Source organism: Pleurodeles waltl, chromosome 5, assembly GCF_031143425.1.
Source record: "Pleurodeles waltl isolate 20211129_DDA chromosome 5, aPleWal1.hap1.20221129, whole genome shotgun sequence".
Taxonomy (NCBI): Eukaryota; Metazoa; Chordata; class Amphibia; order Caudata; family Salamandridae; genus Pleurodeles; species Pleurodeles waltl.
Window position 1 is genome coordinate 585,101,473 of NC_090444.1, and position 144,179 is coordinate 585,245,651.

Genomic DNA, 144,179 nt, shown 5'->3' on the forward strand with positions numbered 1-144,179 from the left:
TGTTCAAACCCATAGTCCCTTCCACCAATTCTTGTGCTTCCATGTTCAACCTGACTCTATTCAGATAGTCTTCTCCCCTCCCACTGGCTGAGCTTTGTGTGGAATTCAGACTGTTGAACCACTGTGTCAGCTGTTGCGCATTCAACCCCATCAGTGTAGCATTTACATCGACTGCCATTGATGGTTGCGGCAACTTTTCAGTGTTCGATGTTAGCGGTATCATCAGTGGGGGACTAGACCTCACCACTGTCGACTGAGCACATATGGGACTAAACTCCATCAAGGACCCAGATCCAGTTGGCAGAGCCGCTATTGGAGTTGTCTCTGGAGTGTTTTCTATGCGCCTCCTCTCCGTCCCACTCTGCACCATTGATCCTTGACCGCTCACACCTAAGTTAGGCTGGGTGTACAAAGGTACCGGTGGACCTACAGTAATGGGTAGAGTTATCGCATCTGGGTTCTGTCCATTCCCCATGTTCTGAGGCATGTTCATTCCCACACTATGGGTCATCATTGCCGGCATGCCCATCTGACTCCCCGTCATCTGAGCATGTGCGGTTCCCCCCTGCATCTGCTTCTGAGGCATCAAAAACTGGGTTGACTCCACTTGTGCCAATGTTGGGTTACGACCATTCAGTACTCCCATTACAGTTGGATCTAGAATCATTCCCGTACTGTTGTCACTGCTGTAGGACCTTGGGACCTGCGGCTGATAATTTTCTGCTGGTTTCAATATAGGCACATCTGGATATATTCTCCTAACCTGCGGTATTTGCGGGGTAAACAGTAAACTCGGGTCCTTAGATCCCGATGGCATTTCTGAATTCGGAGTTTCATTATTCTGTACCGGTGCCGGAGGGGCAGAACTGGTACTTGGACCTTGTCCACTCGATGCATAGGGTGGTGGACGGTCGTTCAGCAATTGGATGATGAACTCCTCATCCTCTGACTCTTCTTCTCTATCTTTGGAACACCTCCTGTTTGTCTTACAGGTAGCTTTCTTGCCTGTCTCCTCTTCTTCCTTAGCAATTGCGGGGAACAATTTTATCCCCTGCAATACATCTGACCTCCACACCTTCTGTGCATTATCCCACCTAGCGTCCGCTAGTGTCTTTTCTACCTTTCTCATCCTGGTCTCGAACTTCTTTTGCTGTTGCTGTCTAGCCATTAGTTCCCAAATTGCTAGAGCCTCAAACTGTGCTGGCCTTGGAGGTACCTTCATGTCGTACATCGCGAATCTCAAATTCTCTAGGATCCTTATATTGAATGTCCCATGGATCGGGAACGCTACGCTCCCATGTTTCTCTGTCAGCTTGTGCCATTGCTTTAGCCAAAGGCACGGAGCTACCCCTTTTTCCTCCATTACAATGTAAGCTGGTGTACCTTCGGGTGGCGTCTCCTCTCCTACTCTCGCTTTAATGTAAGACTCTCCCTTCATCGCACTCTTTAACGCTTTAAAAAATTTCATTTTCTCGTCTTTTATTTCACAAAATTTGTAATCAATAGGTGACTTTAATTCCCGGAATACTTTTCGCTTGCCTTTCCCCTTCCAATCGAGCCCCACGGACTGCGTCCAATCCGTGCGCGACCCTTCTCTGCAACCAACCTATCCCAGCGCGGCTCCTAGTGACGTCACACTCACACACACTGCGGCTGACAAAGCCTCGCGGCTTGTCCTCCTTCACTCAGTTCCTCTCGTAACAACTTCTAGCATATATCGCGAGCAACCCAAAAATATAAAACAGATCTGTCGGTTTACTACAGGAGGGGTAACACAATCGCTTTAGGACCTTAGGGATTTTTCACTAGCCTCGGCAGTTATTCCATCTTTCTCGGTCCCCACTTTCGCAAGCAAATCTGACCCGCAGACTCTGCTCTCAACTTGTCAATGATCTATTCTAGTGCACTTAGAATTTGTCAAAGCCCGAAGTCGAAGTTTCTTTCACTCCCTTAACACACGTACCGACTCGTTGACCACGCCCGATCAACCTACTAAACCGACCAGACCACAACATAAAACAAGTGTCTCATACACTTTTCAACATACTCCGGAGTCTCTTGACCTCGCAGGGCCCGTCTCAACAACAACAACCACGTGGACCTTTTTCTGCACAAAGCGCCACATACACGTGAAGTTCGACGACTTCCCTACTCTCACACTCGGAGTCGCACCTCCGCTATTTTCTATGAAGTTCGACGACTTCCCTACTCCTACACTCGGAGTCGCACCTCCGCTATTCTCTAAAATCCTCGCAACCTTTTCACACAATCTGCGGCAATAAGCTGTGCAAGCGCAAAATCCTAACTTCACTCATACCGTCACTAGTACCACCAACGCTGATTCTACACCTCCATTCTTTCCATTCGCAAGCTCCGAGATCCCGGGAAAGTCGCGAGGGACTTAGCCCATCATCATTCTCTCAATCTGTTTTACCCAAGAAAAATCTAATTTAACTTCTCGAGTGGGATCTCAAAAGTCGTAACCGCTAATTCAACACCATGTATGTCTCGAGCGGGGTCCCAAAAGTCGAAACCGTCCTCTGCTACCATCTACTGATAAAGCGTTCCGTACCTAATAATTTACATGTATCTGGACGCTCTTAGGTCGATGAATCTTTTGACCAAGTGGGGCACTCTTCACCCGAGAGTAATCAATCAAATCAACAATCAATAATCAATAACGAACATAAGCAATACCCTGATCAACATAACACTTAACAATCAATCCAGAAAACATTTCGGCGAAACCATGACCTTTCGGTCATGAATAACCACACCAGTTTATTCAAAGTTCATGCATTTATTTCCCTATATTAACAAAGCTAGCACAATATAAATGTGTCTCAACACCAAGTGATATATGTAAATGAACATTAATAGCTGTCCATAACGGCGAAACAGATGCAATCTATGCAGCATTTGAATAATAATGCCTTCGATAATAGCAACACAAACCACTAAAACTATAATCTGTAATGAGCTAATTGCATACATTTAGTCAGCATAACAAGGTCTCAAATTGCATCGTGCATCAAATGAATCCTCATCTAACCTCAAATTAGCATCAGCATGTGGGTCTTCATGCAAAAACAATTTAGCAACATTAATTTAGAAAACTCCTAACTAGGGCTCTTATCAAAATCATCAGCAGTTGGTTACCTAAAAAGAAGACACAATGCAATTGTACAATTTCCTTTCATATTTACCAAATTCAATCAGCATTCAAGGAAGTCTTCGTCTCACAGGTACCGGATTCAATCAGCATGGGACGGGGCAAAGGGGGCAGGGTGGACGGGGAATTGCCTCACGGCGGCAAGATAAAAATACTACTTCATGCAAAGGGCAAATCAAAGTTAAAGTCTCTAGGGCGAGAATTACTTAAAAGTCTCTAGAAGACGGCAAAATGACGAAGTCAGCAAGATGGGCCATAATGGCCAATGTCCTGCAAAATGGCGGGTATAGGGGAGTAATGGCAATGATGTCCGGGTAATGGCTGTAATAGCAAAAATGGCTATAAAAAAATGGCTGCTTTCTCCTTGTGCACCTGGTTTAAATAGACAACAGTTCAAATCCAGTAGGGTCTTCCATTGGAGGGTTCATAGGTTGGCTTCAAATTGTACAATCAAAAACAACAGTTCTCAAGCTTTTACCTAAGCATACATTATCCTTGGAGTCGGGAACGTAAGTTGCAACATATTTTACCAATTAACTCACTTTCAGAGCTTCCATTGTCCGCACCTGCAGATTGACCTTGGAGCAAAGAAGAAGATGCCAGGCTGGCACGAAACCTTAAGATAAGCATGTGAACCGATCTCACTGGAAAAGTACAGCTTCAAGCAAGAATACACGTTTATTAGCACATTGGAAAAATACGAGCATCTAAATCGTGAGACAAGGCAACTAGGCCAAAGCCTCCACTAAAGTTATGCTAAGCTAAGACATTTCAAACAAGCAAATCATAGCACACGTTTACGATTATGTCGGATTAGTGCAATTCTAATACATCACGTTATATAAAGCACGCTTATAAATGTTGGCAAACTACTCTGAGGGCACATTTTGTCCCCGTACAATCTTTATTAGTTCGGTTAAAGTCACACTTGATTATTGCGGCACTACGTTTATGCACTAATAAATGTAAAACCTTCATTTCTGCGTCATCAGTTCCATGTATGTTTGTTGAAATCGTGTTCTGCAAAAACAGGTCTTGCTCCAAATCCTATGCCAGTTGAGGTGGATGCTAAAAATGAATATGAGGAACATAGGATGCATAAAACAGTTGTAATACCTATTCTGTTGAAAGGGGGTTGATTCAGCTTTTGATCTGAATGCCCCGTATTTATTACATGAATTTTGTGTGAGACATCCTGTCAAAACATTAGATCAGCTTTCAAGACGGTGGCCCTTGAGGAGGGGGGTAGTGTCAGGAAGCATGTCAGAAGTCGTGACTTACTGCTTTTAGTCTGGTGGGTGTGGGAGTGCAATAACCCAACTGTGCTCATTCCCCCTCCATTTCAGAAAAGGAAATATTGGCGTTCACTGTCAGTGCTACTGATTATACGCCTTCATATATGTAGAGAACACAATAAAAAATGAAATTTTCCAACAATCATTAGACTCTTCCATTGTTTGAAGATGACACCATCTTGGGTCACCAGTAAAACATTTCTACAGGTTTCACAGTGTCTTTATTAGGCAATTGTGCTAGAGTGTTGCTCCAGTGCGGACATTGCTGCTTGGATTCCAGGTCTTTTTGTGAATGGAACAGTTGCTTCCTTGAGAGTTTGTTGAAGAACATTTTTACGATTACAGGGAAGAATTGTGAAAATCAAGTTGACCGGAGAAACAAACTTTTAACTATTTTGAACATTTGGGTTTAAACATTGTTAAATTACAATTTTGTCTACTAATGGTATGAATATGTAATTATTGCATAATGTACAGAAGTTCTTAGAAAATCATATATATGTTTCTGACAATATTTACCATAGAATATTAATTCTTGTTCATTTCTGGTCTAGGCGTGCAAGAGTCAAGTGGAAACTAAACTTCTCTTCATTATAGGGTGATCACCTTGTGAGCACTGCGTCTGCACTATATTCACACATTTCACACGAGATTGTATATATATGAATATAATACATGTATTACGGAAATTCGCACTTTGTACAGTACCGTGTTTTCTATACTAAGGTTTTGAGGTAATGTTTCCACACAATCAAGTTGGATGGAAATTATGTTAAACTAAGATAGAGCCCTATAACTCATGGATGAAGTCTCCTTCCCTTTGAATGTGTTCCCGTGACATCTTGTTTTGGTTTTGGTTTAGCAAAACATAGAAAAGTACTTGACATTACTTTTTCTACAATTACTTTGGTCTTCAGTATAATTTTAGTATCAGTATTGACCTATATGCCTTTTTTGTTTGTATTGAAACATAGAAATAATTTTCCTGATTTTGTCTTACTATGATTCAGATTTTAGATTTAATTGTTGGGCTACTTAATCACTCTGCCACACTCCCTCTGAATAATAGATCTATTTGGAGGGTTTTGCTTTTCCCTGAAAGATAAAAGGTGGGCCAAAATCTACAGAAGGTAGTTAGTTGCCTCTTGAACATGCCTGGGCATTTTGTCCCCACAGTGGACAAAGAGAAAGCAGATATAATTCTGACATAGGTCATTTGAGAAATTCTCTTTGGAGTCTTGGAGGCAAGGAACCATTTCTGGCTGGGAGGAGATAGGCTGAAAGGAAAACGTTGAATTAACCTAGGTGTACTTGTAGTTTTGTAAATATCTTGAATGCTAAGCATAGTTCTTGGCCAGCCATTGGGATGCTCACAGGATATGCCATTCAAAGATATAAGGGTGATGTGGGACCCCTGTATTAGGTATGGACTTTTACATTCTTGAACTCTCCACTTCCAGTTGACCTATATATGAAATTAGGCTATTACTGGCAGAGGATGTGAGTTCTTCAGAATAAATAAGTCTGCATTTGTCTTTTTATTATGAACGAAACATCCCACTGTAGCACCTGACTCTGTCAAGTTAGCTAAGCACAGCTGCCCAAGTCTTACTCAGGGGAGGTGTTGTGAGCTAATTAACCAAACTCAGTGGTATGCAGCAACAACACTCAATACATTTTCCAGTCAATGCTGTTTCTTTTGAAATGGACAGTGCATTTATCATAAACACACACTATTAAATACTATGCGTTAAATTACCAATAGATACATTCAAGTGGATGGGAATACCTTTGGTGATACCCTGGTGACACATTACATCCGCTGTGGGTCCTAAACGCTATAACCACAATACATCCTACCTATTCTAGATGCAGTATCACAATATAACTACGTGAGATCAATAAGGCAGGCCAACTGACTTTGTCAATGTGTCACCACTTCAGTAAAAAATGACATGTTATATTTCATCACTGCAGCATCATTTGAAGGAATGTGGACAGACCCACAAACAATACACTATGCCCTCCTCAGTGAATTCAAGGGGGTTCATACCAAAATTCAATATCATTCATTATAATGTCTAACATTGTATTGTTAGCCAACGACACTGTAAATATGAACTGAATAGAATAACATGTGGCCCTGGGTTTCTCTTTTACTTTCATTACACTGTACCTACAGTTTGGAAACAAGCAATAGGCATCTCCATTTTCAGGCCCACAGTGCAAAAGCATAGACTCCCAGAGAGCTTTAGAGTGAAGCAAGACCTCTTCTTTTGCAATACCTATCACCCCCTGGATACTTAAGGATGGCTCGCGGAAACATCTTTGGGTGGGCTGCTGTATCTTCTGCAGCCCTCAAACAGGCAGTCAAATCATTGTTCGTGGTGTCCCCTGCCCAACGTAGGGCACCACAAAGAGGACCAATGAGCAAATGTTAGCACTTTGCAAGGGCTTGTGTGGTACTCTGAAGACCCAGGACATGAATACCATGTGAGTGGCCAAGCTACAGCCTCTGAGGTGTTCTCCATTGTGAGTGAACTACCTTGCGTCACATTTATCAATTGTTTAGTGGTGCCCCATTCGCAATGAGGGCACCCACAGTCTCATGTTCCAATGACAGCTCGCAGATGACCTCCAAGGACACTTTGACCCTAGCTGGCTGTACATGCATGTGCCACACTACCTGTGTGCCAAGTGGGAGCAGACATCTATTGTCTTCTGCTGTCTTCTGTCTATGGTTGTGTGAACAGTCTTCTCCTGGCTCTTGGCCACAGGTGAAAGCAGCACAGTTTCTCCTGGCGGTAGGGAAGAGGAAGGCAGAGACAGGTGACAGGCAACATGTTACTTCGCAGTCGGGCCCTGGGACATTAATGTGCTCAGTGGAGGGCGCCTCATGCATGTTTTCTTCCCTGTTATAAGATAAGTCCTGTTGGGGCTACCCCCTGGAGCTTGGCCCTCCCTTGGTTATTTTCAGAAAAGACATTGATTCTCTATGCTCTTTGTTCTCTGCCTAGTCCCACCAAGGCAGCAGGCTGTATCTCAGTCCCTGTAGGATGATTTTTAAAATTGTGGGCTTATTTTGCTCCTGGTGGCTGGCCCTAACAAACTTTTCTTCAGGACTCCTGGCCTCTAAAACTGTGATTTTCATGGGGAGCTTTATTTTAAGTGTTAATTGCCCCAGCTAGAACTTATCTCTGTATGTGCTGGAGGCTCACCCCTCTTTAAAGGGCATCTGCCACAGACAGCAAGCAGTACAACAACTGTGCTGTACTCCCCACTCCATGGCTTGGTGGTTATCTTGCTGGGCACCTGTATGTCAGAAGGGGAGACAAGGGCCAGTCTACAAAAGCCCCAGGGAATACACCCCAGCTGGTCATTTCCTCCAATTGTCCCTCAGGAGGCATAAGGATGCAGTGCCTCTAGCCCCGGAGAGGCCCTTCCTAGTTCTGGGGGACCAGCTAGAGTATTTCAGTCCATCCTTGCAGTGGCATTAGGTGGCTTTTCTTTTCAGCAGGCCATTCTTACATTGTTGCTGGTCCCAAGTCTAGTATCTTCTCATCGGTCTCTCCCTTGTGCAGGGTTTGTAAGCAGGGGTGGAATGTTTTAGAAGCCAGGCAGCCCTGGCCAATCATAGGGTGCTACATCATAACTCAACCCTTTCGCAAAACATTCAGGGACATTCCAACATGGCGATTTCAAGTTGTCAGTGGAAAGTCCTTTCCTGAGAGCCTCTGCTGTACCAGTAGTTGACACTGCTGACTTATGCCTTTGCACTAAAATCTCAGAAGTGAGCCCCTACAGTAGTGGTTCCAGAGCTCCCCACCTATTTTGTTTCTGTCAGCCTGGACTGTCCCAGTACAGGTACAGTGTGCCAAACTAATTGACAGATGTAGATTTCCTCCCCACCTCTTCCGTTTCCATTAACTAGGTCAGTAAATCTTATTGGCTGCAGTGTGTGGGGAAGCCTTCACTACTTCTGCTGGAGAGCAGGGTAATTAACTTGGCCCAGTCTGGTGGGGTTGGCGGGGGGTCAAGGCCTGCCATCTGATTATGAACTGAGCCAGTAAAGTATGAAAATACATAAAGTGTCCTAATGAGTGTAGATATGATGTAAGGGGCTTTGTATTTACACTCAGGGTGCATGTTTAGCCCTAAATTGATACCTCACTGAACCCTGCAGCCCTAAGTAGAGCAACATTATAAGGGCTACATCCAATCAGTACCACTCCTTGAAGGGTCTATTCTTCAACAGGTTACCTATCAATCAATTAATCAATCAGTGAATCAGAATTTGTATGGCGCAACACTGTTGCCCCTATGGGTATCTGCATGCTGAGGGTGCCGTGTCTCAGTCAAAAATCCAGGTCTTGAGCTTCTTTCTGAAGTCTTTCAGAGAGGTTGCTGATTGGAGGTGGAGAAACAGATCATTCCAGAACTTGGCAGCGATGTAGGAGAAGGAGTGGCTCCTGCAGCAGATGCGAGGCCTGAGTGGTGTGTGTGTGATGGTGAATGAGGAGGTGCAAAGGTGTCTTGCCGGCTGATTCGATGGTTGATTTAGGAAGGTCCTTGGTTGCATACAGCTTTGCAGGTGAGTGTGAGGATTTTGATCTGGCATCTCTTCTTGATGGGGAGCCAGTGGAGGTTTTGAGGTGGTGGGTGATGAGGGTCCACTAGGGGAGGTCTAGAATGAGTCTGGTTGCGAGGCAGCTGGTTACAAGGGCCTGCATGATGGTCTTTCTGGAGTTGATTGGATCCATCTGAATATCCTGTAGAGCATATGATGGGTGTGGAAGCAGGAGGAGGCTACTGCATTTACTTGTCATTTCATGGTTAGCTGCTCTTGAGGATGCCCAGGTTACGTGCATGGTCTGTTGGTGTGGCTGTAGATCTAAATTCTTCTGGCCACCAGCATTGGCCCCATATGGAAGTGTGCTTCCCAGTTCAGTACCTCTGTTTTGTCATAGTTGAGTTTGAGGCAATTGTCTTTCATCCATTTGGCTACGCTGGTCATGATGCTGCAGAAGTTGAGTTTGGTGTTGAAGGGGTCCGGAGAGTGAGAGGATTAGCTGAGTGTTGTTGGTGCAGGAGATTATGTTTAGTCTGTAGGATCTAATAATGTCTGCAAGGGAGGTAATTTAGACGTTGAACGGGGTGTGGCTGAGGGATGATCCTTGGGGTACACTTCATATGATGTCCTTGGGCACGGATGTGAAGGTAGCCAGCTATATGCTCTGTGTTTACCCTGTAAGAAATTAAGCAGTCCACATGAGAACGTTTTCTTGAATACCGGTGTGGTAAAGTCTGTCAATGAGGGTGTGGTGGGAGACAGTGTTGAATGAGGCAGAGAGGTCGAGGAGGATCAAGGTCACAGTATATCTGTGGTTGAGGAGATTTTGAATGTTTTCTGTGGCAGTGATCAGTGTGGTTTCAGTGCTGTGGTTTGTACAGAATCCTGATTGTGAGATGTAGCAAAGGTGGTTATATTCAAGGTGTTCGGTGAACTGCTGGTTGATGGCCTTCTCAAGAACTTTGGCTGGGTTAGGGAGGAGGGAGATGGGTCAGTAGTTTTTGAGATCGTTGGGGTAGGTGGAAGGTTTCTATGAAAGGGGTCTGACCTCGGTGTATGTTTCCATCTATCTAGGAAGGTTTCTGTAGAGATGGAGGTGTTGAATATACTGGTGAATTCCATGCTGATTGGGTTAGTTCTGAGTTCAAAGAGATGTGGGGGGCAGGAGTCGATGGGTGCACTGGAGTGGATGGAAGACATGATGGTTGCGGTGACATGAGCGGTGAGAGGAGACCAGGTGATGATTGTATGGCTGGTGTTTGGTGGTTGGTTGAGGTTGTTGAAGCTGAGAGTAACATGTTGAGGGTTGAAGTTGTTATATATGATGGCGATCTTGCTGTGGAAGTAGTCCAAGAGGGTGTTGCAGAGTTCTTTGAGGGGTGGTCGAGTTCTCAGTGGCAGTTGGGTTGGAGAATTCCTTGACTATTTTGAAGAGCTCTTTTGGTTGATTGGCTGCGGTATTGATGTGAGCAGTGATGGCTGCTCTCTTGGCTCCCTGGATGCATAGGTGGTAGTTGTTAAGGACTGCTGTGTGAGTTGTTCTGTTGGAGTGGATCCTAGTGATTTGCCACCTCTTCTCTAGTTGGTAGCAGTTGTGCTTGATGGTTCTGAGCTCTAAGGTGTCCCAGCTGGTGTGTTTTTAGATTTTGATTATTTCAACAGGGCGACTGTTAGAAATTGGGTTTTTGGTTGGCAGTCAGGTTGCCCTCTGTCCAAGCAAGAACCCTCACTCTAGTCAGGGTAAGTCACACACAATCCAAAATCAGCCTGTGCTCACCGTCCGGTAGCTTGGCACGAGCAGTCAGGCTTAACTTAGAAGGCAATGTGTAAAGCATTTGTGCAATAAATCATACAACACCATAGCATAACACCACAAAAATACACCACACAGTGTTTAGAAAAATATATAATATTTATCTGGGTATCTTCAGGTCAAAACGATCAAAGTTGCAATATGAATTTGTAAAGATATCACTGAAAAGTGATATAAAGTGTCTTAAGTCTTTAGCAAGTAAACAGAGTCTCTTTCAAACACAAAGTACCTGGTTTCTGGTGGAAAATCTCCTCAGAGGGCCACAAAGGAAGAGGTGCATGGAAAAAGGGTGTGTGCGTCGATTTCTCCCCAGCACACACGGACATGCGTCGTTATTTTCCACGCGGGGAAGTCGTGCGTTGTTTTCCGGCGCGCGGACAGTCTCTTTCTGTGGGTCGCGGGGTATACCAGATGTCCCGGGTCTGTGCGTGGATTTTCCTGCTTGTTTACCGGCTGCGCGTCGTTCTGCGGGGCTGCGCGTCGAAGTTTGGATCTCACGGCAGGCGTCGCGTCGATTTCTCCTGCGGAGTCGGGCGGCGTTGTCCTTGCGAGGCCACGCGTCAAAGTTTTGATCTCACGGCAGGCGTCGCGTCGATTTCTCCTGCGGAGTCGGGCAGCGTTGTCCTTGCGAGGCGTGCGTCAAAGTTTTGATCTCACGGCAGGCGTCGCGTCGATTTCTCCCGGGAAGTCGGGCGGCGTTGTCCTTGCGAGGCCGTGAGTCAAAGTTTTGATCTCACGGCAGGCGTCGCGTCGATTTCTCCCGGGAAGTCGGGCGGCGTTGTCCTTGCGAGGCAGTGCGTCAAAGTTTTGGTCGTCCCGAAGGCGTCGCGTTGATCAGCGTCGGTGTGCGGCGTTTTTCTTGCCGCGGAACAAGCTGTGCGTCGAAAAGTTTGGCGCACGGAACGTCCAAGAGGAAGAGTGAAGTCTTTTTGGTCCTGAGACTTCAGGGAACAGGAGGCAAGCTCTATCCAAGCCCTTGGAGAGCACTTTTACAGCCAGGCAAGAGTTCAGCAAGGCAGCAGGCCAACAGCAAGGCAGCAGTCCTTTGTAGAAAAGCAGACAGGTGAGTCCTTTGAGCAGCCAGGCAGTTCTTCTTGGCAGGATGTAGTTTCTGGTTCAGGTTTCTTCTCCAGCAAGTGTCTCATGAGGTAGGGCAGATGCCCTGTTTTATACTAAGTTGTGCCTTTGAAGTGGGGGTGACTTCAAAGAGTGTCTAAGAAATGCACCAAGCCCCCTTTCAGTTCAATCCTGTCTGCCAGAGTCCCAGTAGGGGATGTGGCAGTCCTTTGTGTGAGGGCAGGCCCTCCACCCTCCCAGCCCAGGAAGACCCATTCAAAATGCAGATGTATGCAAGTGAGGCTGAGTACCCTGTGTTTGGGGTGTGTCTGAGTGAATGCACAAGGAGCTGTCAACTAAACCTAGCCAGACGTGGATTGAAGGGCACAACAAGGTTTCAGTGCAAAGAAATGCTCACTTTCTAAAAGTGGCATTTCTAGAATAGTAATATTAAATCCGACTTCACCAGTCAGCAGGATTTTATATTACCATTCTGGCCATACTAAATATGACCTTCCTGCTCCTTTCAGATCAGCAGCTGCCACTTCAACAATGTATGAGAGCAGCCCCAATGTTAGCCTATGAAGGGAGCAGGCCTCACAGTAGTGTAAAAACGAATTTAGGAGTTTTACACTACTAGGACATATAACCACACAAGTACATGTCCTGCCTTTTACCCACACAGCACCCTGCTCTAGGGGTTACCTAGGGCACACATTAGGGGTGACTTATGTATAGAAAAAGGGGAGTTCTAGGCTTGGCAAGTACCTTTAAATGCCAAGTGGAAGTGGCAGTGAAACTGCATACACAGGCCTTGCAATGGCAGGCCTGAGACAAGGTTAAGGGGCTACTGAGGTGGGTGGCACAACCAGTGCTGCAGGCCCACTAGTAGCATTTAATCTACCTGCCCTAGGCACATGTAGTGCACTCTACCAGGGACTTACAAGTAAATTAAATAGTCAATCATGGATAAACCAATCACTAGTACAATTTACACAGAGAGCATATGCACTTTAGCACTGGTTAGCAGTGGTGAAGTGCCCAGAGGTCAAAAGCCAACAACAACAGGTCAGAAAAAATAGGAGGAAGGAGGCAAAAAGTTTGGGGATGTCCCTGTCAAAAAGCCAGGTCCAACATGACCCCCCACCAGCCTAAAGCCAGGGGAGAATAATCACTATCCTGATGTACTTCCCTGTTTGAGGCGACAGAACAAGGACCCAGGCCCACAACAGCAGGGGCATGCTCCAGTTCTTCGCCTTCCTGACTCCAATTGGATCCCTCTGTCCATACTCTCAGGGCCTACTAAGCCAACCCATGGGGAACCTTTCTCCTTACCTGCGGATCCCATCTGTGCAGCACCTAACCTTACTTTGCTCACAGTTGTATCCCAGGAGCAGGATAGTACCACCATGATCATCATCATCATCATTTAACTTTATTTCAGTGAGTAAAAACAAACCATTAAAGTACAGTACACAACAAAGAAAGAGAGGACTTCTAAAAGCACGGAGGTGATAAAAAAAATAAGGTAAAAGTACAATTAAAAGGAACAAGACAGGTTTTAAAAAACAAACAGGAAATAAACAGTCAAATAAACATCACTTAATATAATGGAAGGCAATACTCAAAAATGAAAATAATTCCCTAAATCAGCACTAGTAAAAAATATAATACACCAATATCTGAATACTGTGGAGCAATCACGCATCCAATTTGAAAAATATAAATAGATAAGTCTAAAAATGAGTTCCCCACTCTTGCTCCTTGAAGTTGCTGAACTCAGATATCATAATAATACAAGAATTTTCCCCTTTTTCCCCCCATTAAGAAAACTGTCTGGGTGGATTGTTTTCGCTTTAAAATTCTCACGGCATAAAATAAGGGAACAGTTCCATAGGTCTATAAATAATCCATAAGGACCCAAGCCAAAATCCATGCCCTGTATAAAAAGAAGCTACAATCATACATCCAAGTCAGATAAATATACATAAATAGTACTAAACAATAACTACACCATTTTATCCCTTAAACTTGCTAATCTCAACCTCCAGATAGACTCGAGAAAACTTGCCACTGGTAGAGCTATCTTGACGGACGGGTCGCTTTTTAAAATTCTCTCAGCATGGGGACAGGATCTAACTCCTAATTGTTTAAAAAGCGGGATGAGCCAAAGTGCTCTTTGTTTGTGATATGCTTGACAGTGGAAGAAAACGTGTGAAACAGTTTCTGCACTTTTACAACCCATCGGGCAACCTTTAGATCTATTAGTTGAACTGGACCATTTGTACGTAAGGCAGCACAGGGGGAGGGACCCAATCCTAAACCTGATAAAAAGGGCACGAGCAAATGGAGATAACTTTGCATCCAAAAAGGGCTCAAATTCGTAATGGCATTTAACAAGTAAAAAATTGTCGGACATGGACAATGGAATAGAACCAGCAAATTGTCCAACCTGAACATTATGCCAATAAGCATCCTTTAACAGCTGTGCAGCATTTTTAGGAATAGAAATAGGATCATGCCAATAGGAACCTAACCCCAGATGGGAAAAAAATTGTTCAACGAATACACACCATTTAGGTTTAATACTAAAATCACGGCCCACCACTTTTAGGAGGCCACACCGAAAAGGTGTTAGGGCATCAGTTGTCCACAGCCGAATCCAAAACAGCAGGGGCCTTAGGGCCGCAATCTGTGAGATTGAGAAAAGATTTAGGTCCAGGTGAATGGGCAAAGATGAGGTACTCGATGGAACCTTTAGCATCATTTTTAAAAACTGGTTTTCCGCGCTAGCCAGATTCGCCAGATTACAATGGCCCCAAAGTTCGGCTCCATGATCAACACAGTGGTGTTTCCCACTCTACCCCCGGGGTGTAACACTTGTCCCCTCCCCAGGGATAACTCTGTCCACCTGGACAGCAAGCCACAGTGATTACTGACAGCTGCCAGGGATGAGAGCCAGGCCCCAGGCCTCTCAAAGCTCTCCAACCACTGTGGCAGTGGAGAGTGGGGGGCGGTAGCCCAAGGTGCTGGGCACCCTTTAACCACTCTCCCTTCCACCAGGTCAGGGATGACAGCCTGAACCTGGTCCTCCCCTCTGGGGCTCTGTACCCTCCCTCCTGGAGCGGTACCCCCAGAGTCCAACATGGTCAGGGTGCTTACAGAAGTCGCCCTGTACCATTTCTCCACCAGTGCAGGGCTGTTAACCTGCAACTGGCCCTCCAACCTGGGGCCTGTACCTTCAGGTTGGACTAGGGCCCGGGGTGAGGCTTCCCTCCCCTGCCCTCCATTCTGGGGTCCAGCCCCCTCCAACTAGGAGTGGCCTCCTCAGAAGACAACATGGTAGGGGCACTGTTATCAGTAGCCCCTCCCTCCAGGTCTGGGGGGACACCCTGAACTTGGTCTTCCAGCCCAGGGTCTGTACCCTCAGACTGGATCACTGCCTGGCAAACCAGGACTTCCTGGGAGGCACACCTACCCCCCACCAGGTCAGAGTTTAACCTCTGCACCTGACCATTCAACTCAGAGTCACCACCCTGAAGTTGAACAATTGCCTGGCATGCCAGGACTTCCTGGAGGGCACACTGACCCTCCACCAGGTCAGAGTTTAACCTCTGAACTTGGCCATTCAACTAAGAGTCACCACCCTGAAGTTGAACAATTGCCTGGCACGCCAGGACTTCCTGGAGGGCACACTGACCCTCCACCAGGTCAGAGTTTAACCTCTGAACTGGGCCATTCAACTCAGAGTCACCACCCTGAAGTTGAACAATTGCCTGGCGCACCAGGACTTTCTGGGAGGCACACCTACCTCCCACCAGGTCAGAGTTTAACCTCTGAGCCTGGTTCCCCAACCCAGGGTCACCACCCTGAGGGTGGGCAGTTGCCTGGCACGCCAGGACTTTCTGGGGGGCACACCTACCCCCCACCAGGTCAGAGTTTACCCTCTGCACCTGGTCATCCAACCCAGAGTCAACACCCTGAGGTTGGACAATTGCCTGGCACAGCAGGACTTCTTGGGAGGCACACCTACCTCCCACCAGGTCATAGTTTAACCTCTGAAACTGGGTATCCAACCCAGGGTCACCACCCTGAGGTTGAACAATTGCCTGGCACGCCAGGACTTTCTGGGGGGTACACCTACCCCCCACCAGGTCAGAGTTTAACCTCTGAACCCGGTTATCCAACCCAGAGTCAGCACTCTGAGGTTGGATCACTGCCTGGTACACCAGGACTTTCTGGGGGGCACACCTACCCCCCAACAGGTCAGAGTTTATCCCCTGAACCTGGTTAGCCAACCCAGAGTCACCACCCTGAGGTTGATCCATTGCCTGGCAGGCCAGGACTTCCAGGGAGGCCCACCCACGTCCCACCAGGTCAGAGTTTAACCTCTGAGCCTGGTTCCCCAACCCAGAGTCACCACCCTGAGGTTGGACAATTGCCTGGCATGCCAGGACTTTCTGGGGGGCACACCTACCCCCCACCAGGTCAGAGTTTAACCTCTGAACCTGGTCATCCAACCCAGAGTCAACACCCTGAGGTTGGACAATTGCCTGGCACAGCAGGACTTCTTGGGTGGCACATCTACCTCCCACCAGGTCAGAGTTTAACCTCTGAACCTGGGTATCCAACCCAGAGTCACCACCCTGAGGTTGAATCTTTGCCTGGCATGCCAGGACTTCCTGGGGGGCACTCTCACCCCCCACAAGGGACACACCGTCCCCAAGGGCCACACAAGAGTCTGGTTGGCGCAGGTCTCCCGACCTCTGCCCATCCGGCAGAGTCTGGGTTTCCCCCAAACCAGAAACGGTTTCACCTGGGTCATTCCTGGGGGGCTCTGCTCTCAGAGCTGTCCCCTGACTCTCAAGGTCCTCCACTGGGGTCTGCAACCCCCTCTCAACCCTATGTCTGGACTTCTGCAGCCCCTCCCTAGGAGGGGTACTGCCAGACACCAGAACTGTTGGGATGCTGGCTACAGTCACCCCCCCCCCAAGTTCTTCTGACACTGCGGGGCTTCCCTCCTGGTGTTACCTCATGGAACCCTCTAGGACCTGGGACCTACCTGGGACACTACAATCCTTTCCCAGCACACTCGGTTGGGAACCACCTAGACCACTCCCTTCAGGAGCACCCCCAAATGCCTCTTCAGACTCTCTGGTACTCACCCAGAAGTCTGCCTCCATTGTAAGTTCCCTGGGGTCAGAGAACTCACACTCCACCTGGTGTTGGCGTAGCTCTGGAAAATAAGGACCAGACATGTGCTCTCCAGCAATTACATCACTCTGCCCTTCACATGTATTAACCACAGTACCCTTCACCCAACCACCCAGTAACTCAACCTTGGAAAAGCACTCTACTTCACCCTCCTGAGACTGGTGAGACAGTATCTGTCTGTCCCTGACACTCAACCCATACTCTTCTGGGATGTCTCTACACTCTATATCCAGGACGTCCACCAGGGGGGAACCCTTTTCTCTGTCACTCTCTGCTAGAGTCAGTAAAGTGTCCCTCCCCCCAGTAGGAATATGACTCCCTGTGCCAGTCCCCCAATCCTTCTCAGGGACCCTGTGCATAACGGAAACTACCTCATACCCTTAAACCGCCTGGGGTGTGTCAACTCCCTTCTTCAAGTTGGGCACCACATCTCTGGGCTTGTGCCCTCCTTCAGCAGTACTAGATGCAAGATTTTTGCTGCCACCATCTGAACTGGACTCAGCCCTTCCGGCCTCCAGTTTCAGCTCTTTACAGCTCAGCTCTTGAGCTGCAATCTTTTCTTCTTCCAGGGCTAAGAGTCTTTTTGCCTCAACCTCTGCAAGATACTCCTCTAATTGTTGCTCCTGTCGCCTTTGACCTCGGAGCCATTCATCTATTTCTGGGTCACTGTCCAAATCTGAGTAGTCTTCCTCCTCAGGTGCGTAGTCCTCCTCCTCATCTGAGGGGTACTTAGTCATTTGGTTTCTTGCTGCCTCTCTCTCTGCCCATCTTTCCTCCCCCCAGACTATGTAGTGATGGAGCATCTCTGCTTTAGTAGATCTCCTTGCTACAGGAAGGCCCCATTTTCTGCAAAGCTTCCGTAGGTCAGCCTTAGTGAGGTGGTCAGTACGAACAAAGAATGAGTAGGTACACAATCCCATTCTGATAAGATCTTATCAGCAAAAACCAAAATTCAAAGTCCAAAATATCAATAGTATATCCAGGAGGACATCAGAGAACCAACAGCCAAAAAAAAAGATGAAAAATCAAGTTGACCTTCAACTGTGGGTAGGTAGTGAAATACTTAGCTATTGTATGTCACTGCACAAACACAAGTCCTATCCTCACCGCTGATCACCAATGTTAGAAATGGGGTTTTTGGTTGGCAGTCAGGTTGCCCTCTGTCCAAGCAAGAACCCTCACTCTAGTCAGGGTAAGTCACACACAATCCAAAATCAGCCTGTGCTCACCCTCCAGTAGCTTGGCACGAGCAGTCAGGCTTAGCTTAGAAGGCAATGTGTAAAGCATTTGTGCAATAAATCATACAACACCATAGCATAACACCACAAAAATACACCATACAGTGTTTAGAAAAATATATAATATTTATCTGGGTATCTTCAGGTCAAAACGATCAAAGTTGCAACATGAATTTGTAAAGATATCACTGAAAAGTGATATAAAGGGCCTCATTACGACCCTGGCGGGCGGCGGAGGCCGCCCGCCAGGATGCCGCCCTCCATAATACCGCTCCGCGGTCAGAAGACCGCGGAGGGTATTATGAGTTTTTCCCTGGGCTGGCGGGCAGTCTCCAAAAGACCGCCCGCCAGCCCAGGGAAAAACTCCCTTCCCACGAGGATGCCGGCTCGTAATCGAGCCGGCGGAGTGGGAAGGTGCGACGGGTGCTACTGCACCCGTCGCGTATTTCACTGTCTGCTACGCAGACAGTGAAATACTAGCGGGGCCCTCTTACGGAGGCCCCTGCAGTGCCCATGCCATTGGCATGGGCACTGCAGGGGCCCCCAGGGGCCCCACGACAATCCTTACCGCCATCCTGTTCCTGGCGGGCGAGCCGCCAGGAACAGGATGGCGGTAAGGATTGTCAGAATCCCCTCGGCGGCGCAGCGAGCTGCGCAGCCTTGGAGGATTCTTAGGGGCAGTGGAAAACCGGCGGGAGACCGCCGGTTTTCCCTTTCTGACCGCGGCCAAAGCGCCGCGGTCAGAATGCCCAAGGGAGCACCGCCGGCCTGTCGGTGGTGCTCCCGCCCCGTTGGCCCTGGCGGTTCTCTACCGCCAGGGTCATAATGAGGCCCAAAGTGTCTTAAGTCTTTAGAAAGTAAACAGAGTCTCTTTCAAACACAAAGTACCTGGTTTCTGGTGGAAAATCTCCTCAGAGGGACACAAAGGAAGAGGTGCATGGAAAAAGGGTGTGTGCGTCGATTTCTCCCCAGCACACACAGACTTGCGTAGTTATTTTCCACGCGGGGAAGTCGTGCGTCGTTTTCCGGCGCGCGGACAGTCTCTTTCTGTGGGTCGCGGGGATTACCAGATGTCCCGGGTCTGTGCGTGGATTTTCCTGCTTGTTTTCCAGCTGCGCGTCGTTCTGCGGGGCTGCGCGTCGAAGTTTCGATCTCACGGCAGGCGTCGCGTCGATTTCTCCTGCGGAGTCGGGCGGCGTTGTCCTTGCGAGGCCGTGCGTCAAAGTTTTGATCTCACGGCAGGCGTCGCATCGATTTCTCCTGCGGAGTCGGGCAGCGTTGTCCTTGCAAGGCCGTGCGTCAAAGTTTTGATCTCACGGCAGGCGTTGCGTCGATTTCTCCTGGGAAGTCGGGCGGCGTTGTCCTTGCGAGGCTGTGCGTCAAAGTTTTGATCTCACGGCAGGCGTTGCGTCGATTTCTCCCGGGAAGTCGGGCGGCGTTGTCCTTGCGAGGCAGTGCGTCAAAGTTTCTGTCGTCCCGAAGGCGTCACGTTGATCAGCGCCGGTATGCGGCGTTTCTCTTGCCGCGGAACAAGCTGTGCGTCGAAAAGTTCTGCGCACGGAGCGTCCAAGAGGAAGAGTGAAGTCTTTTTGGTCCTGAGACTTCAGGGAACAGGAGGCAAGCTCTATCCAAGCCCTTGGAGAGCACTTTTACAGCCAGGCAAGTGTTCAGCAAGGCAGCAGGCCAACAGCAAGGCAGCAGTCCTTTGTAGAAAAGCAGAAAGGTGAGTCCTTTGAGCAGCCAGGCAGTTCTTCTTGGCAGGATGTAGTTTCTGGTTCAGGTTTCTTCTCCAGCAAGTGTCTCATGAGGAAGGGCAGAGGCCCTGTTTTATACTAAGTTGTGCCTTTGAAGTGGGGGTGACTTCAAAGAGTGTCTAAGAAATGCACCAAGCCCCCTTTCAGTTCAATCCTGTCTGCCAGAGTCCCAGTAGGGGGTGTGGCAGTCCTTTGTGTGAGGGCAGGCCCTCCACCCTCCCAGCCCAGGAAGACCCATTCAAAATGCAGATGTATGCAAGTGAGGCTGAGTACCCTGTGTTTGGGGTGTGTCTGAGTGAATGCACAAGGAGCTGTCAACTAAACCTAGCCAGACGTGGATTGAAGGGCACAACAAGGTTTCAGTGCAAAGAAATGCTCACTTTCTAAAAGTGGCATTTCTAGAATAGTAATATTAAATCCGACTTCACCAGTCAGCAGGATTTTATATTACCATTCTGGCCATACTAAATATGACCTTCCTGCTCCTTTCAGATCAGCAGCTGCCACTTCAACAATGTATGAGAGCAGCCCCAATGTTAGCCTATGAAGGGAGCAGGCCTCACAGTAGTGTAAAAACGAATTTAGGAGTTGTACACTACTAGGACATATAACCACACAAGTACATGTCTTGCCTTTTACCCACACAGCACCCTGCTCTAGGGGTTACCTAGGGCACACTTTAGGGGTGACTTATGTATAGAAAAAGGGGAGTTCTAGGCTTGGCAAGTACCTTTAAATGCCAAGTCGAAGTGGCAGTGAAACTGCACACACAGGCCTTGCAATGGCAGGCCTGAGACAAGGTTAAGGGGCTACTGAGGTGGGTGGCACAACCAGTGCTGCATGCCCACTAGTAGCATTTAATCTACCTGCCCTAGGCACATGTAGTGCACTCTACCAGGGACTTACAAGTAAATTAAATAGTCAATCATGGATAAACCAATCACTAGTACAATTTACACAGAGAGCATATGCACTTTAGCACTGGTTAGCAGTGGTAAAGTGCCCAGAGGTCAAAAGCCAACAACAACAGGTCAGAAAAAATAGGAGGAAGGAGGCAAAAAGTTTGGGGATGTCCCTGTCAAAAAGCCAGGTCCAACAGCGACTCTGTCACCGCAGTTGGTGAGCCATGCTACAAAGTTCTGGATGGCTTGGTTCAGGTCTGCTGAATCTTTGGGATGGGGGTACTGAGGGACTGTGTCCACTGAGCCACCGGTCACCTTGCCCCAGCAGCAGTGGGAAGAGCTGTGGTCTGCTGGGAGTGAGAGAGATGGTGAACTGGATGATGGCATGGTCGGTCCAGGTGAGATTAGTAACATGGGTGAATTTGACTCCATCACTGGAGGAGAAAATGGTGTGTATGTTCGGCCTTGTGTGTGGATTTGGTGACCAGTTGGGTGAGGCCGATTTTGTTCAGGTTCTGCAGGAGAGAGATGGTTTGTTGGGGTCATCAACGTACAAACTTAGATCGCTGAGTAGGACGTAGCATTGGGAGTCGATGCCTGGGGGGCGATGAGGTTGGAGATGGTGTTGCAGAAAGCAGGTCAGGGTACCAGTGAGTCTGTAAGTGGACGTGCCTCTAAAAGGTGGTCTTGGCATCAGTCTGCAGTTGGAAGTTGAGATGCTCCATGAGAGGCGTGGCATAGTATGGTTTTCTTGAAGATGATGGCAATGTCCCCACCTTGTTTGTTGGCGTTGTCTCATCTTGTAACAGTGAAGGGTGTCAGTGGCGATGTTGGGGTTTGAGGAGGTGTTGAGCCACGTTTCGGTAATGAAAGTGATTTCAGAGGAGATGGTGGTGATGGTGTCTTAGATGTCTGTGGTGTGTTTGTAGAGGCAACGGGCATTGAGCAGGATTTGTTGGAGCTTGTCCAGGATTGTGTGTCGTCTTGTGAGTTGACATGGTCGGGGATCCAGTGTGGGCTGGTGGTCCTATGGAGCAGGAGAAGCAGCAGTGACAGCAGGTTAAGTGTCCTTTGATTGATCACGCAGAGGATGCAGAGGATGTTGAAGTGGTGTCCAGGGCCAGGAGCTCCTTGGATGTTTAGCGGCCGATGGTGGGAGGACCAAGGGTCCTGGTGCTGGGTACAGTCTAGGTGTGGAAGGGCACAGACAGGCTTGCCTTTGGCACACCGGGGGACTGCCCACTGTCACACAGCAGCCTCCATAAGTAGTCCTTGGAGTGGGAAGGGCTGACAGGGAAGGGGGAGGGCGGGGAGCGGGAACAGTGGTGGAGCAGGAAAAAACAGCAGGAACGAGTGGAGTGAAAGCAGCAAAAGTATGGTCCCACAACAGAAAAGTTAATACTAACCAATGCTAACAATAACAGACAACAATAATAGATTGCCCAAAATAAGTGAAACAACACAATTTAGCAATACAAAGTTATAGTTAAAGAAGTTAAGGTTAAAGCTAAGTGGCTCAAAGGTCATACCCAGTGGACCTCGAAACAGTGGTTTTGAACTGGAGGCAGTCGAGACTAGAAACTCAGTCCCAGTCTTGTGGAGCTGGCAGGCAGTGGGGGAGCAACTAACACAACCAGGGCTTAAAGGCTAGTCACTTGAGGCATGCAGTGGCCTCCACATGTAGCCCTCGGAAGTGGGAGGGCACTGACAGTGAGGGTTAAGGGTGGGGTGCGGAAACAGTGGAGGAGCAGGAAAAATATGGAAGGGACGAGAGGAGTGAAAGCAGCAAAGCTACAGTCTCCGATAGCCCACAACAGAAGAGCTAATACTAACCACTACTAACAGTAACAGATAGCAATAACAGATTGCCCACAATAAGGTAAACAACACAATCTAGAAAGACAAAATTAAAGGTAAAGGAATTAAAGTAAAAAATAGGAGGTTCAATGGTAAAACCCAGCAGACCTCCAAGCAGCGGTCTTGAATTGGGAGCAGTCGGGACTAGAACCGCAGATATTGGGCTGCGCCAGATGGTAGTCTCACACATGCAGCCTGCCAGTGATTGTGCTCCTGTGTTCATGTGTAACCAGTCCAAAGCCCCTCAACCTAGCTGGGCATCAGCAGCCTAATCTTAGAAGGCAGACACTGACAATTAGCAGTCTTAGGCCCATGTGTATGGCATGCTTTTCATCACTCTTGCACCACGCAACATGGTGAAAGACCAACACAAGCCTTAAGTGAGATTTATGAAGCCACGCAAGGCCACCTTGCATGGCCTTGTGTGGCTTCATAAATCTTGAGTAATGAGACACAGTACAAATCACTGTGTTACATTGATCTGAGCCAGGGAGTTGTTTCCATTGGTGTTGGGTGTGTGTTACCACATAACATCCACGGATTTTGACGCATTCCCGGATTTACAAGTACAGGCTCTAGTGACTGCCCACCGTACATCAGCTACCTGTGATCACTTTGACAGCATTTTTTGACAGGCTTTTGGAGATTTACCTTTGGTTCTATTGCTATTTCCTATGAGGATACAACTTGAGGATCATTAAGATACCACATAACCAACCATGTTTTTACCACTACATTTGCTTTTAATGTCTTGGACGATTTTGCAGCATTACCACCTATACTGAGACCAATTGTTGAAACCATTAGCTTTGAAAAAGTCACAAGGGTGATGAAACACTTGTTGGCTGCCGATGTCACATATGTTTTGTGAAGAACGGATGGTTATGGAAGCCTAGAAATGAGCTGAAAAGTGAAGTGTTCTCTACAGACCCTTATTTTTGAGGACTTTACTTTAATTGTAGACTTCTCTTTGAGTGCTGCAGTATCTTTCATATAGTGAAGTTTTCATTATTTATTCCTTTTGGTAGTAGGATACAGTTTACCGAATATCACCACCCTAACATATTAATTGAGAATATTTCTTTACCCAAAATGACTTGGTTTATTTGGTGGTGTGATCGTTGATACCATTACTACATCTCTTTCAATGCTTGCGAATCCTGGAATGCACTAAAAAGATACACCTCCCCAGGAGAGGTGTAATGAAGAGAAATACCTTTATTGTTCCTTGTTATTTCCTCTTTCTATGTGTGCTGCCCTCTGCAGCACACATAGAAAGAGAAAAATACCTCTCAGGATGTTTTTGTGCAGGAAGGTGTCTCTTCCTAAACAAAAACAATCCTGCATGCAATTCAGGCACCTTGCAACATGGTGCAAGGGTGCCTGTGTTGGTGCTAGGCTGTCAAAAGGATGCCAGCACAGGGGAAGGGACAGGAATGCACAGTATTGGATAAATATGGCACATTCCTGCCCTTACCGTGTGATACAGGGCAGAGCAGCAAAGTCACTTATTGCCCTGCACCACAAAGCCCATAAATATAGGCCTTAGTCTATATGCCATGAATTTACCATGAGTGAGACTTAGGTAGTGAGACTCGCTCAGAGTGAAAGTCCAAACACTGGATAGTAAGCAGCAAAACATCAAGGGGCATTAAATGGGTAGTACCCATTTGCTACAACCAGGTTTACTATGGACTGCATATAGGATACAACTCTGCCTTGAGGGTTGACGAGAGCTGCTGCAGGAAGACTGTAGTCCAGAACACTGTCAGGAGCTGGGAAAGAAGGGAGGGCCCCAAAGTTCCTTACAGCCCATTACTGCTATGATGGCTCATCAGTGTCCATGGGCTGAGAAAAAGGTGAGGCTATGTATGTGTTTTGAATGGGCTACGCACCGGAGCGCTGGCAGCAAACTACATTTCCTAGCACATTTGCTCATTGGTCCTCTTTGTGGTGCCCATGATTTCTTACATTGTGTAGGGAACATGTGACTGTTATATCTAGGTATAACCTCCATCATAGCCATGACAGCTTTGCAAGGCAATCATAGGACAATATAGCTGGTAGATTCCTGTGCTAAAGACCAAGAATTACTTATGAGTTGGTTACACAGATGTACTTCTAAGGGATAGCCAGCTATTACAGTTAAGTGCAGTACTTTTATGGCAAGTTACCGAAGATTTTTCATACCTTTTAGTTATCCGCTGCATCCTGCAGACATCATTGACCAACAAAACTGATGAGTCAGAGTGGTGAAGTCAAATGTCTTTATTTGTTTTCTTATCCCATTTCCCTGTCCTTTTTTCTACAAAAGCCCATCATATCTGTGTGTTTGCAGTCATTTGTGGAGGTGGTGTGTGAGTACTCAGAGAATAACTCAACGGAAAGGGCCCAGGGGGCTTCACTCATGCAGCCTCTATGCAGCTAGTAGGGCATGCCAACCATTCCACGTCACAATAGGTAGAACCCTATAATGTTTCATGAAATTAGAAAAGATGTGTTTGACAACAGCTGTTGTCATGACTCTCTTGTTTTGTATTAATTTGGACTGACCTTATTCCCTTACCTATACATTTTCCTCCTCCTTAGTTCTCCACAGTCCCTTCTGTTAAAGTCTCCACATTGACTCTGACTGTACTATCCTCCAGCTCTGCTTTGGTTTGTGCCTAGCCATAAAGCCTTTTCTGCCATCCTATTTTGCACTTCAGCACCACTCACCATTTTCCAGAAGTGATAGAGTATGATCATCTTCGATTTTCAGGTGATGGTCCTGGTTTGCCTAGGGGCTTATTACAGTGAAACTGCTCTGCTTGTGGGATAAGCCATTACATCCTGTCTCACCGGTGTTTATGTACTTTGATTTTACATTTGTGTGCTACTTACTTTATTCTGTCTATTTGTATTCCTACATCTGAGCAAATGTATGATGATGTGATATCTGTATTCTGAGAGTCCAGTCCAGGTCTTCCACCTCTCAGTCTGCAGGGACACCATCTTTTCCCCTTAGATATGTGTTTCCTTCACTGTTCTGAGATTCGGTATAAGCTGTGGCTTAACTCATAAGGGTACCTGGTGCATTCACAATTAAGCATTGTTAGAAATGGGTTCTCTATTTGGCAGAGGTAATCACCTTTGTCCAATAGGGACCACAATCCTAGTCAGGGTGAGTCACACACAAACCAAATTATCCTGTGCCCACCCTCTGCTAGCTTGGCACTGAGCAGCCATGCTTAAATTAGAAGGCAATATGTAAAGTATTTGTGCAATAAATCATACAATAACACAGTGAAAACACCACAAAAATACATCACACAGGTTTAGAAAAATAGATAATATTTAGCTGAATAAAATAAGGTAAAAACAACAAACATCAAACAAAGTTAAAATATCACTTTTAAAAGTATTAAAAGAGTCTTAATCCTTGGAAATGAACAGTTGTCTCTTTGTTACACACAGTACCTGGTATGCATCAAAAGTATTGCGAACAGAGACTTCAGAGGAGGAGATGCATGGAAAAATGAGTGTTGAGTTGGATTTTCCGTCGCACACTGACGATGTGTCGTTTCTTTCCACACTGCAAGGGGTTTGCTACATTTTTTTGCACACAGTCTTGGTTCCTCACTGTGATGTGGGGATCTTTTGACGCCCATGGACAATCTGGAAAAAATCATTGATGTGCTGGAAGTAGACACGGACGCTGCGTTGATCCAGTAGGCAATGTGTTGAATTTTCCATCACAAGGCAGGCGCTGCTTAAAATTTCTGGTTGGGAAGTTGGGGCTGTGTTGTTCCGATTGGCTGTGCAGTGATTTCTCTGTCACAATGTAGGCTTTGCGTTGATTCCAGCAGGCGGTGCATCAATTTTCTACAGGAGGCAAGCTCAATCCAAGCCCTTGGAGAGCACTTTTGGGGAAGGCAGAGTCCTTCTCAGCACAGTCAGAAGCCAGCAGGGCAGGATGGCAACAGCAGGGTAGCAGTCCTTCTTAGCAAAGCAGTCCAGAAGAGTCCTTTAGGCTGCCAGGCAGTTCCTCTAGACAGGGTCCAGGGTGCAGGTGTAGGTCTAGAAGTATCTGAGTTGGTGGGGTCAGGGACCACGTTTATATACCCAAAAAATATTTTGAAGTGGGGGAGACTTCAAAGAGTGGTTTTGAAGTGCACAAGGTCCTCTTTCAGTGCCGTCCTGTCTGCCGGGAGTCCAGTAGGGGGTTTGGCAGTCCATTGTGTGAGGACAGGCCACTAGCCTTTGAAATGTGAGTGTCAGGCCCTCCACCCTTCCAGCCCAGGAAGACCCATTCAATATGCAGAAGAGTGCAGGTGTGACAGAGTGCCCTGTGTTTGTGGTTGTCTGGGTGAAATGCACAAGGGAGCTGTCAACCAGCCCAGATGTTGATTGGAGACAGGCTGTAAGGCACAGTTCTTTTAGTGCAGAGAAATTCTCACTTTCTAAAAGTGGCATTTCTAAAATAGTTATATAAATCCAACCTCACCAATAAGCAGTAGTTTCTATGACCATTCTGGCCATACTAAGTATGACCTGGTTACCCCTTTCAGATCAGAATCTACCACTCAAAAAGTATATGAGGGCAGTCCTAATGCTAGCCTATGAAAGGAGCATGCCTCACAGTAGTGGAAAACGAATTTAGTAGTTTTTCACTACCAGGACATATAAAACACCTGTAAATGTCCTGCCTTTTACCTACATAGCACCCTACCCTATGGGTTACCTAGGGCCTACCTTAGGGGTGACTTATATGTAGAAAAAAAGGGAAATTCAAGGCTTGGCAAGTACTTTGAAATGCCAAGTCGATGTGGCAGTGAAACTGCACACACAGGCCTTTCAATGGCAGGCCTGAGACATGGTTAGGGGCTGCTTATGTGGGTAGCACAATCAATCCTTCAAACCCACTAGTAGCTTTTAATTTACAGACCCTGGGCACATGTAGTGCACTTCACTAGGTACTTATAAGTAAATCAAATATGCCAGTTGGGGGTGAAACAATGTTACCATGTTTAAGGGAGAAAGCATATGCACTCTAGCACTGGGTAGCAGTGGTAAAGTGTGCAGTGTCCTAAAACCAGCAAAAACAGTGTCAGAAAAGTGGAGGGAGGCAGGCAAAAAGTTGAGGATGACCACGCTAAGGCTGTCAGGTCTAACACGTATTCAGTTATCCAACAGCCATGACACAGAGAGAGAGGGAAGAGTGCATCCCTCCCAGTGGAGTCAGAGGACAAAGTGTTTGCATCGTGACAGATTGCTTAGGCCAACCTGAGCACTAGATTCAGATGTAACTCTGTCTCCAATCTTAGAGGTTGTAAGTAAATTACAAAAAGAGGTCAATTTAGAGAGTCAGATTATAAGGCGTCTTCAGAATTAACCACAATAAACCAAAAGATAGCTAATATGTAAAAAGGTTAGAAAAGAAAGATGTCCACACTTAAAAGAATTGTCTATGCTGATCATAGGAACTTCCAGTTCCTGAAATCAACCAGAGCACTTACTCTCAAGCAACTAGTCTTTTCTTTCCACGATTTAGTGATAAACAATACTCCCATCTTGACACTCTGCAATGACAAGAGAAGATGGAAGGTGAAAATCAGTTGACAGACATCCTACTCATTTGGTCCTCAACAGGTTTGCATCATCATTCTTTACCTCTAATGGATTTGAAGTAATTTCTGAGAGATGTAGGTACAGAATGTCAATCTATAGACAAAGAAAATTGGTTAAAAGAGCAAGAAAACAGAGAAGGAACAGACTGAGTTTTCTATCAAGTAAAAGCTATATATTTAACTGTTGGTGTAGTTAAGATAACTGGCTATGAAGTAGCTTCATGATTTGAAAGCAGGTGGACATCCTGGAAATGCCACGACTTTGGCAACATTAAGAATCTATTTTAGGTTAACAAGTCTAATGTTAAGAATTCTTTACAAACTACAAACATGCTCAAACTCAACTCAAAATCAATTGATTTCACATTGATTTTAAATAGTAAACCAATGGGGTAGTTAAGGCCCTTATATTACTATCTCTCAGGAAATGCCCTCCATACTCTTTATCTCTACAATATTCTGTTTTATAAAATTTAGTTTTCTGAAATTCGCCTCATTTTTCAACTGTGCCCATGGGATCTTTGTGTATCACGTTTCTTTTCTATGGTATTTCCTTCACCTCAAACTTTAGGTTTTAATCACTTTAAACTAAGGTTTTAATTGGGGTTTTTGTGCTTTAGTTCTTGGGATAGCTCTCCCTATGGAGGCATAATCTTGAAAAATGAATTTCAGTAATGCTGCTTATTTTTACCACAATTGTTGCTTCACTTTTTATATTGTTACCCAGAATCATTTCAGCTATCGTATCAATGTTGTCTACCAATTTCATATTCAGGTCTTCTGGAGGAGATTCCCATTGCAAGGGAGATATTCATTTTCAAACATTTTATCTGCTGTGTTGAATGAGGATATGCTGTCTTCAATTTTCTTGGCAAACCAGACTCCAAATATTCAACTCTGTTCTGGGATGAACTGTGTAACGCCCTAGCCAACTTTTAGTTTGTTGGAGCATTATTTACCATAGCACAGATTTGCCTCCAAGGTTAAGTCAGACATCAGTGGCAAAGCTCAAGGATTTGGTATTCTCCATAATGGTCAGTTTTCAATGTAGAGGTTAACAGGAGTCCAGCCACCCATGTACAGCATGGGTGGACTTCTTTGCTGAGATGAATGGGAATTAAGTTTTAGTTGGGTTGAGCTTAGAAGGTGATTTGACATCCACTGTGAATCCTCACGAAGGTGTTGCAGAATAGGAAATTTCATTCGAGAAGGAGATATTTAGAAAGATCTGGTGGTCATCTGCACATAGATGGCAAAGAATCCCAAAGTTACTGAGAATCTATACAAGTGTTCCTAGGTAAAGTTTGAAGAGTGATAGGGTTGAGACCTGAGTAACCACTTGTTCTAGGCTGGGCGTTTGTGGGCTTACTGTAAAGGCTGCTTGCTAAAACTGGGATGTCTAAAGTCCCAGTCTTGGTTTCACTGTCAGAGGCACAGCATAACATAGCATGCCAGACATGGCCATGCAATGCCATGCCTAACCAACTGCCCCTTCCCCACACTTGCTGCATCATGCATTTTCAAGACATAATCAATCAGAGGCCTGACTTTGTCCTTTTCTATCACTTCAAAATTCAACATGCTTCCTTCTGACTGCAGCTAATAAGGGCTCTTTCACCTGCACAAAATTTTATCCTGCATTAAATCAACACCATTTAACCTATTTTATTATCTGCATGGCACCTTAAGTTTTAGTTGGGTTGAGCTTAGAAGGTGATTTGACATCCACTGTGAATCCTCACGAAGGTGTTGCAGAATAGGAAATTTCATTCGAGAATGAGACATTTAGAAAGATCTGGTGGTCATCTGCACATAGATGGCAAAGAATCCCAAAGTTACTGAGAATCTATACAAGTGTTCCTAGGTAAAGTTTCAAGAGTGATAGGGTTGAGACCTGAGTGACCACTTGTTCTAGGCTGACTTTGATGAATAAAGCTCAATTTTTAACTACTTGTTAATAGTTCGACAAGTAGGAGGTGAACCAATCTAGGATTACCACCCCAACACCCATCTATTCTTTCAGAATGTTAATTAGAGTTCTAGGAGCACAACTAGGCAAGAGTTGACAGAGTTAATAATGCTGGGTGAGTCAACAGCAATTTGCAGAAGGACAGTCTTTGTGTTTTAGCCCTGTCTGAATCCTGATTGGAAATTATACAGGTCCTTGTTTTCCTGGATTGTGAGAGAAGATTGAGCAACTACACAACTTACTATCAGCTTTCCTATGACGGGAAGCAGCTTGCTCGCATATGTTGAAACTGAAGGGTGTAGAGGTGTACAGATTGTAGGAAGTACAACCAAGCCTATTACTATGATCGCCTTTCCTTCCTTCAAGTCAGAAATTACAAGATTATTTCTCCTCTTGGCTACATTTCTGCTCTTGTGTGTATGTATTAAAAAGCCCCAGAAAATGGAAAATTCCCTTCCTCATCTTGTTAAATTGAGCATTAGAAAAATGTGAGAATTAGATACATGAGTTTTGGAAAAACTTTGCAATTAAGCAAACGAAGTCTACATAAACTAAAGTGCTGCTTTTTAAAGTTCCTGCTTTTTAGGAATGAGCAGTCCTGAAAAACAGGTATTATTCATCCACCATGCACACCAAAACAATCAATGAAGAGTGACCATGATAACATACAGCAAGGCTTGTGTTACATGTCACATAACAGGACACAAAGGTCCGTACGACACATGTTAAAGAGTTATTGTATTTCATAAAGCATCAGCATGGCAAAAACAGTGTGAAGCTTGATTTTCATAACTTGTTAAAGGGGCTAAACAACAAACACTGCAAAGCAGTCAGAGAATGTTAAGACACAATGGAAAGACCATTAAGATGGGAAAAAGTAGAATCGAATAAACATCCACTGTATGTTAAACCTTTAACATTATTCTCAGTGATTAAAATATTGCCCTGAATGGTCAGCAGCCTTAAAGGGCCCCGAAGACAGAAAGCGAAAAGAAGCACGTTGTTTAATGCCACACTCATATCAGATTTTCTGTGACCATTTGGATCTTACTTCAACAATAGTTGTCACTTACAGGTATATTTCCACACCTAAGTGATGCTTACTCAAGGAAATTTGCTTTGTGAATCAGAAAATGTGTTTCTATTAGTAAGCATGACCTACTATTGGGACTTCCTGAGTATTTCACAATTAAGTACCACACTTTGGGATTAGCATAGGAGGGACAGCACCCAAAAATCAAAAGATGCTGCATTTACGAGCCCAGTGACTCCCTTGCCTCTTTTAGTAAGGGGAACCACTTGGATTCTGGTGGTAGTGAGAGACGGTTGTAAGTTTCATGAAAAGTTACATCGGCAATTCCAGTGCTCCAAACTCCATTTTCTTGTGTTCCCAAAATCGTGGTATCCCGAACAAGACTGATCTAAACAATAATAAAAAGGACTTCATTTAGTCAGCACATTGCTCTGGTTGACTGACTAGAAAGCATATGTTCTCTTATCAGTCAGCAATTAAACAACCTAGTCACAGGTGTCTTAAATTTTAAGGGGCATAGTTACAAGCCCCTTGCCCAAGTAGAGCGTCACTTTTTGCAATGCTCTGGGGCATAATGCCCTATGCCACATTTGCAAGGTGGTGGTCAGCCGCTCCTTATCTTTTGCTCTTTCAATATGTGCTGCAATCTGCAGCACACATGACGCAAATCGCCATTAGTGAATTTTTGGTGCAGGAAGATGTCCTTTCCTGCACAAAAATAGTCACCCCCGCAATGCAGGCACCGTTGCATCATGGGGCAAGGATGCCTGCGTTGGTACTAGGCAGCTAATTTAGCACTGTCACAGGGGAGAGCACAGAGATGTGCCATATTCTTGTAAATACGGTGCATCCCAGTATCCTAGACATGACGCAGCACAGTGTAGCAAGATTGCTTGTGGCACCGCGCTACTTCATTTCCTTGTAAATAAGTCCCTAAGTTGTTCATCATGACTGCAGACATGCTCATGTGAAGGTGATACTTTGGTACTCATTTACCACAGGATCGTTCTTGTGTGTAACTATCAATGATGCAGCAGTTACAGTTGCACTGGTGCATGGGGTTCCGAGGAGACCTCTGTTCCACAATTATTTCTGTAGTTTACTACCCACCTGCTGTAGATCGGGTCCCCTCCTCTTTGCTTGCATTTGGACTCAAGACTCCCTTGCCATGTCGTTGGGTCTAATCGGCCTAAAGGTAGAGTTAATTGTTTAATAAGCCTTTTACCTCACATTTCACCATTTAGTTATTTAAAGTGATATGGTATGGCTGCGTAACTGTACGTGTAATTCAGAAGCACCACTTTGCGTCATGGAACGTGCATATGGTTAGCACCATGAAACAATTACTGCAAACTCCTCCACTTGAAATGTGGAAAAAACTTACAGAAACAGTTTCCACATGTTAATCCTCATACAAAGCTAGATTTGCGGTAATGACAACATTATTATTGTGGCAATGTGCTTACCAACTAGTGGTATTACCGCACATTCTCAAAAGAACTATGAAAGGGCGACGTTCGGTTCGATATGATACCTTTCACTGAGTTTCAAAATACTGTGAGGCAGAATATGAAATAATAGATGCATTACAGAGAGTGCAAAAAATGTAATTGCTTCATAGTCTGTGACAGGTCCGAACAACAAAAGTAACTTTATCATGATGTTATTGGATTCTGTGCCAGCGAATAATTTAACCTTTGTACCAAGCAATGTGAATAATGCTTTATATTCAGGTAGGTGAAAAACATAATTACATTCTCATATCTCCACAAAGCACACCTTAGGCAACAGCAGTCTGCCTACGTTGTCAATATTTTGATTGCACACTCATGCAGAAAATATTTTAAATAGATACATTTACATGTTGAAGCGTGTGATCAACACAACTCTCAGTGTGAATTTGCTGTGTGCGACCTTACCTTGATTCATTCATCTCTAACTTAATGATTTCATTAACCTGTAGTGACTGTATAATTGAAACGTTGCACAAACTGATTTTCTCTTTTTCATCAATGCATCATAGACCAAAGGTGAAGGGACATAAACAAAACAAAACTTCCTGTTTTAATTAGCATCTTCCACATCGGTAATACAGAAACAGACAACAGGATTCCTAAGTTTATGACTGTCTTCATGCTCTGAAACAGCACTTCTCACCATGCGGCCCGGGGACCCCTGAGGGTCCGCGATGCTTAGTCAGGGGGTCAGAGACTGCCTAGAAAATGTACCACTATTAACAGAGTGAAAATATAGGCCCGTATTTATACTTTTTGACGCTAAACTGCGCTAACGCAGTTTAGCGTCAAAAAATTTAGCGCCGTCTAACGCCATTCCGAAGCGCCATGCGGGCGCCGTATTTATGGAATGGCGTTAGCCGGCGCAAGCAGACCGGCGCTGCCTGGTGTGCGTGGAAAAAAACCACGTAGACCAGGCAGCGCCGGCGTAGGGGGAAAATGGCGCTAGGGCGTCTTAAAATGGCGCAAGTCGGGTTGACGCTAAAAAATCGTCTTAACCCGATTAGCGCCATTTTTTCGACGCCCAGACGCCATTTAAATGACTCCTGTCTTAGTAAAGACAGGAGTCATGCCCCCTTGCCCAATGGCCATGCCCAGGGGACTTCTGTCCCCTGGGCATGGTCATTGGGCATAGTGGCATGTAGGGGGGCACAAATAAGGCCCCCCTATGCCACCCAAAAAAAATTGAAAAATAACAAAAATTATACTTACGTGAACTTACCTGAATGTCCCTGGGGTGGGTCCCTCCATCCTTGGGTGTCCTCCTGGGGTGGGCAGGGGTGGCAGGGGGGGTCCCTGGGGGCAGGGGAGGGCACCTGTGGGCTCATTTTGAGCCCACAGGCCCCTTAACGCCTACCCTGACCCAGGCGTTAAAATGTGGCGCAAATGCGGGTTTTTTTGACCCGCCACCTCCCGGGCGTGATTTTTGCCCGGGAGTATAAATACGACGCATTTGCGTCGCCGTCATTTTTTTAGACGGGAACGCCTTCCTTGCATCTCATTAACGCAAGGAAGGCGTTCACGCTAAAAAATGACGCTCTTTGCCAATACTTTGGCGCTAGACGCGTCTAACGCCAAAGTATAAATATGGCGTTAGTTTTGCGCCGAATTTGCGTCGATAAAAACGACGCAAATTCGGCGCAAACGGAGTATAAATATGCCCCTTGGTTCTGTAATTTTCTGCATTGTTTTGTGGTTCAAACCACTGAAATTGCTTAGACCAGTCACGGGTCCCAAAATTCCAATAATGATTGCGTGGGATTCCCCGGGTACCAATTATAAACAAGTGATGGTTAACAGAAGTCAAAAGGTTAAGAACCACTGCTCTAAAACATGTATTGGGCGAGATGGTGAATTAACCAGACCTCAAATCAAGAGAGTAAAAGGCTGCTTTATTGGACAGGCAAGCAGTTCTGAAACTTTTAACACATTTTACAAATTATAACCCAATGGCCTCACTAATACATAACATACTATCACCCCACCCTTAAACCCCTCCCCCCCCAAAACAACCCAAAACTTCAGAGCAGTCTTCCAGGCTTCAATCTTCCCCATTCCTTTTCTTTCTTCCCCTGACCTTCCCCGTGACTCCCCAATCGCCCCCTGGTGTCCCCTCTGCCAACCCCTACTCTGTAATGACCCCAATCTTTCCTGTTTACTGGGCCCTTCTGCACTGCCACCTGTCCAGCACAACATAGTGATTCAAAACTGAAAGCCTGTGCCCACAAAAGCAAAAACACAGGCCTGGTAACCGAAAATAATGTATGAAAGAGGGAGGGAGGGCGGGGCCAAAATTATTCTTACCCTACTCTATCTGGTCACAGCGTCGTAATGACGCACTTCAATATAACGGATAAAAACTACTGTTATATTCAGAGACTAAACAGACACGAGCAACCAATCAGGAAGCTCTGCGGGCCTGGGCTTCACCAAACGCCCGAAGCTGCCCGGGGGTGGACACCTAGAGGTGCCATCCCCGGGAGCCCTCATTGCTTTTCAGTGAAGTGCTTCCTTATGTCTAGTTCAGCTTGCCTTTTGATTGGGACTTATGTTTTCCTGCATGCCTGTAACGGAACGTCTTTCGCCCTTTCTGTCTAGTTCTTTGTTGCCTGCCAGTAAAGTACCTTTAAGTGACATCAACTTGAAGAGAATAAAACTGTGTAAAACTTGTTCTTTTAAAGAATTAATTTGGAATTTGTTGGTTGAAAATCGTTATTAACTTAATATGAACAGTATCATTGACATTTTAGATCCGATTTACTAGCTCAAAACACATTAGTTAATATTTAAAGAAAACGTTTTGAGTCTACAGTTTTGCCCTTCATAGTTACTGTGAAAGTCAGTGGTACAGACCTTTGATGTGGCACGGGAAGAAGAAAGTAAAACGTAACAGAGACCATCTATCTCCGCACTTAGGCACAAGAGCTGGTAGCAATCTGTCTAAACCTCACTCAGAACTTCTTTAGCACTAATATCGTTATCCCAAGCCATGCTCTTTTGTTGCTTGTTGTTCGCCAGCTAAGTTCAGTTTGCTTTTCCTCCCTTAACATGCTCACTGATAGGAGAGGCTTGAATGTGAAATGCAGAGTGACCGCCATTCACGTTTTCAGCGTTGGATTTTTCTCTGCCTTATTCCTGGTGGCAGTTCACACTTTTGATGTCAATCATCAAGCTTCATTCTAACACCCTGTCATCAGACTAGTATGCTTGTAGGTGTTCACCTAAACTCAACCAGCTTCCAAATTAGCCAGGGGTAGTGGATGCGGGGGAGAGTCATGAGGCATGACTTTCGACCTTTGTGACATTGATGAAAGTGACATCACTGGAAGTGTTCTCATCAGTACTTACATGGCAATGAGAAGTCTCTTGTCTCTTCCCATTTTTGGATTTCGGCCTTTTAATATATATCGGGAATAAAAGGCACAAAAGCAAACAAGTCAAAACAGTTACGGTTTGGTTAAACCAAAGAGGTTGTAAAGCTGTCCACTTGCACATCAAGGGGCATATTTATACTCCGTTTGCGCCGGAATTGCATCGTTTTTTTTTACGCAATTCCGACGCAAAACTAACTCCATATTTATACTTTGGCGTTAGACGCGTCTAGCGCCAAAGTCCATGGAGTTAGCGTCATTTTTTTGCGTGGACACCTACTTTGCGTTAATTATATGCAAGGTAGGCGTTCCCGTCTAAAAAATCGACTGCGTCGGATTTATACTCCCGGGCAAAATTCACGCCCGGGAGTGGGCGGGTCAAAAAAAATGACGTAGGCCGCTTTTGCGCTGTTTTTTAGCGCCTGCAAAAGGCAGGCGTTAAGGGACCTGTGGGCTCTGAAGGAGCCCAGAGGTGCCCTCCCATGCCCCCAGGGACACCCCCTGTCACCCTTGCCCACCCCAGGAGGACACCCAAGGCTGGAGGGACCCATCCCAGGGACATTAAGGTAAGTTCAGGTAAGTATTTTTTTATATTTTTTTTTGTGGCATAGGGGGGCCTGATTTGTGCCCCCCTACATGCCACTATGCCCAATGACCATGCCCAGGGGACAGAAGTCCCCTGGGCATGGCCATTGGGCAAGGGGGCATGACTCCTGTCTTTGCTAAGACAGGAGTCATTTCTATGGGGTTTGGGAGTGAAAAAAAAATGGCGCAAATCGGGTTGAGGCGAAAAATTTGCCTCAACCTGACTTGCCCCATTTCTTGACGCCCAAGCCCCATATCCCCCTACGCCGGCGCTGCCTGGTGTACGTCGTTTTTTTTAACGCACACCAGACGGCGCCGGCGGCTAACGCCGGCTAACGTCATTCGATAAATACGGCGCCCGCATGGCGCTTCAGAATGGCGTTAGCCGGCGCTAATTTTTTTGACGCAAAACTGCGTTAGCGCAGTTTTGCGTCAAAAAGTATAAACATGGGCCCAAGTATGCTGCTTTACAAATCGTACGAAGTTCTTATTCTATCTAGCACACATAAATTACCTAAATGCTTATTTGGCGAGAATAAAATATGTTTGTCAATAATGTTTGCCTACTCTTTTTAACTTATGTGTTCAAGGCGGGAGACGATCAGAGACCTAATGACCAATTCCTTCCTACTGTGTTTCATCATAATTTTATGCTTCGTTTCTTTATACATTTTCAGCAGGATTTCTTTTGACTAAGTAATTTAACTATCTATTAAACAACAAAAAAAAGAATACTAGAACTGTGTTTTGGGGATAGCTAAAAACACCCGTTGGCAAGCATCTCAATATCATATTTGGCGGTGCTGGCTTTTTATCGCACTGCATTCTGGGATAGGTAGTTTTGGTTTTGTCATGGTAAGAATTTGAATTATTAATTGGACTAGATGGTAGTCCATCACAAGTAATAAAGTCACTGGTACAGTCAAATGTTTCAGTAAATTTGACCTGTGCTTCACCGGATAGCTGTAGCAAAGAGCAGACATGCTTAACTTAAAGGAAATGTGTTAAGAATGTATAAGTAGTAAACTAGTTAAAACATCATACACACAAAAGATTCCCATTCCAATTTAAAAATAGAATAATATTTAATAGGCAAAATCACACCTGAATGACAAAAGTACAAAAACAGGAACCAACAATATGAATTTGAGAGGATATATGTTAAAAAAATGGTGAATACCACTAAGTACCAGTGACAGTCTATGGTCATGGTAGACTGGGAATAGGCATGATTTCAGGCTCACTGGGATGGGGCCTGGGTCGGATGCCCAAACCATGTTTACCAGAAAGTTTACCTTGGTATTATGGCCTGATTTAGATGTTGGTGGTAACGGTCCCACCATCAACTTTTTTACTGGAAACCCACCCGCCAACGTCTACCCACCATATTTAGAAGTTTGCAGTCACATAGTATATAACCAGTCTGAGTTCTGCTGACTTCACCAAGGCATCCCATCTGTCGCAACAGCGCTATTGGAAAGACTGTCTGACTGCGGGGCATCAGCCACAATTCCTGCAGAGCAGATTTCGATGTGTCTTACCACCAAGCAAAAAGTGGCCAAAAACCTCCACTTTTTACTTGGCAGATTGGAGGTGAAAGGGAGTGAAACCTCACCTTTTCTCCCCAATCAACTTCTGTTTCTGGCTGCACATGACTGACCAGAACTCTCTGTTGCTGCAGCCACGGGACCACAGAGAAAACACAACCCCTCATCATTGGACATGAAGGTAGGCAACCCTTATTGACTGTATATGTTGGGGGGGGGGTCACTACTCATGGACTCAGTGTAGGAGGCTGGACTGGCTTGTAGTAAGGGGTACTTGCACCTTGCACCAGGCCCAGTTATCCCTTATTAGTGTATAGGGTGTCTAGCAGCTTAGGCTGATAGATAATGGTAGCTTAGCAGAGCAGCTTAGGCTGAACTAGGAGACGGGTGAAGCTACTACTACTACTGAACAATAATCATTTGATTCATTAATTTCTGAAATGGTATTGTTTAAAACAAATAAATTAATTCATATATTTCAGCTATTTCATTATCTTCCACACATTTATTTGATGATTCACCTGATGTAATAAGTCATTTATCATTTTCAGTTTTTTTATATTTTAAATTAATTAATATTTATATGGTACATTAAAATATTTTAAATATTTTGGTTTAATAATAAACTTCATTCAGTTTCCAATAGGGAGACCTACAACTCCAACAAAGTCCAAGCAGTAGCTTAACACTTATAAATTCTTTCATCGGAGGCTCCAACTTCCCATTTGAGAGAGTGAAAATATGTGAATCTACACTACAATGTAAATCTCCAGTCTTAAATGGTGAATGTTAAAAAAGTGCAGAGTTACACCAAAGCATAAGAGTAAGTATGCACCTAAGTAAATATACACATGTACATTCAACTTTGTGAATTGGGCCTTATTAGTCTCAACTTGAGCAGCTAGACCCATGTCTCAAACAGATATCAACAGTGTGCAAAGTAGGACACATTTTGTCATTCTTCAAAGAGGGAATAAACCTCATAAAACTTTTTCCAGAGGTGAATTTTCTTTAGCCTCATGAAATAGATGCCCCTGACTCTGCCCACATTCTGTTATGTTGCATTCATCTGTGACACTTCCCAGTGCTTCTAACCATTCTCTTTTCTATTTCTGCCTGTCATTAATTCACCTTTGTCCTGCTACCACCAGCTCTTTGGCAGATATATATTTGATGCATAGTGGCTTCTCCTTTGGTCTACTATTTAATTACTATTTAATTACTTGACACCCTGTGTTTTGTGGCTTACAAACACATGTTGTTTCTAAAATGGATTCAGCTCAGATATGTGCTTTTAAGGATAGGAACACTCCATTGACCATGGCTGAAATTGTAGAAATTGATGCAATTAAAAATAATTGAACTACTCTATTTCCATGAGCAAAATCTTAAGCAAAATACATTTCATTTTTCTTCATAGGAAGACAGACAGTGGGTTCACCAGAGAGTGAAAATTAATCTTGATTCACTGGTCACATCGAATCCGAAGACTCTATTATTTAAGGAAAGTGTAGATCTTTTTTACTTAGGGTTAAAGGAAGTAAGTGCCCTTTACCCTACTAATAGTAAAAGTGACCTTTTGGTACCTCAGTCTCAAATGAAGATTGCAGTTAAGAAGATAAATTCTTCAAAATGTTTATTTACGAGAACATTGGATGCTTCTAGAACAAGAATATCAGATAGGCACCTTCAAATTCCTCTAATTCTAATGTAGATTATGTGGTTGATACAGATTTCTCTGGCCTGGTTCTCATTGTTAAGGAAGAGGTTGAACATAATTATGAGTTAGTACATCTCACAGGTTAAAGAAATATTTAGTTTCCATCATAAACAGCTAAAGATCTAAAATGCTTATAGACCCTTCAGGGCAATAATCCGTTGATTACTTTGCAGACCGCAAATGGGAAAAAAAATACCTCACTTTCAGGTAATTATTTTGAAAGCAGCTACTCATTGGCAACACATTTCTAACACATAAAACTAAAGTGTTCTTCTAGAAACCTTGTTAGATAAAGTTCAATCTTCTATGAAAAGAGTTTGAGGTGACAGAGTGTTGACAGGTGGGAAAAAAAAGTGTTTTTTTCTTGGTCATTCTAATCAAGCAGCTCCACAGCTATTTATTTTTACAAATATCCAATACTCAGTTATTATCATAAGGGATTAGAAAAAGAAAAGGAGAATTAGAAACTCCTGTCTTTCCCAGAAAATATGTTTTGAACAAAAATAGGTGATGTCCCATCCTTTCCTTCCTCGACCAAGCAGCACCAGACAGCTGGCACCAGTTTCAATGCCATCCTGCAAATGCTTGTTCAATTAATAAAACAACATAATCTCCACAAACACTTAGCCTATATCTTCATGGCATACTCAGAGAGAATCTTCAATGAGAAAGATTAGAAAAGCAAAAAGCCACGCTTCTCCTTGAATGACTGCCTTATTGATGTTTTGGGGGGTTTTATTTGTGTTTACTTATTTCTCCAAATTACCTCTATTATGCTGTGTCATTGCAATCTAGACAAACATGGTATTTCTTACTTATGTTCTTATACCCCTCTTAGAATAATTATATTTTACTACAGTGCTTGCCTATTAATCATATGACAGACCACGTAATTTCTTGATCAGAATTAGGTACAAACTGACCTAGATCTAACTATGATAAGCAAGGACTAACTTGAGTACATGTGATGACACATTATGGGCCTCCTTACGAGGGTGACGGTATGGTCTGTCACCAATGTGGCGGTCCGACCGCTACATTACAACCTTGGCAATCAGATCCCCAGGGAACCACCTGCTCTGCTAGGATCTTAGATCCCGGCGGTCTGGAGGTGGCGGAGGTCCTAATCAGTCAGGGTAGTGCTGCTTGGACCTCGGTCTCTGCCATGAAAAGGCTGGAGGAGAACAGATGTGGCACCCACCCCGTTGGATGTTTGGCGGGCAAAGTTTTCAAACTCATAATGGGGCCCTATATATCTATCATATCCATTTATCAGTGGGGTGGACTGAGAACTGAGTTAGCACGTACCCTTTCAAGATAGACAGCCAAGATCATTGTAAGTCTTCCACCAGTAACACTAGTAGAGAAAGCATATATAAAGTGTGACTAAAGTGTTCCTACCCTCAACAACCTAAGCTCAGGGATAGAGTCAGATGAGAGAAGTTCTACATTTCATGAGTCTTTTCATCCAAGACATGATCTAAGATGCTACCCAGCAGTTTTCCCAAGTCACTGAGGCTGTTCAGAATTAATCTATGGTATTTGTTAGAAATGGGCGTCATTGGTTGGCAGTCAAGCTAACCCCTGTCCAAGCAAGAACCCTCACTCTAGTCAGGCAAAGGAGGAACGCACCAGGTTAACCCCACTCACTTCCTTGGGAGCTTGGCATGAGGAGGCAGGCTTATCCCAGAAGCAATGTACAAAGTATTTGTACCAACACACACAGTAATACAGTGAAAATAATACAAAATGGACACCATACCAGTTCAGAAAAACAGGCAATATGTATCTAATTAAAAAAAATAAAAATGACAAAAATCCAAAGTACATAAGTCAAAATATGAAGTTTCAAAAGAATAAGAGTCTCACTCCAAAGAAAACAATGGAAATGTTGATTTTGCACAAAGTACCTGGTTAGTGTAAAAAAAATAAAGCTGCATGGGTGAGCGTGCATCAGAAAAGGCAGCGATGAGTCGAATCCCATCCTCTCAAGGGAGGCTGTGCATTGTTTCTTCTCCGGTCAGGTCGGCGATGCATTAATCTTTTCCTTCGCACAAGAGTGATGCGTCGATTTCCGGTCGGGGCACCTCGGATTCATGCAGGGTCAGGATGACTTTGACACCCTGGGGCGATGCGTGAGAAATCCAGTTGCACAGTGTGAGAAAACCATGCTGAGTGGTGCTTGTGTCATTATCAGCAGCCGCAAGCAGGTGTTGCACGTTGTTTCACCAGCCGCGATGCGTCGATCTCCCAGGAATGATGAAGGTGGAGCATCAATTTCAGCCACGAAGCAGGCCGCACTTCGTTTATCAGCTGCTTTGCAGATGGTGCGTTGAAAATTTCCCCGCATGGCGTTCTGTGTGCGGATTTCAGCTCTTGTTTCGCCAACTTCACCTTTCAGTGGCCCAGGGACTGGATAGTGCACCACTTGGCAGGGCAGGAGTCTAAGCGGAGAGTACAGGTGCTGGCAGAAGAAGTCTTTGACTTCAAAACAGGAGGCAAGCTCAGTTCAAGTCCTTGGAGATTCTTCTCAAGCAGGATTGCACAACAAAGTCCAGTCTTTGTTCCCTTCCACAGGCAGAAGCAGCAACTGCAGGATAGCCCAACATAGCACAGTCACAGGCAGGGGCAGCACTTCTCCTCAGCTCTTCTCCTTGGCAGAGGTTCCTCTTGAGGCAGCACTTCTCCTCAGCTCTTCTCCTTGGCAGAGGTTCCTCTTGAATTCAGAAGTGATCTAAAAGTCTGGGGTTTTGGGTCCAATACTTATACCCCTTTCTGCCTTTGAAGTTGGCAAACTTCAAAGGAAAGTCTCTGTTATTTACAGGATCATGCTTTGCCCATAAGAGGCCCCAGACACACACCAGGAAGTTGGAGACTGCATTGTGAGAGGGCCGGCACAGCCCATTCAGGTGTAAGTGACCACTCCTACCTCCACTCTAGCACAGATGGCTCATCTGGTTATGCAGGCTATACTCCAGTACCCTTTCTCTCACTGTCTAGAGGGGTTTCACAAACATCCCAACTGTCAAAGTGACCCAGACAGGGAATCCACAAACAGGCAGAGTCACAGAATGGTAAAAGAAGAAAATTCCTACTTTCTAGAAGTGGCATATTCAAACTAACAACCTAAATACCAACTTCACCAACAGATGTATTTTTAAATTATGAGTTCAGAGACCCTAAACACTGAATGTGCATCTGCTCTCAAAGGGAATCTGCACTTTAAAGATATTTAAAGGCAGCCCCCACGTTAACCTATGGGAGAGATAGGCCTTACACAAGTGAAAATCAGATTTAGTAGTAGGACATGTAAAATCACATAAGCACATGTCCCACCTTTCACATACACTGCAACCTGTCCATGGGGTTACCTAGAGCCTACCGTAGGGGTACCTTACATGTATAAAAAGGGAAGGTTTAGGCCTAGCAAGTGGGTACACTTGCCAAGTCCAATTAGCAGTTTAAAACTGCACACACAGACGCTGCAGTGGCAGGTCTGAGCTATGTTTACAGGGCTACCAATGTGGGTATCACAACCAGTGCTGCAGACCCACTAGTAGCATTTGATTTACAGGCCCGAGGGCACCTTTAGTGCACTTTACTAGGGACTTACTAGTAAATCAAATATGCCAATCATGAAAAAGCCAATCACCAATACAATTTTAAACAGGAACACTTGCACTTTAGCACTGGTCAGCAGTGGTAAAGTGCCCAGAGTACCAAAAAACAGCAAAAACAGAGTCCAGCACACAGTCAAAACATGGGAAGCAGAGGCAAAAAAGACAGTGGAGACCAGGCCATGGATGCCTGGTCTAACAGTAATTTATATCTTTCACATTGGTAAACTATAAAATGTCTAATGGATATTTAAGAAAGGCAATTTATGTAACATCCATACATGTTGAATTGTGCTCACACCAGAAACAATGCGAACTAGCCTACCTTTCCACTCAATAGACACTAATAGTTGGTGTCTATTGTTATTTTCAAAAGATTTTGTGCAAGCATAACATTTCAAGAGGTCTGGAGCTATTCTGTCAGATTAACCTGCCAGCTGAAAGACACATTATTGAGGAAACCAATATCAAACTCCACAAATATTGCTACAAAATGGTGATTATCCAAATATAACTTAAAAAGAGAAAACACCAATAACAACTACAAAAATATTGCCATCAAAAATATCCAAAAAACCAACTATCTTTCTCAAAAATATAGAAATACTAAATATTATCACCAAATTAAAACTTACTACACAGAACGAAAATATAACAAAAATATTGACAGCTATATTTTAATTCTGACAGTAAAAACGCTATACATCATAAAATAAATATGTAATAACTTATTACAAAAATAAATACAACTAAAAATAAACCAAAAAAAGCTCTAACACCATGATCAAATATAACAACAATTACCAAATATTTCTTTACTATCAGAGAGAAGAACAAAACTTAACTCCCTTAATAAACTAATTTGAAAATATTTGGGTTGGTGGACTCCCACTGCTCTGGACACAGATGCCAACCCAAGTACTATATATTATGGTGAAACATTTACAAAGTTTGCTGTAAAACAAGCAAAAAACAATAATGTAGTGGCAGTGTGGCACATTTCTTTCTAAGGAACTCTAGGCTGAAGCCACCCTCACTATTTTTAGAAATGTAAAAAAAATAACACAGCTATTAGAAATTAAGAATGGAACATTCACTAACAAAACTAAAACTAAAAGCCTGAAAATAAATCAAAGAAATGTACATGTTATGGAGCAATGTCTAGCTCTTTGCAAACAATCAAGGCCTACCATACCTAGACTCAATAGCAAAAGCCAGCCCTATCCTAAAATGCCAAAAACAACCCTAGAGAAACCTATAAACAAACAAAAATTGAATTTAATGATATTAGTCTAATTAAAAATTTAAAATCCCCCCAAAATACATAAATATCAGAGACAAAAATACAATTCCAAAGAAGTGATAACTATTCACTGATACCATTTAAAACACAAAAAGATTTACAAATTATGTTAAAGCTCACAAGAAACTGGAAAAAGGAAGGGTATTTTAAATTACATTCATTATAAAAGTGACCAGCACCTGCGATGACCCATATAAGAAACCTGTAAAAGAAACACAAAGCACCCAGCCACAAATCACTTTAAAGAAAAACACATAAAATCAACACATAACTTTAAAACACAAAAAAGCAGTGACTACAATATAATTAGGCCTACTGCACTTGACTACCTAAACTCCAACCACGTTCTAACTCTAAACAATAAAATACAAAAAACTAGCCAAAATAACCCCATACCTGACTGATAAAACAGGATTGGAGCTAAACATGAAAGGAAACAGGAACAGCCAAAACAAAGAAGATAGACTACAAAATAAACTGAGCGGTATAAATGGCCACTAAATAAACATAAACAAGACTCACACCCCAAAGAAAACAATACAAAACAAAAAAGTCTTATTTCTTTATGATGTAAAAACATTGTAAAAACTTAAAATGTTAAAAACTGTTGAAAATGTAAATGTACCGAATTTTGAAAAAAATTAAAAGGCCTAGAAAAAACTAAAAAAATCCTATAGTATTTTTAATATTTCAAAGTACGTCTGAATAGACAATGTACTCAATACAATATGTGTATTGTATGAGTGAACAAACCATGTGAAATATATATGTATGTCAAATATCCCCCTTATGTTTGAAACAATGTTTGGTAAAATGCACTACAATGAAATATGTTTAAAATTTTTCATTAACAAATAAGTATATGTGCATGTCAATGAAAAACATATATAACAATATATGCTGAAATGAAAATAAATATAAATTATATATAAAAAAGTAAAGAAATACACATTTGCATGGTGCAAAATAAACACGTACAATGAATAACACTTACCTCGCCAAAAACAGTGTAACTTTTTTTTTTCCCTGCAAAGCAAATGAAGTTAAAAAAAAGTTATATTTACATATAAACACTACTTCACATATAAAATCATAAACAAACTAAATTAACAATGCTAACTAAATAGTTCTTGATAACTAATCTTAAAGAACAAATTGTTCAGCTTACAAGATTGTAAATTACATTTTCCAAATCCAGGCTAAAAATACATATTATAACATTGTAATCATTGAAGAGTGTACATTAACTATTTCCATTCTAATCTAAAACACTGTGAAGAAGGTTAATTTACTACTTCTACTCATAGCTAAGGGCCTGCCTACCAGTTTGGTGGTCCATGCACTGCCATTGCAGTGGTGGCGGTCCGACCACCATCGGCTGGGCGGTCGGACCACTATATTACAATGTTGGTGGCCCTACGGAGCAAAGAGGGCCGTGGTCCAGCTGGCACCGCCAGGCAGGGGAGACCGCCGCGGTGATGAGGCAGAACAAACAGTCCAGACTCATTATGATGTTGCACACCATCAACGTGACCGTTGCAGTCCAACCACCACGTCCAAGCTGAAGGAAATGGAGAGCATAAAGGAAGCAACTTGTGTGCAGGCAGCGCTACACATCCTGTGCTGCCATGGAACCCATCACACACGTCCTGCCACTGCTGCTGTTCATCTAAGGTGCCGAAAGTCCACACCAGCGTGGACACAACCAATGGTAAGTACACACACCAAAATGTGACAATATCCTTGACAACAGATCATCACGCCTTCATCAACATGATATGGGGCCCATGCTATGGGCACCAAGTACATGCGCCATTGTGTTCACAGCTGGAGTCATTCACAGCCATTAATTGCCCCCTTTGGGCAGGTCACTGACACTGCACCACCACACTACACAAAAACAAACATCTGATCATCTAAGGGACAGCGTAGTATACACAACATTGTGTCACACAACAGCAGCAACACATCAATGTCACATCTAGCAATACAACTTACACCCTCACATTGCACACATCTCATGGATTGTCACGTTGAACACACATATGTATGAATGTGTCATAGAACACAAACACCCCTCCCATGAAACAACCTTGCAATGGATCCATATATGGCCAGATTGCAGCACAATGGTAGGACAATGGGATGCACAATAGTTTAAGAGGCAAATATCTAAAGCTTGCCATGCAAACACTACCTGCATAATAGGGATGGGGGTATCAATAGCACTCATGGAGAAATGCTGTCCTGGGACACATTACACTTTGCACATGCCCCTAAAAATAATTTGCTTAGGAACTGGCCCTTTAGGTATCTCTGGGACAAATACTAGTAGAGCCACGTTACAAGCCTATGTGCATAAAGTGGAAATACAAGTCAAGAAAGCAAATACAGCTGCAAAAGCATGGACCATACATATAGATGAAGTAGCTGCAAGGTACACACATCAAAATGGACTGATGTGCATTCAAATGCAAAGGAAGCTAGCACAACTGAACACCCATGTCTGGACAAACACGACTCAATCTCCCCGCATGTGATGAATGTACAGTCCATATCAGGGGAACAAGCCTAACACCATACATACTTACAGTGGACCACACAAGATGAAATCCTTACCATACCAAACAGAACACAATGCAATGACACCCCATTTGGATCAACACCCACATAACCATACAGTCAACATCTTCCTTTGTCTTGGGCGCACCACCACTGCCCACAAAGTCAGATATTACCAACAACAGCAAATGGATCAGCAATCAGAATGAAACACACACAACTGTAGGCATTCAACAGAAGTTACTCAGGAACAACATAAAGGTAGAAAATTAATTGCAGGACAAATGTGTGCCAGACAAAAACAACTACTTGGGTTTATCAACTCAAAATGCATAAGAGCAAAGGCCATTGGCCATTCCATATAGATATGTCTATGCACATCACTATGCCAACACGTGACTGCAATCACTGCCAGGGAACCTCCAGAGGAAGAGGAATCAAGTGGGCAGGCAGGCACCTCAGGGATGATCCTTGGATGGGGTGAGGTCAGAATTGGGATGGATGGTTTAGGGTTTGGAAAGGAAACTTTTTCTTGGGAGGGTGGGCTTCTTCTTGGGGGAGGGGTTCGGGTGCTTGCAGGAGGAAGGTGTTCCAGGAGAGGACTTAGATGTGGAAGGAATGGGTTGAGATAGATGTGGGTGGGGCCCTCTTGGTCTTGGGAGGGTGTGGAGAAAATAGGGACAAAGGCAATCTCAAAAAGGGGAAACAGGGATGGTCTGCAGAAAGGGTTGGGGATTTGGAGATTGTGGGAGTGGTTGTCTGGTGTGCAGTTATAGATATCTTCGGTGTGTGTGTGTGTGTGAGGTATGCTTCTGTTTGGGTGGTGTCTGTTGCATGTGGGAGTGTGGGCATTTGCGTGTCTTGAGGGCTGGTAGGTGGAGGTGCTGGGTGATGGAGTAGTGGATGTGTATGTGTCTGTTGGGGTGGTGTCTGTGGGTAGGCACGATATTGTGGATGTTTGTGTGTCTGTTGGGGTGGTGTCCTCGGATATGTTGGATGTGGTGGGTGTCTGTTTAGGTGGTGTCGGTCGGTATGCTGGATGTGGTTTATATGTCTCTGGGTGCTGTGGTAGTGTTTGTAGGTATGGTAGATTTGGTGGATGTCAGTGTGTGTTGTACTGGTGTCTGGGTATATGGCAGATGTAGTGGATGTGTCACTGGCTACTGTGGTGTGCCTATGGGCATGCTGGTAGTGGTGTGTGGAGCAGTGGGGGTAGTGAGGTGCCTGGTGAAGTGGTGGCTGATGTCTTGTTTGCAGGTGTATGTTGGGAGCCTGCAGGCCGGTGTGTCTTGTGGTGTTTGTGTTGATGTGTGCTGCTGGGTGTGTTTAGGTGGGTGCATGCAGATATGTCTATGTGCTTAGGAGAGGTGGGAAAATAGGGGATTGGGATTGGTAAGAGGGAGGTGTAGGGTGTGAAGAATGTAAGGGGTGACTGGCTGCCATCAGTGAGGAGGCCAGAGCCTGAAAAAATCTCTGTAAGCCAGACATGGCATTATGGTCCCCTAATGTTGGCTGACCAATCCCTGGATGGCATTCAGAATATCAGTATGCCCCACAGTGATGTTCCTCAGGAGGTCAATAGCCTCTTCACTCACAGCAGCAGGGGTAGCAAGGGCTGGGGTGGAGGTGCCTACGGCAAAGGAATCGCCCACCCTCTTGGGTGAGAGGGCACAGCCAGCTCAATGGGGAGCAACAGGGAGGGTGGCGATAGAACTGGGGGTAGTGGACAAAAATAGTTCAGGAGTAGGTCCTAATGGGTCTGCTACTACTAGGGAGGGGCCAATGGAGGTAGAATCCTATGATAACGATGTTGAGTCCTGTCTCCCCAGTGGCACTCTCCTCACCCTCCGGGCTGCTGGGTCCCTCCGTGTTGTTGGTGTCATGAGCGGAGGTGCCATGGCCAGATGCTTCCCCACTTGGCTGTTTCCTATCTCCTTCACTTGCCTGGGTTAATCTGAAAATATAACAGGAAAAGAGTTACCACATGTTCCTGATCACACTTGAACAACCAATGTGATTAGTTAACATTACCATGATGTCAAGTAGGCTCCAGAAACAAACTACATCAAAGTGTCTCCTACATATACCAAACGATATACATAAATGCCATCTGTCAACAATTACCCACAGGAAAATCAGGATCTTAGACAATTACAATTGCATGGCAGAAGTTGGTCAATAACAGCAACCATTGAAGAGGTAGGAGACCGCATCACCTTCAATGCTTTGCCTCATGGTGCATACATCAGTAACTTGTTACCATACAATACTAGGCCGATGCCCACTTCATTCTCACAAATCCCACACAAGGTCATGCAGACATCTATTTGTCATAAGCACAATTTCACAACAATAAGAAGTGACACTCCTAAAACCAGCCATGTTGCTGACAACAGTACAGTAGCCTGGAAAAGGTGACATGGAAATAGTCATGTCACACTGGAAACATATCAACAATGCAGACTTCACCATGTGAAATTTGTCCTAATGGAGTCATGGAGGTAGTCTTAATGTTGCTCAGGTATGCTACACATTTGGCATGGAAATGTACACTGTCGGCAAAATGTGCTGAATGTCACGGAGAAATGTCTCTAAAATCAATCACACAATGAATCATCAAGCCCAGGGGAAAATACCACTAATGTCTGGCACCCCCTACAATTACATCCTCCGATTGCATCAGTAGACACCATTAGTACATTGTTTGCTGGAGAGGCTCACAGATTTACATATACATGTACAAGGCCCTCAATATGTTTTGGCAATGGGAAGCTACATCACTGTCTCTATTGTGGTCCTACAAACCCAGATGTCTGTGCTTATCTTCAACCATATATGATTCCAACATAACTGCATGTCAGTCCATGATGCATGCCAACAGACAGGTAACAAACCTTCCCCAGTACAAATGTGTAGTGCATGTTTCCACATGATGCCACATTAATGTAATGGAACTGCACATTGTGGGTAAAAACTCCAGTTCTACCTGTCATGTCCTTCATTGTTACTGCAGTTATACAAGCCAAATTACATGTATGATGGGTGAGAGTATGGGCCAGCCAACAATCAATGGTGACACACTCCTGTCTGTGGCACCACATGAAATGTAGCCCCATTGCAAATGTCCTTTTATAAACACAGGTTGGCATGCACATATGTGAGGGAATACTGACATCATCCCATGAACACAGGTAGAACATGCATGAAACAGCAGTGTACACATTTTGTCTAAAGAGAAAGGGACAATTGTAACATGTAGACACAAGGAATGTTGGCAACAGTGATGGCACAAAAGTCATGTCAATGGACATTCCCCACTTACCAAGGGAAAGTATTGATCTGTAGGTGACCTAGAGAACAAAGTTTCTCTGTCACATGTATGAAAGGCTGTGGCAAAGGAGATGCCCAACCTCTTGGGTCAGAGAACACAGCCAGCTCAGTGGGGAGCAATGGGGGGTGGCGATAGAACTGATGGTACAGAAAAAAGATGGTACAGGAGGTCCTGGTGGGTCTGCCACCACTAGGGAGGGGGCCACTGGAAGTATAATCCAATAATGATGATGACGTTGAGTCCTGTCTCCTCCATGGTATTCCCCTCACTCCCACCTCACCCTCCAGGCCACTGGGTCCCTCTGTTTCAGTGGTGTCATGATCGGAGGTACCGTGGCCAGATGCTTCCCCACTTGGTTGCGTCCTGTCTCCTTTGCTTGCCTGGGTTGATGCTGCAAATACAAACAGGAAAAGGGTTACCACATGTTCCTGATCACACTTGAGCAACAGCTGTGATTAGCAAACACTACCATGAGGTCAAGTAGGCCCCAGAAACAAACTGCTTCAAAGTGCCTCCTACATGTACCATACCATATGCATGCACGCCATCTGTCAACAATTGTCCGCAGGAAACCACAGTAACAATTAAACAAGTAGGAGGCCAAGTCACGTTCAATGCTTTGCTTCATGGAGAATATCTCAGTTACCTGTTGTCATACAATAGTAAGCCAATGCCAACTTCATTCCCACAGATCCAATACAAGGTCATGCACACATGTATTTGTCACATACACAATAACACAACAATAAGAAATGATGCTCCTAAAACCTGCACTTGTCACACCCTGAAGAGAAGTGTCCTCTGGGAGGTAGATGCCAATTTACTTATTTGCCCAGACACATGGATAAGGGCAGTGATCCATCACTTCTTTTTCTTTGGCTTGTAACACTGCAGCATAGAAATTATACCCACAACAACAAACAGTACTTGATAAACCAATGTACGCAGCCACGTGTTGTCCCTGGAGAACAAATTGTTTGTGGATTGTACCCAGTTGTGTCCTAGGTACCTGTTCCAATAGGCAAGCCAAATCAGTATGCACCACATTACCTATCTACACAAACAGTTACTCATGTTCTGTGTCACACATGGCTCATCCCTAATCCTCAGGAGGAGATGTCAGAACCTAACACATTAACCTGGCAATGTGACAGGCAGGAGTATGCCCTGTATTCAACCAGTTGTGACTGTTGCACTCCTCTCAAATGCCCATCAAGGTAGGGGTACTCGACCACCAGAATGTGGGCCATTAGGCGGGTCACGGTCTGATGTGCATGCCACACACATTGGGAGGACAGAATCAGCTGGATCTCTGCCATCTTCGGTCCCAGCGTCTCACGTCCTTCCACCTCTTGTAACAGTGAGTGTCTGCCGGCTGTGGACCCCCAGGGTCTGCACCTTCCAGGTGATAGGTTTCTATGTCTCCTTCTTCCGATAGGCCTTTACCTATGAGGATGCAAGAGAAATCAATTGATTACAATCACAAGTTTTTGCATAAATAGTGGTGTCACACACATGTCAGAAACACCAATCAAAAAATGATCAATATGTCAACTCACCATAAGCGTAAAGTACACAAGCCAATAAGTACAGGGACATGACTTCTGACATTTGTATCCATATGTGGACTAACCCACTACCCTGCTAATGGCCTATAATGACAAAGCAAACCTACTCACATCAGGTAGCCCTTGTTCTAGCAACATGCAGTGTGATGTGAGCCACAATGAAACACTACACACATATGAAGCTTCTGAAGGGTAATGCTTAGGTCTGAATGGACCAATATATTCACACTCAGCGAGGTTGACTCACTGCATAGATTCCCTACAGGGAACATCTACAGTACAGACTTCACCATTACTTGAGTGACAATGAAGGGGATGGCATGACAGGTAGAGAAAGTGTGTTCCCTATGCCTGTGTGGACATGTGGCCTACCAAATGCAGACTCATGCCACTTCGGAGGAGGGTTCTGTGGTAAGTACCTGTACCACAGAACACTCCTTTGGACATATGTGTCTAAACTAGAGAGATGGCATCCAACATACAAAGATATTCATTGTAAAAGATTTTCTATATGACCAAGCTACTGATTCACATGTTATGGCCTCCCAGGAATCCTCATGCTGTCTGCACTGTGGGTTGGTCATTCATGCAATAAGCCTATACATGACAATAATGACTTATGTGAGAGTGACATAAGAGCTGTGGGAGCAAGGAACCTGTCATGAATTAAACACACACATTGACAATGATGCAAAATATACATATGGACTACTTCTGGGATGTACCTATGTCCCCATTCCTAATCTAATCATTGGACTGAGGCATTCAGGGCACTACACACATTGCTTACAAGATGCTCAAATGCCCCAGTCAAGATGCATACCCAGCTCATGCTGTCATGCACATACATGTTGTCTAACATTTACAACCATCATAAAGAAAGAAATGTAATTGGAAGGTGGTAAAGTCTCCTTGCCTAGTTACATGTATGAAACACAAGGAGGATCTAGGACCCCCAAATCATCACACAACACAATGTTAAGGTACACAACCTATAGTACTGGCTACCAAACCTGCACTATGTACATCCCAGCAATGCTGCACATACTGTAACAACAGGTACACAAGAAGTCTAACTGGCACACAGGGATGCCTGTGAGGAGGAAAAGGATGGAGTTGAACAAAGTCAGTTGTGCACATGAGATACTGGCCTGCTCCTCTGGTGAGCCATAGAGCTGTCCATGCAGGGGAAGGATCTCATTCACAAGCCTCCTCAGCTCCACTGGAGAGAAGGCAGGGGCTGTATCACCTGCTGGACGTGACATGATTGCTTCCTGAGGTGGTACACAGCAGCTCAAGTACTGGAGGTGTTGGTAGCAGCAGTGTCAGGAGTCAAGTGAGTGAATTTGACCAACATTGCAGTCACGTACTCCACATATGCAGTCATCAACACCGGCGGCCACAGCCACTGGGCCACGACCACCACAGGCAACAATGTTAGCCTATGGCTGTGTCTGTTGTGGTTGGAACTTCCTACTGTGCAGATGACTTCTGTCGGCGTTTGCGGGCGGTTCCCAATGTACAGTAGAATAAGTCAGGCATCTGCCATTTTGGTGGCCTGAAATACTGTACATGGCTTTGTAAATTATGTCACAGCTACAATATATATGTAGTAGCATCCTTATTTTGTCTTGTTATGTAGGTCCTACTACACAACAACCTGTATAGTGGTTTGCAGGGCACAATGCCATTTGACGGCGGTGCATGGCCCACCACCGCTGAAGGTATTTTTGACAGTTAGAAAATGCAGTCACATTTTGAGGGGCAATTGTGTATCAGATAGTTGGGCTTCGCCCGAATCCATGATGTGGACACATGTTGACAACAATGGGGGTCACATGTGACCCTTGTTTAGTTGCCAGCTGGGATGTGTACTGTGTGACATGTCTATCCAGTCAGAAATGTTTTGTCACATGATGTTGTTGGCACGCATCATGTATGTTGCTGTGGGCACACTGACTAATGTTAGAAATCATGTCTTGTCACACATAGGTACCCTGGGAGAGGGAGGATGCAACAACTTTCTGTCTACCATCCATAGCCAGACCTTCAGACCATGGAGCAATACCACATTATCCAGTTATACCACCTGGATGTGCAAACAATGGTGGACTTAGGCCGGCAGTTGGAGCACTATCTGATGCCAACTGACAATAATCCAAACTGAATACCATTCATTGCATGTCATGTCAGTATTGCACTCCCTGGCCACAGGGTCCCTCCAACATACAGTGGCCCTACTTGCTGGTTCGTCCCAACCTATGTTCATCCGGTGTTGAAGAATTTCCTCTCAGTAATGCTCAAAAACATTGACAGCTATATCTGGTTCCCACGATGTGAGAATTTAGCCAATGTGAAGTCTGACGTTTATGGTTTTGCCCACCTCCCGCATATGGTGGGGGCCATTGATGGCACACATGTTGACTCGGTGACACCACAGGCCACTGAACAAGTCTATTGCAACAGAAATAACTTCCATTCCATCAACATGCAAGTTGTATGTTAGGCAGATCTCTACATTTCAAATATGTGTGTCCATTATCCTGTATCAGCCCATGATTCCTTCTTAGTGAGGAATAGCACCATACCCCAGCTGATGTCACAACTGCTCCCAAAGAGGGCCTGGCTGGTTGGTAAGTCACTTCTGTCCAGATTGTGTGTGAGCAATGTCAGGTGCTACAATCATGAAGTGAGTGACTCATTGTTGCACATATGTCCCATTACTTAACAGCAAATTCAGCACATCCAAACCATACTTGGTTGTTGACAGCACTGAGGAATTCAACTATGCCAGGGGGAGTCTGCTTCAATGATGTCCATGCAAGAACACAACGGGCAGTGGAGTGGGCTTTTGGGCTCCTGAAGGCCAGATTTAGGTGTCTGGACAGGACTGGTGGAGCCCTCCTTTACTCACACAGGAAAGAGTATCAGTTCAGGGTTGCATACTGCCTGCACCACAACATTGCCCTGCAGAGGAATATCTTGTATATCCAAGAAGAGGGTGAGCCTGCAGTGCCACAGGGTGGGAATCCAGAAATGCCAACTGAGGATGACAGTGGTGAAGACGAAGGAGCTGACTTGTGAGAAGATCTCATCCACGCTACTTTTCATGAGTGTAAGTATGTCATGTGGTGTCATTACTGTCACTGTACAATGAAGTGTAGTTGTGAGAATGTTTTGAATTGAGTGTTTTGTATACAGCTAGGGAGCTAATACTTTGCAATAGTCAGCCAAAGGCTGCTTGATAAGATAGATTTTGACACATCCCCACCTTGATGATGTTGCTTTGTTTGTGCCAGTTTCCTTGCAATGTACTTTGTTTTCCAGATGTTTTCTATGTGACTTGTGTCTTATACATGATTTCAAGCCTATACTCCTTGTTCTGTTTGTTGTACAGGTACCTTCACCATGACAGCTTCATGTGGGGATTTCAGGGATGTGACATTGGCAGTTACGTGATGCTGCTTTGACATACGAAGTGGACATGGATTATTCCAGGTAATGTAGGTCACAGAGTTTGGGTGTATGAGGCCTGTGCCAAGACAGCTTGCACAGTGTTTGGCTAGAAGGTCAGAAGTGCCTACTGGAATTGTTTTGTGTCCTGTGGTGGGCCTGGTGCATCATGTGTCATCATGTGGGCATGACAAATGTAGTCCTAGACCACGACCACGTCATTTTTACTTCACATTGGCTGAACACTCTATGTAGTTGTAGATGTCTTTCATCACTGTAGGCCTCAGTGCCTGTGCCACAATACTGATATATGTTTGTGCCATACCACCAGATGCACGAGCATTGGATTATGATGGCTCTGTGATAGGGACTGTTGTACTGTCATCTGTCTGTAGCTTGGCTTATGTGATGTTGAATTACTATGCTGTGGGATGTGATAAAGCCAAGCTGATGACATCAACCACATCAATGTGTGTCTATTATACAGGACAATGAATGATAAATCCCTTCCTTCAATTGTCTGGGGGTCCTTACTTGACTGGGAGCCCCTTACCTGTGAATTTGTTCCATTTACTAAGTATGAGGCAATTATTCATGATTTCCAATAGTAATGACATGTTGACAGCCTATGTGCTGAACATTGTAATAACATTTTTACTTTGGGCAGCTTGTATGTATGTGTTTGTGTGGGAGGGTTCTAATCCTGAGCTGGACACTGTGTACATGCAATATATATCCCACCTTGAACAAGTACCTTGGATCATCATTGTACAGTTCACATGGTCTGGCCTAGCTACATGGTTAAATATGAAATCAAAATCAGCAGACAATGAGTCATTAAAGGGTGAAATTATTGTGCAGCTATAATTAACATAAAATATACATGTAAACAATTCAAATGTGAAGGGGTCAGTCATGGTGACTGAAATCATTAGAGTAGATGCTATACCATTGGGAGTCCAACATCCAGAGTATACCTGCCACTGGAACTGAAATGTGGTTCAGGGTCAGTCCAGAGTGAATGTGTAACACACAAAGGAGGTCCTCAAGGAAGAGGGTTATTACTGGATGTGGTGGGTGTCTTGTCATCTGCACCTCTTTGATTCTTTGCTGGATGTCCCTGCTTGCGTCGGGGGAGATCTGCTGCTACAGTGGCAGGGAAGTCTGGGGCTTGCTGTTCCTCTGGCAGGACCTTCCTTCGAATGGCTGGCACCGATGTTGATGAGCCTGCTGTTGATGCACCAAAGGAAGCGGTAGACTGGTGTTGAAAAGTCCTCTCAGGGGTGGTGTTTATGTCCCTCAACACCCGTTATGGAAGCCATATTGGTATTGTGGGTCTGTTCCCACATTTCGCTTTGCATGTCCCACTGTAGCTCCTTGATTTCCCGGAGTTCGGTCAACAACTGGTTCATCATGTCTTGGGACTCCTGATAGACACTCAATTAATGGCTGATGGTGTCCTGGCCAAGAGCAGCACCAGTGGCCTCACCTTGCAGGCCCACAGCATTCTTCTCATGCACCCTACCCCCACGGGTATTTCCCCTTGCCGCAGGGTGCCCTCTCTAGCTTGTTTCTAGGCCGTCATTATCCGAAGTGTTGTGCTGAACCTCAAGATCAAGGGCTGAGGGGCAGGAGTTGGTGGAAACTGTGCTAGGGACACCGGTTAGGGTGAATGGTTGCCTGGGATGTTGAAGCAATAGGGCTAAGAGGTGACTTTTTGGGATCAGTGACACTCACTGCTGCCGTCTGACCAGGAAGCCCAAGTGGGCCAGAACCATACTCCACGTACAGACATCCATGAGTGTCATTGTCACTGAGGGTTTTATCCAGGGAGTAAGTGGCAGTTTGTTCTGTGGCCTCTGTGGGCCCAGCGGCAGATCCACATGTTAATGTACTATGTACATTGTTACTAGTTGTTTTTGGGACATCTAACTCCAACAGTTTATTGTTACAGAAAGCAGAGACCTTGGACAAAGTTAATTTGTATTTAATCTAATTGTGGCAAGTAACCATGGTACTGGGTGATTTGACATAATGTGTGTGAGGATTGCCAACTCAATTTGGACCAAGCAGCTTCTGAGATGTGCAGACGAGTTACAGTTTTCAGGATGGAATGAAAATGCCAGCTTGCCACCAGTGCAGCCAACACAGTGTAGAGTCAAGATATGACGTTGCCATTTTGGGGCCTAGTTGAGTTGGATGCAGACGACCCAAAACCTTTTTGTATATGTGACTGGAGTCATCATGTGCACAGTGCTGGGTCAATGTGTCTGACTCTGCTGCCAATCTGGTGATGGATCTTGAGGCCTTATGAATATTTGTTGTACACACTGGGTAATGTGCATTCTTGTCCTCAATAGTTTCATCTTGGCATCGCAAATCAAGATTGAGCTATGTAGACAGATACGTCTCTGATTTGAGCGTGATCTGTGCTTCATCACTCTCAGGTAAGTACACTTCGAATTGTGAGTTGACAAGAAACACTGTGCTGGAGTTTGAAGTTACAGAAACAGGACCTAATGGGATTTGCTGCTGTCAGGTCACCCTCTCTACTCCCAAATACTTGACAAATACTTCCCCCCAGGTGAGTAAACTTCATCTGAGAGTTTACTTGCAGATGTATTTGGGCAAGTGAACACTGGGCTGATGGTTGGAGTTAGAGAAACATGGCCTATTGGGCTTTGCAGTCAGGTCAGGCCCTCTACTTCCCAACACTTGACAAATAGTATCCTTCCATGTGGCTAAGCTTCATTTCCGAGTTGACAAATAGGAGCATTTCGACAAGTGAACCCTGGGCTGGTTGTTGGAGTAACAGAAACAAGGCCTTCTGGGAGTTGCAGTCATGTCACTCCCTCTACTACACATACTGTACAAATGGCATGCTCCCAGGTGAATACACTTCAATTGTGTGCTAACAAACAAGGGTAAGTGTGCAAGTGAACCCTGGGATGATGTTTAGAGTTACAGACACATGGCCTCTTGGAAGTTGCAGTCAGACCAGTCCCTCTACTTCCCAACACTTGACAAATGGTATCCTCCCAGGTGAGTGAACCTCGTTTGGGAGTTGACAAGCAGGGACATTTGGACAAGTGAATGCTGGGCTGGTGGTTGGAGAAACAGAAACAAGGAATTCTGGTAGTTGTAAGCATGTCAGTCCCTCTACTACACACACTGTACACATGGTATCCTCCCAGGTGAGAAGACTTCAATTGTGTGTTAATAGACAAGGGCAATTGTGCAAGTGAACCCTAGGTTGGTGTTTGGAGTGACAGACAAAAGGCCTCCTGGGAGTTGCAGTCAGGTCAGTCCCTCTACTTCCCAACACTTGACAAATGATATCCTCCCAGGTGAGTACACTTTATTTAGGAGTTAACAAACAGGGGTGTTTGGACAAGCAAACACTAGGCAGATGGTTGAAGTAACAGAAACAAGGCCCCCTGTGAGTTGCAGCCATGTCACTTCTCCTACTTCACACACTGTAGAAATGATATCCTTTCAGGTGAGTTCACTTCAATTGTGTGTTAATAAACAAGGGTAATTCTGCAAGTGAGCCCTGGGTTTGTGTTTGGAGTTATAGACACAAAGGCCTTCATTACAACCCTGGTGGTAAATGCCGCAGACCGCCGTGCTGATGGCCGCCAACATACTGTGACCGCAGCAGTATACCGTTACGGGTATTATGACCCACACAGAGAAATCCGCCAATATACAGACACCCACACAAGTCCGCCAGCCCAAAGGTCAGTGATAAACTGGCGGTACCAAAACCCACACCATTACGCCAACAGAAATAGGCCGACAGCATCGGGATGCCCTAATCACCACGGCGGTCCTTCAACCGCGGTAAACCATTGCCGGTACACACCGCTGCACTCAAAATACACACACACTAACAAAACTACACCACATTCAACAATTCAAACTATACACACCAGACACACATACACACATCACACCCACACACCCAATCCAATATAAAACACACACCCACATTACCCACAACCCTTTACGATTAAATAAATATATTGCCAACTGAGAGAGAGAGAGGCAAGCCAGGAGCACCCACTTAATCTGAGCCACATAACACCATCACCCACATACCATCCACGTGCCTCACAGCACACACCCCAACACATCACCCCACACACCCTCACACATACCACTCACACTACACCCAAGACACCCCAGGTTTTCAGAGGAGGAGATAAGGGTCATGTGGAGGAAATCATCCGGGTAGAGCCACAGCTATTCGGATTACAGGTGCAGCAGACGTCCATTGCAAGGAAGATGGAGCTATGGCTGAGAGTCGTGGACAGGGTCAACGCCATGGGACAGCACCCCAGAACAAGGGATGACATCAGGAAGAGGTGGAACGACCTATGGTGGAAGGTACGCTCCGTGGTTGCAAGACACCAGGTAGCTGTACAGAGGACTGGCGGTGGACCCCACCTTCTCCCCCACAACTAACAACATGGGAGGAGCAAGTATTGGCAATAATGCATGCTGAGGGCCTTGCAGGAGGACTACTTTCACCCCCCCACCTGCATACCATCACCAACTCCTACCTCTTCTCTCACCCCCATCACTTCACCACAGCACATATACCCCCACTATCACAACCCACCCATCCCAATACCAAGCACTGCATGCAACAACAATGCATGGATACCCATCACAGACCTGCATGGACACCCATCACCACAGCATGCACACTAGTGATAATCACTTAGCCAACTGAATCACAACTCACACAAGCCAAAGCTGCCTTGGTAATAACAACCATAGGGCCAAACATACCCATGCACAAGATGGCACACGCAGATACGATAACAGTGCATGTAATCCCCACAGGACCCCCACTCAACGTCACCAGAGAAGAGGTGCCACTAACATCCAGTCCCCCCACAGAAGAGGCCCACAGTGATGAAAGCAGCTCTGCATGCCTGGATCACGATAACCAACCTGGCCCATCAGGGACCTCTGGACAGTCGGATACCCTGTCACAGTCCCAATCCTCCACAGAGCCTCCCCCCTCAGGAAACACCAGCACAGCACCCACCCAGTGGGCCCATACCTCGGTCCCAAGGACATGTCAATCAGTAGTGTGTCCACTGCTACATGGACCCCAGGCAACCCCACAAACCCAAGACAATCAGAGACCTGGGGTCAGTGGGCACACGGTTCTGGGGACAGAGGCACAGGCAACAGGGAAGCTGAGAGGACTGCTGTGTGACAGGGGAAGAACAGGCCCAGGGAACCCACTGTCCATGAGGCACTTGCAGGGATCCTGGAAGCATACCACCGTTCCCAGCAGACCATGGGCCAGATAATGTGCAAGTTGCAGGAGACCCAGTGGCTGCAGGAGGGACAGTACCTGGGGATCAGGGAGGACCTGAAAGACATCCACACCACCCTGGTCACCATTGCATGGGTGCTGGCAGACATGGCCAACACCTTGAGGGAGGCAGTGGCACACCAACGGGCCCCTGACACTAGCCAAACTGAAGAACAGCCCTCCACCTCCGCCAGCGCTAGTGGACAGGAACAACTACGCCACCAGCACCCCACCCCCTGCAGAAGGAGAATCACCACGCAGACGGTCCCTCTGCGCCTGTCCGCGCCTGGACCGCGCCCAGCGCCACCCCCCCTGGTCCCCGCACCCCCCGCAGACCCTGCGTCCGCTACTCAACCAACGAACTCCGCGCACTCAACCCCGGCCCCTCCGCAGAGTGCTTCCTTGCAACCCCGAAGCACACAAAAGGACCCTTCTCCTGCCGCACCTGCAACTTCTCCTGCGACAGAACGGCGAAGCCAACAACAAGAACTTCCAACACCAACCACCTGAACTGCATCCTCATCAACACACGCTCCGCACGAAAACACGCCATCGAACTCTGGGACTTACTCGACACCACCGCCCCTGACGTGGCCTTCCTGACCGAAACCTGGAGGAACGACTCCTCGGCCCCGGACATCGCAATCGCCATACCGGAGGGATACAAAATCACCAGAAGAGATCGAACCAACGGAATCGGCGGCGGAATAGCCATCACCCACAAATCTACACTCAAAATCCACACCCACACGGACGACACCCTCAAGACAGCCGAACACCTCCACTTCCAGATCCACACGGACCCCAACACGACCCTCAGAGGAACCCTCATATACCGCCCTCCAGGACCAAGAGCCCCCTTCAGCGACACCATCGCCGACCTCGCGAGCACCCACGCCCTCACTTCCCCAGACTACATCCTCCTGGGAGATCTAAACTACCATCTGGAAAATAACAACGAAGTCAACACCGCATCACTGACCTCCAACCTCCTCAACCTCGGACTCCGTCAACTGGTCAACACTCCCACCCACATCGCCGGACACACTCTTGACCCCCTCTTCACCTCAAGCAACCACATCTCTTTCAGCCACACCTCCGAACTCCACTGGACCGACCATCACTGCGTCCACTTTTCCTATACGAAAATCACCGAACACCACCGCATCCCCTTACCTCCTCACCGCCGCTGGGGAAAAATCACCCAAGACCAACTAACCAGCACCCTCGTCAAAAACCCACCACCCGACTCAACCCACCCGAGCACTGCCGCCATCAACCTCCATCAATGGATCCTCAACTGCGCCAACACCTTAGCCCCACTCAAGAAACCCACCGCCAACCAAGGAAAGAAAAAACCAGCCTGGTTCACAGACGAACTGACCGCCTCCAAAAGCCACTGCCAGAAGCTCAAGAAGAAGTGGATCTTAGAGCGCACACCCGACAACCTCGCCTCCCTCAAAGATGCCAACCATGAACACCACCAACGGATCCGAGTCGCCAAGCGCGCCCACTTCACTGAACGCATCAACAACAACGCCCACGACTGCAAAGAACCCTTCGGCATCATAAAGGAACTCTCAAACCCCAACGCAAACTCCAACGACATCCCGCCCTCCCTGAAACTCTGCGACAACCTCTCCACCAGAAAATCACAACCATCCACAACAGCTTCAACACCACTCCGCCGCCAGACCCCACCCCTGACATCTCCACAGACGCCTGCCGCCTCACCGCCTGGACCCACGTGGACGACACCGAAACAATGACAACCATGAACACCATCCACTCAGGCTCCCCCACGGACCCATGCCCACATCACGTGTTCAACAAAGCCAATGCCATCATCGCCCCCAAACTCCGCAAGATCTTCAACCTCTCCTTCGACTCCGCCACCTTCCCAGACAGCTGGAAACACGCAGAAATCCAACCCCTTCTCAAGAAACCCAAGGCTGACCCCAACGACCTCAAAAACTTCCGACCGATCTCTCTCCTCCCTTTTCCAGCAAAAGTCATTGAGAAGATCGTCAACACACAGCTCGCCCTCTTCCTCGAAGACAACTCCATCCTAGACCCCTCTCAATCCGGTTTCAGACGAAACCACAGCACCGAGACTGCACTCCTCGCCGCCACAGATGACATCAGAAGTCAAATGGACAAGGCGAAACCTCGGCCCTCATCCTCTTCGACCTATCTGCCACTTTTGACACAGTCTGCCACCGCACCCTACTGACCCACCTCCATGAAGCCGGCATCCAAGATAAAGCCCTCAACTGGATCTCATCCTTCCTCTCCGACAGAACCCAGAGAGTACGACTCTCCCCTTTCCGCTCCAAAGCCACCAACCTCATCTGCGGCGTCCCCCAAGGCTCCTCCCTCAGCCCTACATTGTTCAACGTCTACATGGCCCCCCTCGCTAAACTGGCCCGCCAACATCACCTCAGCATCATCTCCTACGCCGACGACACCCAGCTCGTCCTCTCCCTGACCAAAGACCCACTCACCGCCAAAACCAACCTCCACGAGGGACTAAAAGCCATCGCCGAGTGGATGAACGACAGCCGCCTGAAGCTCAACTCCGACAAGACGGAAGTCCTCATCCTCGGGCGCACCCCTTCGGCCTGGAACGACTCCTGGTGGCCCACCGACTTCGGCCCCCCACCCACCCCAGCCAGCCATGCAAGAAACCTCGGCTTCATCCTGGACTCCGCCCTCACCATGTCCAAACAGGTCAGCGCCGTCTCCTCTTCCTGCTTCAACACCCTTCGAATGCTCCGCAGAATTTTCAAGTGGATCCCAACAGGAACCAGAAAGACGGTGACCCAAGCCCTCGTCAGTAGCAGACTTGACTACGGCAACGCACTCTACACAGGCATCCCGACAAAAGACATCAAACGACTCCAGCATATCCAAAATGCATCCGCCCGCCTGATCCTCGACATACCCCGCCGATGTCACATCTCTCCTCACCTGAAGGACCTCCACTGGCTCCCCGTGGACAAGAGGATCACCTTTAAACTCCTCACCCACGCTCACAAGGCTCTACACAATACCGGACCTACCTACCTCAACTCCAGACTCAACTTTTACGCCCCCACTCATCAACTCCGCTCTGCCAATCTCGCCCTCGCCATCGTCCCCAGGATCCAGCGCAAGACCTCCGGCGGCAGATCCTTCTCCTTCCTCGCCGCCAAGACCTGGAACTCTCTCCCCACCTCACTACGCCAGACCCAGGACCTCCTCACCTTCAGGAGACTCCTCAAGACCTGGCTTTTCGACCGCTAACAGCTCACCCACCCTCCCCCCCCCCCAGCGCCTCGAAACCCTGACGGGTACATAGTGCGCTTTATAAATGTAATGATTGATTGATTGATTGATTGATCCAGGCAGAAGCCAGAGAACATTGCCAAGACCCCCGCTAGGAAATAGGACTCTCCTGATTGTCACCATTGTGTCCCACTATTTCATCCTGTCCACCTTGAACTGTCATTGCTCCACTTCCTATGCCCCCTTGGATAATGCACCTGTGACACATATAGACTGGGCTCTACCCTGGACTTTCCTCCATCAGCAACCCAGCCCAATGCAATACCCCCTCCACTTATTAGCACAGAAATGAACACCCTTGGAACAAATACAAGTATGGAGTCTGCCAATTGATTCAAATATGTATTTGTTTAACAAGCTGTAAGCATTGCAATTCAACTGTACAGTCATGTATACATGTATGACCTGTAGTGGGCAGCAGTAAACACAAGAGTGGGGCACAGATATCTGAAAATAGAGATGCCAAAGGGTACAGTAAGCGGCCATAGAATTTGGAAAATCAGGCTGCACTGTACAATGTCCAGCACAAAACTGCAATGGAAAGTGAAGTTAACGTTTCTTACCTGTGTGTCACTGGAAGTACTGTTGAATGAGTGAACTTCTGTTGTCCACATCTTCTTCCTCTGCCTCCTCTTCCTCACTGTCCACAGGCTCCACCGCTGCCACAAGACCATCTCCAGCCTCATCTTCCTGCAGAAAAGGTGTCTCAAGGTCAGGTTATGAAACATGCAACATGCAACGATGATCTATTGGCCACACCTGGTGCCTCTGGAGTTGAGACATCACATATGGAATGCTGCTATTCCTCAAGATAAAGGCATCATGCACAGAGCCAGGATACTTAGCACCCACATAGGAGATGTACTGGTCCGCCAATCACACCATCTGTACATTCGGAGAGTGAAAGCTTTTTCTATTCCTGAACACTTGTTCATTCCTCCGGGGGGGGGGGCAAATGCTATATGTGAACCATCAATGGCACCAATGATGTTGGGGATATGTCCCGTGGCATAAAAGTCAGCCTTTACTGTGGCCAAATCATCCACCTGGGGGAATACGATATAGCTGCTCATGTGTTTCAGCGGGGCAGACAACACTCTGGTCAACACGTTTGGGAACATTGGCTGAGACATCCCTGATGCCATTGCCACTGTCGCTTGGAATGAACCACTTGCCAGGAAATGGAGCACTGACAGGACCTGCACAAGAGGGGTTATACCTGTGGGCTGGCGGATAGCTGAAATTAGGTCTGGCTCCAATTGGGCACACACTTCTTGGATTGTGGCCCTATCAAGTCTGTAGGTCAGGATAATGTGCCTGTCCTCCATTGTTGCCAGGTTCACCAGGGGTCTGTACATAGGGGGATGTCTCCATCTCCTATTCATTCTCAGCGGTTGAAGTCTAGGGAGAAAAACGGTGAGCAGAGGGTCATATTCACACATATGTTATAATAGAAATGCATTTCTTCCTTTACAGAAACAGTATGTGAATTTGAAAGTCAGTTGATGTGCCAATGTCTGCTGGGACACAGTTAGGTGCCTTGGCCTGTGCCCCCTGAAATGGCACCTGCCTGACCTCTGAGGAGAGACAAGTGGAAATGAGATAATTCCACTGTCGTTGTGCAGCATTGCGGTCGGCGGTCGATGACCACCGCGCAACTTTGCATTGGTTATCATTGGGCCCTATGGGTTCCAGAACCCAATGGCGATGTACGCCGGCAGTGATGGTATGCAACGCCGCGGACGTGACTGCCATTTTCTATCTGTTCACTCACTTGTTACCTGACCTTAAACAGGAGTAGACCTACACTGCAAGTGCTGCTGTGACCTGTGTCTGGAAGCGACAATGGCTCGAGTGTCTGGGGCAAGGGCCCCTGCCTTCACTTCGGAGGAGTTGGAGAGACTGGTGGATGGGGTCCTACCCCAGTACACTTTACTCTATGGTCCTCCAGACAAACAGGTGAGTACACTGTGAGCATGATGCGTGGGCCATGTATGTATGGAGTGCTGTGTGTGTAAGCTGAATGTAGGGGAGGGCTGAGGGGTCCTGGGCAGAGTGCTGCATGTAAGGTGGTCAATGTATGTGCATAAGGGGATGGGAGGGATATGGTGGGCCATAAGTATGACAGTCCCAACGGTGACTAATCCCTTTTCTGCTGTTTTTTTCCTGCAGATCAGCACCCATCAGAAAAAGGGTATTTGGAGTGCCATCGCCAAGGAGGTGCAGTCACTGGTGGTCTTTGACAGGAGGAGCACCCACTGCCGCAAACGGTGGGAGGACCTGCGCCGCTGGGCAAGGAAGACGGCGGAGGCCCAGCTGGGGCTGGCCTCCCAACAACAAAGTGGTGCCCGTTGTAACCTGACCCCCCTGATGTTCCGCATCCTGGCGGTGGCCTATCCGGAGTTGGATGGGCGCTTGAAAGCATCAAGCAGCCACAAGGGGTGAGTACAGATTGTGAAGCATGACTTTTTGCGTGTTAAGGTTGAACCTGGGTCGGGGATGTGGGCTGTTGGTGCCCGAAGGCCAGGGCAAAATGGCAGGGTAGGTCCCTTATTGGTCAGGCTCTGAAGAACTCCAAACCCCAATAGTGTTAGTGGGCATCTACTATTGGGCAGGGTCCTGTTGGTTTCAGGTGTACAGCTAATGGCGTTAGGCTTTGTACCCCATGGGCTGGTGACTAGCTTTGTAACTGGTAGTGCATGGCCTAGTGCATAGGGCTGAGCCCTGTGTGTTGTGTACACCAACTGTAGTGTTTTTGCTGGCATTGATCAAGTGTGTCCTCTGTCTCTCCCCCTTCCTGTTTTGTCACCCTGTCCTTGTGTGCATTAGCATCATCTGGCAGAGGAGCAGAGGCACCGGCGACGGAGGGAGCTGCATCCTACATGGGCCGTGAGGCCAGATCCACCAACGGTGAGGACACCAGTGGGACAGAGGGCGAGGGGAGCACCACGACGGAGACAGGAGGGGACACCACAGACAGCGACTCCTCCTCCGATGGAAGCTCCCTGGTGGTGGCAGACACCTTTGTGCCCACCCCAACAACAGGTATAGCTGCCAACCCCGTACCAGCACCGGCCTCCCAGCAGCCCCTCAGCGTGTTTCCTGTGCCCGCTCAACCTGGAGGGTGGGCATCTCCTGTGCCCCAGGCTCCTCAGGCCCTGCCCCAGTCAGCCCTGCTGCCCTCAGTGAGGAGGCTATTGACCTCCTGCGATCCCTCACTGTTGGGCAGTCAACCATACTGAATGCCATCCCGGGTGTCGAAAGGAATTTGCAACAAACAAATCCATACCTGGAGGGCATTCACCCTGGCGTGGCGGCCCAACAGAGAGCATTTCAGGCTCTGGCCTCTGCACTGATGGCAGCCATTGTCCCTGTCTCCAGCCTCCCCCCTCAAACTTCCTCTACCCAGTCCTAATCCCCTCAACCCCAACCTATTCCACGCACACCTGAACCCAAATCAACACACAGAAGTGACTCAGGAAATCACAAGCACCACACTTCATCTCACAGGCACTCACACAAGCACCATCCCCATGCAGACACACGTCCACTGTGTCCTCTCCCACTGTGTCTGTGACCCCTCCTCGCAAAGTACACAAACGCAAGCACACACTCACCCAACAGCTATCCACCTCATAACAGCATCCAGCCCAGGCACCTGCACCCAAACACAGCAGACAGACACCTCCTACATGCACTCCCTCTTCTTCCACTCCCAAACCTTCACCCTCTTCCCACCTCAATGTCCCTAAGAAGATTTTTCTAGCCAACATTGACCTCTTCCCTACCACCCGTCCTTCACCACAGGCCAGGGTGGCTAGAACCCAGCCCTCAGCACCAAGTCCACATCTGCTGTGGTTTCTGCAGCTGTGAGAGGCTCTAAGGAAGCACCTGTCAGCCCAGCCAGTGCCACCAACACCTGCCAAGACCAAGAAGGTTTCGCTACCTGGCAAGGGCAAGAAGGGGACAGCATCCAGCAAGGAGAAGGAACCACAACCAGCCAGCAAGTCCAAGTCAAAGACTCCAGCTGGCAGAACCAAGGAGGCACCACCATCTGCCAAGGGCAGTAAGGGGCACAGAACACAAGCCAGGGCACTTCAGCCATCTGAGGCTGCAGGTGAAGGCCTGGTGGCTACCAACACAACCGCCAGAACCTCCACCTTCACCTCGGCCAGCACCGCCACCTGCACCACCGCAAGCACCACTACAAGCACTGCCACCTGCACCGCCGCAAGTAGCACCACTGCCAGCAGCAGCAGCCCCAGTGGGCAGCCATCTGAGGCTGCAGGGGAAGGGCTGGAGCCTCCCCCCACCACTGACAGCACCAATACCTGCATCGCAGCCAGCACCGCCACCTGCACCACTGCAAGTAGCACCACTAGCAGCAGCAGCAGCCCCAGTGGGCAGCCGTCTGAGGCTGCAGGGGAAGGGCTGGAGCCTCCCACCACCACTGGCAGCACCAACACCAGCACTGGCACTGCCACCACTGCACAGCCGTCCCCGCCGGCAGATGGACTGTAGTCCTGCTTCCATGGAGTGTCATGCATCCTGACCACAGAAAATCGTGGGGGTCTGACACCCAGGTGAGTAAATGTGACCTTGGCACTCCCCCAGATCTGAATCACAGGGCACAAAGCCCCCTCCATAACCAGTGGAAGAAGGCATCCACTCACCCTATCCTTGGCAGGATGAAGCACACTGGGCACAAAGCCCCCTCCAGGACCAGTGGAAGAAGGGATCCACTTGAGAGACTATGGCATTGGACTCCCCAGGACCAAGCAGTGGGCAAACCACCCACTTGAGAAACTGTGGCTTTGCACTCCCCAGGACCAAACAGTAGGCAAACCACACACTTGAGAGACTGTGGCTTTGCACTCCCCAGGACCAAGCAGTGGGCAGACCACCCACTTGAGAGACTGTGGCCTTGCACTCCCCAGGACCAAGAAGTGGGCAAACCACCCACTTGAGAGACTGTGGCTTTGCACTCCCCAGGACCAACCAGTGGGCAGACCACCCACTAGAGCAGTGGTCTCAAAAAGTTTTAATGCCGCCCCCCCAGTTAAAAAATAAAAATCATTGCCCCCCTCAGAATTTTTCACAATTGTTTTATAAAAATGGCAATGTTTAAGTATGTCTAAACCTATTTAAACATTGCATACATTTACATGTTGAGAAATACCATGAGTCCTGGATGATTTTGTGATATTGAAAGACGTACAGGCACCAATTGGACAGGTGGCATGTGATGGCCCGACATGTGATGGCCCTTGGTAGTTGTGATGTTGCGTCCAACAATACATATTGACAGAGTTCACAATTAGATGCTCTGGGTATTGAATTTTGGTTAAGTACATGAACAAGATAGTGGGAAAAGGTGAGCTGTGAGCATGCATGTCATTACATTTTTGTGATAGTATTTGTGTTGTGACTTACCAAACTGTACTCCCCCAGGTAGTCCTGTCTAGCCCTTTGGATGCAGGGTCGACAAGACCTTCTCCTCACATGAAAAGAGTATCAATGGGACACTGGGAGGGACACCACCAGTCTTCTTGGCCTGCAGCTGCTGCCGGGAGACCAGGGAATGGACTTTGCCCCTGAAGTCGTACCTCTTTCCAATGTCCTCTTTTGTGTGCAGGGTGGTGTCTACAGCATTCACCATCAACGATCCTGTCCCACATTTCCATTTTCCTACTGGGAGGAGTATGCTAGACTTGTGCTCCAAGGCTTTGGTGCCTTGCAGTGGAAATGCAAAGGACTCTGGTCTATTAAGGGGTGTGTTTTATAGTGTTCTTCGCAGGTGTGTCTACTTGGCCAATGTTAGTCAGCTGTGTTTCTGAATTCATCCAATAAGCAGCTGTCTGTTACTTTCTGGCCGCAAAGTGCTATGGTCGGGATCGTCATTGACTGACCGCCATGAGGGGACCTCCACATTGCTTGTGTGATTGTGATTGTGATATGGTCGGTGGTAGGCCGCGGCACTGATGGCACTGGAGGTCCAACTGCCTAAAACTAGGCACCCCGCTGCTGGTGGTCTGCCTTTTTTGCTTAGTTGTCGATGGTCCTGCCTGTATAAATCATAATTGGGCAGTTTTGAAGACCACCAGCAGGTGGTCTTTTCAGGATGGCCAACATGGTGGTCTTATGGTCTGACCACCAAACTCGTAATGAAGCTCAAAGTCACATTTTGTAAAGTATTAGATTTTGAGGGGATATATTTACAATTCCCATGGAAATCTAAGCAACTTTTGTAGAAACAATAAACTCTTGGGATGAGGATTTAGTATCCCCACTGCAATTTAAGGTACATTGGGGAAAGTGTTAGACTTTCAGGGGGTAGATTTACTATTCTCACTTCAATGTAAGCCACATTAGGAAAAGCATTGGATTTTCAAAGGGGTGTATTACTAACTCCTACTCCACCCTTAACCAGACTAGGGAAAGCATTTATGGATACAAATAAACTATACAATTTTTTTTTTAAACAACTTGCAATTACTTCAAAAACATAATGGGGGTCATTACTACATTGGCGGGCGGCTACCGCCGCCCACCAAGCGGTAACCGTCGTGCGCCCGTCAATGCGGCCGCACTCCCGCGGCCCCCATTACGACATTCCCACTGGGCCGCCGGGGATGAGGCCGCAACAGCGGCCATGCGACGGGTGCAGTTGCACCCGTCGCGCTTTTCACTGTCTGCTACGCAGGCAGTGAAAAGCTGGCCGGGGCCCTGTTAGGGGGCCCCAGGACACCCCTTACCACCAGCCTCTTCCTGGCGGTGCAAACCGCCAGAAACAGGCTGGCGGTAGGGGTGTCATAATCCCCGCCGGGGCTAAAACGGCGGGAAACCGCCGGCCCCGGCGGTGCGACCGCGGCGCATCCGCTGCAGTCGTAATAAGGGCCTCCGTACAACCAGCCTGTTGGTGGTACGGACGCTACATTACCCCTGGCGGTCTCTGACCGCCAGGGTCGTAATGACCCCCAATATCTTATATAAATATAAAGACTCAAATTACAAAAGCACATAGAACATATCCACTTTAAAAACTGTTTTTAAAATTATATATAGTAATATAGTAGTACATTTTAAAAATCTCCCAAAACATTTATTTCAAAACCAAAAAAAACTGCTTAATTAGTAATTGTACAAATTAGATACATGCTACTGTTTTTAAAACAATACATAATATCTTAGTAACACACATATATAATCAGTCAATAAAAAATAACAAATAATGAACAGAAGTTTAAATATATAGTGCACTGCAAAATATAAAACAAAAATAAATACATAAATATATTTAAATAATGTATTCAAAATATAACTCAAATATTTAAAAAAATCAAAAAGTTTAAAAAAATCAAACTTAAAATAAAATATAGAGAAGGAGTATAAAATACTAAGCACTTCCCAAATAAACAATACAATTAACTCCTAAAACATTTCAAAACTGTAAAACACAATACCATAGATATAACAATATATACAAAATTTAGCACTGCATAAAAAATTCACATATATATCACAAACGACATACATTTTAAAAAACATTTTAAACAGAATGTTACTCCTAATACTTCTTACCTACCCTACATCCTACACTCCAAAACAGTAAACAAATTCAAAGAGAATATAATAAAAAACAATGTGTAGAAATATATAGCATCAAACAACAACAAAACATCCAATGATATGTTATACAATAATATTAAAAACAATATTTAAAAAAAAACTCTTAAAAATAATATTCTTACCTTCAATATTAAAGTTCCTACTATTCTTGACATCACTATATTATTGCAACAATATTATTGTCCCACAATATTTTTATTTGGTATTTTGATAGAGCACCAACCAGCCATCTGGAAGGAAGCTCACATGCTTCCTTATGATGAGCACAATCATTAACCCAGCTAGCCACAAAAGTGTGTTTCTTTTCAGGGAAAGCACAGTAGGGAAGCAGCCCAATCTAACTCAAGCAGGAATAGCAGTACTATCTTCAGTCTCTATTACAAGACCATATACTTCAACTTCACTTTAAACTCCACAAGTCTTCTTCCTCTTACTTAAGTATGCATGTCAGCATTTACCAAAAAACATATTAAAAATCACAGCTATTTAACGCCAATGTAAGCCTAATCCCAGAAGATAGATGCAGACCTAAAAGTTAAATCATTCCAATCTCCAGTATGAACAAGTAGAATATCAAGGCTCAATTTGTTGCAGAATCTTGCAAAAATATCTTGTTCGTGAAGTTTTACCATAGTGCCTCAAATAGCTTTGGTGTCTAACATGGTGATTAAAATGGAGGATGGTAAATTTATGGTTTTTAAGAATTTGATTTTGACATCCACTATTAAATCTTATTTACTATTGAAGGTGTTGAAGACCTGACAGTGTGGTTAACTGCAATGCTTAGTGTTATTCTGTTTTATATTGATTTAAAAACCTACTAGGCTGTTTGCCCCTCTCATTGTATCTTATTGAAAGGAGCCACTTAGATGTTATTTTTAGTGATATGCAACTTGTAATTGCTAATATTTGATTTTAATATTAATGAGCATAAGGACGGTTCCATTAAAGTCCCTATTAACCATCCTGAGGCATGCGAGATGACTGAATCTTGCATTAAGTAGGTAGCTGGACATTAAGTGAAAGCCTGCCAACCCATCAGATCTGTAAACTTCTTGGCCTCAGCCCTCATGGCAGAGAACTATTCACCATTTTTTGCAATCCATGCTCGCCTGGTGCGAATTTCACTGCCTACAATGCGTCCATCTGTATTGCTGAGGCTTTTTGGAAGAGTAGCTTGATTGTCTTCTAAGCTCTGCTTGTCGTTTTTGTTTTTATAAAACACACTCCCAAAGCCAGAGTTTGTTTTAGGGAATTAAAACAGCAATGGCTTTAATGCACTCTTAGACTCTTTCTGCATGCATGAGATAAGTCATTATGGTATTCAGAGATTACTAAATGGTTGTCACTGGCTCTATTTAGATATCAAACAGGAGATATGAAACAGCATGAAGATAGTGTAACAAGTTTTGGGATATTTAGCTGTGTTAAAATATTTAAAAAATAAGGCCAAGAATGTATCAAATAAAATCTATCATCACAATGACAAGACAAAAATTCCCACTTCTAAGAACGTTCAAAGAGAAATATTTACACTAGTAAAAAAATGCTGGACTTCCCCACCCTGCCACCGCTGAGCACACCCACATCCCACCCTCCAAATAATGATGCACAAATCGTCTTGGCGGTCAGTGGCAGTCGAACGACCATTGGCGGTGCCGACCGCCACGGGCGGCAAGTGGACTTAACAGCAAGAAGTGCACACATTGGATAAGCGTGAAACCCACACACCTGACATACAGTCCTAATGCCATAAAACAGTCCTAGACACACCCCACAAGCCTTTGCAATGAACCCAGTTCAAAGACGACAGAGAGCACCAGAAGCAGACATCGAACGCCACCATATACGAGATGCACACCGACCCACAGAAGAGCACCCTCACCACATTTCCAGCCCCGACACCATTCACCACACTCACCATGTCACTCCCCAAACACCCATGCTTCACCGAAAGGGAGTTAAGGACCATGGTGGACGAGATCCTGAAGGTGGAACCACAAATCTTCAGGGCCGAGGTGCAGCACACACCCATCGCAAGGAAGATGGAGCTATGGCAGACAATTGTGAACAGGGTCAATGCAGTGAGACACCATCCACACACCAGGTACGACATCTGGATGAGATGGAATGACCTTCGGGGGAAGGTCAGGGGCATGGCATCAAGGCACCACATTGCAGTCTAGAAGACTGGGGGAGGACCGCCACCAACGCCACCCGAATACACCGACTGGGAGGAAAAGGTTCTGGCCATCCTGCATCCTGAGGGACTCACTGGACTCACTGGAGGAATGGACTTGGGTAAGTCGTCCACATTTACCCCATATACACCATACCTGTAATGCATGCACCACCCCACCCACACCCACCAGGACCAATATTTCACCCAGACCACAGCCACTGAATCCACCCCCCCTGCATGACCGCAAACCCACTAACAGACCCACATCCCTCCCCCTGTGCACAGCCACCTACCCCTGCAAGGATCCACAATGGAACTACACCCCCCCATGCAACCCCACACCCGAAGCAAAATGCAGTGTAAACCTGAGAAAGGCACCCTGGATGGCCACAGAAAGTCAGACCAGCACAAAACAGCCCAGTCCTGTGCACCCCAAACATTCATGCATTTGTAACGGACATGTCTATGTCCCCCAACAGGCACCACTACCCATGCCACCTTCACGGACGGGACAAGGAGTGCCAGTGACCCCCATGGAGACAGATGCACCTCACAGGAACCTGGTGAAGGATCCCTGGGCACTGGTGAGCAGGCAGGCCCCTCGCATAGTCCTGGACTGTCACCATGCATCAGCCCCACCCAGGATACCACTGACACCCCTACCACACAGTCAAGAACAGCAGCCCAGGGCAAGCTTCCCCACACCAGTGTATCCAGGCCACAGACTGGTGGAACACAGGTATCGAGGCCACAGTCTCCCACTCCCAACATGCAAGAAGGTGAGGGCCCCAGTACAAGTGGTACTGCCAGACCTGTGCAGGGGACACAGGCACAGGGGGCTAGGGCAAGTGCTAGGGCTTCAGTGGGCCAGGGGGGAGGCCACAGGATGGATGTAGCGCCCAGGACGTGATATCTGAGGTATTGGGGGCCTACCAGCATACCCATGACAGGCAGGCACAGATAGTATCCACCCTGGAGCACAGTCAGAGGATGCAGCAGGAACACCACCAACAGGCCATGGAGCAGTGGAAACAGCAAAACGCCACAATGGCCAGCATAGCAGGAGCACTGCTGCAGCTGGTACAAACCCAGTCTGAGACCCACACAGGACAGGAGGCCCCCACTACAGCACCGGACACCGACCTACCAATCACACCATCATCAAAAACATCCCATGAACTACCCTCACAGGAAACCCAAGGGCCAACCATGTCATCCCCTCAAGATCAACAGCAGGCGCCCAAACGGACCCTCAGGCCAAGATATGGCACTCAAACCCCAACAAAGAACAAGGCCCCCTTCAAGAAGTAACTCAGCAACATTCTGCCCAGCAACCATCCCTCACTCAATCAACCACCACACATTGCTAATAGGCAATATGAACTAATGTAAGAAATGATGGACCCATCAATACTACCAACAAGGCGGCCACCATGTTGGCATTGAGAACACCCACCCCTTATGACTTGCCATCACTGTAAATAGCACTATTCACTCCCTGCCACCGACAAAACACATATCACACCTGTAACTCTGTCCCCTGTGTTAAAATGTGAACAAAGTGAAGTATGGATGTAACTGGCTAATAACCATTTTATTTTCAAATCGTTGCATGAAAGGACTCTTGTGTGCCTAAATGTGGGCCCAAAGTAAATGCACTAAATTTAAATCTGTACCATGCAGACCTAGACCCTGTTTCACATATCAGATTCAAAACCACCCTATATGACTAGGCACACTGACAGTATGTGTCACAAACCCTAATGTCAGCCCTAAGTCTCACACAGTTACTGGAAGAAGAGTTCTATCAGTTGGGTCCTGGAATTGACATCTTCCCCTTCGTCATCATCACCATCACTCTCGTCCCCTCTCTGAGGTAGCTGGTCAGGACATACATCACCCTAATCCTCCAAGAGGGGGATAGAATGTCTCACTGCCACGTTGTGCAGCATGCAGCAGGCCACACTATTCTACACACCTTTTCAGGCCCATAGGCCAGGGAACTCCCAGAGATATGTAGACAACGAAATCTAGCCTTCAGGAGACCTATTGTGTGCTCTATCACCGCTCTATCACCCTTCTGGGACATCCATGGGCCTCATTGTAATTCCTCTCTGCATACGTCCTAGGATTCCTCACTGGTGTCAGGAGCCAACACAAGTTTGGATAGTCAGAATCACCAAGAAAAAGTTGCAATACAGAGTAGTCATTGTCAAGCCCCTTAGTCAGACAGCCTGGCTGTCTGATATATGTCAGTTAGTGACAGAAACACTTACCTATGATCCACCCTCTGTCCTCTTGTAGTTGTTCCATCTTCTGTGGCACACTACTGTTCCTCAGCACAAAGGAATCATGGACTGAACCTGGGAACATGGCATTCACATGTGAGATGTACTGGTCTGCAGTACATACCAATTGGATGTTCATGGAATGAAAGTTTTTTCTGTTTCTGTACACCTGTTCACTCACTCTTGGGGGTATGATCGGTATGTGGGTGCCATCAATGGCACCTATCACATGGGGTATGTTGAAAAAGGCATAGAAATCAGACTTGATGGCAGGGAGGTCAGTACTTTGGGGAAATCTCACATAGGACTGCAGGCGTAGTACAAATGCATTTAAAAATCTGGTCAGTACCATGCTGAACACTGGCTGTGAAAATCCAGCACTCATGCCCACAGTCACTTGAAATGATCCCGTGGCCAGGAAATGGAGTGCAGAGAGCACCTGCACTTCAGTAGGGATGGCATGCTGATTACGATTTCCTGGAGTTAGTGCAGGATCCAGCAATGCACAAGGTTCCTGAATTGTTGCACGGGTGAGTTTGTAATTGATTATGATGTGACGCTCCACCATGGTCCTCATATCCACAAGTGATCTGTACACCGATGGTGCCCTTCCTCGCCACAAGGGTCGGTACCTGCAAGGGATATCAAAAAGGTGTAATGAACACACATACATAGGCACACATTGTCATCAATTGTGCACTGCATACTTCATTGTAGTGACTCAACAGCAACAAGTTCTTGACAGAACTACATCTACAACTCAATGAGGGTTTTTCATTTGTGTTATATTACGAAATGGTCACATGCATAGGTGCTTCATGTGGCAAGTAGGGCCTGCATTATGCACAATTTTATGTATAGATGCGTAGTTACTGCCAAAATGTCTGCCCACTGTAATCCAGGGCTGTTGTTGTGGAAGTGACCTCATACCGCTTGACGTAACAGCATAAGGCGGTGTTTACCGTCGTTCGCAACGTCATTGGTTAACATAGATGCCAATAGGGAATCCTGGCGTATCATGATCGCCGCCGGCGGTGAGGTGCACACCGCCGCAGTACATACGCTAATTCATCATCTTTACTTCACTTGACTCCCTGATCTCATACTCCACTGTGTGTACTGCTGTGTCGTGCCTCTAGTCATGGATGTGGCTCGTGTTGCAGGGGAAAGGGCCCCGGCCTTCACCCAGGAGGAACTGGGGAGGCTAGTGGACGGGGTCCTGCTCCTGTACGCAAAACTCTACGGACGGCCAGAGGTACAGGTGAGTCTGGGTTTGAGGTGCACTGTTTAGGTGTAATGGTTGGTGTTGTAAGGACATTTATGTTCACCTCTGAGCCTGCATGGGCCATAGTGCGTATGTCCTCTAAGTCTGACAGTGCTGTCCGTCCCATAGTGGATGAATAGCCAGCTGTACCAATCTTGCAAGTGCCTGATCTCTGTGTTCCATTTATGTGTCACCCTTTTAGGTCAGCACCCACCAGAAGAGGGCACTTTGGCATGCCATCGCCAAGGAGGTGCAGAACCGGCGGAGCACCCACTGCAGGAAGAGGTGGGAGGACCTGCGGCGCTGGGCACATAAAATCTGTGAGGCCCAGCTGGGGGAAGTCCTCCCAATGTGGAAGGGGTGCCCGTCGGGCACTGACCCCCCTCATGCAATGTATCCTGGCGGTGGTGTACCCAGACCTGGATGGACGCTTAAAGGCTGCACAGCAGTCACAAGGGGTTGAGTACTCATGTCACAAACTCCAGTCTGGAAGGATGTCTGTGTGTGCATTAGGGTTCATGCTGCTTAGAGGCAGGGACTCTGACTGTTGTCCATATACATGATGGTCGCAGAAAAGGATGTAGGGGTGTCTTTGTCAGGCCTCTCACACGTCGGGTCCATAGGTAGTTCAGGGGATGGGTGTAGAGCAGGGTTCTGGTCAGTAGTCAGGGGTATGGCCATGGGCATAGTGAACGGTGCTGCCTGTTGGGGGTGTCTTCTGGGTGGGTGTATGTCTGGCCACTATGTACCTCTATTCAGCTATTTACAAGTGTCTCTCCTGATTTGTCTCCCTATCCCTGTTCTCTTGTGTTGGTTTTGTACAGCAGCAACATCTGAGGAGGGAGCTGGGGCACCAGCAAGTGGGGAAGCAGTGGCCAACGGATCCTCGGAGGCAGAGACATCCGACGCCAAAGGGACCAATGGGTGGGAGGGCGAGGGGAGTACCATGGGGGAGGCAACAACCACTGGAGTCAGTGACTCCGATACCTCCTCCGATGCGGGCTCCCCGGCGGTGGCGGACCCTAGTGGCCACACCACTACTGTGACATCTTCCGCCCTCCCTTCTGCTCCCCACTGAGTTGCCCGTGCCCGCTCACCCAGAAAGGTGGGCATCTCTTTCACCCCAGGTACCTCCTCCCCTGCCCCAGTCAGCCCTGCTGCCCTCAAGGAGGAGGCTATTGACCTCCTGAGAACCATCTCTGTAGGGCAGACAACCATTGTCAATGCCATCCAGGGGCTAGCATCAGAGGTGCAGCAGAGAAATGCCTATCTGGATGGCATTCACTGTGCTGTGTCTGTCCTACAGAGATCTTTTCAGGCTCTGTCCTCCTCTTAGACGGCAGCCAGTTTCCCTGGCCATTCCATCCCCCCTCCAACCTCTTCTACCCCTTTCAGCACCCAACTCCTTTCACCCGTCCAAAGCACACAATCTGACACGCAGTCAAGCACATCAACACACAAGAAGCACACTTCAAAACACAAGCACCACACCTCCCACCACAAGCATTCACACAGCCAACATCCACTTCCCCCAGTGTGCCCACCTCTTCCGCCTCCCTGTCTGTCCCCTCTACATCCACACCTTCATGCACTGCACCTTCAGTCACTGTTGCTGCTCCTCTTACTGCACTCACCAGAATAACAGACATCCATACATGCACCCCAGGCACCACACCTGCACTCACCACATCTACTGTAGTTGACACATGCAGCACACTCACCAGACTTGCAGACACCCACACAGCATACATCTACACTGGCAACCTGTCTTCTCCCACTGTGTCCACCCCCCTCCTCCAAAAACACACAACCACACCAAGACACCCACCCATCACATATCCACCACACCACAGCATACTGTCCAGTCACCTGCACCCACTACACGCACCCCTACACCACATACATCCACATCCTCTGCCTCCACTCCTACGCCCTCATCCAGGACCACCCCAATTGCTCCGAAAAAACGTATCCTCTCCTATGCTGACCTGTTCCAACCCACTGGTCCACCATGTCTTGTCCCTAAGCGTGCACACCCTTTGGCTTTTCCACTCCTTCCACTTCACAGCCAAACCCCTGTCTGCCCCTCACATTTCTGTGCCCCTTCCCCAGCGAGGAAGAAGGCCTGTGCAGATCCAAGTCCATCTGGCTCCACCCGCGCAAAGAAACCCCCCCATCCTTCAAAGGACAAACCCACACCCCCTCCACCTGCCAAGCGCAAGTCCAAGCCCCACCCTCGTTGCAAGCGTCGCAAGTACCCACCCCCTGCCTCTGTTCCATGAGGTGCCTGGATGCCCCTTTGTTGCCCCATTAGGTGGAGAACTGTGCCCTTTTGGGAGTCAGGTTGGGTCTGTTGTGGCCCATGGCACTTGTAGCACTACGGACTGGCCATTTGCCTTGTAGGAGTTGTTGGCTCTGTGAGCTTTAATAAATATTTCTGTGTGGCCCGTGTTTTGGCGGCACATTGTTGCACCCTGGTCTATTGTTTCATTGTTTGTGAGTGTGGGGCATTTGTATGTACTATGGTCAAATTGGATTTGCCTTGTGTTGGGTAAGTACCTCTTGCTGTGGGGTGTATGGGTTGTGCTGCTGGGAAGGCTTAGAGGGGCGTTGCAGGGTGGGTGGGTATGTAACTGTGCCCTTTCCTCCCTTGTTTCGTAGGTTGCGGTACTTTCATCGGCAGTCTCGGTCGTGGAGGTATATGGCAAGGAGCAGGGCTGGCATGATCTGCAGCTCTCTGTGCAACGGGGAAATAGTAGGTTAGCCCAACCCAGAGAGCAGGTAAATGCGGCAACAAGCACAGAGAAAGAGTGCTCTTTTGGGAGCTCCCCAATTTAGCTCAGCCCCAAATTCCACCGCCTAAATCGTTTTATGGAGACATCAAGAATTATCTATCACAAAACAAACTGGTTTTGTAAGGCAAGCACCTGTGTTTTTGGTCCTGGGTTCGGTGGCCATATAGGGAAACATACTAAATCCAAACATTTCTGGAAACTAGACATCGGGTGGAGTCCACAGAGGTGGGACTTATGCGTATTCCCCAAAGTTTTCTTACCCAGAATACCCTGCAAAGCTGAAATGATGAATAAAAACTCACACACACTACAGGAATACGCTGGGATCCACAAAATTCCTACCACCCAGCGATTCCTCACCTGTCCTGATAAAAACACTACCCCACTTGAGTGCCTATACCTAGTGCCTGCATCAGGAATGGATCACCCCAGGGACAACAGTTGCCTCATGTAAGGACCAACATTGACCGTTGTGTGATCTATTCCTGCCGCGGGCACTAGGCCTACCCACACAAGTGAGGTACCATTTTTATTGGGAGACTTGGGGGAATGCTGGGTGGAAGGAAATTTGTGGCTCCTCTAAGATTCGAGGACTTTCTGTCACCGAAATGTGAGGAAAAAGTGTCTTTTTGGCCACAGTTTGAGGTTTGTAAAGGATTCTGGGTAACAGAACCTGGTGAGAGCCCCACAAGTCAGCCCATCCTGGATTCCCCTAGGTGTGTCATTTAAAAAAATGTGCAGGTTTGGTAGGTTTGCCTAGGTGCCGGCTGAGCTAGAGGCCAAAATCCACAGGTAGGCACTTTGAAAAAACAGCTCTGTTTTTTTTTAGGAAAACGTGATGTGTCCACATTGTGTTTTGTGGCATTTCCTGTTGCAGGCGCTAGGCCTACCCACACAAGTGAGGTACCATTTCTATCGGGAGACTTGGGGGAACGCTGGGTGGAAGGAAATTTGTGGCTCCTCTCAGATTCCAGAACTTTCTGTCACCATAATGTGAGGAAAAAGTGTTTTTCGGGCCACATTTTGAGGTTTGCAAAGGATTCTGGGTAACAGAACCTGGTGAGAGCCCCACAAGTCAGCACATCCTTGATTCACCTAGGTGTCTAATTTTAAAAAATGTGCAGGTTTGGTAGGTTTCCCTAGGTGCCGGCCGAGCTAGAGGCCAAAATCTACAGCTAGGCACTTTGCAAAAAACATGTCAGATTTCAGTGTAAAAATGTGATGTGTCCATATTGCCTTTCCTGTCTCGAGCATTAGGCCTACCCACGCAAGTGAGGTACCATTTCTATCGGGAGACTTGGGGTAACACAGAATAGCACAACAAGGGCCAGATGTACCAAACGTTTTGCGACTCGCAAAAGGCAAAATCTGCTGTTTGCGAGTCGCAAAACGCGTATCCCAATGCAGAAATGCATTTTGCGAGTCGTTACCGACTCGCAAAATGCATTTCAGACTCGCAAATAGGAAGGGGTGTTCCCTTCCTATTTGCGAGTCGCATTGGGATGCAATATCATTTGCGACTGCATCGCAGTTACCATCCACTTCAAGTGGATGGTAACCCAATCGCAAATTGGAACCCTTCCAGTTTGTGATTGCACCCCAAAATATTTTTTCAGGGCAGGGAGTGGTCCAAGGGACCACTCCCTGCCCTGAAAAATCCGAAACTAAAGGTTTCGGTTTTTTTTTGTAGTGCAGCTCGTTTTCCCTTAGGGAAAACGGGCTACACTTAAAAAAAAAAAAAACCTGCTTTATTGACAAGCAGGTCGCTAACATGGAGGCCTGCTGACGTCAGCAGGCCTCCATGTTAGCGAGTGCCCATACTCGCAATGGGGCCGCAATTTGCGACCCACCTCATGAATATTCATGAGGTGGGTCATTGCGACCCCATTGCGAGATGCAGAAGGTGTCTGAGACACCTTTCTGCATAGCAAATTGCGACTTGCAATTTGCGAGTCGCACGGACTCGCAAATTGCAAGTCACAATTTGCAAGCTACCTACATCTGGCCCTAAGTGTTCTTACCCCTTGTCTTTCTCTACATTTTTCCCTTCCAAATGTAAGACAGTGTGTAAAAAAGACGTCTATTTGAGAAATGGCCTGTAATGCACATGCTAGTATGGACACCCTGGAATTCAGAGATGTGCAAATAACCACTGCTTCTCAACACCTTATCTTGTGGCCATTTTTGGAAATACAAAGGCTTTCTTGATACCTAATTTTCACTCCTTATATTTCAGCAAATGAATTGCTGTATACCCGGAATAGAATAAAAACCCATTGCAAGGTGCAGCTCATTTATTGGCTCTGGGTACCTAGAGATCTTGATGAACCTACAAGCCCTATATATCCCTGCAAACAGAAGAGTCCAGCACACGTAACGGTATATTGCTTTAAAAAATCTGACATTGCAGGAAAAAGTTACAGAGTAAAACGTGGAGAAAAATGGCTGTTTTTTTTTGTAAGCTCAATTTCAATCTTTTTTTATTTCAGCTGTTATTTTCTGTAGAAAAACATTGTAGGATCTACACAAATGATCCCTTGCTCAAATCAGAATTTTATCTACGTTTCAGAAATGCTTAGCTTTCCGGGATCCAGTATTGGTTTCACACTCATTCCTGTAACTAACTGGAAGGAGGCTGAAAGCACCAAAAATAGCACAAATGTAGTATGTCCCAGTAAAATGCCAAAATTGTGTTGAAAAATGTGGTTTTCTGATTCAACTTTGCCTGTCCCTCAAAGCTTGGAAGACGGTGATTTTAGCACTGCAAACCCTTTGTTGGTGCCATTTTCAGGGAAATAAAGACAAGCCTTCTTCGGCAGCCAGTTTTTCCAATTTATTTTAAAAAAAATACATTTTAGGTGTATTTTGGCTAATTTCTTGGTCTCCTCCAGGGAACCCAGAACTCCGGGAACCTTTAGAATCCCTAGGAGGTTGGAAAAAAAGGACACAAATTTGCGTGGATAGCTTATGCGGACAAAAAGTTCTGAAGGCCTAAGCGCGAACTACCCCAAATAGCCAAAAAATGGCTCAGCACTGGGGGAAAAGGCCCAACAGCTATTTGTTATGTAAATAGCAATGAATAGGTGCAGGTGACTAGGGGCCAGATTTAGGATGCCTTTTGCGCCTCACAAACAGCAAAAAACGCAGTTTGCGAGGCGCAAAAGGCCAAACGCGATGCAGAATCACATGTTGCGAGTCGGTACTGACTCGCAAAATGTGATTCCGACTCGCAAATAGGAACGGGTGTTCCCTTCCTATTTGCGACCGCATCGCGATGTTGAGTTGCTTTGTGACCGCGAAAGCGGTCGCAAACCAACTCGCAGTTACCATCCACTTGAAGTGGATGGTAACTCATCCGCAAAAGGGAAGGGGTCCCCATGAGACCCCTTCCCCTTTGTGAATGCAAAAAAAAAAAAAATTCAGAGAAAAAAACGAAACTAAATGGTTTCGGTATTTTTTTCTTTTTGCAGCTCGTTTTCCTTTAAGGAAAACGGCCTGCAAAAAGAAAAAAAAAATGCTTTATTTAAAAGGAGTCAAAGACATGGTGCTCTGCTGTCTCCAGCAGGCCACCATCCCTGTGAGTGCCTAGACTCGCTATGGGGTCGCAAACTGCGACCCACCTCATAAATATTCATGAAGTGGGTCTTTGCGACCCCATAGCGAGTCGCAGAAGGTGTCTAAGACACCTTTCTGCATCTCGGATTGCGAGTTGCAATTTGCGAGTCGCTATGACTCGCAAATTGCAAGTCACAATTTCTTACTTACCTACAAATGGCCCTACTTACCCGCAGTGTATATGTAACATGTAAAATGTAACCTCATCAACCAAAACACGTTTTGACATTTTGAAACAAGTGACTGCTACCTGGAAGCCATTCAATCACACATGCTTGACACATGATGATCATGGCTCTGTTATGCTATGAAATATTGTTCTATAATGACCGGAAAGCATCTAGATATTTCACCACAGTGGCGTAGGTTTATTCTATGAATACCATGTTTAGCTATGTGGCGACATATGTTTTGTTCCTTTTCGTTTTGGGTATATATTGTCGAATGTATGCTACTTCCAAGTCTATGTTTATTGTGATTGCACTTTTAAATTCAACTTGTAATTTGCAATTGCAATTACATTTTTGGGAGGGAAAATACATCACAATACATCTATCTAGCTTCCACTGCCAATTCATTATTTCCGTTTCAAGTTAATTATGAGGGCCGAAACATAACGGTGAGATAATATTTCTTTTGGAATTAAATAGCTGCATACACAACATGCCAACACCGAAATGTTGCCCGAACGTGGGGATTTTAGAAGCAAAGGTGCAATGTTTGAACAGCCCCTGTGAAATCAATGTAAGCAAATTCATATCTTCAGACTTCATGCGTAATAACATTTGTTGTTTACTATGCCAGGTTTGTGGCAATAGAGAGCTAGTATATGGTGAGTACCCTAACAGGAGTCTTGTAACTTTGAAATGCGTGCAGTACGGCAAGTGTTTCTTGATTGTCCCATTGGGGCTGCCGAACTAACAGGTTATCTCTAACCGTTCAAACCATGTTCTAATTCTGGGAGGTTCCTTCCTGCCTTTATTTGCAATGTCGTAATGGGGTTAAATGAAATATTTTATCGTGTAGTGATTTCCTGTGGAACCGGCACTCGTTTTACAGCCAGAAATGCGAGATTAGATTTAGACATTGATGCAAAAAGCAGGAGTGAAATATTTCATAGTAATCTTGGATCGTGGGAAGAAAAAACAGAATAAGGTGTAAAAAAAATAGTATAGTCCGTTCATTTTTAAGAAGAAACAACATCAGCAGAAAACCAGCCATTGATTTGTGACAGAGAAGGGATGCAGCGATTGAGTGGAATAATAATTTTAAAAAAGCCTAATTATTTTAAATAACAATCGTGTACATTTAAAATATTTACAGTCAAATATTAGGCGGAACACGTGTCATTTTAAAACTTAACAAAAAAATGCTTCAAAGGAAAGATACACTTTATTTAGAGGTCCCGCATTTAAAACACATTCATTCTCAATGTAAATACTAACACATGGCGAATTACACATTATACAGTGACCTTGAACCGCTATTTCCTACGAAATGGGTGTTGATTAAAGCCGCGCGTATGTAGACAAAAGTAATGTTCAATTTAGTTACTTTGCTGAAGCATGATATAAAGAAGCAGCTGTGATGCAAGTGTTCCAGATTGATACGTGTGCTGTGTGTATGTTGCTGACCAGTGGCGTGGCACCCCCTGCCCCCTGGACTCAGTCATGGGCCTGCCGGCCCTGAACAGTGTTCTGTGCTGAGAGGGCCCCCCGAGATCTCTGTTCCCCCACTCACACCATGGGGGGCTGCGGGGACCTTTGTTACACCACTGTTGCTGAGGTGTGTTGAAATCAGCGATATCCTCCAATCATGCCCCAGTATGCAGAAACTGAAGCTAGGGTTTGTTTTTAGTAGATTATGGGCCTTATTTACAAGAAAGTGGCGCATAGTGATTGATGCACCAATTTTCTTGCACTGCCCTGCGCCCTGCACCCCTCTAACAACACCATGGGAGTGCTGTATTTACAGTTCAGTGCTCCAGAAATCCTGACGCAGTTGTGACGCTAAACTGTAGCATTACTGGATTAACATCAACATGTTGACGCTAGTCCAGTAATGTTAGGGTGGGCCCTATTGAAAACAGCACAGCATCACTTAGGTGGCTGCCCTGAGCAGGCGTTAAAATAATGACACCTTGATGGCGCAGAATGGTGCAGTGAAATCTTGTCAATTTCACTGCGCCATTTCTGTGGCCCTTTTTGCTGGGGAATGCCTACCTTGCATACATTACACCTGGCATAGGTATAATGTGGTGTAAGACTTTCTAACCTGGTGCAATGGTACAATTGGGCCAGTTTGTAGATGCAGCGCTGTATGGGAGACTGTTTGTGGCTCTGTAGCTTAAAAACATGACACAACAGTGGTTGAAGGGGCTTGTAAATGAGCCCCTTTGTTTATCAGACGTCTGAATTATTCTTTCAGAGTGTTTTTTGCTTTGGACTCTATGATAACACAAATAAAGCATGTAAGTAAATGTTGAGGTGAGGATTATAAATACCAAGGACTCCAATGCCACATGATGTACATTTATTTGTAAAAAAGCAGGAGCCCATATTCTACATTTTCAGCCTCCAAGGAATCCAAGCCGCAACTGACCTTGCTGCCCATTGGATACCACGGAGAAGGAATGCAGGGCATGAGTCATTACAAAAGTAAACATGTATGGATATTAACACAGTGCGAGAAGGTGAATACACCAGAACTGGCATAACTGAAGTATAGACACTATAGAAAGACAAACTAAAATAAGCATGAAAAAGGACTAATGCATCTATCATTATAGGCATCTATCATTACATCATCTTCCCCTTTATAAACAAACAAACAAAAACAATTTTCAATGTATGTAAAAATCTCTATATCTCACAGGTATGTAAACACTGAGAGAAGTCCTAAAATTACCGGCAGGTCCAGTTGCACCAGCACCCTCAGGTGCAGATGGATCAGTACCTCCTGAGATCCCAAGCTTCACATGTTCTTCCAAGTTGAATGTGACTGTTGTTCCAGAGACGTCTGATCCTGTAACCATCTAAGGATTGCTAGAAAAATTGAGGAAGAAGATTGAGTAGCACTAGAAGAAGAAATATTCTGTTGTAATGCATGCTAAGCAGCATGATCTAGACCTCTTTCACGATCAATGAGACCTGTGTGTGAATTCATTTTGCAAGCTTGCTCAAGTGTTAATCTCACAAGGGCCCATTTACTCCACCACCCTTTCTGATTAAGCAAAGCTGGAGCTTTAGTAAGTTTAATAATTTGTAGCGGTCCACCAAAAACTGAATGACCTTTTTTTAGTTTATTTGGACGTTTGAACAATACCCAATCAGACACCTTGAAATCAACGCTTTTCACATCATACATTTCATCATAATGATTTTTCATGTGCTAGTTGTGCTGCAGCCACACTCTCCTTGACCATCCTAGAAATTTTATATTGACAATCTTTCCCTTTTGGACTAATTTCTTTGACCCAAGGACATACCTGAGATCTGGGTTTTCTCTTTCTCAATAAGCACAAAACTACAACAGTAGTAGAATTAGGAGTCAGATGGTATGCTCAAAACATTTTTCCTTAGAAAATCTTCCACAGGAAATCTGTTGGCCACGGCAGATTGTATTCCTTCCATCAGAAACCTGTTTACCCTTTTACCCTTTAAGGTGAGTACAAAGCTACCCTCAAATGTCTGATGTGATGGTTCTGAACAAATTCTTTCATTTGGGAAGAAACAAAATGTGATCCCGTTATCAGTGACCAGTTCCGTTGGTGGGCCCTCAGTTTCGAAGATTTTGCTAAAAAATGTTCTGACAATAAGAGTCCTAGTAGTGGGAACAAATTCATAAAAAACTAATTTTGAGAAATAATCAACTAAGACCAATAAGAGTCATTTGTCTATGAGCAAAACTTCAAAAGGTCCTGCAAAGTCTCATGCATACTTAGACCAAACTTAATCAGGAAATGGAACAGTGTTTGGTGAGTAATCCAGTGTTCATCTGACAGTAAACAAGTGTTGCACTCAGATATCCAATTTGCCACTTGTGAATTTAATGAAGGCCAACAAAACAACAAATGTAAGTTTTTGCATGTGGCTGCCATCCCTGGCATTGGTGAGCTGCTCAATGAGTTTGTTCCTAGTGGCAAGTGGAGGAACAGTGACTTCATTAAATAGTAAGAAACCATAACAATAGAAAGTTTGCTTTTCACCTATGACAACGGTCTGAGGAGAGTGGGTAACAATCTTTCCTTGGGTCCTCCTTTCTTGACAAAGTCCATTACAGCAGGAAATACATTGCCATTTTCGAGAGCAGGAAGACATTTTTCACAAGAGACCAAACCGTAGGAACTCAGAACATCATTCAACGTGGCCACCACAGACTCAACTTCCTCATGGTCTTCCAACTCTTCACCACCCTGTAGTGACATTCTAGAAAAATAAATCAGCTCTAGAGTTCTTCCAACTACGAACGTAGTTGATTTTAAAATTGTATTTCTGCAAGCGAGAAATAAGTCTGACAAGCTTTGCTGAAGCTTTTCCCGAATCATTGCCATTAATCATGTGTATTAGGTGTGAGTCAAAACTCATGCCCCCCAAAAAAGTTTTAAACTTTCAATGGTCCATGAGCAGTCTAACACCTTCCTCTCATTTATGCGATAGTGTGTCTCCGGATTCTTTAGTGAGCAGGAAGCGAAGGCCACTGTGTGTTCCCTATCATCATACCTTTGTGAAATAACAGCCCCTATTCCCACATGGCTTGCATCCACCATAGGTACACATTTGCTTCCAGGCCTAAAAGTAGATAAAGCTGGTGCATTAATAATTAATAATTAAAAACTTAATTTTAGGGAAGGGCCTGGTTAGCTGCATCATTCCAAATGGACTGTACACCTTTCTGCAAAACCTTACAAAGTGGTTGCACAAATAGAGCATATCCCTGAATCAACCTGGAATAGTATTAACACATTCCAAGGAATTATCTCAAGGTGTCCTTGTCTTTTAGTGGAGATAGATCCTTTATAGCTTGTACTAGAGAGAATTTGGGTGTTATGCCAGAGCCAGAAATATGCTGACCTAAATAGTCTAACTCCTGTTTAAAAAAAACAAATTTATCTGGCTTTAGGGTGAAGCCCACTTCCTTAAATACCTTCAACACTTTGTTAAGTATGGGTTTATGTTCCACAACAGTTTTTGAAAACAACAACACATCATCCTGGTATGCTTGTGTACCTGGTATTTTTGATAAAACAGAGTCCATTAGTTTCTGGAACACACTTGCAGAAGACGCAAGACCAAATGTTAACCATAAAAAATTGTAAGTCGCAAAGGGAGTCTCAAATGTAGTAAGGTCTTGCAAATCTGATGAAAGTGGAATCTGATGTTATGTGGAGCGCAACTCCAACAGTGTGAAAAATGTTGCACTACTTACGTTGGCCAATTACTAATTTTTGTTTGATAAGGGGTGACAGTCCACTACTAAGTTCTTAAGTGTTCCCAAGTCTGCACACAGCCTAATGTCCCCATCTTTTTTGTGAACCATAACAATGGAACGTACCCACTTTGAGGAATCTATGGGCCAGATGTAGGTAAGTTACAAATTGCGACTTGCAATTTGCGAGTCATAGCGACTCGCAAATTGCAACTCGCAATCCGAGATGCAGAAAGGTGTCTTAGACACCTTCTGCAACTCGCTATGGGGTCGCAAAGACCTACCTCATGAATATTTATGAGGTGGGTCGCAGTTTGCGACCCCATAGCGAGTCTAGGCACTCACAGGGATGGTGGCCTGCTGGAGACAGCAGACCACCATGTCTGTGACTCCTTTTAAATAAAGCATTTCTTTTTGCAGCCTGTTTTCCTTAAAGGAAAATGAGCTGCAAAAAGAAAAAATTACCGAAACCATTTAGTTTGGGTTTTTTCAGAGTAGGCAGTGGTCCATAGGACCACTGCCTGCTCTGAAAAATATATTTTTTTGCATTCACAAAGGGGAAGGGTTCCCATGGGGACCCCTTCCCTTTTGCGAATGAGTTACCATCCACTTCAAGTGGATGGTAACTGCGAGTTGGTTTGCGACCACTTTCATGGTCACTTACAACTCTACATCGAAATGCGGTCACAAATAGGAAGGGAACACCCCTTCCTATTTGCGAGTCGGAATCACATTTCGCGAGTCGGTACCGACTCGCAAAATGTGATTCTGCATCGCGTTCAGCCTTTTGCGCCTCGCAAACTGCATTTTTCGCCGTTTGCGAGGCGCAAAAGGTTTCCTACATATGGCCCTATATGTGCAAAGACCCCTTCCTTAACAAGTTTATTCAGTAGGTTTTTAACTTCTGACCTCATGTACAATGGTACAACCTTATGGGGCACTAGTTTGGCATTCTTCTTAAGTTTTATTTTGTGTTCAAATTTGTGGATGTGTTCAATTTTATTTGTAAAAACTTCAGGAAACTCATGGACTATTTCTGACCACATGCTATCACCCTTCTTCACTAACTGATGCCACTACCATATTATTCACCATGACGGGGTTGGGTGCACCAGAGACAAGCAGTAAACCCATCTTTGCTAAATCTTGCCATCTTGCCTTTTGTGTCTGTCAGCCCAAACACTCTAAGTTATCCATAAAGAAACTAGTCATGTTAATGTCTTGATTCCCATAAGCCTTAGAGGAAACACCAGGAGCACTTAAAGGTTTGGAATTAGCTCAAGTTTAATCATAGAACTTATCTGAAAAAATCATAATGGGTGCCCAAGTCTGCCATCATGTTGAGTTTGATTGTTCCAATATGGCATCCTTGGCGTGGTCTCCCCTAACCTTTTTCCTCAGCTTCCCAGGTTGTTGACTATGTGCTGGACTTTACTTTTGATGTTTTTGTTCCTGACCAGTGCTAAAGTGCAAGTGCTCCCTGTGTGAAATTGTATGTGCAATTGGCTTTTCCCTGATTGTCATATTTGATTTACTAGTAAGTCCCTAGTAAAGTACACAAGATGTGTCAAGGGCCTATAAATCAAATGCTACTAGTGGGCCTACAGCACTGATTGTGCCACCCACATGAGTGGCCCCTTAAACATGGTTCAGATCTGCCACTGCAGTGTCTGTGGGAGCACTTTTAAACTGCCAATTCGACATGGCAAATGTACCCAATTGCCAGGCCCAAACCCTTCCTTTTCATACATGTAAGGCACCCCTAAGGTAGGCCCTAAGTAACCCCATGGGCAGGGTGCAGTGTACGTTAAAGGTGGGACATGTAGTGGTGTGTTTAACATGTCCTAACAGTGAAGTACTTCAAAATTTGTTTTTCACGGTTGCAAGGCCTATCTCTCTGATAGGTTAACATGGGGGCTGCCTTTAAATATCCTTAAAGTGCAGTTTCCCTTTGAGAGCAGATGGAAATGTGGAGTTTGGGGTCTCTGAACTCTCAATTTAAAAAATACATCTGTTAGTGAAGTTGTTTTTTAGGTTGTTAGTTTGAAAATGCCACTTTAGGAAGTAGACATTTTCTTGCTTTAACCATTCTGTGATCTGGGCTAGAGCGGAGAGAGAAATGGTCACTTACACCTGAATGGACTGTGACTGCCCTCACACAATGCAGTCTCCTACCCCTACTGTATGTCTGGAGTATGGACTTGGCAAGGCAGGATCCCGTAAACAACAGAGAATTTCCTTTGAAGTTTGCCTACTTCAAAGGCAGAAAGAGGTATAAGTATTGGACACAAAACCCCAGACTTTAGATCACTTCTTTAACTGAGAGGAACCTCTGCCAAGGAGAAGAGCTGAAGAGCTGAGGAGAAGTACTGCCCCTGCCTGTGACTGTGCTTTGTTGGGCTATCCTGCAGCTGGTGCTCCTGCCTGAGAAAGTGGACAAAGACTGGACTTTGGTGTGCATTCCTGCTTGAGAAGAATCTCCAAGGGCTTGAACTGAGCTTGCCTCCTGTTTTGAAGTCTCAGGGCCATCAAAGACTTCCTCTGTCACCACCTGGACTCTCTGCTGAGACTCCATCCCTGCCAAGTGGTGCCCCACCCAGTCCCAGGGCGCTTGAAAGGTGAAGTTGGCAGAACAAGGACTGAAATCCACACACAGAACACTGTACTAGGAAATTTTCTAAACACCATCTGCAATGCGGCTGAAAAACGATGTGCCACCGCTTCGCGGCAGCAACCAACGCTCCACCTGCATTAAAGCTGGGAAATCAACACATTGCAGCTGGAGAAATGATGCAACACCCGCTTGCAGCTGCTGATAATGCAAACCCCATGCAGCATGGTTTTCTAACACAGTTTGACTGGATTTCTCCCGCAACATCGCTGGGAGTCAAAGTCATCGTGAACCTGAGCAGGTTCGAGGTGCCCTGTCAAGAAATCGATGCATCGCTCTCTTGCGAGGGGGAAAAATGATGCATCGCCGACCTGACCGGAGAAGAAAACGGTACACGGCCTCACTTGTGAGTAAGGAATCGATGCATTGCTGAAATATTCTGACACACGCTTGCCTGTGCGGCTTTATTTTTGACACAAACCGGGCACTTTGTGTAAAAACAACCTTTTCAATGTTTTCTATGGAGTAAGACTCTTAGGGCCATATTTATACTTTTCGACGCAAAACTGCGCCGCCGCAGTTTTGCGTCAAAAATTTTACCGCCGGCTAATGCCATTTTGGTGCGCCGTGCGCGCAATCAACAGGTGGGAGTCATTTTTTTTTACGCACATCGTGGCGTCAAGTCGTAAAGGAAAACTACGTTAACGCGGCGTAAATGACTGTGAGTCGATTTACGAAACCGCAACCCGGATATGCTCCGTTTTTTTTTACTCAATAGCGTCAAAAATACCCGCGAACACTGCCCTGTCAGCAGAGGAGAGCCAAAATGGATCCCAGATGCCACTACAGAACCCAGGAAGATGACAGCAGACCAGGAACCAGCCAGGACGATCCATACAAGAACCAGGACATATATAGAAAAAAAAGAAAGTGTTGCTTCAGTGCAGAGGAGCAGGAAATCCTGGTTAAAGAGGTGACGGAACACCAGCACCAACTGTTTATCACCTCTAAGTTGCCAATCAGTAGGAGAGAGGCCATATGGCAACAAATTGTTGACAAGATCAACAGTGTGGCTGAAGTACGCAGAACAGTCACCGAGTGTAAGAAACGCTGGCATGACTGCAAACGTAGAACAAAGGAAAAAATGGCCAGGAACAGGAAGGCAGCACTGCAGACTGGAGGTGGGAGTCCAGCACACCAGGAGGCCCTGGACCACATGGAGGAGATGGTTGCAGCCGTCATCCCCGAGGAGATCGTCACAGGGATTCAAGGACAGGACAGTGTAGACTACCACGAGACAACGCACATGCAGGGTAAGTCGCATGGGGATTAAAAATACAATAATGTTGACTGTAAGCAGGGGGGAAATACCTACTGCTCATTGCATGTAAGTCATCATATACATGGAGTGGCATGGGTAAAGGGGCACCGCAGGGGGGCATGGCCTGCACATACAGAAGCTGGGGCACAACATAACTCTACACCAACACAAGTCCCATGGGGGCATCCTGTCATGCCAACAATGGAGCAAAGGGAAAGCCTCGACAGGAGGCAAGGCCACTACGTCAAACTTACATCCTGGCACTCGTCAGCCAAAATATCTCCTACATTAACTAGGGCCCTATCATCAATCCTCTAGCCAAAACAACAAGTGCAATGTAACTGCAACAACAGTTGACACTACCACCTCTGATCTCTGTGCAGCTATAGTAGCCAATGGCAGTAACCTCCCCATGGAACATACCTACCTAAATTAGGGGGTGAGGATGACATCTGCAACAATCTCCTGAAACAAGACAAAGGCCCCAGTATACTCAAATGTCAATGCCCGTAGTTGTCACATACATCAGCCAAAGTAAAAAGCAATAGGAGCGACACAGTACTAAGGACACACCCATGCTGCATATGTCAGGGTCCTTCCCGTGCCTGGCAAACAAGGCAACATCACAAAAGTCATACTGCTCAGACAACAGCATTGAGGAGGGGACACATGGAACTGGTCACTGAAATACACCTGCACAGTCAGAGGACCAAATAGGACACTGATACGATAATCAGGGCAATCCAATGTAACACACATTACCCAACATCAGCAGGACACATTAACAATGTCAACATCCATATCACATCATAACATTGCCATGCATAGGATATGCCACATGTCAATAACATTTAAGTCAATGTGAACAATCAGGGATTGGGGCAGGTCCTGAGAGGCAATTGTGCTGCCAGGACCATCAGAACACCCACAGCCAGTGAAAGGTCTCACCATGAGAATGGATATACACGGAGGGTTGAGTAGGACAAAAAGCTGGCTATTCTCTATTTGGTATAAAGCAACACCTAGAGGCAAGTAGGCAGACAAGTCTGATAACTCAATATCATACATGTGACACACAGGTGGGCCATAGGCCTATAACAATGCCCATATGAAGGACAGCAGATACCAATACCAAACAAGATCACAAAGTGAATTCATCAAAAGGCAGGCATGTTACGTCAAAATTGTCACAACACAGACACACTAATTGTACCCTGTTTCATTGCAGAGGAAGATGGATCTCCTGCCGATATGCCTGTCCCAGATTTCCCTGATGACATGGATGACGAGCCCATAAACATTCCCCAGGAGACCATCCAAAAGGTCCTTGAAACCCTCCAGACCCCACCTTCAGTCACAAGGAGGAGCACAGAACAAGCAGCCATCACAAAAGAACCACCCACCACCCCAATTGCAAGACCTGCCAGCTCCTACACAGCTGAGGACTCTGATGACACTGGCACCAGCTTTGAAAGAACTGTAGTTGGAGTACAGCGGGAGCTGGCCAAGGAGGTGCGGGTGGGGATGCAAAATATGGCAGCCAGCCTTGAGGGGGTGCGCTCGTGCATGATGTCATCTGCAGATCAGGCAGCAGCTATGCAAGCCCTAACATCCATACTGCAAGGACTACAAGAAACTGTCAAAGAATTCACCACTGCAGTAAGGGAGTTGCCACAACACCTCGCACCCCAAACTTTCCAATGCATGCACGAATGCAATCATGACTCCCTCAGGGCTGACCTGGCTGCATACCATCGTGATGTAGCTGCTATTCTCAAAAACCAGCAGGCCTTCCTTGCTGCAGTACTGCCCTTAAGACCTTCAGAGGGAGCAGCCACCGGGATGTCTGACTCCATGTCTTCTAACACTGAGGTGTGTGTTGCCCCTTTACAACCAACAACAACAAGGACAAAGCAGGCAACACACACATCAGAAGAAGAAGACATGGAACAGATCACATTCACATGGAAGAGTACCCGGAAGCACTAGTCCCTGCACCATTGCCTACTTTGACCAAGGTCCTACGTTTTGTCAATTGCCAGTCTCACTACAACTACACTCAATGACTGTTCTGCTAACCACTGTATAACTTGTCAGCATTGCCAGTTAATGTCTCTCTCCTACTAATTGGCAAATCCTGTCCCTCTGCACTGTCTGTAACATCACCCCAGCATGTCAGGAGCATCATCCACACCCCTTCTGTAGGATCACCATGTAAGATTTCACTAGAACGGACTCAGCAAACCTGGACAATGTGCATATTGCACTACAGCACCTATCAATAAATAGCACTTGCACACCTAATATGTCTCTGTGTAATTTGAAACATCAACTGTGCAGTAGATAACTCAAAAGTGCCTGTCTGACAACCATGTAGCTTGTCAATACAACTGTCCTGACATCATGTAGTCTGATACATCTGTGCAGTGGCCAGGATTGCATCATAGCCTGCCCATCCTGAGGAGAATAACTGATGAAGGGAGAAACCACACACAATCATGCTGTGTTGGACAGAATAATGCTCCATCAATAGAAATCAAAGTCAACTAATGGTGGCTGATAAATGTGGTCACCATGCAATACTAATACATTGAATTATGCAGTCTAATCTAAGCAAACACAACTAAACACAGCATCAATCAACCTTTCTAAGTAAACGTCCAAAAAAGTACTCATTCTGATTTTTTGCACACATGATCTATGTCAGTAATGAAGACAAGAAGACAAGAGTGTTAACAACACCTCATCTTCAAAGATGTCCCTGAACATCACACTGCAGTCCGACCTAAAAAATTCCCCACAATACCAAGTCTGGAAGCACACTTTGTGATGTAGAAAACATACTCATCAACACAAATCCTTTGTGATCCATGTAAACTCCAAATGGTGGTTCTATCAAATGGTGGATACTTACCAAGTTAGCACAGGGGTAGCTGCCATTTTAAACCTCTTTTTTCTTTGGTTTGTAGCATAGGACACAAATGTCATAGAACAACAATCACCTACACTGATGGCAAGGCCATGATCAAGTAGCAGTTAACACATAATGCAAAGGGTTAACTATATATTTATTCATAAGTAATCACACCAGAGGCAACTAAGGGAAAAGTCATACCTACACTAATCTAACCTGACTACTCATTACCCACAACTGTCCCTAACTAACCTAAGCTAAACTTACTCCACCCACCCACTGACACACTTAATAATGAAAAGTAGAAAGAATAAGGACCCCCCACCCTCCTCCCTAACACTAACTAAGCTAACAACCTATACTAACCTAACACTAATCCCCCAAGCCCACTAATCATGATAAAAAGGAAAGAGGAGGGAGGGGAGGGATAAATTTAAAGAGACCATATCAGTCCTAGAGGTTGGCCCTCCGGAGGGTCCGCCTGATGGACCTGACCCGCTTCTTTATGTAGGCCACATCCTGGCTCAGCTTGTCCACCTTCCTTATGAACTTGTCCATTTTGCGGTCCAAAGCCTGGACTGCTGCAGGGTCAATTGGAGGTGCTGCTGCTGTCTGGGTCCCGGCAGAGGTGCTCTGTGTGGGTGTTGAGCGTAGCCCACTGGACTGTCCTGCAGCTCTTATAATGCTGGGTCCTGGTCGTGCTGCAGAGGCAGGGACAACTGTCCTCGCCGTTGCTGGGGCCACTTGGGGAGAACTGGTGGTTGTGGTGGTGGTGGCCGTAGTGGGCAACGTTGGCCCACCCTGTGGTGAAGCCCACCATGCTCCGGAGGCCCGATCCACCTGGTATTTTCGGGCCATCCGTCGGAACCCCGACTGCACCTGCAGGATGTGTCGGTACCTCATGGCCCGCCTCTCAAATTCATGCCTCTATGCGGCACTCATGTTTGCAGCTGTGAAGAGAAAGGGCAACTATTTACTATAGGAAATGCATTGTGTGGAATAGCACAATGGGTCAATCGGAAATTACTTTTACTGTAGTTGTAACAGCTCATATCACCATATAGATCATTGAAAGTCTCAGAGGAAGTACATGGGAAGCCTGCATACAAAGGTCATCTCACACATAGCATATACAATTATCTACATGATGGGTGACATCAGCCTAAACTTCTCATCATAAAAATTACAAATGCAGCCTACATTCATGCTGCACCTCCTCCGTCTATTGCCTGGACTCCATATGTCAGTGTATGTGATAACAATCACAACCCTCAAGATCTGCAATTTGTAATTGTATTTGCTAGTATGGAACCCATGTGCCATAACCGAGTGTGTACACTAGGTTCAAAACAAAGTTTCAAATGGTCACAAGTATGTGTAACATACTGGTTGCTACAGTCCTAGGTATCCTATTCCCAAACACATGGCTGTCTTTGAGGGTGGGTGGGAAGAACAACCAACAATCCCAAAATCTATGCACACCCAGGAGTGTATAGAAAGCTCAACATGTTTTTGCCTCCACACACACACCACCAGTGAAGGGCTATCAACAAATCGGAGTCAGCTAAACCTTGTCCTATCCAAGGTACACACATGTCAAAATGTACTGACCTAGGCCAACATCACATACTTCCAGTGAGGCATATTTTTCTACAGACAAAGAGGAGCAAGAACACCCATGATCATGAATAGCATGTACACCTAGGCCGTTGCACTGTAGTCCCACACACTTCTAGTACAACCTGTGGAAGTACATGCCCCCGGAAGATCCAACCTACAGTGTTCTCAGTACATCGTTTACTAGGGAAGCAGCAGATTTCAGACAAGCCATTTGCAGAAGCTATCTGGGAGAATATCAGTCTGAAATGCAGACTCAGTCCGAGACGAGTCTCAGAGCAACTCTTACATTAACTACTGTATTCCACATGACTCACCCCATTTCCCATAGCGGGCCCTACAGGAATGGTCTACAGACCCAAATTCTGACAAATGGATAAGCATGGGTCAACTCAAAATTAAGTGATAACTGAAATCCCACTAATGGAACAATACTAATGATTGGGCAGCGCATCAAACCTTACAATCTGTTCAACACACAGTAGTCCATCATGCATCACCAGCAAACATAAAAAATACCACACATGCAACACTCACTGTAGGTGTCGGGGTCCTCAAAATGAGCCACCTCTCCCACTGTGTACGGTGCAGGTCCACCAGTAAAGCATGGAAGGAAGAATATACTCAGAATCCGTGCACTGACTAACAATTGCAAATACAAAGACAATGTGATAATATGACATGAGTAATGAAACATTTTCACACATGCTCATACTGCATGGAATTATTCATGCGCAACATTTACATCGGATGCTGCTACAGTTACACACACTACTACACACATGCAGTGGCCCAGACTGTCATGTGGTGGCAAAGATGCACCTTCATTAGTATGCAGCAACAATATAGGTGTGCATTCATCTCATCCTGTGCATCCAAGAGAGACATCGAAAAGCTGGTTACTTGAGGACTGCCTGACCTGTCAAACAGCCTATGTGGTCATGACACATATGTGACTGATAGGTACATGGTACAAAGGTCCAGGTACTTTGGCAATACCTCATGTTGTTACAGTTTCATACATTGATGTGTCCAAACAATGGTGATTGGCACCAAACATTGATGTTTGTACCCTAGTCCATACCTTTGCACTGCCATCCCTATTCTGATTTGGGCACAAGTGACAATAAATACATGTCTAAAATGTTAGCTGAGGGCACCTGAGTGCTTAACAAATATGGTTTATGCTCAGATCAGGCATGTAACAATTAAATGTGAAGGAGCACATTTATCACGACAAGGCATGGCACTTCCAAGAACATTTTCCCTACACACCAACCAGACACACATGTGACATATGTGTGGACAACTTTGCTAACTTCAATTGACGTGAAGGCAGCACTCATTTTCAGCATCATGTAGGGTTTACAAATGTCAGTCTAGCTATAGCGTCTACATAAGTAGGTATGATGTTTCTGCATCCATATTTCACTGGCTATTGTGACCTGTAGAGTCCTAATTGCGTCATTGATGTGTCACTTGTCTGACACAAAGGCGACACTACATTACATTCTGCTACAGGCAACCGGTATGTGTAGAAAACATGAGCTACCTGACTGCTAGCATTTGTCATCCTTCACATTGTGCATCAATTACCCTGTATGTTTCCCTAACATTACACACAGTCAGCTACTTATCTGGCAGATTGGGTAACAATCATCACATGTCACAACACAGCTTTAAATTGTGCACATTTATATGATCTGTACTCACCAACATGTCCACCAATCCTGATTCTCAGGTGGTCCAGCAGATCTTGCTCCCTGGAGATCAGATCAGCCCAGCGGTGCTTCAATTGATGGTCATTCCTTTGGCTACCATATAGACGCACCAAGTGATGGCGCACCTTCCCCCACCGGACTTTACGGGCCTCCGTGTGATACACCTGTATCACCCTACCCCCAGCCTCCAGCATAAGTGGGAGGAAATGGCAAACAAGCCATATAAACCCCCCCAATTCCTCCTTACCCATCCTGGAAAGCCGTGGCCTACCAGACATGTCAGCACTGAAAAAGGGGAAAAAGTAGTAGAAAAAGGAAAAGGGGGAAATGGGGAAAGGTAGAGTGGGGAATTACAAAGAAACCTTAAGAAGAAGAGCCCAACTATCCCCTATATTACAGTACCCCCAACAGACTCGCACAGACAATAAATACAACACTGGACTTGACAAATTATGACAACACAGACTCAGACAGTATTCTACAACAAGACAATGATGACAAAAGCACAAGTGAGATGGCACACTGGACACAAAAGCACTAATACACAGGACAACACTTTGCACACAGCCACACAGTCTAGAATAATCTGAGACTGCAAAGTGAAAGTGAGAGTACACCCACTGTACAGATTCTGTAAACAGGATATCCTATTACATCACATCCTGCATAAAATGGCTGCTGTTTTTTCCCACTATGCGTCATATTTTCACGCATGCAGCTTGTGCGTCATATTTGTTGACGCACAGGAGTGCAAATAATGCAGAGTCAATTTTTTTTTCATTATTGGTATATAATATTTGTTTGAGGCATATTTTACAGTTCTAGAGTTGAAAATTAAGCTGCAGCAAAATATGATATCTATTTATGAAAAATATATTTGACTCAGCATTATATGCACTCATGTGCATCAAAAATAATGACGCACAAGCTGTATGCGTGGAAATATGACGCATAATGGAAAAAAACGGAGGCCATGTTATGCAGGATATTATGATATCTTTTAATGAAATATATTTTTGACTCTGCATTATTTGCACTCCTGTGCGTCAAAAATTATGACGCACAAGCTGTATGCGTGGAAATATGACGCATTATGACAAATATGTCTTTCATTTGTCCAATTGAGAAATGAATTTTGTCATGACCAAACAGTGCTAAGTGATAAACTTTGGGGTTAGCTATAGCAAATGTCCCTTATAGGATGTATAGAAGGTATTCACAGTGCAATAGTAATGATTGGCCAGAATGGATATTACTCATAATTGTACACATATGTAGGTAATTGCTGATTGCTAATTTCAAAATATGAATGAGATACCAGGATGTATTCCTTAGCAAAATTGTGTCCACATGTATCAAGCTATTCAAAATTGCATAAAGGCCAATTAGGAAGTGCAATTGTCGCCTAAACATTTTTTGGGGGTAACCATGTCCTATTTACGAGTTAATTTATCTAAAATGTGTTTCACTTTTGACATGTAGGGCACACATGCACCTTATGCATGTGGGTGCTTCACATGTGCATAAAAAATGTATATTTGGGGGGCAGCAGAGGGGGACTTAGGCCCCCAGCACTCTGGGGTTTGCTCTTCCAGACTTGCAACTTTATCCAAGGGTTTCCCAAATTCAGTAATGCTAAACCATCGGCAGCAGGCCCATGGAAGCAAATTGGGTATGATTCACTGTTTGCTAATCTGTAATCCCATTTGCCCATTTGACGTTTGCCCTGTTGATTCTTTGGAGAATTCTGACATACCATTTTGCATTGATTTTATAGCAAAATCTCAACGTTCCTTATGTCATGATAGCAAATAGGTTGTTGATGTATGTGGCCCTTTATGCATTACCTGGTTTAGAGGCATGTTTCATTCTTCCTGCTCGGTTACAACTGGGAGACTACTGTGATAGGCTGCTTGCAACCATTTTGTTGATTGGATGGTACATGTACATGTGTGTGGTCCAATATTGATCCAGTATTAACTGTCAAGGTGTATGTTGTCACTGTAACGTCCAGGTCTCCTCATGAGTTAGTGGCAGCTGATCGTGTATCTAATGAGTATCGTTTGTACCAAAATTTGAGAAAAGTAATTGAGGACATGGTAACGTACACGTGGATGGTCCCACCCTGTCACTGAAGACGTGTAATAAGACTTTCAACTGGGCAACCTTGGTGTGCTGAGTGAGAGAATGTCTCAGGTGTCTGGATCCGGCATGTGTCATTGCAACATTTGTACTCAAGTTGGCCTCTGTGGAAGGTAATGTATCAGGCAACATTATAGCCTGTGTGCAGAAGTAAATGGCTGGTATTCAGCACACACGACTCATCTTTATTATTTGAACAATGTAACTCTGCGTGTGAACTGTCAGGGTCCTCATATGTGTTGACTTTTCATGGACATTATCTGAGGTTGCTGGTTCGGCTGCAGGCCACTTACACCATCAAACGCTATGGTCCAGGTACACTGTCACACTTTGTAGTTTAGGCATTAATGAGGGCCAGACAACGGAAGGGCCATGATTTAGCTATTCAAGGGCACTGTCACAAATATGATACAAATAACAGTCAGATGATGCAATACTATGTATTTGAGTATACATTGATTAGGCTAATGACAAATTAGTGTCTGAGGTACAAGAGGTTTTGGACAGCACGTGTGGTCCATAGGTGGACCCCAGGTATCTTTAGGGTGACCCACGGACAGGTGCCAGTCAGGCTGACAGGATGCTGGGTCAATCAGGAGCCAGTTCTTTCGGAAATTACATGATCAGTGGTCTGACTAGGACTGGTCAGAGGGAGCAGTAGACAGTTGACATGTCACACTGTGTATGTCCTATGTTGTTTTGAAGGTGACACATGAAACCATATACAGTGTTACACGGCAACATTAGTAGCAATGCTTAATGATGTAATTGCCCAAATGCCAACACCTATGCTGTAGGAGGCATCAGCAGGGACGGGACATGTACATTTGGGTGGTGTGCATGGAGGGGATCACTGGTGTGGCCTCCATCAGTGTCTCACTAGTCCTGTCAGATGAGATTTGCTGACAATTAGCCTACAGTACCTTTCACACGAGAATCAATCTACAGGTGATACCAGGCCTTAAAAACTCCAAGCCAGTGTATTATATGAGCTGAGTTCCATGCAGTGAGATGGTACTATGACAATGGTAGGCATAGGAAAGGGTGTGGCACACTGGATGACTCTTGTGAGTGTGTGTGTCGATGAGGGAATCTCAGTGTACACATATCAACATTCCAGGGACCTCTTCAGACAGGTGGGATGTGACCAGCCGCAGGTGTGTGTAATGTTTTTAGAAAAGGGCTGACATGTAGATGGGTAGTGATGTGCTGGATGCTTGTCATAGGTGTAGCACTTGTGCTGTGTATGTTCTGCTTATGTGTAACTCTAGTGACAGATAGTGATTGCAAAGATAGTAAGTAGTTGGAATTACTGTTGCCAAGAGTCTGGTAATACATTCCTGAAGCATAAGCATGTGAACTGCCTGATGTATGAGGCCTGTTTTCCCCTAGTTGAGTGATGGTTTTTTAGTTGTGTGCCATCTGCTGCGATGATCCATGTTTCCTACATGTATGTGTGTCATATGTGTGGTCCTCAGCTATTGCCCTTCAAAGATGAACTGTACAGGATGTCAGTAATTTACATTGTGTGTGTATCTGAGCATTGTCTGGTGGCCATTACATTTGTAGTGTATTTTTCTGTGTCCTGATTGTTATATCATTATTGCTCAATGAGACAACATTCTTCTTCTGATATTTCAAGCTAAAGGTGGGCAGAAATGAATAGGCCAAACCATAATGTGGTGTTTGTTATCAGTGTTTATTCACAATAGTGCATTAAGTGGTGATGGTGATAATTATGAAAATAAATTATTTACAATCTGTTGGCGCCTATGCACTCCAGCAGCCGTGTTTGGTTGTTCACCCTCCTGTTGCAGGCCAGCATCCTCCTCTTCGTCGTCTTCAGGCATGTATGGGTCTGGTTCGAGGAGGGGAATGTTCCTTTTGACACAAATGTTGTGCAATATTGCACATGTGAGTATGATCCTACAGACCATCTCAGGGGAATATAGTAGGCTACCACCAGAGATGTCGAGGCAGCGGAACCTTGACTTGAGGATGCCGAAGGTCCGCTCGACAATGCTGCGTGTCCTCTTATGGGCGTTGTTGTATGCCCGCTCTGCAGCAGTACTCGGGTTCCCAAATGGTGTCATTAGCCATGGCTGGATGCCATACCCCTGATCAGCTGAAAGAAAAAAACAGAATGGGATCATGTTGATGTAGCTTGCATTATTGAAAAGACCATCCATGGCAGTAGTTGTCTTGTGTTGTCTGTGACTCTTTTGTGTACTGATGTGACATCCTATACTTGTAGGCTATACCATCTGCATTGTGTTTTTACCTTGGCTGAGCACGTGTTTGTCTGCTAACCGTCTGTCATCAGTATGTTTTGTGATTTTCAGTGCAGTGTGCCCTCCCTAACATTGTGACTTGTGATACAGGTGTCCTTGTGTCTTCACTTGGGGTGAGTAGATAGTTCAATGTAGAGTTTAATTTATAAGTGTTGTTAGCACGTTCATATGGAAGTACCCTGGACATTCCATACCTTTAGACTTAGGCAATGTATTAATGTAAAGGTCATTGTGAGACTTACAATTTGAAAGGTGACATTTAGGCAATCACACTCATTAATGTCTTCACATTAGGCTGTACAGTAATTTCCGATGTGTGACAGGTTCAATGGTGACTTAAGAAACATGGCTAGTGATGTCACGACCTCAGTATGTTCCTGTTGACATGTTACTGTTGTGGTGTATGTGTTGTGTGTCCTAGTGGGTTGCTGTGCAGTGTGTATATAAGTAGGTTTTTATACTTACCAACAAGTAGTCCATTGCCATACCGTCCATCCTGGAAGTGTTGGTTGATGGTGCAGTGACGGAAGATGAATGAGTCATGTACACTCCCAGGATATTTAGCCACGATGTTGATGATCAATCCCTGGTGATCGACTATGGCCTGCACGTTGATTGAATGTGTGTGCTTCCTGTTGCAGTAGAGGTGTTCAGTCGCAGCAGGTGGCACAAGGCGTACATGTGTGCAGTCGATTGCACCAAGGATGTGTGGGAAGCCACTGATTGCGTAGAACCCCTGTTTAGTTTCCTGCTGCTTCTGCAATGTGTTAGGGAAGCAGATGTGGCGGGGTGTCAGTTGAATTATGGCATCCAGTACTTTTGGCAGAAATGCGGAGAATGATGGTTGTGATATTCTGCCAACCAGGGCACCAGTTGTTTGAAATGAGCCACTTGCCAGCAGGTGAAGTACGGCAAGCAGCTTTGTTTCTGTTGGTATAGTGCGGGGTGTCACCAAAGTGGGGGCCAACTGCTGTTCAATGTTTCGCAGCAGTTGCTGGATGGCCTGCCAGCTCAACCGGTACCTCTGTATGATGTCATGTTCCCTGAGGCCCTGAAGGGTTGTTCTTGGGCGGAATATCCTCTCCTGCCTTCTGCGCTGCCTTTGGGGTCCCTGCTAGTGTTGTTGTAGCTGCTGTTGTTGCTGCTGGGCTCTGCGTCTGCGTGCACGCTGGATAAGAATCACCTCCATATCTCCCTGTTGCTGCTCTGCTGCTCTGCTGCTCTGCTGTTTGTTCTGTGTGTTCTGATTAAATACAGGTGTGTTTGCCCCATTTTAACGCCTGCCCTGACCCAGGCGTTAAATTTTGACGCAAATCGGGCTGTGCGTCATTTTCTGGCTCCGCTTCCCGGCCGAGCGCCATTTTTGCCTGGAAGCATAAATACGACGCACGGCCGTTTGCCTCGTTTTTTGGTTGGGAACGCCTACCCTGCATATCATTAACGCAGGGCGGGTTGCCGCATCCAAGAAATGACGCACACGGCGGGAATTTGTCGTCCGCGGGCTCGGGCGTCAGAGTATAAATATGGGGCAACGTTTGCGCTGATTGTACGTCAAAAAATTTTGACGCACAATCGGCGCAAACGGAGTATAAATATGCCCCTTATTCTTTTGAAAATTCATATCTTGACTTGTGTATGTTGGATTTTTGTCCTTTTGGTCTTATTTGAGATTTAGATAAATATTGTCTATTCATCTAAACTAATGTGGTGTCCATTTTGGAGTGTTTGCACTGTAATACTATGTGTGTTGGTACAAGTACTTCACACATTGATTCTGAGTTAAGCTTTTCTGCTAGTGCCAAGCTGACAAGGGGGTGAGTGGTGATTAACCAGGTGTGTTTCTCCTTTGCCTGGACTAGAGTGAGGGTCCTTGCTTGGACAGTGGGTATCCTGACTGCCAACCAAAGACCCCATTTCTAACAGGGCCTTTCACAGGTTTAATTTCTACTGAGTTCCATTCTTCCATTCAAGTGTAAGGACAGTCCTTGATAAATCCCACAGGCATTCATCTATGACAGATGCTACAGCCACAGGATTCACCCGAGAACCACCCCAACACTCCTGCAGACCCCTTGAATATGTTCCAGTTTAAGGCATTTTTTTTTTCCTATAGCCGGACATGCTAAGATGTGTTTTACACCCACTTCTAAAGGAATGTCTGTCCCACTCCTTTTATGTGCAGTTCTAGAAAGTTTATCTTTACCAGACAATACATTTATGGATTCAGAAACATGCATTTGGTGCAAGCAAAACAGGTTCAGGTGTAATACATCTGCTAGAAATAACTGAACGCTCAATGGCTTTGGCCATATCTAATACTTCACTTAAATTTGGATCACAAAAGTAAGCGTTCCTAGAGTTACAATCAAAAACAAATTGATTGCTATCAACTGTGTCTAACGTAGCTTCAGAATTATATTTCACTGCAAGAATTCTGAGAGCTGAAACAAACTCCTCAATAGACTCCTCCTGTGTCTGTTTCATCTTATTAAAATTAAATCATTCAAGCCGTACACTCGGTTGCTCTGTTAACGTGTTTCTGAGCCTTGTAACAGCTTCCAAATACTCATTCCATCCATCACTGTCCCTGGGAGGTGTTGAGGCAGGTACATTGTCATAGGTATGCTGACCTTCTGAGCCTAAATTGCTGTAAAGTATGGCTTCCATGCTTTTTGTGGTACACATTTCAGTGTCAATAGCCACTAAAGAATTTTTAAACCATTTTAACCATGGTGTTGAAGGTTTTCCTGGATTTGGAAGAAATGGTCGAATTAGCACAAACTGCTGAATATTAGCCATTATAAGTGCGGCAATTATAAAGGTAATGATGTCAGGAAATCATTCAAATATATTCTTTTACCATTATTCCAATACTCCCCAGTGTTACTGCAACTTGAGTGCATTTAAAGAAACAGATTAGTTATAGACCGTGAGCATCATATGTTCCCAGAATGAGGTTAGTAAATTGCACTGCCAGGCACGGTATATAGATTGAAAACTTTTCCAAAATGGCCGCTGTGTCGGGGTGACACGTCACATTTTAAATAACACGTGCCTGGTGACGGCGTGTCATCAATTCCTCCAAAGTGTTCAATGCGCCTGTCAGCTTCAGGATACAAATATGTGCATGCGGAAACAGCCGATCTGCGGTAGAGCAATTTCCATACCGCATCCAATGAAGCACTGGAGCTTAAACAGTGGCATGGGGAAACCAGGCAGCAGTGAGTGGTGAAAAGTGAAATAATATGCAGTGAACACTGGGCTCTTGAAGAAGTTGTCACTCTCGCAAAAATATATTGAGATGATGATTATAAATTCAATTGACTCCAAATGCCAAATAATGTACGTTTATTTGTAGAAAATACAGAAAATACAGAATCCCACGTCCAGTCTCCAAGGAATTCAAGTTGCAACTGACTTTGCTGCCGCTGGATACCATGGAGAAAGAATGCAGGGCATGAGCCATTACAAAAGTAAACATGTATGGATATTAACACAGTGTGAGACAGCAAATACACCAGAGCAGACATAACTGAAGTATACACGCTATAGAAGGACACGCTAAAGTAAGCATGAAAAAGGACTGTTGGTATCTATCATTATAGCAATATATCATTGGGAGAGAATGAATACATACGACTCGGTTCCCTGTGTGCAAAAGGCCGCTTTATTGAAACAGGTGCCCCTGACAACTACCCCCCTAGTCCTTTGCCTTACAAAACTAAAACCTCACTAGACAATGAAATAACCTAACCCCTGCCCCTCCCCCTCCCCTACCCCGCCCTCCCACCTACCCTCGTTCTGACTTTCCCTTCTCCTCTTGTTTGTTTAATTTCCCCGTCCTACCCTCTACTTTGAACCTGTCCTCTAATGAGCAGTCCCCTGCCTGTCATGTCTAAGTAATGCTCCTTCCCCCTCTAATACCTAAATTGCCCTGCCAAATCTGTCCTCCACCCGAGCTTTTAATAGCTGCCCTGCAGCTGCCACCGCCACCAGGAAAAGTCCCCGACTTTCCTGCCCCCCGCAGGGCTCCTTAAATAGTGCTTTAAACTGCTCCTTCAGCTGAAACAAATACAACTCCATCCCCACAAATGAGAGATGAACCCCATCGTCCTCGAAGCGTAAATCCGCGTGTTCCAAAAAGGTAAAACCTTTCTCTGCGCAAAAGCCTTTCATTTCCTTGTTCAATTTCCTCCTGGCCCTTTCTATAGCTCCCGGCTTCTTGGCCCCTCTCCAAACCCGACTCGGAACAAAATCTGTGAAAATCACATGACAGCCCCTCCACTGTTCTAACAAGACCTGCAATTCTCTCTTCATAACTTTTATAAGATTACGCCCTGTGTTGACCACTAAGTCGTTCTCCCCTAAATGAATACACACCACATCAGGACAATGGCCCTTCCCCTTAATCGCCTGCAAGCGCGGCAAAAGCTCGCTCCATTTCATCCCCCCTTTCCCAAACCAACGGATGGGGTATCTCGCAGGGTCCAGGCCCAAATTATCCCCAAGAGCAGTTCTCCTCGCTAGGCGCTGAGCCCATTTAATAAAAGAGTGGCGATCACTGATATGGACAGTTTCCCATTACAAACCAGACTCCATACCTCTCACATATCTCAGAAATCAATCTGAACGCCACCTTCCCAAAGCCTTCAACTCCTCCCGGCCCCAACCTTTATTCCCTGCTTCGGTCGCAACCCCTATTCGAAAAGAATGAGTTCCAAAACGTGAGGCATCCAACCCTAGGCGAGACAAACCCCTCCGCAAAACGCCCAAAAGCTGGGAGGCTGTAACCCGAAACCCTTCGGCGTGACAGAAAACCGGACCATCTAGAGGCCCTTTTTCCATGCGCAATCTCCTTTCCAATAGCCCCGGACATATAGACCGGGCAGGATATCGCCGTAGCAAAACCGTTGCCCCGACACCTTTCTGGTCCGTCTTTGACTTTCTAATAACCACAACCACACCTTCCTCCCCCGGCTGAACCTCGCTCCACAGAATACCCGAGTGCCCAGGAAGTCCCAGCAACTCCGAAACCCTGAAGGCCCCAAAAAACAACCATGACATGAAAGTCAGGAAAAGCATTGCTTTGCGCGCGTCGTGGCATACGTCCCCCAAAACTGGGAACAGCAGCTTTAACAGCGCCACCGATATTGGATGTCTCACTCGACCAGTAACCCCTAATTCCCTTGCCCATCCGTTGAGGATCTTCTGCCCCAACTCCCCCGCAGATGGGAGGTACCCCCACAGAAGCTTACCCATAAACCCCAGCGCCGCTAACTTACCCGCTATCGTAACTCTTGTTTGACCTTTCTCGATCAAACCCATAATAAATTGAACTACATCCTCGACGACCTCCTCCTGCCTCACCCGTCGCCGTGCCCGGGATCCTAGGAACTCCTCCCAGGCTCGCGCATACGCCTTCCTTGTAGACTTCGCCAAGGAATTCATAACCAGTTGTAGCATCCTGCCGTGCCTACTCCCCACATCGACTCGGGCATGCGAATCCGGCTAAGCGCCACCCCGTGGCTAATCCATGGAACCGGTCCCACTGGGAACGAGACAAAGCATCTGCAATGTCATTGTTAACACCTGGCACGTGCCTTGCTCTGAAATATATATCATTTCGCAGACATTGCAGCACAAAAACGCGCATCAATTGCAAAACTCGCGCCTCCCGGGCTGTTTGCCGGTTGACCATCTGTACAACCGCAAGGTTGTCCACGCGAAAAAGAACCCTCGAGTGTCTAAGCTCCGATCCCCACAAGCACGCCGCCACAACCAGAGGAAAAAGCTCCAGAAAAGCAATACTGCGACCCCCATTCTTCCATTCACTCGGCCACTGCTCTGCACACCAACATCCATCCCAGTAAAGCCCAAACCCCGACGACCCCGCCGCATCGGAGAACAGCTGTACATCCCACTCACAGCCTCTCCACACTCTCAACAGTATTCCGTTGAACGACTCCAAAAACTTGACCCACATTCGCAGGTCCTCGCGGACCAACACCTGTAACCGCACGTGATGATGTGGCAACGCCCGGCCCGACAACGCCAACGCTAACCTTCTGCAAAACGTCCGTCCCGCTCTCACCACCCGGCAGGCAAAATTCAGATGTCCCAACAACACCTGGACATCCCGCACCGTCACCTTCCGCTTGCTCAACATTTCATTGATTCTGCACACCAAGTCTCGTTTTTTGTCCAATGGCAACTGTGCAATGCCGGCAACCGTGTCCAATTCAATTCCTAAAAATGACAGTGCCGTACATGGCCCCACTGTCTTGTCGGGAGCCAAGGGCACACCTAGGTCTCCCATAACTTCCACAAATTGGCCTAGCACCGCCGCACAACGCGGGCTGGCCGCCGGTGCTGCAAAAAATAAATCATCCAAATAATGTGTCACCCCTTGGTGACCCGTTATGTTCACAAAAATCCACTGTAACGCCGTACTGAAGCATTCGAAAAGTGCACAGGAGCTTGAGCACCCCATGGGAAGCGCCTTATCCACATACCACTCTCCTTGAAATTGTATGCCCAACAGCTCAAAATCTGCCGGGTGAACGGGAAGCAGCCTGAAAGCAGACTTAGGGGGTTATTCTAACTTTGGAGGAGGTGTTAATCCGTCCCAAAAGTGACGGAAAAGTGACGGATTTACCACCAGCCGTATTACGAGTCCATTATATCCTATGGAACTCGTAATACGGCTGGTGGTATATCCGTCACTTTACCGTCACTTTTGGGACGGATTAACACTCCTCCAAAGTTAGAATAACCCCCTTAATGTCCGATTTTGCCATAAGCGCCCCTTGGGCCAGCTGTTCCACCATAGCAACCGCCACATCCACGGATGCGTAATAGTGTACGCTTCCGGTATGAAATCATTGACCGACGCCCCTTCCGGCCACGACAGGTGATGTATCAGCCTGAACTGGCCGCTCTCTTTCTTGGGCAATACTCCAATAGGTGACACAATGAGGTTCGGCATCGGACAATCTGAAAAAGGGCCAGCCATGCGACCCTCCGCCACCTCTTTCACCAACTTCTGCCAAACCAACCCCTCCTTACCGCGTACCGAACGCAGATTCTCAGCCCACTGACGCTCCCAAGGCCCTTCGTACCCCAGCCGAAATCCAACGCGAAATCCCCGCAAGAGCAAATCCGCATCCCCGCTCTGTCATACTGCGCCAAGTAGGATTCGAGCCGCTCCACAATAACCGGAGTACGAGCCCTTTCCCACAACCCCTTGCCGCTGTTGCTGACCATCCCTGCCCCCATGGTTTGGGGTTTGCCCACCGCTACTGTACTGCCCCTGTGCCCCACCCGTGTTGGCGGCACTCTGCTGGTCACTGCAGCTTGTAACCGGATGGCGTCCTGCGCACTTCGAGCACTTGTGCCGGAATTTACAATATTCCCTAGTGCACAGCCCTTTGTTGAAATCCCAACATGCCCCCGATCGACCGGACCCAGAAGTGTTGGACCTCCCCGGCTAGAGCCCCCAGACCCCACCACTTGGGTGGGGCACTCTCGAAAGGGCCGATAAGTTATAGGCAATCCACTTGCCGTGAAAACTGTTTTCCCAAATTTTGCCGGGCCCATGGTGTGCTGCTACAGATCCGAATCAATCTCACCCCAATGGACCTCGGGGTCCGCGGCCATGCACGCCCAGAACTCCTCGTCGTATTGCCTCCACGCGTAACCCCCATAATTGAGGTGAGCTTTCCTGATAATATCCATATACTTAAACAGGGCCACCGCCCTCTCAGGAAAATGCTCACAGTATACACTGGAAAAAAGAAAGAAGGCGGCAGTCCAATTTTCGATATTAACCGGCACCTTAGGCCTTTTTGAGAGCTCCCACTCCTCTTCCTTAGAGCCCTCCTTCGCCCTCACCTCCCAGTGCAACAGTTTTAGCACATCCACATATTCCCCTTTCCAAATTTTCTCTTTCGTGGATTGCATCAAATGCGCCCCCAACAGCTTTGCTGTGCCCATATAAGGCAACTTAACTCTTTTGGGAGCCAGCTCCCCTTCCTTCTCATCTTTCGCTTTCCCCATTTGCCCCATGCGTTGAGTATCACTACACGATGGTCCGTCGCTACTCCCTTTCCCCCGTTCAGCATCTGTCCCCCCTTCCTTGCCAGCACCGGCCTCCGTGATCACCCCTGTGTCTTGCACGTACACACCTTTCACCAGGCGCACCGAATCCTCTCTCGCCTCCGATGCCACAGAAATCATAGAACACGATGACTCCTTACCTGGAGAGAGCAACGTGGCCGCTCCTTAACCGACCGCGCCTCCATTCCAGCCCGATCCTTCACTCGTCCGCTCCTCTCTACCTGCAACGACTTAGGGACAGGGTTAACGTCCCCCCACCCCTTGCCGTGCCCCACCACTCCATCTCCGTCTCACTGTCAACCAGCTCTCCCTCTTCAAAGCTCACATCCGAGTCGGCCCCAATCTTTCCAACCGCACTCTCCGCACCACTCTTACTGCATCCTTTGCAAATGTCACAGCTTGCCGACCCCCTCTCGCCTGCCGTCGCATACCTGACGGGCCCGGACGTTGTTCCCCCTGGGCACCGGCTTTGGGGGGTGCAAAACCCACTCCGCCACACCGCCCTGAAGGAACTTCTGCAGCCTCCCGCTGTTCTCCTCGCCATCCTGCAGATGTGATCCGGCCGGCCGCACCAGGCCTCACCTTCCCTTATTCCCAGGGTGACCGAGCCGCGCCAAGCTCGCCTGGGTCCTCTTCATCAAAATCCAAAGTGTCCTGCCATATAAGGTCCGGTGTGCCATAAGGTGAAAAACACTTCCACTACCCCCAGCTCCTCATACCCCCCGTCTCCCAAAGGATGGACGCTCCCCCACCTGCTTTGCCACCACCCACTGCTTCCTTCCTGCCCGGGCCCTCATACACCTTCCTAGCCCCCTTTAAATTCCTGGCTGCTAAATCTTCTACAAACTCTGGGGACCCCCCCATCTGGGCTCCTGGCTCCCTTCCTCGTCACTGCTGCTCCATTGCAGCATAGTCGGCCATTTCCGGGAAATAGGAACTCTTGGGTCCCTTGGGCCCCTCCTCTCTCCACCCAATCCTTGACCCCCATCCCCCTCTGCCTCACTCGAACTGGCCCCCGCCCTACACCAGTTCCACGGGGTACCACTGATGGAGGCACCAAGTTGCCCTCCCCTCCCCCCCCCCTCCCCTTCCCAGCTCCCAAAAACTCCTTGGGCCTACCGGCCCTCGCATTACTTTTTGAAACTCCCACTTTTGTGGGAGAGCACACTGCTATCGGGGAACCTCTCCCCTTGCGCACCAAACCCAGCGGCTGCTGCGTTGCTCCAGGGCGCCCCGCCCCCGGGGAAGCCCTCGGGCCTCGGCCTCCACGAGTCCTCCTCCCATCCCGCCCATGTCCCTCCCAGGGTGCGCGCTCCCTACTCGGGCCGCCCTCCCCTTTCCCACTCCTCCTCACCTTCAAACATGCGGCTCCAGCGCGCGGTGGCGAGCGCCAGGGCCTCCTCCCTCAGCAAATCAAGATGGCCGGCCTGCCGATGCAGCGCCAGGGCCACTCGCACCTGCTCGTCCTGGGACATAGCGCTGGACACCAACGACGCCGGGAAGGCCACAGCAACAAGTAAGTAGGTGCCGCAACCCCACAGTCCTAGGCTACACACGGATCTGCACCTACAGTGTGTACCGCGATTTGCTTCGACCACTCTTTCTTCCTGTCCTATCGCTGTTTTTTTTTTCTTTTTTTTTAACTCCCCAACTGACACTCTGCCAAAACAACACCGCAATACTGCAAAAAAGAACCCTGAAAAGGAAGCCTGACGCACTAGCCCACCCTGGCCACCAGGTCACCTTTTGCAAAATGGTGACAGTGGCCACAAAATGTCTGGCTTTATTGCCGGACCGCCCCTAAAGACAGACAGCCCCGGGGCCCAACCGAGTCGAGGGAGAAACCATCTCTCCCAAAGCTCCCTGGGGGGGAACTCCTCGTTCCTCCTCCTCCCCCACGGAACCCCCATTACAGTGCACTGAAAAACAGGACACACATTTATAGAAATGAGCACCGCTTTTTAGAAAATATTACTTCCCGTTTTAAGCAAAGTTTTAAATTATAGATTGACAAACTTTATTAAGGCATATTCAAGGGAGCAAATTGGCATTTCAGATGATTGTCATTTAATGCAGATATTACTGCTTTCATTTATTTCTATACATTAAGCATTTATAAATTGAGAACATTTTTTAAATTTGACTCAACAGATTAACATGACCGTCACTTAATTCTTTGAAAGAGAAATCCATTGAGCTCTTTCCTAACATTTTAAACATCATATTTTTTAGAAGTCTAAATGCTTTCACACCTAAAGTTGCTGACCTACATAACAAAACAAAAAAAGCTAAACAGGTGAAATATCAAGACTAATGTTCCTTTTATATGTGCCCCTAGCTGAATACCAGCCCAGGTCAGTTCCTTTCTGAGTCTCCAGCTGTCGAAGGGAATGTCCTTAGTCCTCCCATCCACCATCATTGTGAGGGGTATTTTTTCAGATTGTTGCTTTTTTCTTTTCATATGGAGTGCTAGTTCATTAATGAGCTTTTCTTTGTTTTCATTTGCTAAATATGTCCAGCGTGTGAGTACCCCATGTGTTAATTGCCTAGTCATCTAAATCCTATGCACTCCCTGATTATAAAAAGTAACATTTATTGTTCTCCCTTCAATTTCACGGACAAGGGCTCTATTCCAAGATGGCCATCACTTTCCACACAATGATGGTTAACCTAAACTTGTCATGACTGAACAAAATGAGATCAGTCTGTTTTAAATTTCCTTGTCTTAAATTACCCTGTTCAGGAGTGCTCAAATAATGATGTGATTCACACAAACGAGAACTAATGGCTTCATTATGACATTGCTGGTCCCGGTACCGCGGGGGAGGACACTGCTTTTATGTAGTCGGTGTCCCTCCCTGTCGATTACAATGCTCCCACTGGGCTGACTTACAAGAATATTGTATTACGACGTTCCCGCTGGGCTGACCAGCAGGAACAGTGCTATGGTACTGGTCTTAAGGGAGCTGAGGCCAACACCATAGCACATTAGCACCCTCGGCGTGCCACTCTCTGCAAACTAAAGAGTGTGCATTCTGACCGGAAGGGGGCCCCTGCACTGCCCACAACATGGTCATCAGCAGTGCAGGGGCTCCTTGTGGTGCCCAGCACTGGCTTTTCGCCAGCCTTTTCATGGTGGTAAGCCCGCCACGGAAAGGGTGATGGAAAGTGGAGTCATGATCAGCACAGCGGCGCGAAGTTCAGCGCCGCCGTGGCTGACTGCAAGTCCGACAGCAGTCAGCCCATTGAGAACAATGTTCCTGGTGGGGATAGGGGTCTTGAGCTGGTCCGACCGCCAGGGTTGTAATGTGACAGTCGGACTGCCTGGAGTGCGGCAGTCCCATTGGCAGCCTTGTAATGAGGCCCTAACTGTTGAGATCTCTATATATAACAGCATATTTATCAAAGCTGATTCATCGAGCTTTGACCCCAGATTCAATTCACACTTACCTCAATCATGTTACTTATATTGCATGGGTCATCTGTTTAAATTAATGTGTCTACCATCCACCCCATTTCCATTGCATTCATCTTGGTAAACAGATGATCGCCTTTGTAGAAATCTACCTTCAAACAAACGTGCGCTTCCTCTGTTGTTAGAAGGCAGACATTACATTTCTCCTTGAACTATAAAGGTACTGATTCCAATCCATCCTAGCAGGTAAACCTAATTTGAAGTATATTTTTGGAAACGTTGTTGAAGAGTTATTAAATCAAATAAACATGTCAGCCTATGTTGATCTTTCAAACAGCTGAGGTTAAATTAGGATTGAAAAGCTAGCAACAATAAGAAATAATTTCCAGCACATAAATAGTAGAATTGTGTTTTTTTTTTTACTAATGGGCATTTGTTTGCATTCTCTGACATGCCTCTATTACGTACTGGTAAATGCATTACTCAGAATACATTTTCACCATAATTAATTACATATTGAAGCTGCTTCACCTCCTAGACACACACCTACCAAAGTAAAACATATAAAAGCCCCTCTCACCCTCACCACTTCCTGTTTTAGTTGACTCAATCCCACCCATAACACAGTTGACCTGGTCCTAACAGCAAGGGAGGGGGGGGGGTTATTTAATTATGGTGAAAATATACTTGGAGTAATGGCATTACTGGTAAGTGATTGAAGCACTACGCTGTAAAGGCTGGTAAAAAGGGGGTGTAGCCAACATTGCAGTATTACTACTTTCAGTCAATAACACTCCCTGTGACACAGAAAGAGAAGTAGAAATGGCTCTTGTGGATCTTTGTACTACCCCTGCTGAACAGTGCCCCTGCCTCCTTATATGCCAAATCCATAGGGGTTAGACCTACCTAGTCAGAGTCTGAATGAAAGGTCTACACCTGTTCCTTGCAGGACCAAAATTACCAAACAATTAAGAAGAAAGCATGATTTGAGAAACTCTATCCAGGTATATAGGAAGTATAAGTCTAACAACCAAAGAATGTAACTCCACCTATTCAAAAGTGCAAGGATTAGTACGAAACACTGGGAGAATAAACCCTGTTCATTTTGGAAAGCAGAGATAATTCTGGGCACAGTTGAAGGACCAGGCCAAAGTACGACTCTGTCCTAAGAAATCCAATAGAAGGAATACCTTGCTGACAACAAAACAATTTCCCCAACATCCTCCCTGAAGTAATTGCTATCAAGAATAATATTTTCATGCTAAACAACCTCAAACCCAACCTTTTTCAAGGTTCAAAGGAACCTTAAGACATCAAGGAGCAAGAGAGATCTCAAAGAGGGAACAACTGGGTAAGGCTGAGATTTCAGGTTGCAAAAGAAAATCCTAATATTAGATCAGGGGTCTCCAACCGTTTCTGTAACAAGAGCTACTGGTGTCCAACAGAAATACTCATAAGCTGCTAACATTAATAGAGATGTGATCGTAACCACCTCAGACAAACTTACATTAGTGGCCACAATTATACAAATGTCAGCTTTAAATCTATTTTGGGAATTCATCTGTTTTTCTCCAAAAATCCGCTTATGAATTGTGAAAATATAGACATTATAGTGTAAAAGACATAGGTGGTCATTATGACCCTGGCGGACGGTGTTAAAGCGGCAGTAAGACCGCCAACAGGCCGGCGGTAAAAATATTGGAATTACGACTGTGGCGGAAACCGCCAACAAAGACAGCCACTTTAACACTCCGACCGCCACGGCGGTACAGACAAACAGCTTGGCGGTCACCACCAACAGACAGGCGGAAGACAAAGTACCGCCCACAGTATCACAACCTACCAATCCACCACCTTTTCCGGGGCAGATTCACCGCGGACAAAAACACGCGGAAACCGGACTTTGAAAGGAAAACGCTCACCTCTACACACCCTACGAGGAATCCGGATGCCTTGGAACCCGAGCTGCACATCCTGCCAGCCCTCATCTTCTTGCTCCTCTACCAGGAGCATGAACGCCGGCGGCGAAGACAACGGTGAGTACTGCACCTACGACACAGGGGAGGGGGGAGGGAAAAAACAGGGACACACACACGCAACACCCCCACCCTCTCCCACTACAACACACACACTAATACATATTTATACATTATAGTTACAACCCCCAATACCCCCGGAAGAATGCAAAGACAAAAGGAAATGAGTGTAACTATTGTAATATATTAAAATCAAGTACGCAAAAATATATATATATATACACCATAAACAAAATATACACCAAGCTTAGTAGTCCAGGTAGTGCACCAATGAAGTCCGTGGAACACTGAGCCCACACAGTATGGACGAGGCCCACACAAGATCCCCGACCATGACGGAGAAAATACTGCAAGGGCATCAGAGAGCAAGAAAACAGGCAGCTCAGGGGGAGGAAAAGGGGGCCACCACAGCCAGTTGAGTGCACAATGCCAAATCCACGAGGGGGCCACTTGCCCACTGTTCAATCCTGGGAAGTGCAAAGCCAACGTCTCTCAAGTCTATACAGTGGGTGGGTTGCCCACTGTTCCATCCTGGGGAGTGCAAAGCCACAGTCTCTCAAGTCTATACAGTGGGTGGGTTGACCACTGTTCAATCCTGGGGAGTGCAAAGCCACAGTCTCTCAAGTCTATACAGTGGGTGGCTTGCCCACTGTTCAGTCCTGGGGAGTGCAAAGCCACAGTCTCTCAAGTCTCTACAGTGGGTGGTTTGCCCACTGTGCCATCCTGGGGAGTGCAAAGCCACAGTCTCTCAAGTGGATGACAGTCTCCACTGGTTCTGGAGGGGGCATGGTGCCCAGAGTGCTTCATCCTGCTAAGGACAGAGGTAGTGGATGTCTTTCTCCACTGGTTCTGGAGGGGGTATGGTGCCCAGAGTGCTTCATCCTGCTAAGGACAGAGGTAGTGGATGCCTTCCTCCACTGGTTCTGGAGGGAGCATGGTGCCCAGAGTTCTTCATCCTGCTAAGGACAGAGGTAGTGGATGTATCTCTCCACTGGTTCTGGAGGGGGCATGGTGCCCAGAGTGCTTCATCCTGCTAACGACAGAGGTAGTGGATGCCTTTCTCCACTGGTTCTGGAGGGGGCATGGTGCCCAGAGTGCTTCATCCTGCTAAGGACAGAGGTAGTGGATGTAGCTCTCCACTGGTTCTGGAGGCGGCATGGTGCCCAGAGTGCTTCCTCCTGCTAAGGACAAAAGTAGTGGATGGCAATATCCACTGGTTCTGGAGGGGGCTCTGTGTCCAGAGTGCTACATCCTGCTCGTGACGGACTCAGTAGCGTCACTGCCCTTGGCGCTCATGGGCCAGCGGTGTTTGAGGCGGCGGTGCCCTGTTCAGCGGTGCTTGAGGCGGCTGTGCCCTGTTCAGCGGTGCTTGAGCGGGCGGTGCCCTGTTCAGTGGTGCATGAGGCGGCGGTGCCCTGTTCAGCGGTGCTTGAGGCGGCGGGCTCCTTTGCAGTGACTCAGCTGCTGGCGGTCCTCTCTGTCCCAGCGGGGCTTGTGCTGGCGGTCCTCTCTGTCCCAGTGGGGCTTGTGCTGGCGGTCCTCTCTAGCCCAGCGGAGCTTGTGCTGGCAGTCCTCTCTAGCCCAGAGGGGCTTGTGCTGGCGGTCCTCTCTGTCCCAGGGGGGCTTGTGCTGGTGGTCCTCTCTGTCCCAGCGGGGCTTGCGCTGACGGTGGCCTCCTGTGCAGCAGGGCAGGTGCTGCCGGTGGCCTCCTGGGCAGCGGGGATGATGGCGGTGGCCTCCTGGGCAGCGGGGATGATTTCGGTGGCCTCCTGGGCAGCGGGGAGGATGGCAGTCTCGACCGCCGTGCTGCTCTTCCCAGACTTTACGGGTTTCTTGTGGCCCTTCCCCACCTTGGAAGGTGTCGCAGCTGACTCCACACTCCCACTGGGACCCCTGGGAGCAGCTTTGGTGGCTGGAGTCTTCCCCCTCTCCTGCCAGGCACTGGCCAACTTTTGATGCTTGACAGGTGGGGGACTGTCCGTGCTGTGGCTCCGTGCCACACTGGCTGCCCTGGTGGCCGGTGCACTCCAGATTCCGGTGACTACAGGCACCACTGGTCCCGGAGATGTTGTGGCTGAGGTGCAAGGTTGGGACCTGGAGAGTCGGTCCCTAGGAGACGGACGGGGTGGGGGAGGTGTGGGAAAGAGGTCAAGGTTGGACACGAAAAGGTTTTTGGAGACACTGGGACGGGTAGCTGGATGGGGTTTGGGAGTGGAGGAAGAGGATGTGGTTGTAGGAGGTGTTCGTTTGGTGACTTTGGGTGAAGGTGCATGCGCTGGAGGCTGTCGTGAGGTGGATGGCTATTGGGTGGGTGTGTGCCTGCGTTTGTGTATCTTGGGAGGTGGCGTCACAGACACACTGGGAGAGGACACAGGGGACGTGTGAATGGTAGTGGTGACTGCACGTGAGCAGGATGTGGTGGTGGGTGTGCTGGTGATGGCAGTAGTGACTGTAGATGTAGTGCATGTAGGTGTGAGTGTAGTCGATACTCGGAGGGAGGAGGGAGACGAGGAGGAGGGGGACACAGTGGAGGCAGTGGATGTTGGTGTGTCTGCATGTGTGTGATGCTTGCGTGAGTGCCTGTGGGATGTGTGGTGCTTATGTTTGCCTGAGGTTCCCTTGTGTGTTGACGTTTGTGCATGCTGGTCTGAAGGTGTGCTTGGGATAGGCTGGGGTACAGGGGTTTGGGTCTGGGTGGAGGAAGTTGGAGGGGGGAGGCTAGAGACAGGGACAATGGCTGCCATCAGTGCTGAGGCCAGAGTCTGAAAAGCTTGCTGAAGGGCCGCCTGACGAGAATGAATGCCCTCCAGGAATGAATTGGTTTGTTGCAACTGCCTTTTGACACCCTGGATGGCATTCAAAATGGTAGACTGCCCAACAGTGAGGGACCTGAGGAGGTCAATGGCCTCCTCACTGAGTTCAAAGAAAAAGAGGAGGTGATTACTGAGTGCAAGGCGCTTCCACCCTCATAAATAGCTATATATTATGTCTCGTGGTGTACAGTGCAATTACTGAGGTTACACCTTCCAATAACCCTAGCTTAGTAACACATTGTTACCCCAATGTACACATGAAGTAATCGCACATGTAAACAAATTATACTCAATGTGTTTTCTTGAAAGAAAGAAAATTATATTCAAGTCCAATTTGTTAACATTTCTTACAGCAAATAATGTCATACACGTTCAAACTTATGCCAGAGTTCAATGTTCTTAATGTCCATAAATTGAATCATTGAATCATATCTCATGTGGAATCCAGGTGAAGGTCCGAACTTATCTCAAGAGTTCTTTTTGCATTCCAATTCTTCCAAGCAAACAGACCACTAATATATTTATCCGTCCGTCCGTCAACACGTGTTTCATCCGGGGAGTACCCCTGGATTTCCTCAGGACCCCCTACAATAGTATATCCATATATACTGTTAACATTCTATCGTATAACACAGAATTAGTCTTAGTGCTTGGTGTTATATTATTTAGCATTGTGCATTTTTTATATATATGGTGAGAACTACATCCAACTCCATGCTAGGTGAAAGTCACTAATATAGCCATCCTTAAAGTGTCCAATATACAAACCAAGTGAGCATAACAATACAGTGACCTAGTGGTTACATCTATGTGAAATCTTGACAGTATACCAGTAATCTGACATATTATATGACAAAATATTACAATAGTGATCTCTTCTCCAATAGCTAGCAAACATATTATATATAGAGCTTATACGAAAATGCAAATATACATGATATATCCTACCTTAAAAAGTATTTCAATTATCTTTGGTGTTCACACGATAAATTCTGCTGACATAAAATTAGGTATTCAGATAACATATTATCCACAAACTAAAATATAGAAGATATTATGTCGATATCCATATTTTATGACTCACCACTTGTCCAATCCTTACAGGTTGTATTAGAGTTTACTTTCAATTTGTTATTTATCCCCTAAGATAAACATATAAAAATACCTTATTGTCATCTAACATTCCAATTATATTCTATAAGGTTTTTATATATTGTGGAATACGAGTATTTTGGATAAAAGGTTTGTCTCCCAACTCACCTGCCAACGTTTAGATTGATGCCGAGCGAGTACGCTCCCAATTGTCGAAGCCGAGGCTCTACGGCTTCTTCGTATTTAAACTGCAGTCTTGTCACTGCAATAAACAACGGACTGCGTTTGCTCGCGTCCGTGATCCGAAATGCGTAAAAATAGAAAACGGACTTCAACTAGTCCGAAATATTCTATTTACCTGGTTTCTCATCGCTCTCTGTTTAGAAGCTTAAGTTCTGATCTTATAATATAAAAAGTTATTGCGTTCTAGCGAAACTCTTAAAATTGGCAATGTATAGAATTATATAAGACCGAAATGTTTTTATTCAGTAGATTAAACATATCAATGGCTAGCCATATAAGTTTTAGCCTACCTATGTAGTCTAAACGATGTAACCACCCATATAGATAACTTATTATAACAGTGCAAAAACGATATAGCATCCTGAGTACTTCATACTAGTCTATCATGTATCCTCTAAATAATTTTGTATAAGATTAGTCCTCTCTATATATAAACATAATTGAATTATATTTTCTACTTATCCCCCAAGAAATATTCCATTTCATAGTCAGTGTTTAAGCCATTTTCTACGGCTCCTAACCTGATAATCCATTGTGACTCTCTTCTTCTTAGGCTTAGTTCTCTATTACCCCCCCGAGGCTTAGCTTCACAGTAGTCAAATCCAAAAAACCTGAGTATCTTGCAATCACCCTGTGTATTGCAGATCTTCATATGGGAAGCTATTGGATAGCGATCATCTTCTTGGCTAATTGCTCTCAAATGATCTAAAATTCTCACCTTCAACGGACGTATTGTACTGCCTATGTATATTTTGCCGCATTTGCAGACAATCATATAGACTACATATTTGGTGTTGCAATCTATGTGCGATTTAATAGGTATGTTATTACCTCTCATATCTTCAAATTCCTTTTTGGGCTGCCATGTCCATTTACATACAGAGCAGGAGCCACATTTATAGAAACCTAGATTGCGCCTACTAAGCCAATCTAATTCATTTCTCTCGATTGGATAACTAGGACTTAGAATACTGCTAAGGGTATTACCCTTCCTAAATACGACCTGTGGTTTGTCACCAATATATTTTCTTATTGTTTCATCCCGAACTAGTATAGACCAATGCTTATTCATAATCTTGATGAGTTTTTTGGACTTCTCTGTGTAATCTAGAACCATTCTAATCTTATAATCTTTGTTTTTTCTATGTGTATCCCCCTTACATATACCTATGTCTAATGTCTGCCTACGTGATATGTTTCTCACTTTTCTTAGAGATTGTTGTATAGTATTCTCTGAATAGCCCCTATCTCGGAATCTTCGTCCCATATTGTTAATCTCTTCATAAAAATCACAGTCCTTGCTGCAGTTTCTCCTTGCTCTAATCATTTCACCAAATGGTATCGTCTCAATTTGATGTGGTGGGTGAGCACTTGTTGCATGCAATATGTTATTGCATGCAGTTGGTTTCCGATATAATCTGCTTTCTATTTTATTATGCTCCACAAATAATTCCAAGTCCAGAAACTCTAAGCTTATTTCGCTATGCTTATATGTAAATTTTATGTTCACATCATTTTCATTAAGATACATGCAAAATTCTTCCAGTGTGCGTTCATCTCCTGTCCATAACATAAAACAATCATCAATGTATCGCCCCCAGTAAAGAATATGGGTATGCCACTTAGCTGCACCCCAGCCCCAAATCCAGATTTCCTCGAACCATCCCATAAACAGGTTCGCGTATGAGGGGGAAAATTTTGAGCCCATTGCCACACCCTGTTTTTGTTTATACCAATCACTTCTAAAAAGAAAATAGTTGTTATTGAGTATAAAGTCAATCATATTAATTATCATCCGTGTGTGTTCATATAGGCTGGCTGATCTTTTGTTCAAAATATGTTCAATCGCTTTAATTCCACAGTCATGCCGTATACTGGTGTACAGTGCCACCACATCCAAAGTAACCATTCTCATACCAACTTCCCACTGTATATCAGATAATACACTCAATATGTGTTTCGTATCCTTAATGTAGGAAGGCAAATTGCAAACAAATGGTTGTAAGAATGTATCTACGAATTCAGATAGTCTCTCTGTAGGACCTCCTATACCTGAGACAATATGTCTTCCAGGTGGGAATACGGATGTTTATGTATTTTTGGTAGCGTATACAAACAGGGGAACTTAGGACGATTAACCTGAAGATATAAATATTCGTTCTCATCTAGCAGTTCCCTATCCCTCCAATTCTTTAACATGCTATTAATTTCCCTAGTCAGAATATTCATCGGATTGTATGTCAATCTCTCATAACAATTGGTGTCATCTAATTGTGTAAGTATCTCCTGCTCGTAATCTTTACGATTCATGATCACTATATTTCCGCCCTTGTCTGCTCTCTTGATAATCAGATCAGCATCTGATTTTAGATCTTTCAATGCTACATATTCTTCACTTTTCAGGTTTGATTGTCTAAAATATGTCTTTTTCTTCTCTTCTTTATTCAAATCACTCCATACCATTTTATAAAAAGTCTCAATATTACTATCCCCTGTTGATCTAGGCGTCCAAGTTGACCTCTGTTTCAAACCACTGGTGACATGTACATTAGATGCTAAATTCAATTCTTGTAAGACAGTCGAAATAGTTGTCGGGTGTTCCTCATAATCAGTGATAGTCATCAAGGCTACTGTGTCATATAGATCCTGAATAGATAGACCACTCAGTGTTGGCATTATTTTTTTCAAAGCTACCTCTGTATCTTTCTTATGTAAGTCAAAATATCTCTTAAGTTTCAATTTTCTAATAAATTTGTATAGATCTATTTTAGATTTACAAATATCACCAACTGACGATGGGCAGAAACCAAGTCCTTTATTCAGAAGACAGATCATATCTGTGGACAGTTGCTTATCAGATAGATTGACCACATTATAACTTTTAAGTTCCTTGTTTGATTCTATATTTTTTTGTCCCGTGATCTTGTTCTCATGCCCGAATATACTTCGCTTTTTCCCTCCTCTCTTACCTCTTCTTGTCTTCCTATCCGATTTAGCTTTCGATTTGTTTCCCAGTTGCCCTGCTTTATTCTCTTTAGCTCTTGTAAAAAACCCACACCCAATGTATCTGGTCTCATATGTACTTCATTGCCTTCAGTGTCACTCAGATTAGTAACTAAACTGCTCCTGGATGTGGATGCTGATTCTGCTGAAGTGTTAGATTCTACAGTGGCTACAGTACTCTTAACTAAATGGTCATATTTTCGTGAGAAAGTAAAGACTCTCCCATTGGCATAGTCTAACTCATCCCTTTTCAACTTCCTAGCTTTTCTCTGTTTAATCTCATCTTGGTATCTCATAATTATTTCATTTAAAATGAGATAATTCTTTTCCGTGGCTTCTTTCAAATCTAATTCCATAATTTCTTTTTCTAATATGTGTATGTCAGATTGTAATCTTCCCACTTTCCTATCAGCATTTTCTATCAAAATATCCATCAATTTCATTGAATTTGATTGTAATTCCTCTTCCCATTGTTTAAATAGATCCGCATCTAAGTCATCATATGTAGGGAATATATGTGAGCGTAAACCTCGCGGTATTCTATCTAACTTTTTATATTGTTTAAGTGTAACTACATCCCACCATCTGGACATCTCATTCTTCTTAAGTTTTTCAAGCCTAATAAATTTATCTCTTAATCCTTCTTTTCTTTTTTGGTTCCCACCACTCATAGCCTGTCGCACTGTTATACCTTTATCCAGACTCCTAAATAGATCCTCTGCTGCTTTTATTCTATCCTCCATTTTGTTTAATGATTGTATGTTATATATATGAGTACGGAGCTGCCCACTCTACATCTAAGTTCAAAGAAAAAGAGGAGGTGATTACAGAGTGCAAGGCGCTTCCACCCTCATAAATAGCTATATATTATGTCTCGTGGTGTACAGTGCAATTACTGAGGTTACACCTTCCAATAACCCTAGCTTAGTAACACATTGTTACCGCAATGTACACATGAAGTAATCGCACATGTAAACAAATTATACTCAGTGTGTTTTCTTGAAAGAAAGAAAATTATATTCAAGTCCAATTTGTTAACATTTCTTAGAGGAAATAATGTCATACACGTTCAAACTTATGCCAGAGTTCAATGTTCTTAATGTCCATAAATTGAATCATTGAATCATATCTCATGTGGAATCCAGGTGAAGGTCCGAACTTATCTCAAGAGTTCTTTTTGCATTCCAATTCTTCCAAGCAAACAGACCACTAATATATTTATCCGTCCGTCCGTCAACACGTGTTTCATCCGGGGAGTACCCCTGGATTTCCTCAGGACCCCCTACAATAGTATATCCATATATACTGTTAACATTCTATCGTATAACACAGAATTAGTCTTAGTGCTTGGTGTTATATTATTTAGCATTGTGCATTTTTTATATATGTGGTGAGAACTACATCCAACTCCATGCTAGGTGAAAGTCACTAATATAACCATCCTTAAAGTGTCCAATATACAAACCAAGTGAGCATAACAATACAGTGACCTAGTGGTTACATCTGTGAGAAATCTTGACAGTATACCAGTAATCTGACATATTATATGACAAAATATTACAATAGTGATCTCTTCTCCAATAGCTAGCAAACATATTATATATAGAGCTTATACGAAAATGCAAATATACATGATATATCCTACCTTAAAAAGTATTTCAATTATCTTTGGTGTTCACACGATAAATTCTGCTGACATAAAATTAGGTATTCAGATAACATATTATCCACAAACTAAAATATAGAAGATATTATGTCGATATCCATATTTTATGACTCACCACTTGTCCAATCCTTACAGGTTGTATTAGAGTTTACTTTCAATTTGTTATTTATCCCCTAAGATAAACATATAAAAATACCTTATTGTCATCTAACATTCCAATTATATTCTATAAGGTTTTTATATATTGTGGAATACAAGTATTTAGGATAAAAGGTTTGTCTCCCAACTCACCTGCCAACGTTTATATTGACGCCGAGCGAGTACGCTCCCAATTGTCGAAGCCGAGGCTCTACGGCTTCTTCGTATTTAAACTGCAGTCTTGTCACTGCAATAAACAACGGACTGCGTTTGCTCGCGTCCGTGATCCGAAATGCGTAAAAATAGAAAACGGACTTCAACTAGTTCGAAATATTCTATTTACCTGGTTTCTCATCGCTCTCTGTTTAGAAGCTTAAGTTCTGATCTTGTAATATAAAAAGTTATCGCGTTCTAGCGAAACTCTTAAAATTGGCAATGTATAGAATTATATAAGACTGAAATGTTATATTTCAGATTACTGGTATACTGTCAAGATTTCACATAGATGTAACCACTAGGTCACTGTATTGTTATGCTCACTTGGTTTGTATATTGGACACTTTAAGGATGGTTATATTAGTGACTTTCACCTAGCATGGAGTTGGATGTAGTTCTCACCATATACATAAAAAATGCACAATGCTAAATAATATAACACCAAGCACTAAGACTAATTCTGTGTTATACGATAGAATGTTAACAGTATATATGGATATACTATTGTAGGGGGTCCTGAGGAAATCCAGGGGTACTCCCCGGATGAAACACGTGTTGATGGACGGACGGATAAATATGTTAGTGGTCTGTTTGCTTGGAAGAATTGGAATGCAAAAAGAACTCTTGAGATAAGTTCGGACCTTCACCTGGATTCCACATGAGATATGATTCAATGATTCAATTTATGGACATTAAGAACATTGAACTCTGGCATAAGTTTGAACGTGTATGACATTATTTGCTGTAAGAAATGTTAACAAATTGGACTTTAATATAATTTTCTTTCTTTCAAGAAAACACACTGAGTATAATTTGTTTACATGTGCGATTACTTCATGTGTACATTGGGCCTCCTCACTGAGGACAGCAACGGTGACTGGGGCAGGGCCTGAGGTGCCTGGGGCGAAGGTGATACAGAAGCCCCTTGCACTACGCTGCGCTCTTGGGCTCTACTGTTCAATCCCTGGGAAATGGCCTACTAGGCTATGGACGACATCTGCACACATGGATGACACAGGGGCATGACTAGGTGTACTTGGCACTCTACAAAGGTGGGGTGGGGTGCCAAATGGCCTGCCTTATGGAGGGACCTTGCCTACTAAACTCGCCCTGGCCTAGGGAAACCCACAGCCCACCTCCCCCACCCAGACACCTCCACTGCGCGCAAAATCAGCAGGATGAGATTGTACTCACCCCCTTGAGGCTGCTGTGATGCCCTCAAGCGCCCATCCAACTCCGGGTATGCCACTGACAGGATCCTGAACATCAGGGGGGTCATGGTGCGACAGACACCCCTCACACGTTGGGAGGCCATCCCCAGCTGAGCCTCCGCCGTCTTCTTGCTCCAGCGGCGAATGTCCTCCCATCTTTTCCGGCAGTGGGTGCTCCGTCTGTGGTAGACCCCCAGGGTCCGGACGTCCTTGGCGATGGTACGCCAAATATCTTTTTTCTGGTGGGCGCTGACCTACATGAAATGTACAGGGGAAAAAGAGAAGTTATTACCAACTGCACCTTCAAACTGATTGGCCCCCATCCCTACCCTTGCCATGTGGCACATGCACTCACCATCGTTTCATGCACGCCACAATCTCCCCCTTCTTACATCCACCCCACCCCACTCCACACAGGCATAGCCCATACAGCATGCTCCCAGTGTACTTACCTGTTTGTCTGGAGGACCGTAGAGTAGCGTGTACTGGAGGAGGACCCCGTCCACGAGTTTCTCCAACTCCTCCGATGTGAAGGCAGGGGCCCTTTCCCAGACACTCGAGCCATTGTCTCTTCCAGACCAAGGTCACAGCTGCACTTGCAGTGTAGGTCCTCTCCTGTCGAAGATCAGGTATCGAGTGATTGAACAGATAGAAAATGGCGGTCACGTCCGCGGCGGTGCGTACCGTCACCGCTGGCGTACATCGTCATTGGCTCCTGGTACCCATAGGGTCCAACGTTAGCCAATGCAGCATTGTGCCGGGGACTTCGACCACCTACCGCGGCGGTGTACAACGCCTGCACAGTTACCTTACATCCCATTGTCCCACTTTAGAGGTCAGGAAGCTGCCATTTCAGGGGCCCACATGGCTTCATTTTTAACTGCGTCAAACATACCTAGGCCTAGACTCAACACACATACAGGCCACTTTTCGGATTAGGATTCGTGTTCTGTGTAAGCTGTGGGTACATACCTCTGAGTTGTTTGACTCTGTGCTCGCTGTTGTCCTTCATAGGCACCATCCGCTGGGACATGTGAGGAGATGGCGGCATACTCCGGTGTACAGACCGCTGGTGGACCTGTCGACAATGGAGGAAGGACATGTGATCATCACATACACGCTTGTCAGTGCCACAATCCAGGAACTGTGTACCCAGCTGTACCCTGCTGGAGCCAGACCTGATGTCAGCTATCCGCTATCCCACAGGGATCCCCCCTCAAGTGCAGGTGCTGTCAGTGCTCCATTTCCTTCCTTGGGTCATTTCAAACAATATAGGCCATAGCATCAGGGATGTCCCAACCTATGTTTTCAAATGTGTTGTCCAGAGTGTTGTCTGCCCTGCTGAAACACATGCGGAGCTACATAGTTTTCCCTCAGGTTGAGGATTTGCCTACAGTGAAAGGTGACCAGCACATCTCCTATGTGAATGCCAAGTTCCCTGGCTCAGTGCATAACGCCTACATCATGCGGAATAGCAGCATCCCTTATGTGATGGGTCAACTCCAGAGGCACCGTGTGTGGCTATTCGGTGAGCACCTTGAAGCAAGACAGTGGGAATGGTTGTCTGGGTCTGGGGTTATCTCGACTGTTGTCCCTCGCTATTTGCAGGTGACTCTGGTTACCCCAACCTGTCATGGCTACTGACCCCAGTGAGGAATCCCAGGACAAGGGCAGAGGAACGCTACAATGAGGCTCATGGGCGAACACAGCGGATGATCAAGCAGACCTTCGGCCTCCTGAAGGCCAGGTTCAGGTGCCTCCATATGACAGGTGGATCCCTATTCTACTCACCAAAGAAGGTGTGCCAGATCATTGTGGCCTGCTGTATGCTTCACAACTTAGCTTTGCGACAACAGGTGCCTTTTCTGCAGGAGGATAATCCAGATGGTGGTGTTGCTGCAGCTGTGGAGCCTGTGGACAGTGAAGACGAGGAAGCAGAAGAAGAGGACATGGACAACAGGGACTTGATGATCCTGCAAGATTTCCAGTGAGACACAGGTAAGAATACAAACCTGCCTACTACATGTAATTTAACACTACTACATCTCTGATGTCTGTCGTTTTCACCCAGTGTATGGTCACTGAGTTGTCACTTTCCCTTACGATTTCACAGATGTGGGTCCCACTGTGTGACATCTGCTTTGATTCCTCATGGACTAGAGCTGCGTGACATAGGTATGTTGACATTACAATTGAAAGAGCTTTTTGCCACAGTAATTGCTAATACACTATTGCGAAATCACAGGTTGACTCCAGATTGTTTTGTGCTTCAAGGGTGTTTATTTAAGTGCAAAATATTGGAGGGGGTTGCAAAATGGTGAGGGGTGATGTTGGAGGAATGTCCATGGCAGAGTCCAGTCTATTAGTCTCACAGGTGCACTGCCCAAATGGCCATAGGAAGTGGAGCTGTGGCAGTTTAAGGATGGACAGGGTGACAAAATGGGACAGAAGGATGACATTCAGGGTGGTATCATTTCTTGGCGGGGGTCTTGGCATCATTCTCTGTCTTTGTCCTGGATCTCAGGGACCATTTGTGGGGTGGTTCTCCCTCTGCAGGGGGTGGGGTGCTGGTGTGATGGTCCTGTGGCAGTGCCTCCTGTCCACTAGCGCCGGCGGGGTGATGGGCAGTTCATCGTCCATGCTGGTGTCAGGGGCCCCTTGTTGTGCCACAGTGTCCCTCCTGGTGTTGAGTACTTCCTTCAGCACCCCTACGATGGTGCCCAGGATGGAATTGATGGCTCTGAGTTCCTCCCTGAAGCCCAAATACTGTTCCTCCTGCAGGTGCTGGGTCTCCTGAAACTTGGCCAGTACCGTTGCCATTGTCTCCTGGGAGTGGTGGTAGGCTCCCATGATGGAGGAGAGGGCCTCATGGAGAGTGGGTTCCCTGGGCTTGTCCTCCCCCTGTCGCACAGCAGCCCTCCCAGTTCCTCTGTGTTCCTGGGCCTCCGTCCCCTGGACCGTGTGCCACTGCCACTGCCCCCAGGTTCCTATTGTTGTTAGGGTAGTGGGTTAGCCTGGGTTCCCTGTAGTGGTGGACACACTGCTGATTGACGTATCCTGGGGACAGAGGTATGGGCCCTTTGGGTGGGTGCTATGCTGGTGTTTCCAGAGGGGGGAAGCTCTGTAGTGGCCTGTGACTGTGTGATGGGAACCGACTGTTCCGAGGTCCCCGATGGGCCGGGCTGGTCATCTAGATCCAGTTGGACAGAGCTGCTGTCATCACTGTGGGCCTCTTCTGTTGGTGGTGTGGACATGTGTGGACCCTCCTATCCGTTGACATTGGGTAGGGGTCCTGCAGGGGTATAAAAGGATGTTTATTACATCTGTGTGTGCCATGGTGTGCAATGGGTGGGTCACCGTGTACCCCTGTGCTTGCATTCCTGTGTGGGACCTTGTGTGATGATGGTTTAGGGGGGTGTATGGGTTTGTGCAGTGGGCATGCTTTGGTGATGGGTGTCCATGCTTTGGTGTTGCATGCATGGCTTGGTGTTGGGATGTGTGGTTTGTGATGTTGGGACATTTGTGAGGAGTTGGAGTGATGGGGTGAGGGTGAGGGTGGGGTATGAGTTGACATACTGGTGGGGTGGGGGGGATGAAGTAGTGAAGATGAGACTTACCAGAGTCCATTCCTCCAGATACTCCTGCGAGGCCCTCAGGATGCAGGATCGCCAAGACCTGCGCCTCCCATGTTGTAAATTCTGGGGGAGGAGGTGGTGGTCCGCCGCCAGTCCGCTGAACCGCGATGTTGTACCTGGATACCATTGAACGCACCTTCCCCCGTAGGTCGTTCCACCGCTTCCTGATGTCATCCCTATTTCTTGGGTGCTGTCCCACCACGTTGACCCTGTTGACTAGTCTGCTCCATAGCTCCATCTTCCTGGCAATGGAGGTGTGCTGCACCTGTGTTCTGAAGAGCTGTGGCTCTACCCGTACGATTTCCTCCACCATGACCCTGAGCTCATCCTCAGAAAACCTGGGGTGTCTTTGCGGTGCCATGGGGTGGTGTGTATTGGTGTGTTGTGTGAAGTGCGTGGTAATATTGCTGGGTAATGGAAATATGCGTGTCTGGGTGCTCGGATCTCTATTTCTCTGTGCGTGGTCCCGATTCTCTAGGAGTGGAGGTTTGTGGGTGATGTGGGTGTGTGTTTTATATTTAATTGGGTGTGTGGGAGTGGTGTTTGTATGTGTATCAGGTGTGTGCATTTTGAATTGTCCAATGTGGCTGTGTTTGTAAATGTGTGTGTATTTTGAGCGCGGCGGTGTGTACTGCCAATAGAATACCGCGGTTGAAAGACCGCCGCGTGGATTTGTGTTTCGTGATAGTGTGGGCGTATTTCTGTTGGCGTGACTGTGTCGGTTTGGTTATCGCCAGTTTCTCGCTGGCCTTTGGTGTGGCGGACTTTTGTGGATGTCTGTATTTTGGCGGTTTGTGTGTTGTGGGTCAGAATGACCGTGGCGGTTTACCGCGGCCGCGGCGGTATGTTGGCGGTCTTCTGACAGCGGTATCCGCCTTTTAACGCCAAAGTTGTAATGACCCTCTATATCTGCAATGAAGCCCAATGTCTTGTAAAGAAGTCAGTGTGGAAGCCATGCCCCCCCCCCAAAAAAAATCCTGAATAGAGAAATGCACCCTCTCCAGCACCAGATGTACCCTTTCAACTCCAGATAGCCAGCCTGAGGGTTTTCAAGGTCTTCTTCAGAAGACAGGGAGACATTAGGGGTGATGGACTACCACAAGAAAAACATCTGCGCTGACCTCTGTTGTCCAAATCCGATGGAACTAAGCAGATTGGGAAATACTGGGGCTATTTGGAGCACTACAGATGTCTGCAGCCTCATCCTAATCACAAACATGAGAAGTAGAGAGAAGGACTGAGGGAAAGAGTACCCCCTCCAGCCAAGGGCATGAAGGGAATCCACTGTCCAAGTCTTTTGTTCCCCAACCACACAAATACTATAGGGCAATCCATGCTGATGTGCATATATCCTCATTTGAAATAAGAATCTTTCTGTGCCACCTGCCTGCTGACTTTATTTCCAATAAATATAAATGAATTTTAGATTTAAGATCTTGTCCAATGCACATAAGAAGCTCTGCTCTGAGATGCTTGACAGAGTTGGGGACTATGACCCTCAATACGAGATTGGCAGTCACAGGACCGCCATGTTGGCAGCCTCGGTCGTACCGCCAACGGCTCGAAGATGAAGACTGCCAAATTATGACCATGGCGGTCTGCCAGTACTGCCAGTGCCGGCAGGCCGCCACGGATGGCAGTAAGCACCTTCAGACCGGTGGGGAGCATGTTTCCGCCAGACACATTACGAGGCTGCACATCGCCAAGCTTTCTCCCGCATTTGCACCGCAACCACAACCCTGGCAGAAACCAATTCTAAAAAAGGAACCACTCACCTTCAGGCGCACATACCTGCCCGGAGCCGCCATGGAGCCTGAACTTGAAGTTCTACCACTGCTCCTGCTTGCACAATGACTCCAGAACCAGCGACAGCGATGAAGACAACAACCGTAAGTACACACACCTAGCACACACTGGAGGAAAAGGCATTAGTACACACGCAAACACAACACACACATCTGAGACGGCTTGCGAGAGACGCACACATATAAACACACACCCATATGAACACACACCTACATACACACACCCAAACTACACACACTATGGCCAACACACAAGTGCCATACACACACCAACCCGCACACACACAGCACCGCCACTGTCCAACACAATCATACACAACACCACCGACTCACACAGCGACATCACAACTGCAACTACACAAACACTTTGCCAAGCATTCTCACTGCACATACACATCAAAACACCGCACAACCAATCAACACTGTCACACTGCCATACAACAAAACATTTGTCACACCACGCCCACACCACATACGACACATAGGACATAGTCAACACCACACACATGGATGCACACACAACAATCACAATAGGGCAAATAACACCACCATTACACATGCCAACACAAACTATACACAATTTGGCTACACACATGCAGGTACCAAGCACAAACATCCAACACACAAAACACAGCAATGACAGTGGGACTAATGGCAGGGCCCCACACACACATGCAGCCCAGTCACAAAAGCTAGCACAAACAACACACACACACACATCTCACACACACACAAGCCAAATCCCACACACACTAAAAAGCCATGTAGAAAGAAAGGCAGGAGAAGTATGTTACCATCGAATACAACAGCAGGTTGGCCCAGATGTATTAAAATAATCAGCGATTAAAAAATAACTTTATATAAATAGAAGGAAAATTGGCCAGTCCAAAGTCTTTGGTGCCCAAGGCACAAATGGCACCTCACTGTGCCCCTTCTTGACTCCTGAATGCAAAACAACATTGACAGGGTAAGACCATCTAGGGGGCAGGCAGGCACCCCAGGGATTAAGGGGAGTTGAGGGGGGTTTGGGCTTGGGCTTGGCAGGGGTAGACTTCTTGACAGGGGGAGGGTCATGGGTACTAGCAGATGGGGCAGAGGAGGACTTTGAGGTGGAAGGGCTGGACTTGGGGAGGGACACATAGCGCTTGGAGTCTCACGGGTTGGGAGAGGGGTAGTAAACAGGGAAAACTCAGACAGGAAATGCTTCTTAGACACACAAGGTGATCATGGCAAAAGGGTTTGAAAGGGAGAGGTCGTCAGATGTATAAGTGTGGATGTCTTGGGTGCAGGGTGTGCATGGAATGCTTGTGGGTGGGGGTGGGTGCTGTGCATGTAGGGTGCAGTGAAGGGTGCTTGGTGGGATGGGGTTGCTTGGTTGTTAGTGCTGGTAGGTTGTGGTGTTTGTGTGTAGTTTTGATGTGTGTGTAGTGTTGTTCATGCAGTCATGTGGTGTGTGAAGTTAAATGTGCCTATGGTGTATTAAGTGATGAGATTGTGGCTTCTTGGTGTATTTGGTGGTCATTTTAGTCACAAAGGATTGTGGGTTGTGTGTTGGTTTGTTATACAATGCAGTGAGTACGTGTGCCTGGTGTGTGTATGTATGTCAGGTGTGGGGTATTTTAACTGTACAATGTGGTGTTGTGTTCTGACAGAAGTGAATTCTGAGCACAGTGGTTCGGGCCGCCAATGGTTTTCTGCCATGGAAGAAACGCTGTGGTGATTTGTGGGTCGTAATCTGGTGGGTAGAATGTTGTCGGTGTGGCGGTGCTAGTAGTGGAGCCACCTTTTTCCCGCCCTCCTGAGTACTGGCGGTGTTGAATTTGTGGCTGTTTTTTGGCGGTCTTTATAGTGTGACTCTTAATACGGCAGTAGAATTACCACCAACATGGCGGTCTTTTGGTGGCTGCTACCACAGCGGTCTTGCCAAAAGCCCGCCAAAGTCGTAATGAGGCCCTATATCTCCCATTGCTTGTTGAGATAGGAACTGGACGAATTGAAGTGTTTTCTGATTAGAAAATTTTAGTCCAACAAACGATAAGCAAACACCAGTAGTTTCAGCAAGATTGCTTCCTCTACCCTAGAATAGGATGACCTCATTTGTTGGAACTTTGATCAGGGACCATGGACCTGCTGAAGCCTAATCCAGGCCCCCTTAATCTGTTGTACTGGAAGCTATTTCAGAATGAGAGGTGGTTGAACTCCTGACCCAATGTCTGATAATTGCATACACCAACAAATTTGCTTTCTTATGTCCGCTGTCCTTTGAGTTGTTAGGGACCAGTCCTGGAAAGATGAATTTTGATGATTCTTAACTTGGTAGGAATCCCCAAGTTTATGTTAGAAATTGTGCACCAGTGAATATTTGGTCTTTGAGTTGGTGTCAGATGAGACTTCATCAAGTTACCAGAAGTTCATGATGTGGTACTATTGGAAGCACTCATGTGGTCTGCGTCTCTGTGCCCTCCTGGAGAGATGAGATTACTGGATAATCATTCCAATAAGGTGGAATTACACTGCCATCCTTACCCAACATCTCCACCAGAGGAGATGCAACCTTTATCACTTATGCTTTCTTAGCTGAGTGACCAGCGACCCTTGCTGACTCATCTTCTCACAGTTCCACCTCCAGATCCATTCATAGATCAAGAGCCAAACACTCTATATTTTCCTAGATAGCAGATGACAGAAACTCAAAGTGCCTCACCAGCAAATACATTGTATATGCATCAAGTTGCTTCCCCCTAAACCCAGTGCATGTCAAATTGATCTCCTTCAAGTAAAATTCATGCAATGTACATCCCATACAACAAAGTACCGGGATCCTCAGATGCCAAATCCGGCATGGGAATCATCCTTGTTTTGAAGGTCTTGGACCTTGTCACCTTAGTCTTGGCTGCAAAAACCCTTGCAACCACTTCCTCAATCAGGAAGACTAATCAGCAGTTCTGTTCTATGCAAAAAGCATTATCGTCTAAAGATCTTCTCTAAGATGCTAGCAAAGGCCTGTTCTGGCTATTTACTCTTCACACTCTCAGCACAACCAAACGCAGCTAGCACAGTCGACAATCAGATCCCAGGTGCTAACGCACTTTAAATAGCACCATAAATTTGCACACCTGTGCCTAATTTCAATCTGAACCTTAGAAGGCCTTGAAGCACAGTACATATATAGCAATCAAATAATAGCATAATATTAGGGCATAATTAGAGCCCATTAGTCAATAAGAAGGGTAGGATTAACCTTCAACACTTCAATCTTCAGAGTAAGTGTAAGACCAATATCACTAGGCCCCAATTAACTCTTTAACACCCAACAACTTAATCATGGACAATAGTGTCACCTGAATAACTTCCTGGAGGCAAGTCCCGTATCTCAAAGTGTCTGCTGGTTCAAAAAGTTGAAAAGTCACCGAAACAGTATTGTTCCCCCTTATCAATACATATGTCAAACAACAAAACATGAAGAATGCACTTAAGCATGTGTTTCGCAAGCACATGCCAGTCTGACTGATAATTCAAGTAACATGAACTTTTAGTTACACCTTAACTCGAGCCTCTGCAAACCTGAACAAACAGCCCATATATTTGTTTTAGAAATCAGGGCCATAATTCACCATGGGCGCATGTCTTCGCTTGAATGCCAACCAATAATCCAAAACTTAAAATGCTGACAAACTTCATAATTTTTAAATTTGCCTTAATCGCAGGACTTAAACCCCTGTCCTAAAAGTGAAGCTGAAACTAGAGATAAGTGCCTGTACCACTGATCTGTAGCTCTTGACTGCTTTTTTGCCTTCTCTTTTCATATATATATTTGTACTTTACCATGATTTTCATACTAGAGCCATCCAATGGCTCTCGCCTCCTAGTGGAGCTTACACCAATGTCCCCTGCAGGTGCTTAACCACCCTTAAGGACACCAACTACTTGCCTCTCACTTCACTGCTCTCTCCAGGCAGAAAATACAGAAGAGGGCAACACAGGGAATGGGTTATTTTTCTTTTCTTGGAGTACTTCACAGGCGCTCAGCAGCCTCGAGAACGCCGTAACCTTTGCTTCTAACCCCGCAGGCAGGAATAGGGAAGCACTGAAGTGCAACAACTACAGTCGCTCGAGAAAGCTGCTCCCGATCTGCATGCTCTGCAATGCGGATGCTGAGCCTTGTGAATTTTGTAACATCATCACTCTAGTAATTAATAAATAAATACATAAAGCTGGAGATGCCACTCAGTACGGTGTGCCTATGAGAAACATCTAAGACAGGAAGTGGTATGGGTGGGCTTTCATACATTTTGCTTTGGCATGTGTGTGTCTAGGAGGCCTCAATATGTAATTAATTATTAGGGAAACGTTACGAGGAGGATATCTGTGGTTACCTGCCCCTACATTTTACCAGGCAACACTCAAGACTAATAAGTCTGTCATTTTTAACAGCAGGTTTCATGGAAGAGAGAGTGCCTTAGACATACCTGTCCTAATTATATCACTGTGCTTATTTTTCTATAGTATGTCTTGTAGTGGTCGAAGCGAGCATATGGATCAGTTTATCTTTGCCCTCTATTCCTTTGCAATGCAAGGCAAACAATTAGCGAAAAGTGTAAATATGGGAAGATCCACTTTAAGGTTATCTGCTAAACTGCTGCCTAAATATGTTAAATTTAGCCAGTAAGGTTGACTCCATGGAGACAGAAAGAGCTTGGGGAAGCCACCAGAATTTATATCCATATGATATTCTAAAATATAAAGCGATCAGTCGAGCGTTAGTTATGTAAGTGCACTTTTTAAAACCATTGACAGATGTCTTAAAAGTAGAATTTTCAGGCAAATATCAAAATCTAATTTACAATCAAGAGCAAAATTAGACCTGCATTCCCTGGGCCTGTGGGAGCTTCTCCAACACTGGGAGGCAGAGCAAATACACTCTTTACAGCCCTCAGTTGACCTTAGATCTTCAAAAAGCGTAGCTGCTTGTGGCTAGTCATTCACTAGACCACATGACCAATTTCTAGCTGGTTAGAGTATGGGGCCAGAGTCATCCATTTTTTGGACTTGTATTTGCTTAGGCTTGTGCTCTAAAGGTGCTTACTAAGGTAGTAGTTCAACGGCAGGACATTCTCGACACTCAAAGCACTTGCTCAACATCTTGTAATTCATGGTGACTCCATCTAAAAGGTGGATGTTTGATTGGGGTGCTTTGCTCTTCAGGATCTCAGGAGGTTAATTACATGTGCTTCAGTCCATTTGTTCATGCACTCACCCATTCAAAAAGCCATCGGATAAGCATTTAGCAATCTTTACATGAACGCAATTATACTTCCATGAATGGACTTATTCACTCACTAATTCATTGCCCCTTTTTCCACACTGCTCCCCAACACTACTCTTGCACCCTTCAGTTCACGCACTCAACCACACTCACCCACAAATATAGCTATCCTTTGATGCTCTTACTTACTCATACCAGCATTCATCTTCTCCATGTACTTCTTACACCAATGCGTACTCAGTCGCCCATTTACATTACATGCATTGCCACTTTACTCAAACTGCTCTTCGCATTGGTGTTGCATTATATCCTTAACTGCACAATTCAAGTGCCCCAATTTGCATGCATCTCACACACTAACATTGACTTTTAGATGTTGCTCCAGCCCCCTTCATCTGTTTGTGAATTTCAACCATTTATTGAGCCATGCACAAACTCACTCATCCAGTCAACCAGCTATGCTCATTAGATAATAAGAACAAAAATTAAGACTTTGTACACATAACTATAAATGGTGTTGCATTATATCCTTAACTGCACAATTCACGTGTCCCAATTGTCACGCATCTCACACACTAACATTGGACTTTTAGATGTTGCTCCAGCCCCCTTCATCTGTTTGTGAATTTCAACCATTTATTGAGCCATGCACAAACTCACTCATCCAATCAACCAGCTATGCTCATTAAATAATAAGAACAAAAATTAAGACTTTGTACACATAACTATAAATTTAACAAATATCAAGCACACAAGTATTGTGAACAACTCAGGGCCTGATTTAAGAATAGTGGTGTTGCACACAGTGCAGTGCCACTTTTCTTGCTCCCCTTAACTTCCCCCTAACGCCACCATGTGTGCGCCACATCTAAGATATGGCACACCATGGCAGTAGTTAGGGGGACTAGCGTCAATGTTTTTGACGCTAGTGAGCTTTGCAGGATTAGTGTCAAACCCACGCAACACCCATGGGGCAGAGAAATGCAACACAATGATTTGCGCTATGTTGCTTTAGTCCAGATTTATGACGCCACTCACTGCCATGCAAGGATCCCCCAACATTTTCTTACCCAGAATACCCTTCAAACATCAACTGTAGCTAAAAAGTCACATTTTCTAGTTGTGGGATCATAAGGCCGGCACAAATTTCCTACCACTCAGAGTTTCCCCGGATCTTGTGATAAAAATGATAGCATTCACTTTTGTGAGTGGGCCAAGTGCCTGCTACAGGGAAGAGCCCAAAACATAATGTGGCAATATTGATAACTATGGTAGCTGTACTAATTAGTCCTGGGATGGGCAACCATTTAGGGAAATCTATAAAACTGAGACATTTCTGATAGTAGGTATCAAGGGGAATCCAGAGAGGTGTCGCTTGTGTGGATCACCAAACGTTTTCTTACCCAGCAAAGGTGAAACATCGACTAAAAACACTATTGTTTCTTGCATTTCTGTGACATAAAATACATGAGTGTGCAAACTTCATACCATTGAGTATTCCCCCACTTGTCCTGGTAAACATGTTACCCCACTTTTGTGCCTAGGCCTAGTGCTCGCAACAGGAATGGATCACACAAGGGTCAACGGTAGTCCTTGCAGATATAAATCTGGCACTCATTTTTTTAAAATGAAACCATAATTTACACTGGTTGATTTTAGCACCTCCAGAAATGATGGCTTCAAAAACAAATAATTATCCAAGCATCTGAATATGGCCGCATCCAATCGATCAGTGCACTCCTCTCAACATACTACCACCATGCAAGGACCTATTACATTCATACGCTACTGGACAAAATCAGATGGACTACATTTTATCACCTTCCAAGTAACCGCATCCTCCTTTCTGAACATTACAGAACGCATGCCTGGTGAACCTTTACTATTGGCTCCCATGACAGCCACACAGGACTCAGGAACACATGTCTTTCATGCACCTTTAGTGCACTCAATGTGCTAAATGCAACTTCTTCTTGTTTGTGGATGCAAGTTGTTTTTTTCTGAATATGGCCCCGTGGCACCATTCCTCGAACTGAGTGAGCATATCTACTTTTGAAACTAACACAAACATGCTGGAGAATTTTCTAAAGTTCTCTAAAGAGGATGTCAGAAGCTATGAATAATGGTAGTTTTTGACACACAGGGGAGTCCTTAAGAATGTAGTGCATGTCCCATCCACCATTATGTGCAGTGCTGTGACTGTAATGCACTTATCATACAGCAAACTGATTGTCTACTAAGTTTTGATGGAAGATGAACATGGTAAGCAGATCAAGCATTTACCCACATGTGCCATAGTAATTCAGTACCGGGGAAAGTGCTGCACCAACGGGCTTGAATACATAGGTGAAGATAAAGTCATGGCATGTGCATATGTACTGCCTTTACCATCTTCCTAACCTACCTATACAGTATCCTGGGGAAAACACACCTACTGTAAGCTTTTTTTACCTGTTCATGTCTCTGTCTTCAGAGTCCTGACTAATCCTGCATAATTGCCAAGTGAAACATATACTGATGCCTTCCATCCATACCTATTACAAGTTTCCTGCTGGGCTTTAACATTGACGCAGGCTCGTAATTGAGCCAGCTGCAATGTGGCGGTGCGGCGGGAGCAGCAGCATCCACTGCGCTTTCCACTGCCTATAATTCGAGCAGTGGAAAACACGATGGGGCTGTCTATGGGGACCCCCGATGCCCCCATTTAGCCAGCCTTTCCATGGCGGTCAAAACCGCCATGAAAAGGCTGGTGGATTGGGGAGTCGTAATCCTCATGGCGGCACTGCATGCAGCACCACCCTGGCAGATAACAACCACCAAGACTGCCAGGCTGTCAACTGGCAGCAACCTAGCGGTGTCGACGGTTGGACCGTTGCAGCTATGCCACAGTTGTAATGTGGTGGTTTGACCACCACAACTGCAGCGGTCCGACCGCCACCAAGAGTCTGGCGGTCTTAAGACCGTCAGACTTGTAATGAGAGCCTTTGTGTCCTGTACCCCTTTTCAATAACATTGGTTATGTTACAAGTTAATAATTGAGTTTACACACTTTGAAAGCAAATAGATATGTTGGTAAATAAGCCCAACAGTACATTTGTTTAAGCCCAACAGTACATTTGTTTGACTTATTACACTTACTCCATTCCTCGTGGGCAATCAGGATGGTCCTGGTGTAAGATACATAAGTTCCCTAACAAGCACTTAAAAATCCAGTTAAGCCTTTATCATTTTGTTACACAGGGTACTCTGTGACAATGTGGAGTATGTTCTATCCACCAGTATGTGCAGTGTTGAGTCTATGTCAATCAGCGATCTACACCTACCACATTCCGACAGCAGATAAAGGTATTGAGCAGGCCATAAGTAAGTCTATAATTTCCTCAACTAGTGGAACTAAGAGCCTCATTACGAGTTTGGCGGTTCATGCACCTGCATGGCGGTGGCAACAGTCCGACCACCATCGACTTGGGGGTCCCATAGAGGAAAGACTACCACGGTCCCGCTGGCACCACCAGAAAACACAGACTGCTGCAATGATGAGGCAGACCAAGTAGGCCAAAGGAGCCAGTGATTCTACTGGACACATTATGATATTGCACACTGCCAATATGATCCTGGTGGTCCAAACACCACGTTCCATAAGGTGGAAACACAGAAAGTAAAGGCAGCAACTCACCCGCAGGCAGTGTTAAATGTATTGTACCACCATGGAGCCCATCACACACGTCCTGCTGTTGCTTCTGCTCACTGAAGGTGCCCAAATTCCATACCGCTGTAGATGCAACAGACGGTAAGTATAGACATACACCTACCTGTGTCACTAAGCACAACAACAGATCATCGCGCGGTCATCCACATGATATGGGGGTCATGCTATGAGCACCAAGCACACATGTGATTGTGCCCACAATCGGAGTCATCCCTCATCTTGGAGCAGGTCACTAACACTGCACCGCAACACTCCACAAAAACACATGCCTGACCATCTCAGGGACAAAGACAATAAAGTGTATACAACATTGTGTCACACACCCGCAACACCACCTCAAAATCACATCTACTTATTCAACTGACACCCTCACATTGCACAAAGGCCATGGGCTGTCATCAGATTGAACACATATACATATGGATGTGTCATGGAACATAAACATCCCTCCCATGAAACAGCCCTGCAATGGACCCACACATCACTCACATTGCAACACGATGGAAGGTCAATAGGATGCACAATATTTTGAGAGACAAATATCCAAAAACCTCACTGTGCAAACAAGACTTGCACATTAGGAATGAGGATATCAGGAACACTCATGGAAGGATGCTGCCCTAGAACACATTACACTTTGCACATGCCCCTAAACAACATCTGCACATGAACTGGCACTTCAGGTATCTCAGGGACAAACAATAGTAGAGCCAAGTAACATTCCTATTTGCATAATGTGGAAGTGCGAGTCTAGAAACCAAATACAACAGCAACCGCATGGACCATACATCTAGATGAAGTAACTGCAAGATACACACATCAAAATTGACACATCCCCAGTCAAATACAAAGGAAGATAGCACAATTGAACACCCTCCATGTGTGGACTAACAAAACTCTAGGTCCCACACATGACATGAATATACATCCATAACAGGGGGACTAGTCTAACACCATACACGCTGACAATGGACAACACAAGATGAAATACTTACCATACCAAACATAATACAAAGCAATGACACCCATTTGGATTAACACCCACATATCCATATAGTCAACATCTTCCTTTGTCTTGGGTGACACCAGCACTACCCACAAAGTCAGATATTGCAAACAACAGCAAATGGGCCAAGAAGCAGACTGAAACACACACAACTGTAAGTATACAAGACACGTTATTCAAGAACAACATAAAGGTAAAAAAGGAATTACAGGACACATGTGTAACCACAAAAACAACAACTGGGGTTTATTAATTCACAATGATTTAGAGCAAAGGGT

At 45.9% G+C, this 144,179-nt stretch overlaps 1 protein-coding gene across 1 annotated transcript; it reads right to left on the reverse strand.

Annotated features, from left to right (window-relative positions):
* Positions 1 to 109,152: 109,152 nt before the first annotated feature.
* Positions 109,153 to 109,995, reverse strand: LOC138297045 (integrase/recombinase xerD homolog). Its single transcript, XM_069236558.1, has one exon. The coding sequence runs from the start codon at positions 109,993 to 109,995 to the stop codon at positions 109,153 to 109,155; it is 843 nt and encodes a 280-aa protein (XP_069092659.1).
* Between the last annotated feature and the right edge of the window lie 34,184 nt (positions 109,996 to 144,179).

Excerpts from the sequence above, each read along its gene's own strand:
- LOC138297045 (XM_069236558.1), bottom strand. The coding sequence starts at position 109,995 with ATGCTACAACTGGTTATGAATTCCTTGGCGAAGTCTACAAGGAAGGCG.